General features: G+C 37.3%; 1 protein-coding gene and 1 non-coding gene across 2 annotated transcripts; both read right to left on the reverse strand.

The window, feature by feature from the left end:
* Positions 1-13,870: 13,870 nt before the first annotated feature.
* Positions 13,871-64,969, reverse strand: GABRA1 (gamma-aminobutyric acid type A receptor subunit alpha1). The gene is made up of 10 exons (XM_029052145.2): positions 64,455-64,969; positions 62,287-62,375; positions 58,569-58,681; positions 46,037-46,104; positions 40,924-41,144; positions 39,856-39,938; positions 31,144-31,287; positions 25,396-25,548; positions 19,803-20,005; positions 13,871-16,713 (listed from the first exon to the last, which is right to left on the reverse strand). The coding sequence occupies exons 2-10, from the start codon at positions 62,358-62,360 to the stop codon at positions 16,402-16,404; spliced, it is 1,371 nt and encodes a 456-aa protein (XP_028907978.1). The 5' UTR covers positions 62,361-62,375; positions 64,455-64,969; the 3' UTR covers positions 13,871-16,401.
* Positions 64,970-95,663: 30,694 nt separating this feature from the next.
* LOC114807264 lies at positions 95,664-95,800 on the reverse strand. The gene has a single exon (XR_003755315.1). It is a non-coding gene; the product is annotated as a small nucleolar RNA SNORA7 (small nucleolar RNA).
* Between the last annotated feature and the right edge of the window lie 22,429 nt (positions 95,801-118,229).

A 118,229-nucleotide genomic window follows, 5' to 3' on the forward strand; every position in this document is an offset into this window, starting at 1 on the left:
TTCAGCCCAGAGAGGCAGCCTGGCCTCGTGGATAGGGTATGAGATTGGGAGTCAGGAGAACTGGATTTTTGTCCCACCTCTGCCATTGGTTATCTAACCTTGGGCATGTGACAATCTCTCTGCCTCCATTTCCCTATCTGTAAAATGGTAGTGAGATTTATAGTCTCCTGACTCCTTAGATTTGTGAGCTTCATTTTGGGGGCAGGGTCTGTGTTTAATCTGATTATTTTATACCTAAACCAGTATTTAGTACAGAGCTTAGAACAGTATCTTGAACAGAGTAAGTGCTCAATAAAAATGATTGATCCTCAAGTTCCCACCTAAACCTTGTTCTCCCTCTGACTTTCCATCACTATAAACGGCGCCACACTTTCTCTTTCTCTTGAGCCCGTAACCTTGGCATTATCTTCTACTCATATCTTTCATACTATCCCAGTTTATCTGTCAACAAATCCTGTTGATTCTACATTCACAGTACTGCTAAAATCTATTCTCTCTTCTCTGTTCAAACTGCTGCCGTATTGATCCAAGCATTTAATAGTAATAATAATAATGACATTTGTTAAGCACTTACTATGGGCCAAGCACTGTTTTAAGCACTGGGAGGGATACAAGGTAATCAAGTGGTCCCACATGGGGCTCATAGTCTTAATCCCCATTTTCCAAATGAGGTAACTGAAGCACAGAGAAGTGAAGTGACTTGCCCAAAGTCACACAGCTGACAAGTGGCAGAACTGGGATTAGAACCCATGACCTCTGACTCCCAAGCTCGTGTTCTTTCCACTGAGCCATGTTGCTTCTCAAGATTTACCCTATCTTGCCTTGACTACTGCAACAAACCTCCTTGCTAACCTCCCTCATTCCTGTTTCTCCCCACTCCTGTCTATATTTAACTCTACTGCCTAGATCACTTTCCCAGAAAAATGATCAGTTCATGCTTTCCTTACTTCTTGGGAACCTCTAGTAACTGTCCATCTACCTCTGAATTCTTTAAAGTAAGGAGTTTCTTTTTGATGCAGTCACCTTGCCCCTACTATTTTACCTCACTGACTTCCCAGTTAATCTCAGAACCCTCTTTTAGTTCTTCTAATGCCAACCTACGCACTTCTCTATCTTACTGCTGACCCCTCATTCTTATCCTGCTTATGGCCTGGAACTATCTCCCCACCTTCAAAGCCTTATGAAAATCACATCTCCAAGAAATCTTCCCCAATTAAGCCGTCATTTCCCATAGTCTCTCTCACTTTTACATCACCCTTCTACTTGGATTTATATCCTTTATTTATCCCATGTGCAGCCTCACAGAACCTACTATGCACCTCTACATATTTTTTTAATATGTCACTTCCTCCATACTGTTAATTTATTGTGTGCAGGGAACATGTCTACCAATTCTGTAGTGTACTCAAGTGCTTAATAGATAGCTCCACACACAGAAAGCACTCTAGTGCAATTAAGTGATATGCTTATAGTACCTTTTTTCCATTATGCTTTAATGTTTCTTCCAATATACCAGGGTGGCCAAAGTCCTTGTCACCTGGGCTATGCAAAGTTTATAAAAGAAAAAGGAGGCTAAGAGCTGATTACACTATAGGTAGCTGCTCTTATAGTACTTTTTTTGTTCATTACTTCCTTCTGATACGAAATGATCCTAATCCTGTCTTTTGACTCTATTCCTAGTTGTTTGGCAATAACAAAAGCAAACAGTCATTTGGATGACCAAGAATGACCTTCTGGGTTTGGGGTAACAAAGTAGCCAGGGGATAGAACACTGAACTGAAAGTGAGGAGTTGAGAATATCTGATGCTAGCCTGTTGCATTGCTTTGGGGAAATCACTCAATATGTTTGGGATTCAGTTTCCACACTGGTAAAATGGGTGTAACATAGATTGTGTACTTGGTGTGGAATGGGGACTAGGTCCAATTTCATAACTTCCAGCTACCCAGTTTCTAATCACTTAAGTATTTAATGCCATAACATTAATATTGATTTTATAGTTTTGAATAAAGTTAGAATTCAGAATGTTTTGGTGACCTATTTATTTCCCTTATCTCTAATTATGGCCTTGGAATTTGTAATCTTGGAGTGCTCCTGTCTCTAAACTCTCTCCTTCCACCAAGAAGGGTAGTGTGAGGAATGCTTTACTATTATCATGCTTACTTCCTTATTCAACCTAGGTTATCTTGCTTAACAATGGTCTGTGCTCTAGTAGTTTGGTAAATTGTCCTTTTACCAGACTACTAGAGCACAGACCATTGTTAAACAAGATAATACTGAGTTAAGAACAAGCCGTGAAAGAGTACCATTTATTGAAACTAGATTTAACATTCTCTACTCTCCCCAGCCAATGAATATATACATACTATCATAGCTGAATTAAACGGAACCAAGGCTAGGACAGAAAATCAAAATTTGGGTTAACATAATTAAGCTTGCTTATCTTGGACAAGTATGCTAGATTTGGTTCAGTTATATAGTCCTAGTCTCCATTATTCAAATTAGTTGCAGTATAATTCAGCTAGTGAGGCTCACATTACTTGTCTTTCTATTGCACATTCCTTAATTCCCCTTTTAAAACTGTACCAAAAAAATGATTTTCTACTATCTTCTGTTTTCTGTAATATGTTTAAAACATTATTTTTGTATTTACGAGTTTCATGTCCCTGAATGTCTTTTGAATTTCACATGAAATCTAAATTCACTGATACTGAGATGAAAATATTAATATTTTTATAGATCTGAACCACCAACCCTATACAAGGAGCAGACAGGAGTTCTCTGGTGGTGAGGCTCCTCCCTCTTAAAATCTTCATTTACTCAGTTCACTTCTTAGCACTTTCACCCTTTCCCTCAAATCACTGGGATTCATTGTTTTCAGTTCATACTGGGACATTAGTAAAATCCTGTTACCATTTGTTTAACCTTTATAGAATTTTGTGGATATCTAACTCTACCAGCTGCCAAGTTTCTGCTTCATGCATTAGTCATTTCCCAACTGGCCCATTGTAACTGTCTGTTGGCAGACTTGCTTTTTTCATCTATTATATGTTTACAATATATTCAAAAACCTGTGACTTGATTCTTTCCAATTTCACATGCAGCTTCTTTATTCAAGCATCTGTCCTGGGTCCCCAACCAATAGAGAATTTCATTTAAATAAATTAGTCCTATGGTTTAAGACTCTCTGGGCTTAATTTCTTGTCTTGAGACCTTTAAGTTTCTTTTGCAGCCCCTAATAAATCAATCAATGGTATTTATAAAGCAGTTTTGGGGTGAGGAGGACTGTTTATTTTAAGTGCTTGGGATAGTACAGTACAAAGGAGTAGGGAAGCAGCTTGGCCAATGGAAAGAGCACAGGTCTGGGGGTCAGAGGACCTGGGTTCTAAAGGTATCTGCTCTGTGACCTTAAGCAAGTCACTCTGTCTCAGTTTCCTCATCTGTAAAATGGGGATTAAATCCTACTCCCTCTATTTAGACTGTGAGCCCTGTATTGGACAAGAACTGTGTCGTTCATTCAATCGTATTTATTCATTCAATGGTATTCATTGAGCGCTTACTATGTACAGACCACCCTTCTAAGCACTTGGAATGTACAATTCGGCAACAGATAGAAACAATCCCTGCCTAGTGACGGGCTCAGTATTTACTGAGTGCTTACTATGTGCAGAGCACTATACTAAGTGCTTGGAACGTGCAATTCGGCAACAGATAGAGACAATCCCTGCCCAATAATGGGCTCACAGTCTAAACGGGGGAGACAGACAGCAAAACAGAACAAAACAAGTAGTCTGGCGTAAATATGAACAAAACAAGTAGTCTGGCGTAAATATCATCAAGATAAATAGAATCATAGATATATACACATCATTAACAAAATAGAATAATAAATAATATTTACAAATATACACAGTGCAGTGGGGAGGGGAAGGGGGAAGAGCAGAAGGGCGGGAGAAGGGGTAATAGGGAGGGAAGAGGAGCAGAGGGAAAAGGCGGCCTCAGTCTGGGATGGGCTCCTGGAGGAGGTGAGCTCTCAGTAGGGCTTTGAAGAGGGGATGAGAGTTAGTTTGGTGGATGTGAGGAGGGAGGGCATTCCAGGTCAGTGGTAGGACGTGGGCCAGGGGTCGACCACTGGACATGCGCGAACGAGGGACCGTGAGGAGGTGAGAGGCAAAGGAGCGGAGTGTAAGGGGTGGTCAGTAGGAGAGAAGCGAGGTTAGGTAGGAGCGGGCAAGGTGATGGATAGCTTTGAAGCCAAGAATGAGGAGTTTTAGTTTCATGTGAAGGTTGATAGGCAACCACTGGAGGTTTTTAAGGAGGGGAATGACATGCCCAGAGCGTTTCTGTAGGAAGATGATCTGGGCAGTGGCATGAAGAATAGACTGGGGCAGGGAAAGACAGTAGGAAGGGAGATCAGAGAGGAGCCTGACACAATAATCCAGTCAGAATATTATGAAAGCTTGTACCAAGAAGGTAGCCTGAATATCTTCCCCAGTAGAACAGGGCTTGGTACCTCATCTGTAAAATGGGGATTAACTGTGAGCCTCAGCTGGGACAACCTGATTACCCTGTATCTACCCCAGCACTTAGAACAGTGCTCTGCACATAGTAAGCGCTTAACAAATACCAACACTATTATTATTATTATTATTAACAAATACCGTAATTATTATCAACTAGTATTAGACACAATCCCTTCCCCAAGGAGCTTACAGACTTTGGTAAGAAGGCCAAACCTTTTGAGCTGTTAGTTTTAAATTTTAGAAGAGTTGGAGTAAGTTTATAGCTGATAATTCCATAGTAGGATATTAAATATAGAGGGGAAAATTGTGCCTGTACAAGATATAGGACTAGCTGTTAGGTTGGATAACAAGGAGGGAAACTATCATACAAGCTTCACCAAACGTCTTACTGCCACTGTCAGAGCCAAAATCCTGGACTATATACAACCCTTATGTCACTCAACATTGCAGTGCTTACATTCTTATTTTATTATCAGGAAATCATGAGTGACAGTTGATTCCACATAAGTTGCATAGAATAGATTTCAACATAGCCTCGGAAATAGGATGTGGCCACTGTATTCTTAAAAACTGTCAGTGGCCATGGGTAACTCATTACTACTATTGTTGAATTTCTCTTGCTTAATAATTATGGTTTCCCAGTTATGATAGGTCCTAAGGAAATTAAATAATTTGCTTTGTTCCCAGAGCTCTAAGGGCAGGACTGAGAAGGCTCTTGGTTGAAGAAGAAGGTCAGAGGTAGAGCCAAGATATTGGCTCCAACTCTTCCTCAATCCCATCCTAGTACCTAAAGTCTTCCAGTTGCCTGCAGCATGCTATGGGGCCTGGTCAGAGTTTCCTCACATCCGAGTCATAGAATCTTGTGAGAATGACACATCTTCCTGCCTCAATCCTATGTTATGTATGTACTCAGAGCTCAGCTCCTCCAGGAGGCCTTGCCAGACTGAACTCCCCCCTTTCCGTCTGATTCCCCTTCCCTTCCCCTCAGCACTGTGCTCATTTGAATATATTATTTATTACCCTATTAATTTTGTTAATGAGGTGTATATATCCTTGATTCTATTTACCTTGATGATGTTGTCTTGTTTTGTTTTGTTCCGTTTTGCTTTGCAGTCTGTCTCCCCCATTTAGACTGTGAGCCTGCAATTAGACAATTGCAGGGATTGTCTCTATCTGTTGCTGAATTGTACGTTCCAAGCACTTAGTACAGTGCTCTGCACACAGTAAACACTCAATCAATACTATTGAATGAATGAATATAATCCAGTGGTAAAGCAGGAATCAGAGTTTTAGAGCCACTGTGGTAACAATCTGAACACCCTCCCCCCTTCCCCGCCCCGCCTACAACCGGGCTTCAATGGACTCAAGACAGTCCTTAAACCCAATTAAAATCAGTATAAAATGGCACAGAGTTGCTGATTTTCTATTAGTCCCATTTCATTGTGCTCTTGAAACACATCCATATATCTCTGCTCCTGGACAAGTAGATGGTGCTTATGAATATGCAAATCTGAAAATTAGCTTGGATGTCTTGTCTGAGGAAAAAGCTGAAGCAGTGTTTAACTCAAATCCTTCAAACAATAGCAATACTTTGAATCCATCTTGGTGAAATCCAATATTCTCCTAGTTCTGGGATAATTGCAAAACTCACCAAGAATAAAGTCCATATAGCTAAACTCACATTTATTCAGACTGAATGAGAAATTATTCTGCTTTTCCCTACTTAGGCAATATGAATGGTACTTGAAGCTTTAACAACTAAGGATCTAACCTGGAGGATATATTGTCCTTGGCAGTCCCCTGGTGATTAATTTCTTTCTGTGTGTTTCATATGTTTGTACAACTCTCCAATCATTTCAAAAATAATCTTACTTTTTGAAGCAGGTGATGTCCTGCTAGATTTTATGGAGGACTGTTAATTACAACCTGCCCATTTTCCAAAATGCTTTTGGGTTTTGGTTCTAGTTTAAGCAACAGTGATGGCGGACATCAGAGTCCACCCATACAGGGTTCAAATTAGGAGCGAGTAAACAATTACTCAGAGGATCAAGCCAATAGCAAAAGAGCACCTTTATTCCAACTGATTACAAGTACCCCTGGTAGGCTGAATTGTTGTAACACACGCAGCGGGCGTACACTCCTTAAGGGAGGAGGCACGCCAGGTCCAGTGGTTGGCTTCTTATAGTTCCCTTCTTAGGGTGGAGTCCGCTTTTGGGCCCGTTCATGTCAAGCGGTTATTGGACTGATGTTCACGGCTTTCTATCATCACCTGGTTGTCATCCAGGTTCCATTGTCGAAACTCATCCGGAGGCTGGTTCGTCAGCTAGGCAGAAAACCCCCTTCTGACCCCATCGGGTTCCACGCTTCCCCCGGCCTTCTTTGATCTGAGTCAGCGCGTTCCAGGATAAGGGTTGAACATCGGATAGCTTGCCCATACTGCTAAGATAGCTGCCTGTTAGGGTGACAGTTATTTACTTGTGGGGTTGAGATAGGTGGACAGGGCAGTTGAGTGCATTATCAAGGCAGCCAAAGCATACCGTGGCCTCCTTTTTCCGCCATCAACCGGACTTTTCTGAAAAACATTCCAGTTGAAGGTAGTTGATTGAATAAAAAGCTGTTTACAACTTGCCCTTTTCACTCTGTAATCTTCAATATCTCACTGTTCATTAGCTTGTAATATAAATTTCAAGGTAAAAATTGTTATTAATCTGATTTTAAACAAAAAAAACTTTTTTGCTAGCAGAAAGTCTACCCCTTTCTCTATTTCTGTATTGTACTTTCCCAAACACTTAATACAGTGTTCTGCACACAGTAAGCACTCAATAAATACAATTGAATGAATACATGGTCAGTGGCAGTGATGCCATTCTTCTGTTACTTGAACTATAATAAAATTATTGTACTTGGAAGTTTGCATAAATATTCCCAACATCTCTACTGATATTTATCTGTCAGTTTTGATTTATAATCCTGGGCATCATTTTCTAAATATATATATTTTTCTCTTAAAGGATTCCTCTTATCTCTTGTTCACAGGATCAGTAGTCCTTCTCTCATTAATCAGGAGTGGTCAAGTATTACCAGTTATTAAATTTGTTAAACTTATGACCCAATACCTGGTGAATAGTAGATATGGTGAATATTAGTTTTGTTATTACAAAGTTAACACACATACACACACAATAGCTGTTTATACTATTGCTTGCATGTCAAGAGAAGCAGTGTGACCTAATGGAAAGAGGTTGGGCCCCACTCTAACGTTTTCTTGCTTTGTGACTCTGAGCAAGTCACTTAACCTCTATGAGCCCCATCTTCCTAATTTGTAAAATGGAGGTTCAGTATCTGTTCTCTTTCATACTTAGAATGTGAATCCTGGTGGGGGGTGGGAACTGTGTCCAACCTGAATAGCTTGCACTTAGAACATGCTGTATTTAGTTATGAAGAGTAGCAGGAAAGGGTTTTTCATGACTCTACAAACATTCTTGGCCTTTTCTCATTAATTTTCCTTTTTTTTTTTCCTTGACAGTGCTTCTTCTAGTTGGTTATCTTTCACAGTTTCCTTAACAGTGGAACAGAAATCTGTATCAAAAAGAGTGTTCAAATATCTGCTGATTCTTCATAGCATATTTTGTGTTTATGTGGGTCTGGACTCTTCTGTAATTTTAGACTGTCAGTTTGCAAGACCCTTTTTCTCTGGATTCACATAATTGGCATAAAATGGAAACATTGCATGACTGGCATTTTAAGAGGTTTTTAAACCAGTTTCTTTAGTGTCACAATGATCTACACATGAATTGAAAATAAATTCAGAAAAGTAACTCTATTTAAATTTTATCTCCTGGGATAGATAAAAGATATTCAGATTAGATACCATTTCAGTACCAAATGAGGTTAACAGTCTACGTAAGAGGAACAACGTAAGAGGAACAACTGGCACTGGATCCCCCTTTTACAGATGAGGAAACTGGTAAGTGATTTGCCCAAGGTCACACAACAGACTAATGGTAGAGCTGAGATTAGAGAGAGTTCTACCAGAGATAGAACTATGTCCTCTGACTCTCAGTCCCATGTTCTTTACACTAGACTGTGATGCTTCCTTGATCTTTTTATTGTTTCTTATTCAAAGCTATTATTAAATCTTTGGTCCTCATCATTGAAAAGACAATGATGTCTTTTCATATACCATGACTTAATCATAATAGTGGTATTTGTTAAGTGCTTACTATGCTATGTACATACAGACCGTGGTGTACCTGCATACAAGATGATCAGGACAGCTACAGTCTTGTTCAACAGAGGACTTTTTGCCTAGTGGTTAGGAAGGACAAGTAGTTGATACCCATTTTACAGATGAGAAAACTGTTACAGATCTATTAAGTGATTTTTCCCAAGGTTATAGAGTAGGCAAGTGGCAGAGTTAGGATTAGAACCCAAGTCTAGTGACTCTGAATTCTGTGATCTTTCCACTAGGTCATGTTGCTTTGCTATTTGAAGATTTTATAGATATTTTTTTCCCCCAAAGGTCTTGTCAAAAGTACTCCTCATGGTTATACCTAGACATGTAAATGTTCCTTTAGATGAGAATTCATTTCATTATTCTAAATAATTCACAAAAGTGGCTATATAGCTGTTTGGCTTGAGAAGTGAGAGTCACCCCAACTCATCTCCCTTTGCTCTATGCACCTCTCCCTGCTCCACAGCACTTGGGTATAAGTGTACATATCTGTAATTCTATTTTATTTACATTAATATCTGTTTGTTTTGATGTGTATAGAGAAGCAGTGTGGCTCAGTGGAAAGAGCCCAGACCTGGGAATCAGAGGTCATGGGTTCGAGTCCTGGCTCTGCCACATGTCAGCTGGGTGACTGTAGCCAAGTCACTTAACTTCTCTGTGCCTCAGTTACCTCATCTGAAAAATGGGGATTAACTGTGAGCCTCATGCGGGACAACCTGATTACCGTGTATCTACCCCAGTGCTTAGAACAGTGCTCTGCACAAAGTAAGCGCTTAACAAATACCAACATTATGATTATGTGTATACATCTATAATTCTATTTATACTGATACCTGTTTTGTTGCCTGTCTCCCCCCTTCTAGACTGTAAATCTGGTGTGGGCAGGGATTGTCTCTATTGCTGAACTGTACTTTCCAGACACTTAGTACAGTTCTCTGCACACAGTAAGTGCTCAGTAAATACACCCTACTCCCCAAATAGAAACATTTGAAGAAAGAGGCTTAGAAATACTTACCATGAAGGCCTGAGGATTAAGCATCTGTTTTTACTACTTAAAATCATTCTAATTTTAATTTCGGCAAATGGTACCGAGAGAATGAGTAGATGTGTTTTGAGACCTGGAGTGACAGGGTAATGAGTCCATTTTTCCGATATTGTGTCTAAAATCTCTAACAATCATTTGCAAGACTGCAATCTATCTTCTGTAGAAAAATATCTTGTTATGTCCTCTTCCAGCCATCAGTGTTTCAAATTTAGGGGAGATATTCTCTCTGATACTTTAGAGATTGTGCATGTTGCCTATCATGCACATGTAAGATGGAATACTGCAGAGATCAAAGTCTTATTCTGTTGATCCTTTAAGTCACGTATTAGTGTCTAGTCATTTCACTATTCAATGCTAATTTACTCCCTTTCAATAAAATTAGTCACTGTGATTGAGAATGAATTATTTTCTAGCACTGGGAATGACAAAAGTTGCATTAATTACTATAATATCCATGAAACATTCTTTGTTCTCCATCAGTTGGTACCAAGCACAGTTAGCTAATAGGAACATGTAGAACATTTATATTTGGGCTATAAATTACTATGCTGTATTGGAATTTAAAACGTACTCTGATTTATAGTGTCTAAATACCCTAAAAAATTGATTTCCATAATATGTTCTCTGCCTTAACAGAACCAGCAAATACATTATATCATTTAACTGGAGAATATTTTACATTCGTGGGTGGAATTTGTTACTTCAGGTTTCACTTGGATAGAGAACAACCTTGCTAGTTGACAGCTGATTTTACTTAAAAAAAAATTGTCCTTGATAGTAATATGCTGTATGGAGATATTTATATATCCAGTCAGCCTTTCCTCTGTCTAGCAAAACTTAATGTCATTTTTCTTTGGTCACACTTAATTAACCAACAAAAGTATTATCTACCCCTGAAATGTAAGTAAATAGCTGATCTTGAGAGAAATCAAATACCTTGATCTTTCACAATGCAAATGGTGTAATTTAAACTAAATGACTGCAGGTGGTTAACATTATACAGTGTATGAGGGCTGAAACAGGAAATGTACTAATGTACTATTTGGTTTACTATCGGACCTTCTTGTAATACAAATATATTTATATCCTATGATCTTCTTCCTCTGGAAGTTTGTTTAGAATTCCTAGTATGGGCAGGTGCATGTTTTGATAGAAGCTCTTAAAATGATGAGACAGTGAAGCCAGGGTAATTTGTCTTTTTCAGCATACCTGACTATCACTGCAGGAATGACAGTGGAGAGTCTTGTCATTCCAGAGTTTGTCTCTATCTGTTGCCAAACTGTACTTTCCAGAGCTTAGTACAGTGCTCTGCACAGAGTAAGCACTCGATAAATATAAATGAATGAATGAACAAATGAATGTGTCTGTGACAACACTTTAATTGCTACATTGGAATCATTGCAGGAGTAAAAATGCGGATTCCTTGCAAAATCCCTTTACATCTCTGTGGTTTCAGTGAATGAAATCATGAGTAATCTTTCCCCATCTGACAAAGTGGCTGTTAAGAAGAGGATGATAATGAGATATTGTTCCTTACTGCATTTCCATGATAGTTCTCAATTAAAATATTTTGGACATACTAGATTGATAATTAAAACAAATTTTACCTTGCAGTTCTCTATGGCTGATTTCCTTTAAATGAGAGTGTGACAATAATAACCAAATTTAGTCGGAGGTACACAAAAATTTAAAGAATGTACCTCAGCTATTCAGGATGTATATTTTACCAGGAGAATTACCCACTTTTTCCCTGGTTAAATACCCAGTGTACTTCTCTCTCCTACTCGCTCTGCCCTTCCCTTCTTTGTCTAGCTTGTCATAGTTTTATGGATACATATACATATTCTTCATCATGTTTGCTCTCACCATATACTCTGCACACTTTCATAACTAAGATCCTATACTGCAATGTCAGGTGGGATAAAGGGAGGAAGACAGCCTGCTGATTCCTGCTGCTTGATTCCTGCAGAGGTAGGATTTAACACTGATAGCAAATGAATTCAGTGAGGGAAAGGCAGGAAGGGAGAATGTGTAATATGAGTTTTCCTAGGAAGCTGAGACAAGAGAGTTGTTTTCCACACTTCTCCATTGTTCCCAAGGAAGGTCGCTTTCTTCCATTTTTGCTTATGGGAAAAGGTGGTAAAAATATTGACTTTCCCAAGCCCACCTAATTAAAGACTTTCTTAAACTGCTCAGGATTTTTCTTTTTCCTCTTTTTCCCTCTGCATGGGATCAAACAGCCACTACCAGAATTTCAAAGAAAACATCAATGTTTGAATGATGAATTTTCTGCAGTCTAGCATTCCTCTTGCCTTTAGGACATCTCTAAATGGATTTCTTGCAGACACCTCAAACTAAATATGCCTAAAACAGAACTCCTCATCTTCTGACCCAAACACTGCTCATGTCTTTCTCATATATGTAGACAACACTACTATCTTCCCTAAATCACAAGCATTTATCCTCTCTCATTCAACCTACAATTCAGTGTTACTGAATCCTGTCTGTTCTACATTCATCGCTAAAATCCTCCCTTTTCTGTCTATTCAAACTGCCATTACTCGGATCTAAGCTCTGATCATTCCTTGACTACTGCATCAGCCTCCTCACTGACTCCTTGCCTCCTGTCTCTTGCCACGCCTTATTTCACTCTTCTGCCCAGATTTTTTTTTGGGGGGGGGCGGGGGGCAGCTCAGTAACATCTCCTACTCAGTGAAGTCACTTCACTTCTCTGTGCCTAGGTTACCTCATCAGGAAAATGGGGATTGAGGCTGTGAGCTCCACGTGGGACAGGGCCTGTATCCGACCCAATTTGCCTGTACCCACCTCAATGCTTAGTGCACCAGTGCTTAGGGCAGTGCTTGGCACATAACTACTAAGCAAATACCATTATTATTATCAAACATAAACTCCTTGCCATTGGCTTTGAAAGCATTGTCAGCCTATCCTCTCCTATTTTACTTGATTGATTTCCTACCAAAAATCATTCCCATCCACACACTTAACTCCTCTAATACCAATTTATTCACTGTAACTTTATAATCTATTTTGTCACCAATCCCCTGTTCACTTCCTCCCTCAGGACTAGAAAGCCTTCCATCTTCATATGACAGACCACCACTCTCCCCACCTTCAAAGCTTTATTGAAACTACATCTCTCTTTTAAGAAGCCTTTTGTGATTAAACTTTTCTCTTACTCCTCCCTTTTATGTCACCCATGCTCTTGGATCTGTGGACTCTTTAAGCACTCGATTTTCACCCTACCTTAAACCCTACAGCACTTATGCATATGTCTCCCTGCTCTAGAATATTATCTCCTCATGGCCAGGGAACATATCTAACAACTCTATTTTGCTATCCTAAGTACTTAGTACAGTGCTCTGCAAACAGTAAACATTTAATGCCATTGGTTGACTGAGGTCTCAGCATGTGCCCAGGAAAAAATAGGAAATACAGTTATCTTCAGTAACAGGAATTTAGAATCCATTATGAATTTATATCTATGGTCCTATGCATGCCACTGTTCTTATACTTTGGTTTTATTGAGGTAAATTTTGTATTTGTTTCCACACTCTGTGTGTGTGTTTTGGGTAGACATTTTTTGGGAGAGTCAGAATTGTTGATGTAGACAAAAAAAAATGCATAAGGTGAAAGTAAATTAGGCTATATAAAAGAAAGAAATGTATGCTATAAGTATTCCCATTTTAAGATTTCCTTCTGTTTATTTGATCAGTTGATCATCTAGCTCTATCCATAAAGTAACCTGTGTTTCATTTTCTTTTGAAGGCACTGATCTATAAGATTTATTTTTTAAATGGAAGATTTTGTGGGTTGAGAACTAAAAAAAAAAACCTTCAGGACTATAATTATACTTATAATGATTATTCTTAATTAGTATTGGAGTGCTTGGTGGCGGGGTATGAGGGAGGTAGTGAATTTGCTCTTACCACATTAGACTTTGCACCTGCAAATCATTCTTAAACTGCATGAGGCTTACTGCAAGAAAATAAAATTGCACTGTATATACATGTGTAGTAAGAAGAGATAACTAAAGAAAACAAAGTAAAACATTTGATTTTGTAATTGAATAGTTTTAGCTTTATTATTATAGTAGAATTACAGTCTGACATAAAATAAAGAGCTTTTGCTAAACTCTGTAAAGCAATGCATGCGTCTGCCATAAACAACCTCTATTAGTTTTAGGTTTTATTGCCACATCACTGCACTGAGGTGCAATAAACATTCAATGTCATCTTTTAAAATTATCCCAGGAGTAAACAGAAACTGTCCTCTATAAGAGTGTATCATTATTTTCAAGGAAGACTTACTATTATTACATGGTTTAGCAAAGCACTATAAAAAAGCTACATAGAATACCTTTTTTTGAATAAACTGTGCAATCAATTTATGCAGTCGAATACTATACACATATACTAACAAACTAAGAGGTGATCTAATGCAGTCATTGCATAGCAAAAAGCAGACTAAGTAATATTCACATCTAATGTGCAAAATGCAGACCAAAAGATAGCTGTGGGTAACTTGGAAGATAAAATCCCCTAAATGAACACATTAGGTTAACGCCAAAAATAACAAGATAAACAAGTACACAGAAGTTAGTCATATTTTATTTTATTTTTTCTATACATATATCTACACATGACACCAGAAGGTGAGACATCCCTTTGTTAAATTCCATTCATATTAGTTCATCAAGTGTAGACAGGATGAAATCAGTTTAGCATTCTTTAAAAAAATTCATATTTTTAAAGGAAAACATTGGCAGGTGTTTTCCTATGACATTAGAGAGCAGCTTTTTGAGAAAAGACTTTACAAAACAGTGCCTAAAACTTGTGTATGAAACCCAACTGTCTCATTTAGCATTTCTGAAGGTTCATGTTGGCATTGTTTTAAATATGTTCACACCGTGGCCTGGGGAGTCTAGATTATCAAATTAACATCTGCAAACTCTATCAATCAGTCAGTCAAATGGAGCACTGCAAAAATACCCTCTAAATAAATGTTTATCTCTAAAGCTTCTCAGCAGTAATGAAACTGACTAGAATTGTTTTATAGGGAATAATAATGAGATACCTGCAAAATGGACATCGTGTATTTAAAGCCCTTACATATTGTTCCTACAAAGATATTGCTACAGTAAAAATGAAATGTAATAAGTTTACTCAATAAAATCTATTTTCTGTACATTCTTTCATGTGTTTTTGTATTTAATGCTACATATATTACATCACTTTTGTAACAGTTATGTATCAGCAAATAGAGCAATAATATACAGATGATTTTTCTGTCCCAAGCAAATGCCTTTCCATTTTTACTGTTCTTCCATATTGTTCTCAAACACTGTCCTAAATTTCCATGCTCCTTCAGAGGTTGAGCAAATAGTTATTTATCTGCTAGCATACACTAGAATACAGCTTCAAACTGCATTTTCTGGTACACCCCTAAATAGACGTTATTTCTCATGTGGTCTTTCTCATCCATGCTGACAATTTATGCAGGCTCTAAATATGTTTCCATAGCCTTTAACAACATATCAAGAGCTACAAGAAATGAGCCCTACACAATATTTAAATAACACAACTTTAGAAAAGTAAAAAAATGTACAATCTCATGCTGTATATTTACATATATCATTTAAATACTCTATTTTGTTTACTATTCATAAATTTCAGTCTAAAGCTTTTAATGTACTGGTTGTTATATAAAAGAATACATTCAACATATCTAGAGCTTGCAAAACAATTTTTCCCCTCAAACATTTCAGTGATGACAAGCAAAGCATTAGAGCACATAGGTGCCATTGGTTTAGACATGGTGAAAAAGGGGAAATGAATTTTAGATCCTTTGGAATGCACCAAGTTGCAACTTATTCTTGCTTGGCCTAAAGCTGAGTTAGTGCTTTAACCAAGACAATAGTAAAAAAAAAAATATATATATTAAAGCATATCCTGTACCTTATGTGCTGTACAGTAATAAACTGTACTTAAAGTATGCAAATTTCCACTTATTTTTAAATAGTTTTTAGCAACATAATGATGTGATTGAGTATTTAGAAACAACTTGAAGAGTAGGAATTAACCATCTTTCAGGGGTTTTGATACTCAAAAATGAAAGCATAACACCACTTAAGGAAATCAAAGGTAAGCGGTCTGTAATTTGTGCAACAAAGACATGATGGAGAATAACTGGTTCTTTAAACACTTTGCATAAAAATACTTTTGACATGTACAGCATTTCTTTTAGGACTTTGGGAATGTACTATCTACAAAAGCTTTAGGGGTCTTGTTTGGTTGTTCATTACTATCTCTTCCTTTCTTTTCTCGCCCACCCCCTACCCGCCCCCAATCCCTCCCTTTGCTTGCTCTCATGCTCTCTCATTCTTGCCAGTTTCCCAGATGTATGTACCACACTGTGATGGCATTATCTTTCAGGGTTTCTTGCTCTTTTGTGAATTTTTGAAATAAGGAAACCTTCAATTTCATTAAGACAGAGGCAATGAAGCAAATGGGAATTACTGCGTTGAGAACGAAAAGTAATTCCCAGTGCAGAAGACCGAACAAAACTGTGCACATTAAAGGGGTTATTGATGAGGGGTCGGGGCTTTTAGCTGAGGTTCCCTATTTAAATAAGTTGCCCAGTAGACTAAGTTAAAGATTCCAAAAAGCAATGGGAAAGCTATTCTTGATAGTCGATCAATTTTACTGACGCTGTTAAAAGTTTTCTTGGGTTCTGGAGGCTTTGTTTCTGGTTTGACTTCTTTCGGCTCTATCGTTGCACTTTTAGCAATGGTTGCTAACCCAGGGTCCCCCCTTGCTATGTTAGGGGTGTAGCTTGCTGTTGCTGCAGCATAAGTGTTGTTTTTCTTAATGAGAGGATCCTTCACCTTCTTTGGCTGAAGAAAGAAAAATAAGCATTTTATTAGGAGGATTTTTTAGCATGCTATATCAGTGTTGCTAGGTAAGCAGCAATCTTTAGAAATAAGACCAAAGCCAAAGTTGCCAATGCATCTTAAGCATACAAAAGTTCACCAAAATATCAGACCTCTAACTTGCACATTTGTTCCAGGAAAAAAAAAAATGAACAAACTCAAAACGTACTTCAAAGACATAGAAACATGATTAGTTTTATGTGGTAAGAATTTAGCACGATCTCACAAACTCTTTCTATATCACAGAAAGTACTGGGAACATTACCAGGCAGTGTTCCAGATAATTTGGCTCCATTCTTCTAGTTCCCAAGAGTCCTGGCCAGAACTTTAAACAAGATTGGCCTCTAGAGGCATTTTTTTTTTTAAACTCCAGGACCGGTGTAGATGGATTCATACGGTCCAGTTGTTGATTTCTGTCCTCCTTTGTATTTTCTATTTTCCAAGAACTGCCTGCACTCTCACAAAACACAATTATTCCCATTTGTGCTTATAAATCTTTTATCAGAGTAAAGATGTCTGCTACAGATGCAGACACTTCTCTTTGGTAATTTATTTTTTTAGTGGCCAAAAGTACCATTGGGAATATGGGTTGATTTCAATTTCAGAAGATTTCCCACCAAAATTCATATTTTAGTAAACAGAGATTATTAGGCTAAAGATAATTTTGTTGATGTCGTTTGTTTACTTTCCAGCAAAACTTGATCCACATAGCTTTAATTATCTAGTCAAATATCTATAACTATAGATTTAGAGACAGACTTTAAAAAAAATAGCCCCAAGGGCATGTATGCTACCTCCTATGTCTATTGTACATGATTCTGACAGTGATCTCACTACATACAATAGGGAAATCATTAGAGGCTCTACTCATTTTTGCATTTTACTCATTTTCTCATTTACACTGAGAGTGAAGATGGGTGAATTAAAACCTATAAAAATGACCTTCTAAAGAGGAACACATTTGAACTGTCCATATTCTTTTTAAGATTCAAGTACCTTTACTATTTAATTCACATGAGAAGCAAACTGAAAATTGTTAAATTTAATGGTATAAATCATTATCAGGGACCTCTTTGCTTAGAGTGCTACCAAAATCCTTTGCAATTTTCCTTATGTTTCAGCTCAGTAAACCAAGATGAGCTTCATTTTAATTGAAATGGTTTCATTTTTGCTAACTACTGCATTGATAACACTGCTTATATAACATTAGAAAGTATTTTGTGGACCACATTTTCTTTATCAAATTTGAGTATTTTTGAAAATATTCTATTCTATTCAATTTGGGTCCTCCCTAAATGTTAATAATGTAGTAAAAATACTTTCCTTTCTGCCAAACAGGAATCCCTAATTGAAGTACAATTAATGCATTATGGGCCTTTTTGGGGAGGCTTCAGAAATTTTGAGCTGGATCAAAAGCAATTTTGGATATTAACTAGTTTGACTTTTTTGCAATGCTTTTTTTGATTAAATTAACAATCTGCTAAATAGTCTAGTCATTTTTAAACAGCTCAAAAGCTGATGTGGAATGAATACAGGCTTGGAAAAACATCAGATGGCAAATAACTTCTCAGAACCTATTAAATGATAGTCTTTAATGTTAATGTCCTCTCAAGCCACTACCATCAGCCATAATAATGATAATTGTGGTATTTAAGTGCTTACTATGTGCCAAGCACTGTATTAAATGCTGGCATAGGTACAGGATAATCATATCAAATGTTGTCCCACATGGGGCTCAGTCAAAGAAGGTGGAGAAAAGGTATTTATTCTCAATTTTACAGATGAGGAAACTGAGACACAGGGAAGTTAAGCGACTTGTCTAAGGACACATAGCAGGCACGCTCCATCGAGGCTTATAGTCCAGGAGAGAAGCTGCTCTAATGCAACACCACTGGGACTTCCCTTTAGCTCATGCTCGAGTGCAGAAAAGGGAAAGACATCTGCTCTATGAGACCTCAATCTTTGGAGCATTAAGAAGCTGCAGTCTCCCTAAGACCTAAGATAATAATAATAATGTTGGTATTTGTTAAGCGCTTACTATGTGCCGAGCACTGTTCTAAGCGCTGGGGTAGACACAGGGGAATCAGGTTGTCCCACGTGGGGCTCACAGTCTTAATCCCCATTTTACAGATGAGGGAACTGAGGCACCGAGAAGTTAAGTGACTTGCCCAAAGTCACACAGCTGACAAGTGGCCGACCCGGGACTCGAACCCATGACCTCTGACTCCAAAGCCCGTGCTCTTTCCACTGAGCCACGCTGCTTCTCTGTTTCATCATATACTTCCCTATCCCACCCTCTGCTGTGTCTGTGTCTTGGACTGTTGTGAATACAGGACTCTAACTTCCAAAAAGGCTGAACTCAGTTTCTCTAGCCACAGTACCTATTATTTCTTATCGTATTAATCACTGTCACTCTCTCAACTTTTTCTTAGGTTGTGAGCCCCTTGGGGACCAGACAGAGATCAATGTCATTCATTCATTTATTTTTCCCCACAGAACTTATTAAAGTTCTTTCTATACTATAGGTACTTAATATGTACTATCACTACTAGTAGGAAAATACTCTAATCTCTGTGACAGGAAAAACTTAATTGTCTTCATAATAGTTTTTCTTTAGTACCTCATTACTCAAAACTATTCAAACTATTGCTTGATTTGTAAAACAAGAGTCTTTGCCTTTTCATCTGGAAAAAGTGCACTGTAATTTCAATCGTCTGAATCACAGAATGTTAAAAATGCTGATGGAAACCCAATAATTAAGGGGATACTAGTTAATCTAAAAATCTAAAAATCCATGTTAGGAACACTAAGCATCTTTCAGGATTTCAGTCTGCAAGGAATGCAAAGTGGTGCACGTAATTCCTACCTACAGTTTTGATTGTTGACATCTGCACATTATACTTCAAATAACCACAGAAAGCATGAACACCACAACAATATTCCTCCTTCTAAAAATTTCCCATCAAAGTAGAAATGCCAATAGGATTCACTATGTGAGACGAAGTATTGTGTAAGAGAGAAATACATCCTATAAAATCTACTAAAGGCTTTACCTTTTCAGGAACCACACTTTTGCCATCCCATGCATAGCCTCTCTTGGTAAAATAGTTTACTGTTGCAAACTCAATCAGTGCTGAAAACACAAATGCATAGCAGACGGCTATAAACCAATCCATAGCAGTAGCATAGGCTACTTTGGGAAGGGAATTTCTGGCACTGATACTCAAAGTAGTCATGGTGAGGACAGTTGTAACCCCTGGAAAAAAAAATAATTATTTTTTGTATGATTAGAATCAGTCTTACCTCAAATGTCAACTTTACACATATCACGACTATGTGGTGATTTACATGGTAAGATCAAAATTCCTAGGCTCCACTTCTGTGAAATTAATTTGGAATCTGAATAATACTTGATTACCTCAGTACAGATTTTTGTCTTTCACTATGACAGTACCAAATGGTGAAGTGTTAGATTTCATTAAATTTTAGGAAAATGAAATTGAATTCTAGGCCTGAGAGAGCAGTGAGCACACCAGTAAACCTGGTCAGACTTTCTTTTCCTGCCCCAGAAGGGAGAAGGATGCCTGCAAAATTGATGGACTGTTATTTTTTTTTTAATTTCCCTCTTCTTAGAGGAACCTGGTTTTGAATGCTTCTTGAAGCTATGCAAATTTCATTACAAGATATTTCCATATCGATCACATTTACATGAATTTGACAAGGCAGCACAGCTTAATTAGGATATTTCCTATTAAAGAAAGACTTCTGCAGAATCCTTCACACAATTTTTTTTTTAATTTCCAGGAATACCCTTGTTTTGGGGAAACATATCTCTGTATCTCTCTTGATGCTGCATGAATTAGTTATTCATGACCCTTTCTATCTATACTTTCCTCTATCAGTCAAGTGATTGGGGAAAGAAACACCAGGGGATTTGACTTATATTTCTGATAGTAAGTGTGGTAAATAATCCTTTTAACTATGGCACTGTGATTTCTCTCTTCTGTAGAATATTTCAAACAGATTCTGATTATTCGCAAGCAGATATTTACACCAAATCATGGGTTTTAATGTTACCTTGACAACTGCAATCATTTGATATATTAAATCCCTGCCACAGTTTATTTCTACTCTCCTGGGTGCCAAGAAACAAATAATAGATTTAGATAGTAGTAGACTTGAACCAAAGGTTTCCATAAATCTGAGAGTATTTTACAATGCCCACTGATATACAGGAATGCTTGAATTGCTTCTTCGTCTTGAAAACACTCAAAACCATTATGTTCTAAGTTCTAAATTACAATATGATAATTTAAGTTTCAAGTTTAGTGGGTTGCTTTTCAAATACATTCAAAATGGTCCAAATATCCTTAGGCTTCAAAAAAACTCTCAAAATGGGAGTAAATTGCTGAGACAAGGTAAAGAAATCAGAAACATGTATAAAGTAAATATAAATACTGAACAGGTCTAAAACAATTGTGTTGCAATTTTTTTGAGCTCAAAAGATGCAAAATGCATCTCAATAGTCAAAAAGCTCAGACACAGCTAGGTTTATTAATATGTAGTCATATATTAGCCATAAAGGGATATAACTACTAGATAATCAGGGCTCTGCAACTTGCTGCTGTTTGATTTGGAGCAAAGCAGCATGGTGTAGAGGATAGATTACAGGTCTGGGAGTCAGAAGGTAATGGATTCTAATCCTGGCTCCATCACTTGTCTGCTGTGTGAACTTGAGTGAGTCACATCAATTCTCTGGATGTCAGTTACCTCAATTGTACAGTGGGGATTGAGACTGTGGTCCCCATGTGAGACATGGGGTGGGTCCAACCTGATTTGCTTATATCCACCCCATCACTTAGTACAGTGCCCGGCATATAGTAAGTGCTTAATAAATATCATTATTATTATTATTCTGTGCCTCAGTTCTCTCATTTGTAAAATGGGGATTAAGACTTTGAGCTCCATATGGGACAGGGACTGATGACCTTGTTTACCCTAGTGCTTAGTACAGTGCCTGGCACATAGTAAATACCATAAAAACATTAATTACCTCATGTAAATAAGTGACAGTGTTTTCCACTTGTAAAAATCCAAGATTTTAAGAAAAATCTCCAAGGACAAAGGATATAGGAACCCATATAGGTTCACTAAATTGTTTTAACAAGATTTCTGCTTCTTTTCCACCTAAAATGTCTAATCTCATTCTGAAAAAAAAATACGAGCTTATACACATGCAACTTTAGGGATGTAACTGCTGAATTATCGATACCTAAAAATAAGCAGTTAAATATTTGAAATTAAATGTAGCTTAATTTTTTCCCATTTTGAATCATATAATCGTTAATTGAGTTTTGTGCTAACCTATTACAATAATACAAATATAGCAGTCCTTGCCTTGTAAAAACCTGTCATTCCAAGAATGAGGCACTTATGTAAATACTTTCTCAAGCTCTTCCTTTAGACTGTAAACTCCTTGTCGTCAGGGAATGTATCTACTCACTCTGTAGTACTGGACTGACCCAAATTCTTAGAACAATACACTACTTACAGCAAGAACTCAATAAATACCATTAATTTCTGATTTCTTCCAGAGTGTTCTAGGCTTGTCACTACCTTGTGTAAAATATTAGAATTGGATTCTTGCCCTCTTCCCTAGGAAATATAGCATATGCAGTGCCTTGATAGGGCAAATACCACCAGAAAAAGAATATTAAGGAGAATATAGAGATGAGTTTTAATTCTGGCTACACTAATGCCAGGTTGTAAAGAGTTGTAGAATCCATGATTCTATCCCAAGAATCACACCCCACTGACCATTTGATAGATGGATTTGCTATAACCACTTTTTGTCTCAATTTGGCATAACACTGGAAAGAAGCAAGTAGTTTGTGCTGAGAGGTTAATTTGTTCATTTTCTCTGTAATACTACTTCCTCCTGGGTTCCCTTAGTGACAGTTATTGACTGGGATGTTGGAAGGGTCCTTTACTGATCAACATCCTAATGCCAGCCTGTATTGACTCTGAAAGAGCCAAGAGGTTCTCTACGTTACTGGTGGTGTGAGAGCTAGGGACCGAATACAGTGTAATTTGTCCATTAGATTAATGGGGTAGACTTCAGGGTTACCTGGGTGGATTTAAGAGGACTGGGGGTGTGGTTCTGGAAACATTAGTCTTGCCTTCAGGGAGCATATGACTTGTCAATCAATGGTATTTACTCCTCACTCTTGGCTTCAGAGCTCTCCATCACCTTGCCCCCTCCTACCTCCCCTCCTTTCTCTCTTATAGCCCATCCCCAAACACTCTCTCCTCTTCCCTAACCTCCTCACTGTGCCTCGTTCTCTCCTGTCCCGCTGTCGATCCCTGGCCCACATCCTACCACTGACCTTGAATGCCCTCCCTCCTCACATCCACCAAACTAACTCTCTTCCCTCTTCAAAGCCCTAATGATAGAGCTCATGTCCTCCATGAGCCCTCTCTTTCCTTCTACCCCTGCTCTCCTCCCCATTCCCCCTACTCCCTCCCTTTGCTGTACCTCTTTCCTTCCCCACAGCACGTATGTATATTTGTATATATTATTTATTACTCTATTTTATTCATGATGTGTATTTGATTCTATTTATCTATTTTGATGGCATTGATGCCTGATTACTTGTTTTGGGTTTTTTGGGGTTTTTTTTTGCTATCTCCCCTTTTAGACTTTGAGTTCGTTGGTCAGCTGGGATTGTCTCTATCTTTTGCTGAATTGTACATTCCAAGTCCTTAATACAGTGATCTGCCCACAGTAAGCGCTCAATAAATATGACTGGCTGACTGAATGAATGAATAATGAGCCTTTACACTATACAGAAAACTGTACTAAAGGCTTTAAAGAATACAGCACAACAGAATTTGTAGAAACCGATCTCTGCCCACTTGGAGCTTACAGTCTGGAGGGGGAGACTGACATTAAAATATATTACGAATATGTATATAAGTTCTGTGGGTCTCAGGGTGGTGATTAAGGATACAGATCCAAGTAGGTAGGTGGCAAAAGGGAGAGGGAGTAGAGGAAGGGTTTAATCAGGGATGGCCTCTTGGAGATGTGATCTTGAATTAAAGCTTTGAAAGTGGGCAGAGTGGTGATCTGCCATATATAAAGTAGGAGGGAGTCCCAGGCTGGAGGGAAGATGTGGCCAAGGGGTTGGTGAAAAAGAAACATGAGATTGATGTATAGAGAGTTGGTTGCTGTTGGAGTGAAGTGTGAGAGATGAGTTGAAGTAAGATATCAGAGAGGTAAAGTAGGAGGGGCTGAGCTGCGTGTTTTAAAGTTAATCATGAGGAGTTCGATGTGCAACCCCTGGAGGTTTTTTGAGGAGTGGGGAGATGTGAACTATATATATAATATATATATATATTTAAGGAAAATGATCTGGGTAGCAGAGAGAAGTAAGGACTGGACTGGGGGGAGGAGGGAGGTCAATGAGGAGTCTGATGCAGTGTCAAGATGGGATAAAGTGTTTGGATCAGTATAGTAGCAGTTTAGGGAGGGAGAAGATTTTTTCCCATGCTAAATTTAGTAAATTTATATTAGTATTATAGTAAATTAGTATTTCAGGCAGATTTGGATCAAATTAAAGTATATACTATTGATTTTTTCCCATGCTAAATTTAGTAAATTTATATTAGTATTATAGTAAATTAGTATTTCAGGCAGATTTGGATCAAATTAAAGTATATACTATTGATTTTTACACATTTTTAAACATTGCTTCTTCAAAATGTGGATGGTCCCATTCTGACATGGATACTTAGTACTATTCTGCAGAGGAATAGCTTTTCTTTTTCTGATCCATGACTGATTTTTCAAGATCTGAACCACAGCTGCATTCACATCATCTTCTGGAACTCTACAGATTTAGGAAGAGAGTCCCTGTTATTTCTGGGATTTCTCTAAAGTCACTAAAAAGAAATGGTTTTGAAGATAACAATGAAGGTGCATTATTACTTTTGAATGTCTATTCATTTAATTTGTTTTAGCATTTTTATCAATGCTCTTTACTCTTTCAATTATTTTATATTTGGGTCTGCCTCTCACTGAATTGTAAACTTCTTAAGGGCAGGGACCATATAGAGAAGCAGCATGGCTCAGTGGAAAGAGCACAGGCTTTGGAGTCAGAGATTATGGGTTCGAATCCCAGCTCTGCCACTTGTCAGCTGTCTGACTGTGGGCAAGTCACTTAACTTCTCTGGGCCTCAGTTCCCTCATCTGTAAAATGGGGATTAAGACTGTGAGCCCCACGTGGGACAACCTGATTCCCCTGTGTCTACCCCAGCGCTTAGAACAGTGCTCTGCACATAGTAAGTGCTTAACAAATACCAACATTATTATTATTATTATCTTTAGCTTCTTATCATATTCTATGTTCAGTACAATACTCAAACTACATTAAGTATTGAATAATTGCTGTTGATTCAAAGGTATTTTATTATCATTTACTCTTTTTCTGGGAGTTAGTTATTTGCAAATACTGACTAATTTTATGAATATGCCTAATTTGAAAACAAACAATGATCACATTTTTTTCCTATCAGCAGAAACCATTAAATATAAAACCCCATTGTCTGCCTGGGTGCACACACAGACATATCCCTTCTTCCACTTACCAAATACTGTTCTTGCTGGAACTGACTCTCTGTTGAGCCAAAAGGAGACTTGAGACAGAATTACTGTCATTATGCATGGTAGATATGTTTGAATAACAAAGTAGCCAATCTTTCTCTTCAGATGGAAATGCGTAGTCATGACTACATACTCTCCTAAAAATAAATAAAAAGAAGACTGTGAGATGGTTTCAGTATTTGCACTTGAAAATCATTTCTATTTTTTCTATCTCAACTGCTGCATCTTTTGTGGTCTACCTACATTTTACATATGTAACTTTGTGTGGTTTGTAAGAAAAGGATTGGATAAGGTTTTTAGCTTTAAAACACTATTTACTATGTGAAGTTTATGTAATATACTTGAAGTTTATGTAATTCAATATGTTAGCATCCTTTCAGGGCACAGAATCTTTAGCATTTTAAATTGACTTGAAGGTTAGGATGTAAGGAAGAAAAGATGCTGCAACCTGGGTGAAAGATGAGAAATATCCAGCTTCTGTTTTCTGCCTCTGGGGCCTACATAATCTCTAGAATTCTACTATATTACTTGAGAAAAGATACTAGTTGATTATGAAAAAAAGCCTGATAAAATTGATCACAGGAATCCAAGTAGGAGCAACAGAAAGGCAAGTGAAAAATACTGAAGTTGGACTTTTGCTGCCAGAGTAAGATCCCTCTTTCTTCCTCTCTCCCCAAATTTCAAGTCGTGGTTTTCCGAGCCATCTCCTGCTGTGACTGTGGCTTCACCATTAATCTTTACCATCTCCCTCTTCTCCACCTTGTTAGATGATAGAACTTAAAGTAGCTATAGATGTCTATTCATTATATATACATTTCTTTAAATATTCATCTAATTAATTATTCTTTGGAAAATGTCACTATGTCTCAGGATAAACTCCCTCTTTTATGTAATTTCATGAGTCTTACTTGATGTATATACTCTATTTTTTATCCTTTGTTGTAAAGGTGACATTTTAGAAAATATTTCTGAAAGATCTGACAATCCACTCTGATTTTTACATCAGTTGTTCAAATCGATAGCTGTCAAATGAAAGTTGATTAGATAAATGAGGAGGATAGGAAACCTTTTGAAAACCCTGCCAAAATTAAAAATGAGGCAGGAAATTATTATGAATCTATTTTTAAATAGACACAATTGAAAACAGAGAAATGTTCATGATATTAAAAAAACAAAATCCTAAATTGGATTGAAAAACCATGTCTAGACACCGAGTGCTTATGCACCAAGCATGTCAAATGTCTTTTTCTCTAATTCTACAGTCGAGAAGAACACTCATTCAAATATTCTTACACTCAAACAGAGATCCCTGAGAGGAATTTATAAACAAGATCTAACTATATTTCTAATACATTACAGCACAAAGTAAAGGAGAATGACACAAAAGAAATGAGGATGTGGAAGGATGGGTTCATTTTAATGATTTTATTTTTGTATTTAAGGGAATATATATGAAAGGCTATATATATCTTGGCTTCATGGACTCTGTCCTCTCCTGGTTCTCCTATCTTTCTGGCCATTCATTCTCGGTCTCCTTCACAGATTCTCGGTCTCCTTTGCAGGTTCCTCTTCCCCCTCCCATCCTCTTGGGGTTCCTCAAGGGTCAGTTCTTGGCCCTCTTCTGTTCTCCATCTACACTCACTCCCTTGGTGAATTCATTCACTCCCACGGCTTCAACTATCATCTCTACGCAGATGACACACAAATCTACATCTCTGCCCCGTCCTCTCCCCCTCCCTTCAGGCTCGTTCCTCCTCCTGCCTCCTCCAAGACGTCTCTACCTGGATGTCTACCCGCCACCTAAAACTCAACATGTCCAAAACTGAGCTCCTTATCTTCCCTCCCAAGCCCTGTCCTCTTCCTGACTTCCTATCACTGTGGACGGTACAACCATCCTTCCTGTCTCTCAAGCCCACAAACTCGGTGTCATTCACCCCACACATACAATCTGTCACCAAGACCTGCCTATAATATCACCAAAATCTGCCCTTTCCTCTCCACCCATACGGCTATCTTACTGGTACAGGCTCTCATAATATCCCGGCTGGATTATTCTGTCAGCCTTCTTTCTGATCTCCCTTCCTCTTGTATCTCCCTGCTCCAGTCTATTCTTCATTCCACTGCCCGGCTCATCTTCCTGCAGAAACGCTCTGGGCATGTCACTCCCCTTCTTAAAAACCTCCAGTGGTTGCCTATCAATCTCCGCATGAAACAAAAACTTCTCACTCTAGGCTTGAAGGCGTTCCATCACCTTGCCCCCTCCTACCTCTCCTTCCTTCTCTCTTTCTAGTGCCCACCCCATAGGCTCCGCTCTTCTGCTGCCCACTGATGTATATTACATAAATAGCCATAATTCATAGATAAACCCTTCCATTCAGTGCTGCAGTCACTGTGTTTGAAATAACCTAACTATTGCCTTTAGCAGAATAAGATTTTAATAGGTATTAAAATCTGATTTAAAGTATTTATATAGTGATTTATTTTCTATTCAGAAACATGTACTTTCATTGTTAAAATTTATTCATCTCTACCTCCTACTGTATTTTACACACTCTAACTCAGATCAATCATCAGATTGATTAAAAGTTCAATATGCCTTTTTCTTAATAAACAGGAAAACTCTTAATGCTGTAATTCCAAGTCTGGCAAGTCTGAGTTAGTTTCCCTTCATATGCTTTTGGGGGTTGAATTAGGTTCTTATTCTTTATAGACTTTAGTGGTTTAATATTTGCACAGTGTATGCCACAGGAAAAGAATCTCATTGAAAATGTCTTAGCATATGTGCAATGCATAAAAATAAGAATATTGTAGAGCATTCACTGAGCACAGATACTGCTGGTTTTTTTCAATGAAAACCAATATTTTGAAAGAAATGAATCATTTCTATGCAGTAGAACTCAACTTTCTATAACCCCATTAATTTGGGGATTAGGAGAGAATTATTAAGAATTATTAATTTATACAAAATGAAGGCTTAAATGCAAACATTTTGATTGATTCCTAAATAGGTTTGGTTATTATTGTTAGCTATAAATATTGGATATTATTTTTAGCTATCAATATTTTGGACACAGTAGGATTAACAGATTAGCTTGTAGGTATATACAGAAAAGTTAATTCTCCTAAAACCAAATGTTTCATTATTTTGACAATAGTAATTAACATGCCAACAATCATGCTATTCATTTGAAAGAGCTAATTCATTTTTTAAAGCTGCTTGTTTACAACCAAGGAGTAGTTTGCCCCCAGCCTATCTGAATCTTTGTCTTTGTGACTGGAGATGAAGTATACATCTTTCTTGGCTCCAGTGCCATTCTAATAATAATAATGGCATTTGCTAAGTACTTACTATGTGCCAAGCACTGTTCTAAGCACTGATGTAGTATAAGGAATTTGAGGTATGAATTCCCCTAATATTCATTCATTCAATAGTATTTTTGAGTGCTTACTATGTGCAAAGCACTGTACTAAGCGCTTGGAAAGTACAAATCGGTAACAGATAGAGACAGTCCCTTCCCTTTGACGGGCTTACCATCTAATAGGTGTCTAGACATTAGGTTTAAGGGAAGACATGCACCTGAGCAGCTACCTGGTTTAGAGTTCTTTTTAGGAAGGTCTGATTTCTACCAATGGACAACTTTGATACTGTAATTGTCATTTAATAGATATATCTGAGGTAATGCTATCTGAAAGCAGGTAATTTTACCTTTGTGTCCCATCAGCCAAATACACTAATGTTTATTTTCTTCACAATTAAGTACGTGAATCTGATTCTCTAGTCCCTGTGATTCTATCCACCAATCTGGTTGCAGAGTCAATAGAATTAACTGTGAAACCACTAAATTTCCATATACAAGAAAGTAAAAATGGATTGGCAGCTGTCTTCCCTTTTGTCTCATATTTCATTTTATGAATTAGCATCATTTTCATTTTATAACTGCCCAGTAGTGGAAATCATAAGTATAGTCCAAGCTTCTTCACTTTAAGAAAGTTGAATTGATTTCTTTTCCAATAATGTGAGCCGATGCATTTTCCTATTAGTCTAAATGCATATACTATTTCATGATATCATTTTCTCACCTTGTAACAGTCAGGTAGATAAGAGCACTCATTCCTTTTAATGTACTTAGGATTATGCAATGAGTTATGAAATATTCCATTAGACTCTTATATAAGATCTTTCTACTTCAGATAGTAATGTATTGAATTAGAGTTCCTTCCAAGTGAAAGACTGCCTTGAGCATTCACCTCTTTATTACGCTGCATTATAGTTGGCCAAATGTATTGGTTTGAGTGCCTGGTTCGGAGAAGTCATAATGCTGTGTTAAGGCAGCTCTCACCTTCAAAAATCATGCCCATTCATTATAACATGAAAAAGCTCTCTAATTTTTCCACTTGTAAATGTGCTGCTGGGAGTATTGTACCAGTATTCAGTTGCTTAAAATGTTGTGTGACTATTTCTAAGGGATTGATTCAGTATGGTCTATCAAACTTCATTCAGATGAACCCTGCATTTGTGGACTGAATCCCTACCCTTTGATTTCATTATTATATTCAAGATAGTTCTACTTTAGAAATCACTGAAATGAAGAAAGTTAATATGAGATGGTGAACAACTGAAAAATGACACTGTCAAGCAGTCCAAAGCATATTATAAATGAGCAGGATGCCAATTTGTGTGTGTGTTCTTTTTTTTTTTCATTGCCCTTAGTATTCCTCATTAGAGGTTGAGGAAACAAATTAATCTCTCATACTGAATATCTCTTGAATGAGAGTGCCTTGAACTAGAGAGTGAATTGCTCTCAGCTGGGTTATATTGAGATTAGAGGACTGTGTGAACCCATATTGGGCCCATCTGCCATTTTGTGTTTGGAGAGTCTAAGAAAAATAATCCCTAAAACAGGCATTCAAGAATAGTGGTTATCTTTTCTATTTCTTGCTAGCTTTTTTATTAGTAAATCTAATTCACAGGGGCTACAATGAATCACTTATTATATTACATACAAATTTTCCCAATTAAAATACTTTAGGGTAATCTGTTACTAAAAAAAAATCTGTTACTAGTAATCTGTTACTAGCTATTTTAAACACTTACTTATTCTTCGGTGCATTTTCCAAATATTTTGAGGCCAAATTTTACCTTCCTCTGCTGACATTTCATTTACACTGGTAGACTGATGTTTAAATGACTAAGAACCTATTAGGTTGCCTTGCTATAAAATCTAATTGTCAAAATTTGAAAATGACCTTTCAACTATTGAATAATATTTGATCCCAATCCTAAACCAGAGGCAATGCAATTTACATATCTGCCATCACAAAACGGAAGCCACACTCCACCTACTCTTGATATTTAGAAAAATCCATGAAAGGGATTTCTTTAAAAGGTGATTTTTCAGTATTTTGCCTATTGCTTTTTTCAGACTTGTATCTTAGCATATGTGTAATATACTTCAATGGTACATTTTAAGTCATTTTTGAGCTATTTTTAATAGTGTCATGAGTAAGCAGGCAAAATTTTCTCAAGTCTAAACTATGCAAGCAGTGTCATCACAAAATTATATTTTTAGGACATTAGGAAACAGTAATTTATTTTAGTCTAAGTGCTCAGGTGCCTGATAAAAACTCTACTTAGAAGAGCTTTAAAATGGTTAGCCTATATTAAAATCTGTAGTTTCTTAACTTTCTCTCTCCAACTCAATAGCCACATAAAGATATAGTGCTTCACCCACCTGTACTGGACTGCACAATGCCAGAATCTACTGTTTGCCCAAGGAGATCATACTGGTTCAGGCGAGAGCCATCCTCCGCTACGACAACAGATCGGGCCGGCTCTCGGGTCCATTCATAAACAACTTCTGCTCTGGTATAAGCATCTAATGTAAAAGAAAATAGCATGTCACATGGACTATTTCACATTCTTTTTATGATCTGCTGATTCATAATGTTTATTAATTCTAAAGAAAAAGCTATATTTCAAAAAGGATGACAGTGTAGGAAATGAGACAATTTCTGTTTCAACTTGTTGGCAGTTTAAAACCTGGGAAATTTTCAAGCAGAGCAATCATTTTTTCACAGATTTGCATTGTTTTGACCTTCACCATTTATGCAGGAACATATTTTTAATAATTTCACAACATAAAATCATTATAGTTTCCATAATTCCCTTGATGAAACTAGCATTGATTTTATGCCAACTTTTTAGAAGAATGAACTGGGGGAAGTAGCATGGCGTAATATAAACGGCCCGGGCCAGGGAGTCAGAAGGTCATAAATTCTAATCCCAGCTCTGCTACTTGCCTGCTGTTTGACCTTGGGCAAATCACTTCACTTCTCTGGGCCTCAGTTACCTCATCAGGAAAATGGGGATTAAGACTGTGAGCCCCGTGTGGGACAACCTGATTACCTTGTATCTACCCCAGCACTTAGGACAGTGCTTGGCACATAGTAAGCGCTTAACAAATACCATAATTATTATTACTATATAATCTGTAGAAGATGAAAAGTCAATAGTAGGACATCAGTGGCCAGAATCTGGGATTCCAAATGCCTTTCACAAGGCCATGTATTCACTAGAATGTGTATTCAAAGCAGTTTTATTTTAAAATGATGACTCTGCCAAAAATTTGAGTGTATTAGCATATAGATCCTGTTTGCAGAGCATTTTTCCCTAATCACTGCTCATGCATTACTGTTGTATTCCCCTTTCTTTAAGAGACATGACTGACATTCATAGTGGTGGTTCAGTGGTGGTGTACAATATTTTGCATATCTGTCATTTGGAAGTTTATCATTTCCACCAGTTCTTCTATCTGGGATTCCAGCTGACAATCATTTTTAAATAATCAAGCTTAGATGTTTGAATGAAAATCAATGAAGTAACCACTGCCTTCATGTGATATGGAAGAGTCACAAGTCACAGTGGTTGATTTGGGAATATATTCATTCTTCATTCAATAGTATTTATTGAGCGCTTACTATGTGCAGAACACTGCACTAAGCGCTTGGAATGAACAAGTCGGCAACAGATAGAGACAGTCCCTGCCGTTTGACGGGCTTACAGTCTAATCGGGGGAGACGGACAGACAAGAACAATGGCAATAAATAGAGTCAAGGGGAAGAACATCTTGTAAAAACAATGGCAACTACATAGAATCAAGGCGATGTACATTTCATTAACAAAATAAATAGGGTAATGAAAATATATACAGTTGAGCAGATGAGTACAGTGCTGAGGGGATGGGAAGGGAGAGAGGGAGGAGCAGAGGGAAATGGGGGAAAAGAGGGTTAAGCTGTGGAGAGGTGAAGGGGGGGTGGTAGAGGGAGTAGAGGGAGAAGGGGAGCTCAGTCTGGGAAGGCCTCTTGGAGGAGGTGAGTTTTAAGTAGGGTTTTGAAGAGGGGAAGAGAATTAGTTTGGCGGAGGTGAGGTGGGAGGGCATTCTAGGACCGCGGGAGGACATGGCCCGGGGGTCGACGGCGGGATAGGCGAGACCGAGGGACGGTGAGGAGGTGGGCGGCAGAGGAGCGGAGCGTGCGGGGTGGGCGGTAGAAAGAGAGAAGGGAGGAGAGGTAGGAAGGGGCAAGGTGATGTAGAGCCTTGAAGCCTAGAGTGAGGAGTTTTTGTTTGGAGCGGAGGTCGATAGGCAACCACTGGAGTTGTTTAAGAAGGGGAGTGACATGCCCAGATCGTTTCTGCAGGAAGATGAGCCGGGCAGCGGAGTGAAGAATAGACCGGAGCGGGGCGAGAGAGGAGGAAGGGAGGTCAGAGAGAAGGCTGACACAGTAGTCTAGCTGGGATATAACAAGAGCCCGTAACAGTAAGGTAGCCGTTTGGGTGGAGAGGAAAGGGCGGATCTTGGCGATATTGTAAAGGTGAAACCGGCAGGTCTTGGTAACAGGATGTGTGGGGTGAACGAGAGAGACGAGTCAAGGATGACACCGATATTGCGGGCCTGAGAGACAGGAAGGATGGTCATGCCATCCACGGTGATAGGGAAGTCTGGGAGCGGACCGGGCTTGGGAGGGAAGATGAGGAGCTCAGTCTTGCTCATGTTGAGTCTTAGGTGGCGGGCCGACATCCAGGTGGAGACGTCCTGGAGACGGGAGGAGATGCGAGCCTGAACGGAGGGGGAGAGGACAGGGGCGGAGATGTAGATCTGCGTGTCATCTGCGTAGAGATGGCAGTCAAAGCCGTGAGAGCGAATGAGTTCACCAAGGGAGTGAGTGTAAATGAATATATCCTCACTCTTCCTAAAGCTTTAAGCTAGGGATTGTACACTGTTTTAAAAATGATTTCATCTGGTATTGTGCCTTTGAAAGAAGTACAGGAAACCAAAAGTCCTTAGTACTGTTCTGTGCACATAGTGAGCACTCAATACATGCCATTGATAACAAAATTTAAATTTTTTAGTTACCCCAATTGTTTTCACTGTTTACTTCAGAAATTGGTTACTTTAACCTCCTTTCTCTTGTCTATCACCAAGCAAAACTATTGAATTAGTACAGAGGTCTTCTGTCTCAATCTGTTGTCCTGAGTGAATATGAGAGTCTTAAAGGTGCCAATGGGTATTCATGGGGACATTCATATACACTTAAGTTTAGGTATTGGCAAAACTGTAACTGCTAGTTATACCCTTTGAAAAGAATTGGTGAACTCTGGCAAGAGCTATTTTGTCTTCATTAATAAAATATGTAGTGTGAGTAAATATATTGCAATGATAACAGATATCAGACAATGGTGAAGATATGCCATTTTTTTTCTTTTTGCAATCCTAAAAATTACCACTTGGGTGTTTTCTTCTCAAGCAAATATTCTGAAAATGGACCCCTCATTGTAGCTGAGCAGAAAATGTTACAAAGTGTTACCTCATTTTAAAATAACTGCAATTAAAATATATCAGCTCATGTAATTAAGTTCTTATCAATTACCACTAAACCCTCTTATACATAATTCAAAACATGGGGACTTCCCTGCTCTTCTTCTCTTGGCAAGTCTACCATAAATAAACTGGTTTAACAATGAAATATAGACTAGTACTGACAACATTTTGTACAGTATGTGTAAGGCAGCTTTTTCCCTAGGTCCTCACTAGGTGTTTCATTAATCTTCACTAGAAGGGTCAGAAGATCAAGCAATGTAACTTTGTTATTCCATTAGAATCAAATTTACAGTTCCTTCAAACAGCGTACTGTCACTGTCAGGGATAGAACACTGAACTGAATGGGCCATTGATTTGTCCAGTAACTGCATTTCTTACGTTCTTATATTTTAATATTCTCAGTGAGAAATTGGGCTATACTTGGAAGATTTTGCCCTATTATAGTCCATCACATTAAATATTTTTTTCCTATGGAATAATTAAATATCATCACTTGAGACAAAGTACACTTGTACCCTCCTCCTGTAGACTGCAAGCTCCCTATGGTTAGGGAATGTCTGTTTTATTATTCTTTTGTACTCTCCCAGTCACTTAATACAGTGCTTTATACCCAGTAAGTGCTTAATAAATATGATTGATTGACTCCCCAACTGCTCTCTTGCCTTTTTGAATGATCTTTATCCCAGTGGAAGTAAAGGGTGGCGATAAACTGACAATTGAATTCTAGTGGGTTGTGGTAAATAAAACATTTCTTTCTGATTATCTGCTTCTGATGATATGACTCCATATGCTAGAAGTCCCATGATAATTTATTTCATAAAATTTCAGTAAATGAAACACCCTCTTGATTAATCCACTAGTTAGAAAGACTTGCCTTTTGTAGTGTGGCAGATCGCTGGAGAGCAAGGGTTATATCCAAAGACAGGGTGTAGGGGACACTTCTTTAATGAAAAATCTTCCATTTTTGTTTTACTTCTCATGAGTTCCTTCTACATTCATGATAACCACATTCTACTTGTACATAATCTGTATTTGTAAAGGTTTCTCAAAATTTCTCATAGTCATGTTTCATTCCCCAAGCACTTAATACAGTGCTCTGCACACAGTAGGCGCTCAATAAATATGAAAGAATGAATTCTGTGAACTCACTCCCAGCATGCCCAATTACAGTTCACAAAACTCATTCTAATTCAGATGCATTAGCTTCATCCGGTTGATTTTGTCAGAGTGAGAGTAGTACAATTATGGCAAGGTAGAAAAGTGTAATCTTCATCAAGGACGGATTTTTCATAAAAGTTCAATTATTGGCTTAGTTGCTAGACTGTCAAAGTTCCCTTCGAGGCATACATAACATTATTTGAGATATCACAAGCTAATTTACACAGGAACAAATAGACAATACTCTGAGTCTGGATAGGATATCATCATGGCCCTTCAAAGCACAATGCTGCATATATCATGTTTTTCTTGTCTCCAACAGTTGCATGAACATTAATTTTATTGAGATATCACTTTCCTGCAGAAATAGGCACAGCAGAAAGAAGTGCCTTTAAAAAAACTGCCAGGAATAGCGTATAGAAGTAGATGTTGTTTTATTTTTGTGAAATGCTACTAGTGACCTTACCTTATACATGCAACTCTTTCAAGCCGCCGAAAATAAGGCATGTTTGTGATTTGTATGCACACTTTGGAATGAGCAATAAAAAAATACCTCTGAAATGCTTAACCCATTTATGAGGCTTTTTTTCATTTTTTTGGCATGGATCAAACTGTTTTGAGGAATTCCAGGGTTGTCCAAATAGCAAATTCAATTTAACATCTTTCCATTATTGAGACCCACTCAATCTTTTTCATTTGTTAACCTTTATTCTGATTTATCACTAAAATTGATTCTTTTAGGCCACTATATGGGTTCTCTTTAATTTCATACATATATACATAAGTATAATAATTTCATATATATATACATAAGTATAATAAGATCGAATAGTGAATGGTGCAGTTTGTAAATGAAATTACTAAGGGAAAAATCCAGGCTTGGATTTAACTACCTGCTATGTGTATTTCCTTCCAGGTATGAAGAATTGAAATAAAAATCCCTTGTGACTAAATAGCCTATCTTTTTCTATCTCTTATTTTTTTCCCTAAAGGATTAAAAAAATTAACTCAATTCTAGGATATGTGATTATTCAAATATTATTTTAGTAAAAATCTGAATAATTTCTGATTAGAAATATTCAACAGTGAAACCTTATCCAAAGTTCTGGCGAAAATGGGATTCCTTTCATAGGTTGTCTGAAAATAAAATAAAAATAAATGTACAAACCAAGCAGATTTTAACTAGGGTCAAGTTTGCCAATTTAAAAGATTCCACATTTTAGAAGATTAACAGACAGTGTTACAGTGGGAATAAATTGCAGAGGTCCCTAATAAAATTGAATTGATTGGGCAGCAAAGTAGCAGATAAGTTTTAACTTGAGCAGTTGAGATGGAATTGATCTAGAAAAAAAACAGTCCCTACTTCAACCATCTGATGATGGGCCTGAGTGATCATTGTTCTCTGTTCCTTCAAATTGTTGGTCTATTGTGAGATACAACTAAAAAGCCAAAAAAATTCAGGGCATTATCTTGAAGGTTATATAAAATAAAATGCAATTCGTCATTTTGTCATTTTATAAAAGTCATGAGGGCATCTGGAATACAGTTTATGGTTCTTGTCTCTGGATGTTAACAGACCACATTAGCATTAGAGAGGATACAGAGAAGGGAACAAAAATCGCTAAAGGTCATCAGAACAATGGGAGAAAAAGTTTGAAGATGGTGGCTTCAAAAGGCATTTTTTAATCTAGTGATTGGTAATCATATGGAATTCATTATCATATTATGTTCTCTAAGTTTAAAAAAATCAATATATTCCAGGGATGTTTATATTCATTAGGAGGTCCCATATGGACTATAGTGCTTCCCCAAAACACAGAGATTATTTTCTTGTTGACTGTGCATTATAATAATAATGGTGGTGATGGTATTATCTGCTTACTATGTGTCAAGCACTGCTCAAAGCACTGGGGTAGATACAAGCTAATTAGGTTGTATAAAGTTCCTGTCCTACGTGGGGCTCACAGTCATAATCCCCATTTAACAGATGAGGTAACTGAGGCACAGAGAAGTCAAGTGACTTGCCCAAGGTCACATAGGCAGGTGGTGGAGCTGGTCCCTCTGACCCCAGGACCATATTTTATCAACTAGGCCATGATGAAAAATGATCTTGTACTTATCTACAAATGCATTACTATTATTATTGTTATCATTAAACTTAAATACTATGTACCAAACATTGTACTAAGCACTGGGGTAAATAGAAGATCATCAGCTTGGACACAGTCCCTGTTCCACAAGAGCTCACAGTCCAAGTAGGATTTAATCTCATTTTATAGATAAGGGAACTGAAAAATGAAGAAGTTAAATGACTTGGCCAAGCTCAGACAGTAGACAAGGGACAGGCAGTATCTCTGACTCCTAGGCCTATGCTCTTACACTAGGCCACACTGTTTCCCTAAAATGCATAGAGGTGGGGTTTTTTTCCCCAGTATTACATCTACAGGGATAGGCATTGGAAGAGCATCCCCTAATTTGCTAATAGCATTCTCTCAAAACTATATTGTATGAACATTGTATAAAATAATTGATTGCACTAACATGAAAGTTGGTGATGTAGAGGCAATTTTTAGGGATTTGAGATGGTACATCCATGCTATTATGATATATTTGAAGAACTGTGAGCTCATTGTTAGGTGGGGATTGTCTCTGTTGCCCAACTGTGCACTCCAAGCTCTTAGTACAGTGCTCTGCCCACAGTAAGTGCTCAATAAATATGATTGAATGAATGAATTCTTTAGTGTCTTGCAGATGAGTTGTTTTTCTTCCACAAGAGATGGTTGAGTAGAATTCTGCTAGAAAACAAGAAGGGAAAGTAGCCCAGGTTGCTGCTGGAAACAGGCAACACTAGATAATGGTCTCAGAGAACTGCCAAACAAAAAAAGGAACAGGTCTAGAAGTCAGAGAACCTAAATTTTAATCCTGACTCTGCCAATTGCTTGCTGCAAGACCATGGCCAAATCGCTTAACTTCTCTGTGCTTCAGTTTCTGAGAAATGGGGATTAGGGCACAGACCTGGAGTCAGAAGTACCTGGATTCTAATCACAGCTCTGTCACTCATCTGCTGTATAACCTGGGACAAGTCACTTAACTTCTCTATACCTTAGTTATGTCATTTGTAAAATGGGGATTAAAATTGTGAGCATCTTGTGAGACAGGGACTTTCCCAGTACTTAGAACAGTGCTGGACACATACTAAGCACTTAACAAATATCATCATTATTAGCACTTGTTCTCCTTCCTGTTTAGACAGAGCCCCATGTGTGCAAGGTCTATGTATGATCTAATTAACTTGTATCAGTCCCAGAGCTTAGAACAATAATGGCACATATATAGTAAGCACTTAACAAATGCTACTTAAAAAAAAAGGAAAGCCCTTTCCTGGAACTAGAACCCCATTAGCAAGAATCTGTCAAGCATCTGCTGGCCTATTCTGTGCAAGGATATCCCTGAGCCTTCCTCCCCCCACTCTCCCTATAAGAACATCCATATCTGGCCATAGCCCATAGCGAATATAGGAAAGGAAGAAACACCTGTGGGAATAACACAGTTCTGGTTTAGAGAAATATTTGCTTTTGTCCAAATTTAAAGCAGTTGACTGTAAAAGGTTATTGGAGGTCAAAAGTAGGACTTCAGAAGTTGGGACTTGGGGTTTATAATGCTTATTGTAATTAATAAATTCCTTAAAATTATGTAGTCTTTCCCAAGGTCTAATTTAAATATATGTGATTTTGGTGCCACAGTGTCTTTTTTGGAATTTATAACTATGTCCACCCAATCAGAGTATTTAAAACCTTATCAGACAATTTACTGAAACTGGAATACATCCAAGATTATGTTCTGTGGGCTGTCAAAGTTTTTGTGCACCTATTGAAAAATATGAATATTATACAGAAAGTCCCTGAATATAAATGAAAATGCAATTTCCATATTCACTTAGGTTAAAACATTGGTTGAGAGATATTGTCACCAATACCATTTTCATGTCAAAAGTCATGACAACAAAAGTTTGTTGTAACAATAATGATAATTAGGTGGTTTTGTGTTATAGATAGAGAGATTTTTGTCTTACCATATCTATGTAATAAATAATACACAGTTCTTGAATTCTTGCTTATGGTTCCTAACCATAAATTTTATTCACTGGTATTCTTATGTGGAACTTTTTTATAGTTGTTACAATCCTCAAACAACAGACGGGGAAAGGTATGGGATATAAAATATAAGTAGTTTCACCCAGACTCAGAACAAGGTTTCAATGACACATTTATGTACAATCACTTATTTAAATATTCCAGAGTAACTTTTCACCATTATATAGCTTCAGCCTTAACTGTGGGATTAGTTCTTTTGTTAGAATCTTAAATGTTAAAAGGATATAATCAAGTAACAAATGAAGTCACTTACAACTTCCAAATTTCAATGGACAGGCATGAGCATCCATTGGAAAGTCTTCCAAGTGCATTGGGCATTCTGCTCGCACGGTCAGTCTTCAGCAGATTTGGAGGCAGATAAAAGATGTATTAGAACTTTGCAGATTCAGAATAAAATAATTTACATTTCCTATATGCTCTTCATGTACAGGTTACAAGGACTATTTAATAGATCTGAAAAGCAGCACTCTTTAAAATCATAAAGTAGTTTGAAATGGATCACAAAAATCTGTCACACTTTTCAAATTGTTGGTGATATTTTGTTAATAGGATTCATATTGTTTGTGAGCAGTCAAGCATTACCCATTAGTAAGGAATACTCTAGTCACCACAGAATTAGAGTTAGACAAAAATGATTTAGGCTAATGTTGAGAGTCTTGAAATATAGTTTATCATTAATGATGGATTGGAAAACATTATGGATGTTATAGAAGAAAGAAAAGTAGATGTGAAGGTAGGGAACTACCAGTTAGGAGCTGTAAGGACATTTTGAAATTTACAGGATATCAGCAATAACCTGGACATGTTGATAGTTTTGCTGGGCCTCATCACACATGTGAATACATTTGTCATCTTGTCCTTGTTTTGGATGTTTTAGTTGCATTTTGTTTTTAATTGGAGCCCATACACATGTCCCAATTCTCGTCAGCTGGACCTAAAATGTGAAGCATCTTTTCAAGCTTTTTATCGTAGTTTGAATCCCAGTGAATAGAAGGGTAGGAGATGTTGTAGTGTAGTAAACAGTTCGATAAAGACAATATAGAATTCTTTTTCAAGGTGAATATAGGCACACTGAATTCAGCATTGCTCTTTATTCCTTCTAGAATATGTTTGCTGTGAGCAGAGAATCTACCTACCCACTCTCCCAAGCATGAGATATTACCATTTTTCTTAAAATTTTCATCAACAGCTAATGAATTGAGATCTACAGTGGAAAAAATTATTTAATGTGGAACTGCAGAACTATAAAGTTTTGTTTTTAACTAAAATGTAAGATTAAAAAGTATTTATCACTGACAAATACATGCACCCTAACTCTTACCTCATGGTATAAAGTAGAGTCCCATCCTCTGTAATTCGTAAAAGCTTATTAGGCATAGTCATATTGTGGGCCACTGATTTCTTTCCATTGTGGAAAAAAGTATCAGGCGTCCAAATTTTACTGGCCATTAGGTTATTTAATCGTAGCACTGTCATTGGTCCTTTGAATTTTAGTCTCTCATCTTTCCAGCTTTGACGGAAAAATACATCTATTGTATATTCCTAGGTAGATAAAAAATGGCACACTTTCAATATAACATGCTTTTGCAAGTCAAATATCCTTCAAATAGAACTTTCATTCAATGTCTGAATGGGATCATGTGAATGAATACCAACTACTTGACTATTGAACATATTGCTCCAACGAGAAAAGATGGCAAAGATCAGAGAACATAGGTGGCCCTGTGCACACCAATAGCACTATTGGCATAAATTGCTTTATGGCTCCCAAAGTCTCTATAACTGGAGAAAACTTCATCTGTCATTTATAACAGAAGACTTGGTCAATTAAAGTGAGAGAATTATGAAATGCTGCCATGGCCATCAACTTGGTCATTCAACCCTGTGTTAGTTTTCTGGCTTTAAACACTTCTTCTTATGACATTTTTTAAAATTACACACTAGATAAACTGTATTCCTTCCTCTCCTCCACAATCCACCTTCTGCTCTTCACGAGAGGAGCTGGGTACTCTTTTAGAGCCACAATATCATGGAGCCTACAGCATACATGTTAATTATCAGCCTTTGGGCAGAGGTAGGTTGGCTCACACCTTAATAGTCCCAGACAAGTGAAATAATCCTAACTTTAGAGTTGTTCAGAAAAGTAGATTCTATAATCTCTAAAGACCTTTTAAACGGTTGCTCACTTCATAGGCCATTATTTCTTCTGTGTTGATCATACGTAATCATTCCTATTCTAGTTCATGCCTGTTTTGTTTTTGTTTTATTTTCTTCTTGTAGGTACAGTGGATATTTAGCAGATCCAGGGCCTTGTGAACATTTTTGTATGTAGATGATGCAAGTAAGAAAGCTAGAAATATATAATAATAATAATAATAATTTTAGCATTTGTTAAGCGCTTACTATGTGTCAAGCACTGTTCTAAGTGATGAGGAAGATACAGGACAATCAAGCCAGAAACAGTCTCTGTCCAACACAGGGTTCATATTATAAGTAGGAATGAGTATAAGTATTGAATCCCAATTTTACAGATGAGGTTACTGAGGCACAGAGAAGTGAAATGACCTGCCCTAGGTCACACACATCAGGCACATGGATCAGCCAGGATTAGAACCCATATCCTCTGACTCCCAGACCTGTGCTCTTTCCATTAGACTATACTGCTCCTCTAAAAAGTTCAATGTCATTCGAAATTATATACGTCCATCTTAAATTATTGGAGAAAATACTATTTTCCACATGACAGCCTACCGGGTAAATAATTTGGTAATCTGTAAACATTCAAAGAGAGTTACTAGATATTGAAATTCAAAAGGTTAAAGTATATAATCATGGTGTACCTGATACTGTGACATTCATTCAATAGTATTTATTGAGCGCTTACTATGTGCAGAGCACTGTACTAAGCACTTGGAGTGAACAAGTCGGCAACATTAAAGTTGGTACCACATGCTCTATTAATTAGTAGAGTCTTGTTAGAACATATCCCAGGTAGAGATGTGTGTGTGTGTGTGTGTGTGTGTGTGTAGAGGACAAGAGAAGGGTGAAAAATGTACATACAAATTATCCAGAATTAAAATCTGGTAACCTTTTAAGAGAAGGTTACATTAGAAGGTGGCATATAAATTTAAAGGACCAGGAAGGATTAAAGACAATATTCAGTTTTTTCTATTCCTTATTTTGAGTCAAAAAGTGTGTACTGTAGTACCCATATTATGTCATCACGTATGACCTCTGCAGCAGATTGCGGCACTACTCTTGGCTTTGCTGCACAGTCTTCTTGGCAATGGCTTCCACACTTTTTGCATAGGTAATTTCCTAAGAAATTCCTATCATATGGATTATTGGAATTTCAGCACAACCACTGACAACCTGGTAACATCTGGATAAATGGAATCCTGTGTGAGAGTTATTTCATAAGTATTGATTTTAAATCCTCTAGACTGTGAGCTCACTGTGTGCATGGAATGTGTTTATTACCTCTGTTGCATTGCATTCTCCCAAGTGCTTATTACAGTGCTCTGCACATAGGAAGCACTCAATAAATACGATTGATTGATTGATTGATTGAAATCACTAATAGAAAACCACCTGCAAGTATTTTATAAGAATATAACATGAAAGCCTTTGAAAAAACTGAATATGCAACAGTGAATTTTAAGCCTCTTGTGTCTCCACTGTCACACAACAAAGCCAAGCAATGTCTGAATTAGGTTTTTTCCTGTGCCATACTCTCCTTAAATTTTTTGATCCGAGTTAAGGAAAAGGGGGCATGTGGAAAAACATGTTTCCTTCGCAACTCCAAGGTTTACTTATTTCTTGCTATCATGCAATCCAAGGTTTACTGATTTCTTGTTACTACAAAACTCAGAGCCCAAACCTCCATTCAAGTTCACCTATATAAAGGAATATTAGGCATTATTAATATAGCATTTACAGGTGTTTAGTGAAAATAATTCTATTTAAAGGAGTTTCCTGAAAATTATTCCTGATTCTGGATTAAAACACTATTGACCTTCATGTTCAAAGTCTCAATTTTCTGTACTAGTCTCAATTATTTGTATCCATGTGTAGCGCATGGATAATTGGAATCCACAGAAAATTAAAAACTTTGTTTTACCCAATAATTTTACTCAGTAAAATTTCAACCTCTTCCCCCACCAAATATTTTGTTCAAATCACTTTGATTTTCCCTTCCAATATCCTACACCAAAAAAAAAAAAGAAAGTGAAAGATTTTATTTAAGGGAAGAGGGAAAAGGAAAGTATGTACAGTGGGGGGGACATGATATAATTAAAGGAAAGGTGTAGGGATCATTTTTAGTAAAAGAAGAGAAGAGTAATGATCTTGAGGATCACGTTAATGAGCCATGCTATCCATGTCTGTAGAAAGCAGTTTGGAGAGGTAGGGCTCCAGTCAATTAGTAAATCAATGATATTTAATGAGTTTCTACTGTGGGCAGAGCACCGTATGAGAGTGCGTAGATGCATTCCCTAACCAGAAGGATACTGTAGCCTAGAGGGGGAGACAGACATTAATAATGCCTAAGGAAATGGTCTGTTCTCAAGAAAATATGGCCTGTTTTTGCAGGGATACTAAAACATGGCTTTTGGGTTTTTGTTTACATTTCCTATATATTTATAAATAGACAGTTTAGACAATTGTTCATTCCCATCTGAATTATTAAATGCTCATTAAATACTATGGTAAACTTGAATCCATTTGATTGAACTGTCTGAATGCTTTTATCTGAACAAAGTACAGAGGTAATCATTAACTTGATGAATACTGAATGGTTTATGAACACATTTTAAGGCACTGTCTGATTTTTCATGCTTGAAGTTCCTTGTTAAAATCGAGTTATAGAGTCTTCTGAAGTTCCTCATTTTCAATATGCTTTCATTACTCAAACAATTTTTCTGGGACTATAGCACTATATACTATATTTTGGGTGATGATTCCTGCCATACTCCATTCCTTGGCTGGTTCCCATCAAATAAATTGCAATCTTAGTTATTAAAATGATGTAAGAAGTTTCCAAGAGTGGCTATGAGTCCTAAAAAGAAAAACTCATCTCGTGAGTTAAATCTCAATTATTTTAGATAAAAATAAAAGGACATGAGACCATTGTTGACAAGCCAGAGTTGAGTGCTTTATTGAATGGTATTTAAATCCTTACTATGTGCCAGGTTCTCTACTGAGAAGCAGTGTGGCTCAGTGGAAAGAGCGCAGGCTTGGGAGTCAGAGGTCACGGGTTCTAATCCCGGCTCTGCTGCTGGTCAGCTGTGTGACCTTGGGCAAGTCACTTAACATCTCTGTGCCTCAGTTCCTTCATCTGTCAAATGGGGATTAAAACTGTGAACCCCACGTGAGACAACCTGATCACCTTGTATCCCCCAGCGCTTAGAACAGTGCTTTGCACACAGTAAGTGCTTAACAAATACCACAATTTTTACTAAATGCTGTTATAGGTACTTAGGTAAGGAACTGATAGTCAATCTTTGGAAGCGCAAATGAGCTGTCCCTGAACAGCCTTCCATCTAGAGCAGTTCTTGCTCATCAATAGATCAATCAATCATATTTACTGAGCACTTACTGAGCTGGCAACCCAAAATCATGTTAGACAACACACTCCATGGAACTAGGCAACTATGGAAATTAATAAGACTATTACTGTATATATGGCCAGGGAATCGAAACAGATCCGTCTTCACTATCAATTTCTCAACTGTCAAATCACTATCGCGGAAGGAGAAAACATGACTTATCTTGCACATGGTTTTAAAGATGCATTTGTTCATTATCTTCTTGTCCTGACTTCTTTGTCTCAATGTCTATATGATGGGAAAAGGGTCTTCTTAAAAATACAGTTTTTTGCTGCGCTTTCCCTTGGACTTACCTTTAGTAAATAGTTTACCTTTAGTAAATAGTTTTGGTTTTTTTAGTAAGTAGTATAATAATTCATTTTTACTCTTTGATTAATGAAGATACCTTCTCCTTCTAATTAGATTCGTGTGCAAATCACTGAACTATATTACTATATTACTTTTTATCACCATGTTTTCTTTATTACTCAAATTAAAGATTAAAGAAATATGACCTCTGCCTCGAAATATGTCTACTATTTTGAGAAAAGCATGTTAATGTTTACAAAATTAAGAAATAGACATATTCTTTCGTATGCCACAATGCCAATATAGGAAATCAGTATGATCCATTATCAGAGTTCTCATCTGATCATTTAACTACTCTCAAATTTAAAATTATGCAATAGTAGTACTCTACTTCACAGTTCAAACTGGCATTATTGAATAGCAAATGCTAATGAATGGATCAAGACACTGTAGTTGTCATGGCTGCTTCTTGTAATGGAAAAAAATTGTTTAAACCATTCCATGTTCCAAGGAAAGTAAAGGGGGTGCTATGTCACTTACCATATCATGGTCTGAAACTGGTCCAAAACTGGTAACAAAGATGTCAGTCTTTACTTCAGTTACACGTTCTGATGAAGCAGGAAATTGGGACAGTGAGTTTCTATCAACAGTTCCCGTAGATCTTATTGCCACATACACATAACCCAATGAGAAACTTTTCGGCTTTGATTAGCTATGGCTAAACTGTCCATAGTGTAGTTCTGATAAATTACTACTTGCCCACGAAATTTCCCAGGTAATAATTTTCAGCAGTGAAGAGTGTCTGAATATGTTATATTGAATACTTTGTGCCTTGTGATGAATGACAATTCAAGACACTTTTTGGAGAATACAGAAATAATTCATAATGGATATACTTTTATAGCAATATGAAAATTATTTCACATCATAATAGAAATAATAATAACAGAAATAAATCACTACAGTCATTTCAATAATTCTGTTTAGAAATATTTGTCAATTGAGTCTAATTCTTCGAGTTTCCAAGTGTATTAGTAAAGAGTAATAATAATGATAATTGTGTTATTTGTTAAGTACTAGTGTAAATTACCTGCCAGGCACTGTACTAAATGGTGGGGTAGATACAAGATATTTGGGTTGGCCACAGTCCCTGTCCCAGATAGGGCTCACAGTATTAATTCCTATTTTACAGAATAGAAAATTAAGTCATAGAGAAATTAAGTGTCATGTCTAAGTCACACAGCAAATGGAGGAGCTGGGATTAGAACCCAGGTCCTCTGACTCCCAGGCCCATGCTCCTTCCACTAGGGCATGCTGCTTCCCTGTGAGACAACAAGAAAATTTTGATACTTGTCAATAGCTTATACAATATGTACATATAAAAGATATAGTGTTCCAGGACTTCTATCATCAAATCCAAATAGAAACATTTCAGCCTATACACGTGTCAATCTGCTTTGAATGGAAATTGTTTTCAATATTTTACATCTGTGGTTTTATATTTAGTAGAGAATGGTACCCATCTTCTCCTTGGGACAGTCTGGTTTAACATGAATTAGCCTCTTCCAAGCTGATAAAAAAAATTATGACACAGAAATTGTTCATTTAATTGAACTAATTCCAAGTTCGACTTGATATTATTTTATTGGTCCCCAGTGGCATATATAATACTCAATAAACAGAATTTACTGTAACTCTGTAAGAACTCTAACATAAACAAAGACAATATGACACAAATTCACGAGACCTGCCAGAAATTCAGTATCAGCTTTTGAAAGGGAAATATTCAATATTAAAATCTGGAAATAATACATATGTCTGTGTATTTGGTTGTGCTATGTTTATTTGGTTCTTAGTAATGACAATTTGGACTAAAGAAACCTTTAATTTTGGCTTCATAGTCAACTGTCTATGCTCAGTGTACAGTATAAAACCATGGATGTAATATATTGAAAACAATTTCCATTCAAAGCAGATTGACACCTATATAGGTTGAAATGTTTCTATTTGGATTTGCTGCTAGAAGTCCTGGAACACTATATCCTTTATATGTACATATTTATAAACTATTGACAAGGCAAAATTAATTTGTTTGAATCAATTTGATCAATTTTGTTTGAAAGCATTATATTGGCTAAATAAATTTAAGGGTTCTCTGGACACCTATTGTCTCCACTCTAATCTTAGAATTTCCTAGGAAAACATAAAAACTAAGTCAACAAAATTACACCATATGATTATAACATGAGAGAAAGAGTTAATGTGACTCATGAAATAAGATCTTAATTCCCACCTGACCCTAAATGCAGCAAAGCAACACTGAGTTTTTGTCTCATACTACTAGTACCACATTCTTTTATTAAATTACTTAAACAGTTCCTTAATTTATTGAATTGTTCCTTGAAAGCACAGTAGGTCCCATTTTGAACCTGCACTGCATTTGGATAATCCAAAATGACAGTCAGTTTTTAAGAACAGCCTTTGAGAGAGTATACCTCATAGTAGGCTCCACAGAACTATGCATTTTGCATCAGTGGGGTTGGTTATTTTGTTTCACTACCAAGTAGAGTGTTTGGGGACTGTAGAATCCATGGAGAAGTGTGTGACTTGCTTCATAAACATTTACAGATTAGAATACAAAGTGTAAAAAAAAAAACACCAAAAAACCTTTTGATGACCCTTTGAAGCTCTAGAGGAGGTGGAGGGATTATCAATTATATCAATTTTATATAAAAAATAAATGTGCATCTATTGTCATCAGGAAAATACTATGATGCATCTATGTTATAACAGATATTGAAACTCATTGACTTTACTAGGGTTCTGAACCACAGCAGCTATTTTCATGGGGAAAAAAATCAGATGCAGTTTATTTTAGTAATGTGTTTGGGTATATTGACTTGAGACCCTAAAATCCTCAATCCATTTTCAAAGGTATGAGAATGTCTAAGGCCTTCTTGTTAATTGCTTTTTAAAATACTTTAGATGATTCAGTCTCCTATTTCCAAACCTGTGTGCATATAGGAAGCAGATTTATATTGCCTGACTCATATAGCTGAGCTATCCACTGAATCGAGGTCAACCATTTTATTTATTTTTAATTTTGTAGCAGAAAAACCCAAATACAAGATTGAGCAAAATCATCGTCGTCAAATCTGTCCTTAGAACTCAGCCTATATAGCCAGAGACAACATAGAAATTTCCCTTCCCAGAAATAAGAAGATCTGAACTTTTGTTTAGGAACAAATAACTACAATTTTCCATTCCCTCTTTGCCTCTAGGGAACATCCACTTGGATGTTCTGTCACAACTCAATTCAATATACCAAAAGTGAATTATCTTCCCAAATCACTCCTCCTTCTAATTTTTCTATCCCTGTCGATATCGCCCTCTACCTCCTGTCACAAAACCACACTGTCATTCAGTACTCACATTCTGTCAACAGATAACCCTTGACAATTCTCACTTCTAAACTATTTCCTGGATCTACCCGTTCCTGGGTCCTCAAAGAGCTACCCACCTGGTTCAACTTCTTGTTATGTTATGGTTAGACTGCTGAATCACCCTCTTCACTGGTCTCCGGGCATTAAGGCTCCCCAGTTTTATTCATTTACTGTACTGTATAAGTCCGGGAATGTTGCAAAGGAAGAACCATTGGAATTTAGCAGTAGATTTAATATGAGGTCTGAAAGTGAGAAGTTGAGGATGACACCAAGGTTCCAGTCTTCTAGGTCGGGGGGATTGTGGTGTTATCAACAGAAAAGGTATAGGAGTAGTTGAGGATGGCACCAAGTAGTGAGGATGTGGGAAGGCGGCCTTTGAGGGGGTTAATGCTCTTACCATAGTCTCCAATAGGGCCTTGCATCCCTGGTTTACCCCAGGGCCTGGAAGAATGGCAAAAAATTCCCAACTCCCTAAAGGAAGGGAATGTATCTAATGTGTCAGATCAGTGCTTTGAACCCAATAGACACTTGGTAAAGCTAATAAAGCACTTTCTAGCAATAAGAAATCATAACAGTAGATCTTTGCAGACATTTAGTTCTTTCAAGGAAAAGGATGTTTTAATATTGTGAATTAAAAATATGCGGAATTAAACATGCTTTGAGGATGACAAGGATTTAGAACGGTAATAGCAGTGAAAAAGTTTTTCCAATGTTTTTGCTGCTTTCTAAAAGCTGAGAGTTAAGACAGTACATAAAATCAAGCAACAGTTCATACATAATATATAACATAACATTTCATCATTATTTTCCTAAAATCAAATGGAAATATATGCTGGATGGTGGAATTAGTTTATTGGTAGTGCTGTTTCCTACTGCTTAAAAATATGATAGTGCATTTCAAAATATGGCATGAAGTTTTGATGCACTCAGATCGTCATAATAATGCTGAAGTACATTCATATACACATTTTATCTAATTTTATTTGGATGTAAATTGTATGACTACATCCTGATAAGTTTTCTAGAACAATATATTCTTTTTAAAAAATGTGTATTTGTTAAGCACTTATTAGGTACTAGGCAAATTGTAAATCCTGGAATAGATACAAGATAATCAGGCTTTGACTACTATCTCACGCAGATGACACACAGATCTACATCTCCGCCCCTGTCCTCTCCCCCTTCCTTCAGGATCGCATCTCCTCCTGCCTCCAGGATGTCTCCACCTGGATGTCGGCCCACCACCTAAAACTCAACATGAGTAAGACTGAGCTCCTCATCTTCCCTCCCAAACCCGGTCCTCTCCCAGACTTCCCTATCACCGTGGATGGCACGACCATCCTTCCCGTCTCTCAGGCCCGCAATCTCGGTGTCATCCTTGACTCGTCTCTCTCGCTCACCCCACACATCCTATCCGTTACCAAGACCTGCCGGTTTCACCTTTACAATATCGCCAAGATCCGCCCTTTCCTCTCCACCCAAACGGCTACCTTACTGTTACGGGCTCTTGTTATATCCCAGCTAGACTACTGTGTCAGCCTTCTCTCTGACCTCCCTTCCTCCTCTCTCGCCCCGCTCCAGTCTATTCTTTACTCCGCTGCCCGGCTCATCTTCCTGCAGAAACGATCTGGGCATGTCACTCCCCTTCTTAAACAACTCCAGTGGTTGCCTATCAACCTCCGCTCCAAACAAAAACTCCTTACTCTAGGCTTCAAGGCTCTACATCACCTTGCCCCTTCCTACCTCTCCTCCCTTCTCGCTTTCTACCGCCCTCCCCGCACGCTCCGCTCCTCCGCGGCCCACCTCACTGTCCCTCGGTCTCGCCTATCCCGCCGTCGACCCCTGGGCCACGTCCTCCCGCGGTCCTGGAACGCCCTCCCTCCTCACCTCCGCCAAACTAATTCTCTTTCCCTCTTCAAAACCCTACTTAAAACTCACCTCCTCCAAGAGGCCTTCCCAGACTGAGCTCCCCTTCTCCCTCTACTCCCTCTACCACCCCCCCTTCACCTCTCCGCAGCTTAACCCTCTTTTCCCCCCATTTCCCTCTGCTCCTCCCCCTCTCCCTTCCCATCCCCTCAGCACTGTACTCGTCTGCTCAACTGTATATATTTTCATTACCCTATTTATTTTGTTAATGAAATGTACATCGCCTTGATTCTATTTAGTTGCCATTGTTTTTACAAGATGTTCTTCCCCTTGACTCTATTCATTGCCATTGTTCTTGTCTGTCTGTCTCCCCCGATTAGACGGTAAGCCCGTCAAATGGCAGGGACTGTCTCTATCTGTTGCCGACTTGTTCATTCCAAGCGCTTAGTACAGTGCTCTGCACATAATAAGCGCTCAATAAATACTATTGAATGAATGAAAGGTTGGGCACAGTCTATGTCCCACTGCTTTAACCTCCATTTTATAGATGATGTAACTGAGGCACAGAGACATTAAGTGTCTTTCCAAGGTCACACAGCAGACAAGCAGAGAAATTGGGATTAGAACCTAGATCTTCTTACTTCTGCAGCCAGTCAGTCAATAGAATTTATTGAGTGTCTACTGTGTGCAGAGCACTATACTCAGACACATTCCCTTCCTACAATGAGCTTAGAGTCTAGAGGGGAAGACAGACATTAATATAAATAAATAAAATTACAGAAAAGTACATAAGCGCTGTGGAGCTGGGAGGGAGAATGAATAATGGGAGCAAGCAAGAACGATGCAGAAGGGAGTGAGAGAAAGGCAAAAGAGAGTTTAGTCAGGGAAAGCCTCTTGGAGGAGATGTGTCTCCAATAAGCCATACTGCTTCACTCATTTGTGAGTAATTTTCTTTTTCGAATTAGATAGTAACAATAATAGTAACAATAAAGACTGTGGTATTTGCTAAGTGCTTACTATGTACCAGGCACTGTATTAAGTGTTGAGGTAGATACAACATAATAGAGTTGGACATAGTCCCTGTCCCACATGGAACTCACAGTCTTAATCCCTATTTTACAGATGAGGAAACTGAGGCACAGAGAAGTTAAGTGACTTGTTCAACATCACATAGCAGACAAGTGACAGAGCTTGGATTAAAACCCAGGTCCTCTAACTTCCAGGCCCGTGCTTTTTCCACCAGGCCACACTTCTTCTCTTCTTCTCCACTGTCATCTTCTCTATTACCCTCATTGTTTCCATTCTCTTTTTCATTATCCTTATCCTCAATTATTCTGGTCCTTATTTTGTAAGAGAATCATTCCCCAAAAGCCACAACCCCTCATTTTGGCATTCTATACAGTTCTCCAGATATTTTAAGAGGTGCATGACCACAGCATTTATCTTAAACCATTTCCCCTATCTGTAATTTATTTTAATGTCTGTTCTCCATCTAGAATCTAAGATCCTTGCTACTCTATTGAATGGTTTCTTCCCAAGGCTTAGTACAGTGGTCTGCAAGCAGAAAGTACTCAATAAATACCATTTATAGATTGATTCTTTCTAGGTTTCCAGTTAATTTATTAGTAAGGTTATTTTCTAAATTGTATCCCAAGTGCAGTTATTCCAGCCGAGGAGGGACACAAGACTACCTCCCTGCAGAGAAAACCAAAAGGGGAAATTATGTCACTATTATCTTATAATGATCTGGCCAAAAGCTTTAAGTGAATCAGTTTCTCCATCTCCCTCTTCACTGTCCTTCTTCTACTTCTTCTTTCCATCTTCATCCTCTCTAACACCCCCCTCATTCTTTCCATTCTCATCCTCATTACCTGCATCCTCAATCATCCTGATCCTATCCTTTAAGAGAACCACTCCCCAAAAGCCACAGTGCAATTCTAGCATCCCAGGGTAGTTACTCATAGGACAAGCAGACATGTCAAGGGGTTCGAAGAATTGCCCCTTACTGGGGACAGGGCTATCCTATGATCATCTTGCACTGGGGCCCACATCAAGAATCCCTTGACCTATGGACTGTGGTCATGAGAGACCACAATGTCCGTCAAACTCCTTTTCAACCTCCTCCCATATCCGGTACTCGTTCCTGGTTCTGATCCCGATTCATTCATTCAATCGAATATATTGTACACTGTACTAAGCACTTGGAGTGTACAATTCAGCAACAGAGAGACAATCCCTGCCCAACAATGGGCTCACAGTCTAAAAGGGGGAGAGAGATAAAGCAAAACAAGTAGTCAGGCATCAATACGATGAGGGACTTAGGTGAATGGGGGCACTTCTGAAGGGAGCCTGATATTTTGGGGTGTATCAGTCCCATGGCACACATGCATGTAACAAGGACAGGGCCAAACAGATATGAATTCAACATTCTTCATAAGTGATAAAGGTAGAGTTACTACTTCATCTTCTTTCCTATCTTTCAAGTCTTGAAAAATAGAGTGGGAAGCTTCATAATGTAGCTAAGGAAGATGTCTAATCTTTGATAGACTTTTCAACAAGCATTCTTTCTAATCAATCATATTTTTGTATTTCAAATATAAATAGGTGACCATGATTTAAGCCATCAGTTGTGACCAGTTTCCAAATTGGGTAATGAAAATTCAGAATTGATAAGGTTCTCTACAACTATAAGGGAATCACAGCATACCCATTTCTGCCAAGAAACATACAATCTCCAGCAGACTTATTTAAGGATTTGTCCTCTCTTGAGCTAAAAGGGTTCAGGAAAATCACAGGACCTGGTAGTTAGATCCCATTTGTACATTGACCGCCTAAATATAGGACACTGAGAACAAGTAATTTCATTAACTCTGAAGGAAAATGCATCCATATGCTTTGTACTACAAAGGAGATTCACACTGAATTATTTTACTTGGTCCAAGATTATGTATACATTTTTGCTCACCACTTGCTAAATATACTAGGAACTTGTCATCCTTGTGAACCAGCAAATTACCAAAGCAGTTCACAACCACCACCAAAGGTATTTATTGAGCACTTACCGTTTGCAGAACGCTATACTAAGTGCTTAGACAAGTACAACACAAGCAGAGTAAAATTTCTGGGCTCATTAGCTACAAGTAATTATTGTAATGGTTATACAATTCCATTTTTGCAAGCCGGATGCTTCAAAAGGTTCTCTAGGCTGAAATTTTAACCAGTGAATTGTAGTTGCTGTTGGTTTGCTTTAATTTTAATGGTATTAGGGCAAACAGGATCTTAAAAGATAGAACTCAGTGTTATGGATTGATATGGAGATAACCAAAGTGAGAGATTTTCGATTAGGAGCCAGGCATTGTATCAAGTTCTGGGATAGATACAAATTGATTAGGAAGAGGCAACCCCTGTTCAATATGGGACTCAGAGTCTCAAGGGAAAAGAGAACAGATATTGAATCTCCATTTTTCAGATATAGGAATGGACTGCACCTGAAAGGTGAGGAATTATAGAATATTGACATTGGCTGCTGATTCTACTTGGTATAGTGCTGTAAAATCCAGCAGTTCTCTGTGAGGGTTCTAGAATTAACTGTGGCACTGTCTATGGAAAGCAAGAACTGCCCACTGCATTCTTCATTTGGTCAGAATTGTGCATATTTTCTAAATATACTGGGAATTTGCTATATATATAATATACTGGCAATTCCTGAGAAACCTCATACATATCTCTCCACCCTGTACCTCTAATACCTCTCTTCTGCCTAATCTATGGATATAGGCATATACTCCTCTAAACACTTTGGTATTTACCCCACTACCAGTCCTGTGGGACGTATGCATATATTCTTTATGCTTCCTTCCCTACTTATAATTTATTTTAATGCCTGTTTCCCCAGTAGATTGTTCACTCCTTTACTGCAGGAATTGTGTCTAATAGTGATGATAATAGTGTTAAGCACTCACTATGTGCCAAACACTGTATATCTCACCAGAGTAGATCCAAAATAATCATGTTGGACATAATCCCTGCCTATAACCTATTGTACTCTCCAAGTGCTTAGTGAAGTGCTCTGTGACAATAAGCACTTAATATTTACTCGTGATTGATTGATTGACTTGGTTTAGCCCTTGCTTCTAGGCCAGTAAAAATTCCTAACTTACTGATGATTAGTGTCAGTGTTTTTAAATCTTACACTAATCCTCTCCTGATACAATCTGAACCCATTCTATTTGGTCCCCTGAGGATTTGGAGAAATCTTCATCTTGCAAATGTACGTCTGAGCAAGATTGACATCACTGAATTTAAACCTTTCCTCTTGCAAAATTTCAGGTCACTCCTTCTTAATTTCAGATTAACTTCTAATATTTTCCCTCTTTCACTTTACTGTCTGTGTTTTTCTAAATGATTGTAAGCTGTTTTAATCCTTCTATTATTGTATCTCTTGATTGTTTTATCTGCCCATGAATTCTCATTTTAATTTCAAAATTACATTATTAATAGTGTTTTAAATCCTCTATATTCAGCCTCTGGATAAATGCATTAAAAGAAAAAGAAACAAGATAATGCTACTCTGTTGAACCACATCATGGGTTCAGAAATAAATATTAATAATGCCTTCTTTTGGTAAGAGTGGTTTCACTTTCCCAAAATGCTTTTACATCAATCTTATTTTATCTTCATAACATCCCTGGGATGTAGGGAAGGAGAAGAATTACTAGCCCTATCTCATAGATGAGGAAACAGAGGATTACTAGCCCTATCTCATAGATGAGGAAACAGAGGCCTAGAAAGGTGAGGACTTCCACAAGGTCACACAGCAGGCCAGTGAGAGCAGTAGAATTGGAACCCTGGTCTCCCTACTTCCAGTTCCATGTTTTATCCAGGAGACCATACTACCTTTAAATAGAAGCTTGTAAATCAAGGCATAATCACTTTAAAGTGCTGAAGAAAATGTTGGTGAATCAAGTTTATTTTAATAAATCAATTTGTAGGATTTTGGAGAGAAGTACAGTATTCCATCTAGTTGAGACTCCTTAAAACCCCAATTAGCTATTCATAGGTTCAATTCCAAACGGTCAATTTGTTTCCTTTTAGAAAAAATGCCTTCTGAAAGGAGGTGATCGATAACCCAAGCTCATTCAGGACTATAGATCTGACTCTGAATCTTAAAGCCATTCTGTTTAATCTAGTATTTCTTAAAGTGTCCACTTTAAAACTGTTGTCCAGAGGAAAAAAGCAAAGAGGTTAAAAATTTGGAAAAATCTGTTAAATCTGCTTTCATCTCTATAAAATCATTTAAAACTGATTACAAAACTATGCATTAACAAAGTCGGTTAAGGATTCATTAATATAAACTTTGTGTTTTTATTTTTACAGTGTAAGGATACTATAGAGATGTATATAAATCCTTATATTCGATGCTTGTTCTAAAAACGTATCTTTCTACCTGACACTTAGTTTCTTGATTAAAAAGCTAGTAGTTTCTTGAATTTTTAGGACAAATCTTTTCTTTTTGAAAATCAAGAGGCTGAATCAAAAAGTAGCTTATATTCATACACCCAGCTTTATTTTGGATCTGATTGAATTGATTTTGTAAACAACCTCAATATCCTAGTGACCTTGGAACTTAATTCCTCTTTCGATCATTTCTTTCCCAGCTCAATCCCCCCGACTTTTTCTTCAACCACAATAAAAAAATAAACAAAACTGTACACGTGCTAGGTACTTATTATATATATATATATATATAATATCATTGATGTATTAAAAAGGAGATATTAGTAATGAATGGATATGCAAGCCTTTCATCTTTTAGACATCTTTAATAGCATAAAACCATGATTTAAATCTTAATTATAAATTAAATTAAATTACCAATACTAAAATTTAAAATGTCAAAACAATGTATTTCTTACTATGGAACTTGTACACATATACATAAGCAGATTTCTGAACAGTACTTTAAAATCTTGTGGGTTTTTAAACTGCACATATTTCATAAATCTCCAGAGGAGAGAGCAATAACCTAGATTGTAGGAAAAATTAAAAATATTCCTTTTTTTGTGATGGTTAACACTTTTTCTTGCATTGCTTTCTCTTGATCACCTTTGGATTTTTGGTGTGCAATATTGTAGGTGGAAAGAGGACTAACTATATGTGGGAGAATCAATAAAAGATGATATTTTTTCCACATAAAGTCAGGTTGGTGATAAAGTAAATCAGGTATTAAGTCATTTTCTTGCCCACCTCTTCCTGTTATTGAATTCTTCTTTACCTGCACCTAGTCTTTGAATCACATTTAACAAAGATCATTTTCATTCTTGACTAAACCTAAAATTGAATCATTCAAGAAGGAAATATTTATTTTGTGGCTAATCTGATGTTTACATGGAAGCAAAATAACACTGTCCCATCATAAGCTAAATACATTTTGTCCTGGACTGAAAATTCCCTTAAAATGCTTAGATGTTTTATGATTTAGACTATAGCCTACAGGATGAAGTTAAAGCAAATTCTTTAAGAAGAGTCTCTTAGAAGGATAAAGGAGTGTTTCCAAATGCCAATCATTAGATTTTGTAAGAAATGAAATCGAATAGGATTATGGATATACTAATTATGGTTGTAATGGGGCAGGAGCAAACATTTTACCCATCAACTCAGAATTCAATCCATTATACATCAACGTTGTTATTCCAATCTAAAGAATTGAAAAGGTTTTTGTAACCAAGTGCTACAATCAAAACTGAACCTGTGAGTGACTACTTGCTAATGCAGTACTTTATCATCCAGGCAATAGGTAAAAATTATGTGTAAATCATTTATAAAACTAGGAAGTTTGGAAAGATTGAGTTAATTATCTTGAGCCCGTATCCAAACATTGCTCTCTTGAATCCAAGTGGCTACATGAGCATATCACATAACTTTCCATTGTATACTCCACTTACCTGTTATTATTTTATTCAGGATTAATTATTTAATAATTATAAACTGGCTGGGACAGTGCCCACCCAAACAGTGCCCCCAATCATTACTATGGACCATAAGGATGTTTAAATGGTAAGAACAGTTTGCTTTTACTGGATATGATTTTCTCTACTGAACACAAACCAATGAATATTAGCAAAGATACAATATAATATGTCTCATTTGAAGACACTAAATGAAATCATTCACACAGTATCTCCAAGAGGGCTAAAAGAAAGGTCAAAGTGTACTAACCAAGAAAGCACTACAAGTTATCAAATTAGCAACTTATATTTTATAAAAATATTATATTTACTAGTTTATGGGTCAACACATGCTATTTGAAATCCGCTCTATTCATTGAGGATTCAGATTTCCTGTTTACATTTCATTTAATACTATCTAATAAATAAGTACTGATGGTTGGCATTGTTTTACTGTGGAGGAAGAAATTAAGCTTTAGCTCCAATCTTGCCTTACATTACAAACATTTTTACTCAATAGATATAATAACTATCATAATAGATAATTTTCTGGACTTTTCAATTTATTTGTATTTTCTTTTTTGCCTATATCTGCCTTTAATACATGAAGACACATGTCCCTAGATAATGGAAAAATGGCCAAATACTACAATCAGCATTAATTAGGCTTTTAATAAGTAGGTTGAAAGGTAAACAATGTGTTATTTTTAGTTTTAATTTCAAGTCTTTGAGATAATGAAGAAGAGAAAAAAATTGATTTAAATTTAATTAACCTAGTTTTATTCTATAAAATAGTAACGCTGTAATATCACAAACCTCCCAATCCTGGTCTTAAGCGATTATCGTAGCCATCTAGAAGTCGGTCCAAAATCCTAGTAAACACGGTGGTGTTGTCTTTAATTTCATCTTGTAGGGAAGTTTGTCCATAGCTGAAATAATGAAATAGTTAAAATTATAAAAATTAAAATTTTAAATTGTATATAGGAAGTGCTTTCAAATAGAGTACTCCAGAATCATCTTACCCTTTACTGTCTTAAAGTATTTTTTGTTTTCCCTTTCTAATTCTCCTTCTTTATTTTATGGGCTAGCATGTGTACCTTAATTTAATGGAGATTCCAAATCGTTCTTTTCCCCGAGATGGCATTGTGCATCCTCTATGTGTTTTCTTACAAGTTAAAAACATGAACCCATACTTAAATAATAAGAAAGAGTAGCAGTTGGAAATCATCCAGAAATTAAGAAGATTTATATTTAATGCTAGTTTTCACAAAGATGGATAATATTTTTCTTCTTCCTATAAAAAATTTAAATAAAAGGAGTACCTACCCTTATATCTTTTTGCATGTATAATTAAGTTGTTGCCTGCATTTTTTTTCCTTTCCTTTAAAACTTGAGCAGCAGCTTCCATGATTTATCTATTACAACCATTTTTTTCATACACTTGAAGATTTTGCCACCTGGCCAGTGTGGCATCTTCAAAGTTTAAAAGTTCAAGGCAAAGTTCATTCTTTAATCTTCTGAAATTATTACTTTTTGCTCTTTGCAGAACTCAGTTTAACACATTTCTTCTAATAAATAATATTGTCATTTTCCTATTTTCTTCCTTAATCATATTGGATGTGGTGATAGAAACCATATTTTTGAATATATCTTACTAAATCTATCAGTGGTATTTATTTAGTTCTTATTGTGTGCCAAGCACTCTATTAGTCTAGTAGTTTGGGGGAAGTAGTTACCAAACTAATAGTTATTGGAAGAGTAAAATACTGTCAGGAGACACAATCCCTGCCAACAGGGAGTTTACCATCTAGTGGGAAGGCCGATGGTAAAATAAATTAAACATAGAGAAAGCAAAAGAGCATAATGATATATACAGGAGGGTGAGGTGTGGTATCGAAGTGTTTGGAGATACAAACTCTGTTGCTTCTGTGTGCATAAGCAACACAGAAGTTAGTAACAAAAGGTCGGGGAGATGAGAGATTGGTCGGGGAAGGCTTCCTGGAGGAGATATGATTTTAATAGGGCTTTAAAGATGGGAGGGAGAGAGGGAGCAAGGAGTCGGCGGGGAAAGACAGGTGGCCGGGGCAAAGTCAGGTTGATATCAGAGGAGAGAAGTGTATTGCAGGATTGAAATGGTGGAGAAGTAAGCACAGGTAGGACAGAAAGACCTAACAGTGCTTTAAAGACGAAGATGAGGAGTCTCTTCATGATAAAGAATATAGGTTATTTTTTAATGGGACATTAAATAAGGAAAATTAAAATGCTGCTAAATCCTGGTTTCTTAAAAAAATTTGAATAAAGGAATTTGTCAGGAAAATCAATTAAGCATAATTTTCCCAATCTATATCCAGTAATCCTTGGTCATCATTCATTTGTGCTACTATATAGGATCTAATGAAAATCTTAGGATTGAAAAATATGTAATCAAAATGTCATTGAGAAAGTAACATGGTTTATTGAGAATTTTATTTTTCTATTGGTACAGATGAGTAGCCAAAAATATTAAGTAACTAATTCCATAAGAAGTTAAGAAAAACAAAACTAGCCATTTAAATATAGGCAAAATTGCTTGCTCTGTTGTAAATCCATTACTAGGGTTTCTTAACTTTTATAATTAATTTGTATGCATTTTTCACATTATAGCTATTTTTAGTGAACAATTATGTTGTCATTGACCTCATTTTTTGCCATGAGTATTATATTTTCAAAGATGTCTGGTAAATTACTGAGAGTACCAAGAATTGTCTCTGAATTAAATGATTTAACTAAGCCAGTAAATATACTGTTCTTCATACACTGAAAACCTAATTCAAGGACAATGAAAGGTCATTTAGGTAAGGGTGGAAGTAGACTTCAAGCACACCTTAGTGAGGCTTGAGAAAGGAAAAAGTGAGGAAGAGGAAGAAAGAGAATGAAGAATGGCAAGCAACTCAACCCTAGTGGATAAGGAGTTGAAGAAGTGTGACAAACCATAATCATGTTGCTAATAACACTCTGAGTGAAATTCATCCTGACCTTTATCTATGCTCCTCATAATTTTTACAGCTGCTTTCCAAATAAGGAAAACATTGTTGTTTATAACAGCAAGCTATGGCTTCTTAATTCTTAATCAAACACTAACAACTTCATCAGTGTTTCAGGATGTCTAGCAAATAAAAATACTTTTCATATCATTCTTTTTCCATATGAACTAAGGAGATCAGTCTTGATAGCCTAATCATGATTATTTGTGTGATTAACAGCACCTGATTCTTCTCTCTAAGCACTTCTTCTAAACTACAGAATCAGATCTACTATCCAATTAGACGCACACACAAAGCCATTATAAAAAAGAAGGTAAATTAATAATGATTAAATATCCTCACCTCTCCCCGCTCCTCCCCCCGTAACTCTTCATGAGCTATATATACTTTAAGGAGAAATATCAGTTACTGGATGTAATTTTGGTTTCATACTAAGCCACTATATAATAAAAAACTGTACACTAACTCCATCTACAGGTCATTATAATAGTGACACTTCATATAATTTATCAGAAGCCATCAAATAGGTTAATTTCTCAGTTTAAGAATTTTTCAGTCAACAATTGATTCCCTGTACCCATCACTACAACATTATTTACCTCAATACTAGTACAGTACAAAAGAAGAAATTCCAATTATCTCTTTAAATTATTTCTCTTACTGGCTTAAAAACACAACTTGTCTTCATAAAATGAATAAAGATGAAGTTTGTGCACAGGATTTACCATATTTTGGGGGGAAGGGTATCATATGAAAACATTTTAAATTTTCTGAAGGTGTTCTCTGGTAGGTCATAAGGTGAGTCAAACAATTTTTCTTTAATCCATCAAAAGTTGATTTTTTAATGTTCTGCATTTACTTGTATGATGATCTTATTGTTTCTCCTTAATTACTGGGCAAGATTTTAAATGAATTCTTAATCCTTTGGACTTAATTAGATACATCACTGAGATCTACTCTCTCTTCACCTCACCACCTTCCTGACCTTCCCCCCTCTTTCCACCACCAGCCAACAAATACGGAACACTTTCTCCTTAGAGGTCAGATTTAATAAACATGCTAGTGATATCATAGACATCCAGGGTAAACACAGATGCAATATATGGATTCTAGATATTGGTTTAGTACCTGCAAAGTGTGGAGTGAGTCATTCCACGCTTTAATTATATATTTGCTGGAACAAAATTGTCAGTATCTATTGATTTTGAAAGCTTCTGTACAAAAATTAGGAAATAGTAACTTAGAAACAGATAAAAAGCTACTGGTTAACAGTAAAATTAAATAGATTCTCAAGCATTCTTTGTAGAAAGGTGTTAAGCATAATGTATTCAGTGTGCTAAGCAAAGAAGTTGAATTATTTTATCAAATTACTCTTCTTTAGGCTTAGCTTCTATTTGATGGCTACTCCACTTCTTTGAATTTCCTTGGTAATGGCTCATTTTCTTCTGCCTATTTAAATATATGAAAGCTTACAGAAATACTAATTCAGTACTACAGTAAAATCTCCCCACCTTCTTCCAGTCAAGGCATTCAAAAGAAGGGTCCAGGCCCAAAGACAGTCAGAAAGACCAAGGTTTCTCTTCATTCTGGCCTCGTGTAGCTGGAAAGTAAAACAAATAGAAATCAGCATCCCTTTCACCAAAACAGGCAGGACTGAAAGAGTTTAGGCAAATGCTTTGAAGTCAGGAAATGACCTCACAATGGTGTGACACCTTATTGGAAGCAAGCAAAACATGGCCTTAGCCATTCTCCATTCCCCTTTTTTCCATTGAGAAATGTCCTAGTGTATCCATCCTAGAAAAAATGTACGCATTTTGACACTTTCTGATGACACTGCCGAACTTGAGAATTTTCTTATTTAATTGAACCTCCTGTCCTTCTAATGAACTCCTGTCACTGGATCTTGCTTTGGCTTGGGGAGTATTTTTCCTTTGGCCTTACCAAGAATATATAATCAATTCAGTTTCCAAACTGTTTGACAGAGGAAGGGTCTTGGTGTAGCAAGATTGCTTTGAGGGCCATGTTTCACCTTTGTGTTTTGATTGTTCCTTCATCTCAGAGGTATTTGTGATTGCCTCTCCTACCTAATGAAACTCTCCTGATTAGGTACTAGAGTCATGTTTGGAATCTCTATCCATGGTGTGCCATTAAATATGCATACTGGTGCTTCTCGGAGACTAAAGGACACATTTTATAATCAAGCCATGTGCTGATTATAAACGTCACACATACATGCGCCCACATACACAAACACATACACTCACATCCACATACACACTCACCTACACACATACATCACTTCTTAAATCTCCAGCCATTCCGCCTGGCTGCTGCTAGCAAATATTTCCACACAAGCAGGCTCTTGTAGCTCTGGAAGCAATCAGTGCTTTGCCTTGCTATGATTTAATACAGAAAGCGCTTTCTTTAGGCAACCACTGCTTGGTTGTTGGAATCTGGTTTGCTGGTGGGTGGCTATGTTCTGTTTTTAAGTAACTATATAAACTTACAGCATATGCCAATCTTCAAAATGTAATTCACCAGATAACATGCCCATATTTTGGGGTGTGTTGGAAGGCATGATCTGCAATTACCTTAAAAAAATTGTGCACATATGCTTAAATCTTTATTTCCTAGTAAATTAACTGATGAAAGCATTGAAATGCTGTCAAGCACCTTAAAAATTAAGCACTTTCCATTCTAATCAGCGGTACCTTTAAATACAAATGCATCAGTTCACACCCCCACCCCTCCCCGCCAGGAATTATTCAGATCAGTTAAAAAACGATTTCATATAGATATCTAAGTATGATATATAGAATTAATTAATTAATAGTGAAATGATCTGGATATATATCTGCCAGCCCACTGGTGGATTTAAGCTAAACTAGAGACTGGTTTGGAGACACATTAGTTGAATACACCATAAACTGAAGCAGCAGAAACGTTCATAGTAAAAAATGCATTGATATTAACCAATTACAATACAGCTCTACAGATGAAGGAACAACATCTGTAGTATGACAGCAACCTCTCCATTCCTATTAACTTTTTTAAAGGTTCTGAAAGAGAATAAAGACAGTGGAATGCAGCCATCCGTCTCGTTTCGTATTGAAAAAATGAGGAAAAACCGACCTCTCTGCAGGCACTACATTTGTTAAGGAAGTAAAGTTTCTTCCACCGTGAAAAAGCAAAAGCAAACAGAACAGTTTAAAAGGAACCCTATGTTCCCCTCCTAACCCCTCCCCCAACCCTTCTTTACCTACACACATCGTCTTTCCCGGAATTTTCTCTATTCTTGAGTTTTCTCCTATTCAAAATGGGAGAGAATCCCTACCAGAGGCTCGAAGCAGCATCCATCTGGGGAAGGGGGGGAGGAAGGAAGAAAAAAAATGTATTGAATGGAACTGAAGAGTAAGGGTGGGAGAGTGCTTTTCCCCCCGAATCCAACCCCGAGACAGGTTTTCCTTCCCGGCCTTGCAACTTTGGGCTATTTTTCCCCTTGCAAAAAAATCGACCAGAGCAATATGTCCCCGTTTTCCTCCCTTCGGGATCCAGAGTCCAACCCCTCTCCAGGGTTGGGGGGGGGGGACTGAAAAGAGGGATGGGGTTGGAGGGGGGGAAAGATGCCTCATCGATCGCTGCGGGTTTTCGACCCGAAAAGCCAAAGATTCGGTCCTACCTGCTATGGAAAGGGCCTCCTCTCCCGGGGAGCCTGGCTGGCCGGCACGCTTCGCTCAGCCCCCAAGCCCCCTGCCTCTCCTCGCCTTCCAAGGCTCTGGTGACCGGCCAGGAGCGCCTCTTCCCTCCTCTTCTTTCCCACGGGGCTGAGGATGGCCAAGCAGAGGGGAGCCAAGTCTGCCAGAGAAAATCGCCCAAGAAAATCCTCAGCTGCCCAGAGCTCTGCCCCTCCGTCACTGGGGCCGGGCCATCATGGACTCTTCGGGGCTGGAGGGCCAACCCCCAAATTTCTGCAGCTCCCCGACCAAAAGATTTCTCTTTACCGAGACAGTAGTAATCCGTCCCAGGGTAAACCGGATGTGAAATAGGCAGTGACTTCATGCCAGAGAGATTTTATTTTAGAAAGGAAGGTGGTACCCGTCTCTCCATCCACAGACCAATCCGCCCATTTTTTTTTTTTTATATGCAGCACAATTTAACTTGCACTGCTCTCGCCCTAATCCCCTTCTCTCCCTGACTCAAATCCTTCTACAATCCGCAGCAGGGTGGTGGTGGTGGTGCTTTTTTTTTTTTTTTTTTGGAGAGGAGGGGTGGCGGGGAAGGGGAGGAAGTCGACTCTATACTTGTCAGTTTTGGACGCTCGCGATTTGCAAAGAGCCTATTTTTAAGGCTTGCCCATTAAAATCTAACGACTGTGCCTTCGCATCCCTCCCTCCCCCACTTCGATCGGATATCGATCAGCGGCCTAAAGGTGAATGAAGGCGCTTTGGGCCCCTCTCGCACGCACACTCACATGTATGTGATTCCAAGTGCGCTGGTGTCACTCAGTACTACACGAAGCAGGGTGTGCTGGGCGACGTCTCGCTCCCAAACCAGCCGCAAGGTTCATGGTTGGGAGGAAGGGGGCTTCGTGCCTTTTTCTACCCAGAGAACGCAACGGTAATCGGATTGTTTATCCCTTCTGCCCCCTGACTATCCCCTCCTCTCCCTCTCCCTCCCTCCTTGTGATTTAAAGCGCGCAAAGGGTGGTGCTTTGGGGCTGTCTTAACCGTGGCAGGCAACTGTGAACGATGGTTAAAGGAAAAAAACCAAACACGGCAAAGACCCTTTCTGAATTCCTCTACTTGCCTTGCAGGGGGAGTGCTCAAATCGAGTAAATCGTTTTGGTCGCATGATGCCAATACCAATATACCTCTTTGAAAACAACCTGAGTAAATCGTGAGAGTGAGATCTGGTCGCATGATGCCAGTACCAATCTATCTCTTTGAAAACAACCTCATCACCTTGTCTCCTCTCCAGCGCTTAGAGCAGTGCTTTCACGTAGTAAGCGCTTAACAAATGCCATCATGATTTAAACCCCGCCCATGGCTGTAGCTCTTCATCCAGGGGAAGACAAGAGGGGGTGAGGAAAAAAAAAAGAATCGAGCTACATTTAGGTGAAAATACGTGATCCCCTCGGGTTGTATTCTTTATGCTCTTGAGGTTGTGTGTGTGCTCATTCGCATGTAACCAGAGCGGGCTGTGGCTGTCCTTGGATTTTGTGAATGGGTGGGTGTGTAAACGCGTGTCTGAGGATGCTGCCTGCAGAAGGAGCTCGCTGGAGGTGCGGGAAGAGACCTGGCCTCCGGAGAGCTGTCCTTTCAGAACCACATCCAATGGAGGGGAGTGAGCTGGCGACACAAGTGGAGGAAGAGGTGGCCCACGTGAAGATAGGAGATGGAACAGCAACGTTCCTGCCTTCCCCCAGAAAATGTCACTTCCCCATGTCAGAAAAGACACACGTGTCAAGGCTGACATGCATGTCGGACATGGCACATGCGTCCAAACCAATGTGCCCGTCGGGAATGACATGCAGTGAAGCCAGTGCCCACCAAGACCAACATGCATGTCAGAAATCCTAAGCTTTAGAAAGTACTCTGATCATTAGCCTAGCATTTTTTTTATTGGATACAGCTTGTTTTCAGTTCGTGTTGGTGTCATTTTGGGGCGTTGATGATGGTCCTGGGAAAGGAGGAAATGGTTGAGGATTGACAAATGAGGGACCGTCAAGAGAGATTGGGTAATTTTGGTGATGCTTGTCCCTTCGTGTTCTAACTCCGACTTTCTTCTGAACGAGTTTGGCAAGCCTCTTGGGCCTTAGAAGTAGGTTTCATGATGTGCCTGGGAGTCAGAAGGACCTGGATCCTGGTCCCGGCTCCGCCACTTGGCTGCTGTGTGAGCTAGGGCAAGTCACTTCACTTCTCTGTGCCTGAGTTACCTCATTTGTAAAACAAGGGGGATTAAGACAGTGAACTCCGTGTGAGACATGGATTGTCTCCAACCTGATAAGCTTGTCAGTCTACCCCAAGGCTTGGTACAATGCCTACCACATAGTAAGTACTTAGCAGACATCATAAAAATTCTATCTAAGGGACAAATTCTAACTAGGTAGCTTCCCATCCCAATCCATCTCTCTGATAACATATCAGATTTTTCCATTCCATTCCTTTATGTTGCAATTCTCCTAATTAAATAGGTAGACACAATATGGAACAAGAAGACATAGCATCATAGACAGGGAATTTTGAAACCCTTAAACTTAATTCTGCATATATTCCTACAATCTGTTTGTCTTTCAGTTCCAAAAGAGTAGCGTTGAAAGAGACCTGCAGAGATCACTTGATCCATTCTGTTACATCATTATACTTTGATATTCTAGGAAGGATCATTCTATGCCATCGAAAACAATTGACTATCTTATTCTTAAGACTGCTAGAGATCCATATCCTCTGTAAATAACCACTTTTATTGTCTGCCAACTCGAGTCATTCTTCTCTAAGTACCTGTCTTTCGTGTAATCCTAAATTTCTAGAGCTTAAATTTGTGACAATTTGTCACAATTTAGCACCTTATTTCTAATTTTATATCTAAATCAGAGGATTATTACACATATTGGATAGAGAGGTCTGTACTAGACTCCCAGGAAACACTCAAAAGACGTTAAAATGCTAGCAGTGCTCTATGAAAGTTTACAGTCTAACTGCAGGGGGTGGGGGTGGAGAGGAGGGGGAAGAAACAGAATTGTCTAGTGGCTATAGAGCATGGGCCTTGGAGTCAGAAGGATTTGGGTTCTAATTCTGCTCCTCCACTCATCTGTTGGGTGACTTTCAGGAAGTCACAAATTCTCTGTGCTTCAGTTCCCTCATCTGCAAAACAGGGATTAAGACTGTGAGCCTCATGTGGAACATTGACTGGGTCCAACCTGATTAACCTTTACCTACCCCAGCACTTAGTACAATGCCTGGCACCTAGTAAGTACCTAACAAAGACTATAAAAAAATTTAGGAATACATTATAGCCACCTAAGTGAATATATGATAAATGAATAAATAAATATTTGGATCCTGAAGTGGCAGCTGGAATGGCACTTCTAGGAAGTTGAGGTGATTTGGTAGGAATAAAAGGAATTGGTCTTATTTTTAATACAGACTAGGGCTTAGAAAGTCATACTAATTACTAACTCCTAAAACACAAATAATCCCCAATTGATCCCATAAAGTTATTTTTCAATATTACTTGAGCAACTCCTGGATTCATAAACTTTTCTTATTAAAAAGTGCCATTGAGTTATTCCCAAAACAAAGCAACTCCATGGATATACTTTCTCCAGAGAGGTTGCCATAATCCACAACCTTTCTAATATGGTTCTTCCGTTATCATTATTATGATATCTGTCCATCTAGCTGCTGGTCTGTCTCTTCCACGTTTTCCCTGGACTCTTTCTAGCAGTAGTGTCTTCTCCAGAGAATTAGTCCTTCTGATTATGTGTCCAAAATATGCTAATCTAAATCGAGTCATTTGGCCTTCCAAAGACCACTTTGGTTTAATTTGCTTTAAAATCCTTTTGTTTGTCTTTCAGGCAGTCCATGATATTCACAAAAGCCTTCTCCAACACTGATTTCAAAAGAGTCGATGTTCTTTCTGTCCTGTTTTTTTCACTGTCTAGCTTCAAGTCCATACATTGTCACTGGAAACACCATAGAGTTGACAATTTGTATTTTTGTGGCAATAGTTACATCAACACATTTCATAACTTTTTCCAGTCTCTTCATAGCAAGTCTTCCTGACATTTATCTTCAGCATATTTCTTGGCTACTATTTCCTTTATTATTGATTATAGATTCCAGGAGAGAAAAACTTTTCTAGGAACTGAAAATATGCACTGAGAGTAAGAGTTAAGATCCCTTCCCTTAAGAAGATCACAAGTTAATGGGAGAGACAGCACAAATTCCATGAGTTAAGTTCTTTCGGAAGGTATTTTCTTGTGACCCAATGATAAATAATCCACTTATATTTATCATATTCAATTGCAAACATTTGCACTGGAATTTCAAAATGGAATATTCTGTTTGAATAACAAGGCCAGCCATACTTAATATGAGAAAATGCTATTGGAGATAAATTTGTTAAAGAAATGACAAGTTATCATTTTAGGCTATCTAGTAGGTGTTCATGTGAAAGAGTGGAACCTGTTTCTCTAATTTATTTGAACTGTCATGAATTTTGGCTAGTGACCAGTTTTCAGACTATTTTTTTAGACAAATCTAAAGGTGATTACGGTGATATGGCAGTTTGAGCAACTGTCCCCGAAAAGCGAAGAGACTATCCCTCCATTAATAAATTTTACTCCTATTGAAGTTCCTATTGAATATTCTTGGGGGTGAGGGTGAGGGGAGGTTGGATGCAGCCCAACAAACCATTTTTGACACGTTTTTATGAAAGAACGCTTGTTCTCTGTTCTGTACGTATAATCTTTAATTTCATATGCAATACTCTAAATTCACATATAACTCTTTTTATGCATTCTTTTTTTCCAAAATTTCAGAGGTCTGCTGAAGATGTTTCGTTTGACTATCTCCTACCCCATCTAAAAATAGCAAAATGTGTTCCACATTACTGTCACATTTTTAGATGTTTGAAAATATTAAAGAGCTATAGACAAAGTTTTTATGTCTATCTAATTTATCTATCAGTGGAATTTATTGAGCACTCATTGTTGCAGACTATTGTACTAAGAGCTTGGGAGAGTCTGCTTCAACATCATTAGTAGACTTATTCCCTACAAATTAAAAACATATTTTTGTTAAATTGCCTAAGATCATGAACTGTTTGTTTCCCCTATCATTGCAGAAAATAAATGATCCCAAATAATGACACATAGTTCTAGGTTGCCACTGAGTGTACCAATTGTAATGTGGGAACAGACCAATTTTATTTAAAGTTGTGAAAGTAGGACATTCCAATTTTCCTCTGTGGCTGTGTTTTCTGCCTGCCAGAAACTCACATGTAACCCAGATATGCCCATTTTCTTTCAGAGATTTTTATTTCCAAAGATTCATGTACATCTTCAGAAATAAGGATAGAAAAAAGTTACTCATTTCAGAGAAATGACAAATTGATGTTGAAAGAATAATCACTTGTTCAGAAAACTGAGGATATCAATGATTTTTTTGGTCCTGTGAAAGAAATATCTGTGATTCCCATGTAGCAGTAGTTAAAAATGAGCTTTTCCACAAATATTTTGGTGGGGAGACGAAGGTTCCCTAAAATTCAGGCCAACCATGCAATTGAATAGCTTTTTTATGTCTTACACTGGACATTACTATTGTGAAAATAGCTTTGTTGTATCACATTGACATCTAAGAATAACTTATTTTTGATATCTTCAAATGATTTCCCTGAATAAAAAAATCACCTCTGCAAGAGATTTCTTGTAATTTCTGAATTATAAAGTCAACTAAATGTTTAGAATCCCAAAGAAATATGTGGAACCAGAGGCCTCAAAAACAAGGAAGAGATTCATTTATATTACAACTTTATCACTCAGTACTATCTATTCAAAGGCTTGATTTATATACCTATGTCAACATATGACTATTTCAAAGAAGGAGAATTTTCAGATTGGGCAACAGAGAACATACGAGTATGTCAGAAATTCTCAAGCTGTGATTTAATTGTACATCATGCCCTGAATCGCCATAGGATTTGAGCAAAGGAAATGAAACCAAGAGATTTACTGGAACAAAGATCAAGAATTAAAACAGTAATGCCATCTGTTCCATGGTCCTGAACTTTTCTTATTGACGAACATTGCTCATATAATGAAACAGAAATATTTTTTAGATAGGATTGGATTTTTTTATTTAATGTATTTCCATAAATATATCAGACTGAACTTAATGTACTTTTGGTCGATTTAGAAAATTCAACTAATGCCATCACTTTTCTTAAAATTTACAACCAACTCAGAGTAAATATTAATTGCTACTTTTACTTTTGAAGCTGCCTAAAACATATTTATTAGGATTATGTTTCAGAGAAGACTTTCTATCACAGCTTTCCAACAGACATTAACCACTCATTTATTTTTTACATGATATATTTAGATTTTTAAATAAAATATTACATAGCAATGGCATTTATTGAGCACTTACTGTGTGCACAACACTAAGTATTGGGAGCATACAGTAAGAAGAAGAATGGTATTTGTTGAGCCCTTACTATGTGCCAGACTCTGTAGTAAACACTGGGGTGGATAAAAGAAAATCAGATTGGGCACAGTCCCTGTTTCACGTGGCGCTCACAATCTCAATCCCCATTTTACAGATGAGGTAAGTGACACCCAGAGAAGTGAAGTGACTTTCCCAAGGTCACATAGCAGACAAGCGACAAAACTGGGATTACAACCCATGACCTTCTGAATCCCAAGCCCATGCTCAATCCAATATGGCATGCTGCTTCCCTGATACAACAGAGTTGGTAGACGTTCCCTGCCCCCAGGGAGTTTACAGTTTAGTTATCAAAGAAATATTTATAGGGTACTAAATAAGGAAAATATTTTTCATGTACTGTGCAGAACAAACAGGTAGTCAACATGGTCTGTTCCTCTAAGAAATTTGCATCCAAATAGCAGACCTAGGTGACTAAAACCTACATAGGCCCAGAAATTAACAATATTGATAAGTCTTTAATATTACCACCATCAAGATTCAATGAAAGCCTGTAGTTCTGTTCCTGTAGTTTTCAAGAATTAACAATATCATGCTTTCTCTGCCCTCACATATCACAAATGTATAGACTTCTGTCATGTCTCCACTCATTCTTTGTCTTTCCAAGTATATGAATCACGATCACAAAATAATAATAATTACTAACCGCCTGCTAAGCTCTGGGTAATTATGAGATAATTGGGGTGGGCACAGTCCCTGTCCCACATGGAACTCACAGTCTTAATCGTCATTTTAGAGATGATAAAACTGAGGCACAAATAAGTTAAGTGACTTGCTCAAGGTCACACAGTAGACAAGTGGCAGAGTCAGGATTAGAACCCATGTCTTCTGACTCCAGACCTGTGCTCTTTCCACTAAGATATGCTGCTTCCTAATCTCTTGACATGTCCTCATTTGGAAAATACTTCATCTCCCTGATCATCTCCATTGTTTCTTTCTTGCGATCGAGATATACTTGATTTCTTGAGTCACACTTCAAAAAATAAGGAGTTCAGATCACGATTGATACAATTGATTCATTATGACAAAACACTTATCATTAAGACATATTTTTTTACAGAAACAAAAAAAAATTTAGGTGACCATGATAGTTAATACAATTTTTAGTGTGCAGAAAATTTTGTTTCAGCAGCCTTAGATATTATTGAAGTAGACTTAAGGCTTAAAATTAGAGGTCGTGAGCCCTATGTGGGGCAGAGACTGTCCAATCATATTTTCTTGTACCTCAAAGCTTAGAGACATAGGAAGGCTTTTAAAATTTCAAACCAATTTCTTCTTAATAGTGTAAAACCACTAATAATTACTTTCGATGCAAATCGAAGCTTGACATAAAGAGATGAGGTTAGCAAATCCTTATCATGACAACTTGTTAAAATTAAAGATCAGCTAACTCATTTGATAAAAATGGTGTGACAGTTCTAATTCTTCCTACATAGTTCCCCTTCATCACATTTTAAACCCCCTCCCTTGGAGAACTCATTCACTCCCAGGGCTTCAGTTATCAGCTCTACATGGATGATTTCCAAACCTTTCTCTCTAGCCCAGAACTTCTCCTTTCCTGTAGTCTCACATGTCCTCTTGCTTTCAGGACATTTCTACTTGGATGATTTTCTCACACCTCATTCTTCACATGTACAAAACAGAAGTTTTCATCTTCCTACCTAAACTCTATTCTACCCATGTCTTTCCCATCCTTAGAGACAATCTCACTTTCTTCTGCATCTCACAAGCCTGCAACCTTGTCATTATCAACTCTCCCACTTAATCCTAATTTTCAAACTGTCATCAAATCCTGTTGGCTCTAACTGCACAATGTCACTAGAACCCACCCTTTCTTCTCCATCTAAACTGCTACTACAATGATACCAACATCATATCCCACTTTGACTATGCATCAGCTTCCTTGCTAACTTTCCTGACCCCTGGGTCTTCCCACCTCAGTCTGAGCTTCACTATGCTGCCCAGATCATTTTTCTGAACAATAATTCAGGGTTTATCTCTCCAGTCCTCAAGAACCTGCAGTGGTTGCCTATTCCTCTCCACATTGAGCAGAAATGCCTTACAATCGACTTGAAAGCTCACCCTATCATACCTTATCTTGTAATTTCCTACTACAACCCAGCCCATACACTTCACTCCTTTAATCCCAATCTATTTATTGTAGCTCGATCTCATCTATCTCACCACTGATCCCTCGTTCATGTCCTCCCTCTGGCCTGGAACTCCCTCCCTCCCTCCTCACCTAAGACCTAATATCACTTTTCCTGTCTTCAAAGTCTTATCAAAATCACATTTTCTCCAAGAGACTTTTGCCGATTAAGGCATACTTTCCCCCATTGCCTCTCCCTTCTGCATCACCTATGTACTTGGATCTGTACCCTTCAAGCACTTGATAGTCACCCCACTTTCAGCCACAAACCACTTATGTTTACATATGTAATTTATTGATTTATTTTAATATGTCTCCCCATCTAAAGTGTGATCCCTTTGTGGGCAGGAAATGAGTTTACCAACTTTGTTATATTTTACCCTCCCAACCACTTAGTACAGTGCTCTGCACACAGTAAGTACTTAAAATATAATTAATTGATTTGATTGATTCCAAAAGATGAAGAAGTATGGGAAACAGTCTGCGCTCATTTTTTAAGTTACTCTTTTTACATCATGTTTTACATTCTGTGTGATTGAGGAAAGTTGTTTGGCTCAATTTCAATTATAAATGCCTCTTAGAGATATGCTACCTCAAGAAAGAATAGTTCTATGGTAGATGAAACTATCTTATGTTAGTATGACAGTTGTACTTTTAAAGCTAGGAGTCAGAGCCTGAAGAATATTTTGTTCAAAACCCAGAGCTTATGAGATAAGTGGGCCGAGGTACACAGTGGCTTTCAAAAGAGTGGTTAATCATAAATGTAAGGATAATCATAAAATGTAAGGACAAATAAACACTTATTTAGTCTTCTAGCTCCAACTCCTTGGGAGTTTATTTTTTAAATAGTATGTGTTAAGCACTTGCTATGTGCCAGGCATTGTACTAAGCACTGGTGTGAATACAGGCTAATCAGGTTGGACAAAGTTCATGTCCTACCTAGGGCTCACAGTATTATTCCCCATTTTACAGATGAGGTAATTGAAGCACTGACAAATGATATGCCCAAAATCACTCAGCATAAAGTGGCAGAGCAGGGATTAGAAACCAGATCCTTTTGACTCTCTGGCCTGTTCTCTATCCAGTAGGCCATGCTGTTTTTCATGATAATGAGTGTGGTATTTGGTAAGCACTTACTATGAGCTGGGGTAGATAGAAGCTACTCAGGTCCCACATGGGTCTCACAGTCTAAATAGGAAGGAGAGCAGGCATTAAATCCCTACTTTACAGATGAGGTAACTGAGGCCTTACAGAGAAGTAAAGTGACTTGACTAAGGTCACATAGCAGACAAATGGCAGAGCCCAGATTAGAACGCAGGTCTTCTAACTCCTAGGCCCAACCTCTTTCCACGAGGTCACACTGCAATATGGGGAAAATTCCATTGCTAACTGTAATATGTCAGATAATTTTGGCTGATATTAAGTATAATTTTTCATGTAGTTCAGAAAAGTCAGGATCCATTTGTAGAATTCAAACAGTTTATTACACATATTGAACCCAAACTACTCCCAGTCTTATTGTTAATACATCTCTTGGACCTACTAGCTATTCATACTAAACATGGATCCTTAGAAGATTGTTGAACTCTCAAACAGATTACTTTAGGATTAAGGATGAAAATCATTCTTTTTCTAGAAATCTTTAGGAATCTGTGCCCTCAATTTGACTTTAGGTGCAGTATGGAAGACATTGACAGAGCTAGAGGACCTCTGAAGGTTGTACTTCCAGCAAGGACAATGTTGTCCTCTCTATGATTTCATTAAATTAGAATCATTTGGATTGATCTGTGGATTTTAATTCATTTATGTTTGAAGTTTATATGGAGATAAAAAGTGTAGTACAGTGAAGTTATCTCACACCTTTTTGCTCTGCTTTATCACACGTTTTATTTAGTAATTATTTAATTTAAATGATTTTCCAATATTTGTAATTTTTTTTAAAGTATGGAATTTTGATCAATGCCTACAAGAAATATCATTACTGGGCCAGAACAATGACCCACCCAGGCCAATAGTTTTCCTAACATTTTTAATAGGTTGCTTGGAAAACTGTGTGATAGTTGTTTTTCTTGACATCTATGTTTATGATTTCAGTTGGATTGTTCACTAGGCCGAATGTTTGTACTTGCATCCTTAAGTTTCCCGGTTATAGAACTCTCATCCAAGAATCAGTCCAAACATTCTTGAACACTGACATTTATTGCCTGCACAAATTCTTGTGGTAACTCATTACATATGCTTAATAGCCACTGTGTTATTGAAAGTTTCCTTTGGTTTGCCACAGACCTCCGACCTTCAGATTTTAATGGTTTCCTTGTCCTTATATTCCCTGGTCTTTCCAGTTGCCTTTATTAGTACTTTCTCCAGTTCTATTTTGCTTTCCGTATGATGCAATGACCTGAATTGGGCATGATATTTCCAGGTGCCCACATATGATAGATTTACAGAAAGACAAAACTATGCCTTTTGTTTCATTTCCTGTCCCCTTCCTGATGATATGCAGTGTGCAATCATTTTGGGTGCTACTGTACCCAAACCTGTGATTTGAAATCAAAGTCAACAATGACTGCAAGGTCTCTATCATGAGACATTACTGATAGTTCAAAGTCTTTCATCTTGTAGCATATAGTTTGATTATACTTCCCTAGATTCAAAAATTTGCACATATTCACTCTAAAGCTTATAGGCAACTTTCTACCCACTCATTCAGCCTTGTGAGATCTTACTGCCATTTATCTCCATCTGTACAAATTTCACCATCCAGAAGAGCTGAGTGTCATCTGAAAACTCAGAAAAAATAATTGCTGAAATAAGAGTATGAATCAAGGGAAAAGATATGACTAAAGTACAACAAGATGAAATCTTTTTGAGCACATGCTATGAAGGAAATTGGTGTTCTTGAATTGGTCTTATTTGCTTTACTTGAAGACACACATCAAATCCACAGCATCATCTTCTAAACCTGAAAGATATTCATTCATTATATGGTCCATATGTTATGCATAATGAAATAATGAAAAGAGAATTATTATAGTTATGGTATTTTTTTTAATCACGTACTATGTACGAGGTACCATATTAAGTTCTAGGATCTACAAGTTAGTCAGATTGGACATAGTACCTGTCCTCCATGGGGCTCACAGCCATGGGGCTCTCTATTTTACAGATGAGGCAACTCAAACACAGAAAAGTTAAGTTACTTGCCCAGGCCCACACAATTGACAAGTGGTAGAGCTGTGATTAGGACCCAGGTCCTTCTGATTCGCAGACACAAGATCTATCCACTAGGCCAAGCTGATTCTACAATGTTTTGCTAATTTGTTCTATGGAGAAATGCAGATAGCTTAATAATCGTATGCTTGACAGTAATATGTGCTTTTTTCTTTTTTGAATTTCTTCTCCATGAAGGTAAATGCCATAGAATTGATTTTGTGCACATCAGAGCATCCTCAATTATGGAAAAAGGAGCTTTTTTAAGTAATTGAAATAGCTTGATTTTCAGAACCACTGTGTGTATTGTACAGTCTCCTGTTGATGTTCTTGTAAAATTAAAATGCCAACAGGAACATTCTAAATGACATATATGATATCTCCAAATTAGTTTAATCTCTCCAAAATTAACATTACTTTTTATTTTTTAAATCATGGAGCAATATAGGCAACTTATCAAAGAACTATTTTTGTTATTGTTTCTACTGATGTGTTCAATATTTATAAATCATCAAAAGGATACTCAATGTTGAATTCATACTGGGTAAATATAATTTGAGTAACCACTACTAATCTATCCATAGCCTTCTTGAAGCTACTGGCATTTTTTGACCAGCTAAAGTTCTATGGTAACAAGTTTCATAAGTTTACCATCCACTGGATTAAGACGTGTTTTCTTTGATTATTTTGAACCTACAGCTTTCAAATCGCAATGTGAAATATGAAAAAATGTAGCAATGTTAGTGCAAATGAATTATTTTGAAGTTAATTCATTCAAGAAGTGAGAGAAAGGCACTTTGTAGAATCACCTTTCTGCTGTTAAAATATGTGTACTACCTTCAAATATGCCCTCCCTGAACCATGGCTAATTTTGGAAGCCAAGGTCTCAAATCTAAATCCATCCTGTGCCTTGCATCATCTTCTCAACTATGAACAATTATGCAACAATCAGAAATAACAATCTTTATTAGTATTTACTCTGTGCGGAACACTATATTAAGTGTATGGATGGAAAATACAGATGAAAATGCTCCCTGCCCCTCTATCTAATTCTAATCTTGATATTCACCTAAAGTTTATGGATATATTATTAGACATTCTAACATTTCCTTTATGCCCTTAAGATTTAGAATCTTATATGAATGTATTCAGATGTTTCTTCTGCTGGAATTTTTGACCTACACAGAAGTTACATGGATTAGTGGAAAGAACACGGGCTTGGTAGTCAAAGGATATGTATCCTAATCCTGGCTACACCAGTTGTCTGCTGTGTGACTTTGGGCAAGTCACTTAACTTCTCTGTGCCTCAGTTACTTCATCTGCAAAATGGGGATGAAGACTGTGAGCCCTGTGTAATTCAACCTGATTACCTTGTATCTACCCCAGTTCTTATAACAGTGCTTGGCATAAAGTAAGAGCTTAATAAATACCATAATTATTATTATTATCATAGCACATTCTTATATGATTCTCTCCCAGTGGGCCTATACATGCTTTGTCTTGATCACCTTCAAGGTTCAATTTTTGTTACCTCATCAGTTACTGGTGATTTTTTCTAATGAAAATTTCATGTTTTCCAGAGCCACATCTTCCATGATCTGTGAACTTCAGTCATTTTCTCTAGATTTTCTCTAAATACTAAGGTATTTGACTGTAAATCATGTACCTTTCCCAGCTCTAATATGATCTTTTAAGTATTCATAATATAAAATATTCTAGTTTATATTGGAGATGGAGAGAAAGAGACCTGATACTGTTGAAGATAGTGCACTAATGGCCTACAGTTGGAACTCATTTTCACTTCATTATGTATTTATCCTGATTCTTTAAAGCAAATTTAGACTCTTTCCAACACCTATGTCAAGCTCAACTAAACTGTACATAAGTTGGTACAATAAAGTGGGCCTTATGTGTGATACACTTTTGCCCCAGTTGCTCATTCTATTGTGGGTAAGTAATGTAGTAAAATTTATGGATGATTTTGGAATCATCAAATTAATTTGGATATTAATATTATCCATATAATTATTAAAAATGCTGATTAGGTAAAGTGACTTAAATGCAAAGTCTGTTTGGATGCCAAAATAGATACAAGATGAAAGATGCCAATGAAGTAAAACAAGTATAAAATGCTATGCATAGTTGATTATCCAACATGTGCTCATCAGTAGAATGTTTACATTGGCATGAGAAGCAAGATTTGAAATATTGCCACCTGCAAGACTTGGCCAGATTTTGACAAGAACAAAGTTTGAAGGAATTGTACTGGGATTCCCTCCCAGGACCAGATACTAGAATTCAGTTTAAAAAGAAAAAATCCCTTTAGGGTAGGGTATCTGCATTCTAGCTGTATGCAAAGGTAATTAGATCAGCAATGTGGTTGAACCAGATATTCCAAAGGACTGAACCTGTCCTTGGAAATATTAGAAAGATCCATCATGGATATCAGGCAGTGGGACACTATTAGGTTGATCCGAATCTTATGTAATGTTGATGGATGGAAGGAGTTAACTGAATCCCCCCAGCACCACTTTCCATACCTCAGCAAATGTGGAATTGGGACTCATTAACTTTGAAGAAGTACTACTCCGTTCCAAGGCAATGAGCTTCAAGTAATGAATCAATTCTACATATATTTCAAAGAATATGGAAACAATGGTAAAGTCCACAAATAAGTGTGTGCGTGTGTGTGTGTGTGTGTGTGTGTGTGTGTATGTGTGTGTGTTTGTGAGACTAAAATGGCTAATGCTGGACCAGTGGTATGTGTGACTACAATGTGCACCCTCAAAATGATTTCCCTTCATTGCATTGTCATGTTTTTTGCTTGCGGAGTTTAGTACTGTTTTCATTTTTACTGTTTTCATTGTATTATGTTCCTTTTGAACTTTATGCAAGTAAAAAACCACTTTTTTTGGATTAAGAAATGTCTGGCATTCTAGAGAAATGGTAAAGTGCCATTTGCAATGCTCTATATAAAACATCTCTTTGGAAATTGACTTGGCTTTGTTATATGATCCATGAAGCCCACAGTTTTAACTTCACCTTTTACTTTCCATCCAAATGACTACCATCCAGGTAGTCTTCATCATATCTTAATTCAAGCACTTATCTTATCCCACCTTGATTACTATATTAGCCTCCTTGTCTTCATTCTCTCCCCACCCCAGTCCGTACTTCACTCTGCTCACAAGAGCATTCAGTCGATGTTTCCTCAGTCCTTGGGAACATCCAGTGGTTGTTCAATTCAAAAACAAACTCCTAACAACAGGCTTTAAAGCAATCAATCATCTTCTCCCCTCCTACCTCACATCACCGCTGTCCTAGTACCAACGCAGCATGCCCAGTTCACTCCTCTAATACCATCTTACTCACTGTTCCTAGATCTCATCTGTCTCACTGTTGACCTCTCACCTTCATCCTACTTCTGGCCTGAAACACCCTCCTCCTTCATATCCGACAGAGTGTTACTCTCCCTACCTTCAAAGCATTATTAAAGGCAAACCTCATTCAAGAGGCCTTCCTTGACTAAGCCTTCATTTCCTTTTCTCCCACTTCCTTCTGTGTCATCCTTATTTGCTTCTCTCTTTCATCGCGGCTCCCCACTAACCCCCCGTCCCCCCACCCCCAGCCCCAAAACACTTATGTATAGATATCTGTAATTTTTGCCCTCTTTAGATTGAAAGTTAGTTGTGGGCAGGGAATATGTCTACCAACTCTGTCATTGCTTTATTGTACTCTTCCAAGTACTTAGTACAGTGTCCTGCTTGCAGTAAGTACTCAACAAATACAACTGATTGATTGATATCCTGGTTAGACTACTGTATCAACCTCCACACTTCAGCCTCCATGCTAGCTATGCTGCCTCTATGCTTTCCCTCTCTGATTTATTCTGTTGCTGGATAATCTTTATAAGAGATTATTATGCATATCTCCTTTTCACAAAAGTCCTCACTGGTTAATTATTCATCTTAATATCAATTAGAAACTCTGGCAATTGACTTTAAGGCATTCCTTCAACTCTCTCCCTTCTGTTTTTCCACTTTATTCTCCTACTATACTCAGCTCCACACACTTTCCATTCCTCTTAGATTCAGCTCTCAATGTGACACATTTTTGACTCTTCCACCTCTGACCCTTAGCTGACATGCATCTACAGGCTAAGAGAGTAGCAGACTGTTGGCTATGAGCAAAGAGGGAGTGCTAGAACCAAGAGAGGATGTGGTAAAAGAGACAACATCGGGATAGAAAATATTAAGACACAGAGAGTAGGTTGGCATTAGAATCATAGATTGTTTGGGTTGGGTTGTTGTAGGAGATCAGCCAGGTAAGATAGGAGTAAGAGAGGTGATTAAACCCCTTAATGCCAATGTTGAGGAGTCTTTTTTTTGAGGTGGAGGCGGGCAACCATTAGAGATTTCTTTCTTTCCTCAAGTCCCTCGCAGGACTGATGCAGCCATTAATTTTCATTGCACTTTTATGTTTTTGATTTTACATTCTCCATTATTTGAAACTTGATCTTTTTTTTAAAATTACGTACATCTCCCTGCTAGAGTGTGTGCTCCTTGTGAGTAGGAAGAGTTTCTGTGGTACTCTCCCAAGTACTAAGTATATTGCTATGCACTGAATAAGCTCTCAATAATATTATCAATATTATAATGATATTATTATATTAATAATAATCAATATTATTGATTAAATTATGAAGACATCTCCCTTTCCTTCAGACAGAATAACTAATTCAGCTAAAGCAAATGGACAGCTACTATGCTCTTTAAGGATTCTAGAAAAGAAGATTTTACAAACCTAACCTATGCTAACCATCCACATTGTAAGGAATCAATGTGATTATAGAGCTGATTAGAAATACCCGAAAAGATGAAGAATGCTTCCTAATTTTACATAATTCAATCTGAATGTGAGAAAATTAAATTCTGTCATAGTTAAATACATATCTTTTATGATAACCCTTCAACACCTGTTCTCCATTTTGCTTGAACCAATTTACTCTAGGAATTAGGTTTAAAGTGATTGATCAAAACTTGATTTCTGTGAAATAAGTCTCTCTGAGAATAGTCTGATTACAGAACTGTGCTGGTTCTCCTGTCTTATAATTACAGAATTAAAAGATTTCCTTGGCTTCCAAATATGTGAATTTCAAGACAAGGAGATGCTGCTACATATTGGAATGATTTAGTCTGTTTCTTGTTATTATTTGATTTCATTACTATGCCTACAAAATTAATTTATTCAGTGAGAAGTATAATAACACCATAATCTGAATTAAAGCAAGATGAAATGGTCAAGGTATCCAAATTTTTGGCATGCAAGGAAGGAAATTTACATAACATAAAGCTTAAAATAATTTATATTTAGTAATTCTCATTCTATGAAAAAGGATTGTTCAGAACATTTGAATTTCCAATAGTTTCTCTCACTTTCTGAGTCACCTAACACCAATTATATGATTTGGAGTATCTAAACAAATTGCAGCATGCACTTTTCTGGTTTGTGCTGACGAAATCACATTTGAATTCAGGCCAAAAAGGATAATGGATATAGCAACTATCCATAATTAAGCAATGCTAGCCACTGGAAATAAAGTATAGCATTCACAATATGTGTCTTATCACTGGTAGAACAATAATATTATGGAATATGATATTCACCCACAGTATGTGAGCTCCAGAAGTCAAAACTCCATTTATTTCTGTGTGAATCCTGCATATCAAAGACTATAGAAAACAGCCAAGATTTGTGGAAGTACTGAGTAAGATCTGAGGACATACTGTGGGAGGTATAGTTTAAATTCCATAGATATACAATTTCAGTAAATAATGGCACTACATCAGATCCAAGAAAAATCAATTCAAAAAATAAAGCCAATTTTACCATTTCATTTTTAGTAATTAATTTTTTTGCTTCATTCCATGAAATGTTTTCACAGTTAGTGAGATTTGATAGCAGTAATTGTTTTTCTGATTCTTAAAGAATAGACTTGATGATGATGATGATGATGATGATGGTGATGATGTTCTGATGAGGAAGTCCATAATAATAAAATAATTAGATCTTAGAGGCAATTGTTCAATAATGCCTACAAATCTAAAAATATGATGTCTTTGTAATGTCAATTTTCAGAAATGAACTAAAATAATCTTAACATTTCAGCGTTAAATATGTGCCAGACACTGTGCTACATACTGAAGTAGATACAAACTAATTATGTTGAACACAGTCCATGTCCCACAGAGAGCTCATAATTTTAATCCCCATTTTAAAGATGAGGTAACTGAGGCACAGAGAAGTTGAACAACTTGTCCAAAGTCATGCAACAGATATGACAAATTCAGGATTAGAACACAGGTCTTTCTGACTCCCAGGCCCAAGCTCTATCCACTAGGTTGCGTTGCCTCTAATTAGTAATAATTATTAATTAATTTGTTAAGGAAAAATTAATAATGTTACTTTGTGCGGAGAAGGAGTATTCCCTATCATCATAGAGCTGCCCATTCACAATGACTATCTTCAAACAAAGAACTTCTGACATCCTATAATAAGTGCCAATTTTGTGAGAATTAAGTTGTTTGGTGAAGAGCACTCAGACTCATTTAATCATAATTGTGGGGCTACTTTTTAGGGCTTCATTGTCAACCTTGAATTCAGGGATGGGAACAAAGACACTGGTAAAGGGACCATTATTTTTCTTCTGTTAACCTTGTGAGCAGTAGAGGCAAGGTGTCTAGGTAGTAAAATGAGTTATTAATTGACATATATATGGTCATTTAAGAAAAAAATCAATTTTTTAGATTCCAAAGACTCTAAAATAACATTAGAAGGGCAGTCAGACTGCCAACTCCCCATAGAAATTTTTTTGTTGGTTGTTTTGAGTCAGCTGTTACGGAGTTTTGTTGCACTAAGAATAAATACATTTTTTGGTTGGCCTTAATGGTAAATGATTGCAGGAATTAGGCTTTCTAAGAGAGAGGAGGCAAGGAGATATTCTTTCAGGGAAGTGAAGGTAGTTAGGGGTATAATTGATGTATTCGTTCAATACTTTTATTTCCTTTAAATCTTGAAGAAAAGAAAATGTTTTCCTAATTCTGGTGACCTATAGAGATTAGTGAATTGGAGATTGGAGACTGTAAACTCACTGTGGGCAGGGAACGTATTTGTTATATTGTTAATGTTGTACTTCTTATAATATATTGTTATTCTCTGCCAATCACTTATTGCCGTAAGTGCTCAATAAATTAGATTGATTATGAGTCAGTAATGGAGAGCAGAAATAGAGCAGTTGTGCAAAAACCACAAGAAAAACTTCTTTTGGGATGATTTTTTCCACAAAAAAATTCAGTTTCATCCTCACCCTAAGAAACTACCAAATGTTAGTGACGTTTGAGTCCTTCAGAGGAAATCAGTGATGGTGAAAGAACATGCCATTCATCTTCCCTTTGAGCCTGTCTCTATGTCATCTGATTTCAGCATTTTGTCCCAGCCGAGTCTGAATTTCAGGGTGTGCTCCCAACTCTCCTTCCCTACTCTCTCTTCTTCTCACCACTTTCCCACTTCCAGCTATCCTCCCACTCCACACCTGAGTGGTGTCAGAGGGACTGATGACAAACTGCTCCCTCAAGAGTGACAATCTGTTCTCTATCATCCAGTGTCAGGGGAGGTGGTATAAGGAGGACAGAAAGGAAGAGAGGTGGTAACGGTGTTAGATGCTGAGATGAGATTAAATTAACAATTAACATTTTTAGGACTGGAAAAGAAATTACACCATAAAATACACTGGAAGAGTTTTATGGCACTTATCAGTTGCTATTACTACGTCCTTACACATCAAGTAAGGGTCTAGCTCTTCTGAGGCAGATTCATTTGAAAATAAACCTTATTCATCTGGCTTTCACACATCTTGGTCATGAGGCTTCTAGAAATTTTACAAAGGATAGACAGCCTGAAGATGTGTTTAAAAAAATTTTTAAATATTTGTTTTGGAAATTCTGTGTGGGACAGAATAGGGTACTTTTTTTCTAAACTTAAAAAACTTGAGTCTGATTTTCTTGTTGTGCAGTAGCTATGGAGGTTTGGTTATTAAACGTTATCTTAGCACAGATCATCATTCTACTGCAGGTTAGAACAGCTTTGTCCCACAAACCACTCACTTCTAAACTATAAGCTTGAGTTGGGCAGGGAATGTGTCTATTAATGTATTGTTATAATTTATATTGTAACAATAATAATAATAATAATGGCATTTGTTAAGCGCTTACTATGTGCCAAGCACTGTTCTAAGCACTAGGGTAGACAAGGTAATCAGGTTGTCCCACGTCAGCTCACAGTCTTAATCCCCATTTTACAGATGAGGTAACTGAAGCCCTGAGAAGTTAAGTGACTTGCCCAAAGTCACACAGCTGACAAGTGGCAGAGGCGGGATTGGAACCCATGACCTCTGACTCCCAAGCCCATGCTCTTTCCACTGAGCCATGCTGCTGTACAGTGCTTTGCTTAGTACAGCACTCAATCAATATGATTGAATGAATCTTATGTTTAAACATTATGATCGTTTATAAAATATCCTTATTCACAAATGAATTAATGTTTTGGAATAGTTACTTAAGTTCTGTAGAATAATTTCTTCTCCAGGAGGTCTTCCTTGATTAATCTCTCATCTTTCATTGTCAATTCAGAACTTTTGTATAACCTAAGCACTTGATTACTTTACCCACCAACTGTAGTACTTATTTACATACATCTTCATACTCTATTGTTTCCTCCTACCATTATTTTGAAATGTGTCTTCCTAGTTGTAGGCTCAGTGAGGACAGGGATCATATCTACTGGCTCTGTTGTAGTGTCTCAAGTGCTTAATTCAGAATGCCCTGAACACAGTAGGCTCTCAATATATACTATCAGTTAATTAATTGATTAATACCAGGGTAAATTCCCTGGAATTGTTTTCTATAAATAACAAATAGAAGAGGGAAATGGAAATTATAAATGCAATTTTTCTGCTTTCTTAACAAATATCAATTTCATGTCCAAAAGCTCTGAAATCACTTTGGGAAACATATATAGAGAGGGCATATGGAGAAATCCCATGTGAGTTTGCAGATATGGCTGAAAAAAACCTCTAAGTATGGTGTTCACCAGACTTCATTTCATACACTGCTAATTGAAAATCCCTGAATTCCCTTTGATTCTAAATGACTAGGATGTAATCAGTTATCTTGTTTTTGTCCGTCTCCCCTGATTAGACTGTAAGCCCATCAATGGGCAGGGATTGTCTCTGTTGCCGAATTGTATGTTCCAAGCGCTTAATACAGTGCTCTGTACATAGTAAGCACTCAATAAATACTATTGAATGAATGAATAATAACCTTCCTTAATGTTAATGTTGGTATTTGTTAAGTGCTTACTGTGTACAGAGCACTGTTCTAAGCACTGGGGTAGATACAGGGTAATCTGATTGTCCCACGTGAGGCTCAGAGTCTTCAGTTTTACAAATAAGGGAACTGAGGCACAGAGAAGTGAAGTGACTTGCCCACAGTCACACAGCTGGCAAGAGGCAGAGCCGGGATTTGAATCCATGTCCTCTGACTCCCAAGCCCGGGCTCTTGCCAATGTGCCATGCTGCTTCCTTATGTATGAGTCATAAAACATAAAAAGAAAAAGAAGTATATACCCCTATGTCTTAGTTATAAAAAAACAATATTTCCAAGGGAGGGTCCTTTCTTCTATTTGTCACATCTAATATGGATAGAGACCCTCCCTAGTTTTCCTGTAGTTGCCACCAGCTTACCCCACTAAGATACCAGTAAAACTGTTAGATCCCAGGTTACAGCATAGGATTGATGTCAAAAAGAGTGCAATGTTTGTATTATGGCCCATTGCCAATCTGCATCCACACAGACAAGAATATAAAACAAGCATGTTGTTCAGCCTTTCAAACTGTATTCCCCAAATCATTTCACGTGGCAGGAGTTGTGCTTTAGTGACAATTTTAGGGTTCTCTTAAAGAGACAGAGGATTATTTCTTGTTCGTGAGTTCTTGGGGTTTTCTGCTTTCTTAGTCTTAGCCTTAAAACACTGCACATCTTATTCTCCTCAAAGAAATAAAAAAAGAGTGCATATTAGTGGGTCAGTACAGATTGCAAGAGTTTCAGCCATAGATTTTACTATTTTTTAAAAAAGGTTATGCTTCTTCAGGGTTATTTCTGAGGGTTATGCTGGGCCTGATTATGATGCTTTCAGCTTTGATTGGCATAGAAGGTACTCTACCTCACCTAATGAGAAACAAGTGTCATAGGAAGCTGATTTAGTCCTGATTTGGGTCAGAAGTGCCACTTAATGAATCACTTTTACATTTTCACTCTCATCTCAGTACAACCTTAAACATTTCCAATTCATCAGCCACTGTGTTAAGCGCTTGGGAGAGTACAATACAACAGAGTTGTTAAACATGTTTCCTGTCCAGTAAATATACAGGACATAGCATGGCCTAGTGGAAAGAGCACAAGATTGGTGTCAGGAGATCAGGGTTCCAATCTCTGCGCTCCCGCTTACCTGATTTGTGGCCTTGGGTCAAGCAGGTAAATAACAGAATCCTTAATCTTCTTGGGCCCCAATTTCCTCAGTTGTAAACTGGTGATAAAATGGATTGGGATGTGGGATAGGAAATTGTGTCCAATCTCATGATCTTTTACTTAGCCCAGAGTAAGTGTTTAATAATGAATGCCATAAGAAAGTCATAAGAATTTGGTCTGATGTTATTGTATGCATGAAGCTATAATAATCATTATAATTTCATGTATATAATAACAGATAAGACCAAGTTCTCCCTTCAAGAGCAAATTCAATAGAAGTGAGTACATAAAACATTTAAAAAATATGTAGAATATAATTAGTGTACAGTAATAATAAAAATAAATAATACAATAATATAATAATTATTGTTGTTATATTATAATATTATGTTATTATAATAATTTATAATAAAAATAAATAATAAATGTGGTATTTGTTAAGTGTGTTCCAGATACTGTAATAAGCGCCAGGGTAGATACAAGATAATCAGGTTGGACAGTCCCTGTCCCACACAGGGCTCACAGTCCTAATCCCCATTTTACAGATGTGGTACCAGGCACAGAGAAATTAAGTGACCTGTCCAAGGTCACACAGCAGACAATAGGCCGAGCTGGGATTAGAACCCAGATCTTTCTGACTCCCAGATGTGTGATTTTCTTCATGACATGCTTCTTTGAATGATAAGTATTACAAATGTGCTCCATATTCAACTGTTTATTCATCTGTCTTCAGTATTTTTTTATGAATTCAACAGTTTACCCATTACTCTCAACATTCAGCATGTTTAAATGTTGATTCTGGATTAGATTATCTATGCAATATTGTTTCTGAAATAATATAAAGATTATTCATTCTGTAAATGCATCCTTAATATTTTCTTAAATGTATGCTTGCAAGATTTTTTTCTTTGTTTTGATTGAGTAGTATTTAATCTGAACATCCTTTCCTATCATGAGTGCTGAGAGTTTAAGGAGAAAAAATCTTAAATGGAAGTTAAACCCCCGCATTTTCTAATTTATTCAGATCTTTGGTAAAATTGTTCAAGCTATGATTTGTTTTCATGAAAGATCAGATGATTTTTAAAAAATTACTAGTCGTTGGAAATAGTTCACTATGATCTCTAAATTGACAGAATTAGTCCCTTTCAACATCATTTCTGTGACATACTATTGCAACTAAAGATAGATAGGAAAGAAAGGAAAAAAGATAAGTAATAACCTATAGATTCCAGTTATTGATGATAGGTTTCACTGCTTAAAAGCATGAACTATTTTCTTTGCATTACATTCTTTTTGACTCTTGACATTAGCTCTTCAAAACTTGAAAAGTATGAAGAACACTTGCTCTTTATCTCCATCCATATCCAAATCTTCAGTAAACAAAGGGACCAGATCTGAAATCATTTGAGAAAAAGCAAATTAAAATCTTGGTTAAATATAAAAATATTTGAATTCTTTCTAAAACTCATGATAGAAACCCAAAATAGAAATCAAGTCTCATAGATTCAAAAGCAAAATAATTTCAAGATGCTGCACATAAAAGTTTTGCTCTTTCCCAAGGCAATGCATATGTAAGTAAAATGAACATTTCCCCACATTGGATCCCCTAAGCACTGACACAGGAAAAACATAATTTGAAGCTTTACAGTTCAACCCTCAACTTAGTCCTTCCTAGGTTATTAATGAGACTGTATTATTAACTATTATTACTAGAGTCTACACACCATTTAGTCAGGGAACATGTTTACCAAGTTTGTTTTTTGTACTCCCTTAAGCACTTAGTAGAGTGCTCTGTAAACAGTAAGTGCTCAATAGATACTGGGGATTGTATAAGGGCCATGGAAAGCATTGCTATTATAGACCTTGTTCTCGGGTACTCACTTTCAAACTCTTATCCACCTGAACTTGGCAAGTATTCTGAGAGTTAACCATGTTCCCTTGTTCATTCTGTTACCTAATTAACTTCTGCTACACCTCTTAGTCTGTGTATTCCCCAAGGCATTTGTTTACTATTTTCTCCCACACAGTTCAGAATATGCCTCCTTCATAGCTCCTCAAACACTTCCATTAAATCTTTCCAGGTTACTCTGGGCCCTTAATTTTTTGCACCTTACTTAAACTGCCTCATTCAGACTATTTACTGATCCCTACTTTGTGCAGAGTGTACTAAGTACTGTCCCTTGAGCACTTTGAAAAGCATAATAGAATTAGTAGACCCTACTCTCAAGTAGATTACCAACTCGAGTTATTCATCTTTTATAAATCCTCATAGCAAGTAGTATAACACTTTTTCTTGCATTAATTAACCATTTATTGTTAAGTAATGATTTATTTTTGCACTTAACACTTTTATATACGTTTGATTGAGCATTGAGGTTATTGCATGTGATATTTCTGCTTGTGGATATTTCTGTCTCTGTCTCCCTCAGAATGTAAGCTTGGAGAAGCAGCATAGCCTAGTGGATAGAGCACAGACCTGGGAGTCGGAAGGTCCTCGGTTCAACTCCTAGCTCCACTGCTTGTCTGCTGTGTAAGCTTGGGTAAGTCACTTTAATTCTCTGTGCCTCAGTGATCTCATCTGTAAAATGGGAATTAAGACTTAGAGCCCGATGTGGGACAGGGATCGTGTCCAACCTTAGAATCTCAGCACTTAGAAGTGCCTGACACATACTTATAGCTCAACAAATACCATTATTGTGGTTATGATGATGATGATGATGATTATTAAGGAATATGTCAGGTGCTAAGTACTTAGAAAATACATTACACTCAGTATGTGATCAACAAATTATATTTCCAACTACTCTGCATGAAAAATAAACTCATTATATACTGTTGAAGATGATGGTATCCCCAGTTCCCCTTAAGACATTTGAAAAAAAATCTTATTATAGTTGAGCTAATTACAATAACTTTGTTTTACCAAATGAACATCCCTGCTTTTCAAACAAGTTAAGCCTACATTAGAATAATCTGTTCACATTTGGAGTAGTGTTCTTTTAAGCCATATTTTGCATAAAGTTGTGTGAAAATCAAGCAGTTTTTCACCTTACTGATGTAAGAGAGATGAATTGACATGATGCAGCTTGTGAATGCCTATGTGTTTCTAAGAGGAAGATTAAGGAAGTGCTTGTGGAGGAGTAATGGGGTCATTAGAAAATATTCTGTCATGGTTAAGAACAACACAACATGTTGAGGGATGTCTGATATTTGCATATTAATAGCAAATTTTAAATGGACTTAGCAGTCAGGACTCATAATATCCTTTTGAAGGTTATACTTGTTTCTCTCTAAAACACAAATCTGCTCATGGTAAAGGCATCTGTATAATAAAACTACAGGCAACTGTTGATGCATACAGGCCACTGGAAAATATGAATTGGTCATTTATGGGGAGAAATTAATTAACCAAAGCAAGGAAACTACACATAGATTTCAGTCAGCATCTATCTGCTTTAAAAGGGAAATTTTCCTGTAAGTTTTGTGGAGTGCTTCCCAATTGAACTCTCTTCCACTTTCTTTGACACCAGCACTTGCATTCCACTTTAAACACAAGTGATTCCCAGGAAAGCCCAGTATATGTTTATAGTAATATATATTTCATCCTCTAATGTCTATGCTGCATGAATGAATTACTTTATGCTTGTGCTTGAAGAATATGTTTTTCCTGCTTGATTTCTTTCTTGTCCTCTAGACTGTAAGCTCACTGAAGGCAGGGAATGTTTCTCTTATTGTGTTGAACTCTTCCAAGTGCTTATTACAGTGCTCTACCCAGAGTAAGCTCACAATAAATATTGATTGATTGTATGCAGATCCCCACTCTGCCACTTGTCAGCTGTGTGACTGTGGGCAAGTCTCTTAACTTCTCTGTGCCTCAGTTCCCTCCTCTGTAAAATGGGGATTAAGACTATGAGTCTCACGTGGGACAACCTGATTACCTGTATCTACCCCAGCGCTTAGAACAGTGCTCTGCACATAGTAAGCGCTTAACAACATTATTATTATTATTATCATTATTATTATTATTATTATTATTATTAAGCAAGCCCAAAGTAATGGAGAGAGAATTCTGTGCAACACAAATGTGATAGAGACAGTAACACAGAAACAGTGGCTAGAATAAAAAGCTTAAAACACTCAAAGAAGCAATATTTTAATTTAATCACAATAATATTGGGTTGGGAAATACTGGACCCATCCTTCGGTCACTGAGGCCTTATTGCTGAAATTCCCAGAATAAGAATGAGAAGCAGTCCTGCCTAATTGAAAATGCATAGGACTGAGCATCAAGAAATGTTTTTCTAATCTTGACCTGGCACTTCCCTGCTGTGGGACCTTGGCCATTTAATTTCGATATACCTCAATTTCCCCATCTGTAAAATGGGGATTAAATATCTGTTCTCTCTGTAAAACCTGTCTGTCTGTAAAACCTGTACTGTGTACTGTCTGACTGTAAAACCTGTGTGGGACAGTTTGTTTTTTTTTTATTTGTTTGTTTTGATTAAATTGTATCTACCCCAGAACTTAGCACAGTGCTTGGTACATAAGTGCTTAAAAACACCATTATTATGAAGAGTAGAATGAACAACCCTCATCCTTCTTGAACATTCAAAAGAAATAAGAGAGATAAGGACTCTGATTAAGACTCATAAGAAACTCTGCTGAGAAGAAATCTGCAGAAACACAGGCACCACTAGTGAATATTTCACTCGGAAGAATTTTCTCACAGGGGAATATTCACATGGAAACTCCAATTCAGATATTAACTAGAAACTAGAAAGTCATACAACAAGCCCTGATTAACCTTTCCCCAAAGAGTTTACTAGGTGTTAATGAGGTACCTTACCATACAGTAGGGTTGGGCCCGAGCGTTTGGGAAATTTTACTCTAAACGTTTTCACTTGGGAAATAAAAAGCTAAGATTTAAATCATAAAATCCCAAAATAAGCCACAAACTCTCACTTCTCCGTTATTTTTGCCACAAATCCTTATAAAACAAGTAGGGATCTTACCATATGGAACAACCTCCTTGCAACTCAATCGGAGCAGAGTCAGGAATTAGCTCCTCCCCTTCTAGAGAACTCTGAGAGCTGGCTTGATTTATGATAGGTTTGTGATTCACTAATCTACGACTTCTATGACAAATGAAGGATTTCCAGTAAACCTTTTTTGTTAAATTATTCCAATTAGAACATTGCTTTACAATCTGCCTTGCCTGTGCCTCTTCAGTAGCAATGCCAAAACTAAGCTTTAACACGCTTGAGGGGTGGAAAAATTGCTTTGTAAAGCTGCCTTGAAAATGGGCAATCTTTGGGGAATTTGCTACACAAGAGGATCTCCCTCCATAAAGTCGGACTGACGTATTGGTACCTTCTAAAATTTCCTAGCCAACTTTCTACAGGACCTCGGACAAGATACTTGGACTTTACACAGTTCTCAGTAGAAGTTGAATGCAATAAAACACAGGGATCTTTTCCTTCCATTTAGAAAAAAGCCCCACTTGACTGAACATCTGGGTGATGACTTGATCATCACTCATGGTTGAAAAGGAAAAACAGAGTTTGCAATATGGGGATCATTGGATCTCAAATAATTTTTGGTATGTGTGATATTATCCAATATTGACACTGTCTACCACTGTTTTAATTGAGATTTTATTTTATCATATTTTTTGATGGACTTGTTACTTTGAAGCCCATGAATCACCAGAATTTTAGTTAGTAACAAATATAGAGAGACAACAGCTGATTAAAGTGAAATGTACTAGAATTCATCTTAACCACAGTCATGATAAAACAGGTACAGGCAAAGGAGAAGTAGAATATTTCACAAGTGATGAAAAGAATCTTGTTATGTGAAGCTACAAACTCATTGGAACATTCATTTTTTAGCATGCCATCATTCATTTTCCAGTGAAATTTTGTTAACCTATAACTATGAGTAAAAACACTATGGATTAATGGACAACCAAGCTTCTATCGTTACTAGAATACCAGGAAATACATTAGTTTATCACCTTTATCACTCCTTTGTACCTTTTACGTTTCTTCATTTTCAGGCATATCTGATTTCCTCCAATACTAGAGAAGGTACAACAAAATTCATCTTAAGGAATGCCACCTATTTTGAATGCCAACTGGCTTCTCCTCTGTATATTTCCTTTATCACTGACGTAGCTTTGTGCATAAATTCAAATGATGAAATGATCTGCTTGAAATATTTCATTTACAAGGGTACCCAAGTAGGGTTTTGTATTACAACAGCAAGTAAAATCATGCCTCTAACAAACAATGATTATTTTTCTTGTTCAAAGTGATAATGGAACACTTAAAACTTATTCAAGTATGCTAGAAACCTTTGCTGTAGTACACTTCCAAGAGTTAATTTCAGTTTCTCATCTAGAAATGGGTAATGTAGCTCTTACTATTTATACTATATATGCAAACTATACATATATTTATGTATGTTTTTGTTGGCTTATATATATATTAATTCTATTTTATTTATTGAGTGCTTATTGTGTGCAGAACACGGTACTAAGCACTTGGAAAGTACCATTCGGCAACAAAATAGAGACAATCCCTACCCAACAACAGGCTCACAGTCTAGATATATGTTTTGTAATGATCATATTCTCCCTGAAGTCACCTTCAATTGTTTGGTGAAAGAAATTATCTAGAGAACACCTGGGGCTTTTATTTACTGTACTCATAGAATACTAGTCATAGGGCTGAAAGGGATCAAAGTTTTTGTGAGGTCCCTTAACTAAGGTAGATTGCTGTCTATTTTTTTTATTTTTTAAGAGATAAAGTCCTCATTACCTCTTGAGAATGGAGATCTTCTTCTTTATTTACAACTCATTCACATCACTCCTGTGAAAGCTTACTTCTTCTTCCTTGGTTCTCTGATGTCACTATCCACATTATAAGACTCTACTGGGAAACAGTCACCAGTTTATGCTTACCTTTTAGGCTTAATGACCTTAATTCTTTAAATTTTTTTCAAATAGGACCCAGTTTTTATACTTCAACATTTTTTGGTCATTATTTTGGAGCCCTTTCCTCTCCATTTATATTCATGTTGAATATGGATATTAAATAAGACAAAATACTACACTCGAGTTCAAAAAAATCAAGGTACTATTTTGCTCTTGTCCCTTCTGAATTTTATCATGGTATGGTGGGAAGCTTTTTGCCAAGGTACATCAAAATTTTACTTCTGTATTAAACAGTGTAATTAATAGTAATTATGGTACTCATTAAGCACTTACTATGTGCCAAGCATTGTACTGTACAAGCACTGAGATAGATACAAAATAATTAGGTCCCACAAAATGGGCTCACAGTCCAAGTTGGAAGGAGAATGGATATTTAATATCCATTTTATAGCTAAAGACACAAAGTCATGTCTATGCGTATCTGTGAATATCTATGTACACACCTTTAAATTATATAAGTTATTTATATTAAAGTGTGTTTCCTATTCTAGACTATACACTAATTGTGTAGAGGGAATGTGCCAACCAATTCTGATGTACTCTACTTTTCCAAGTGCTCAGTTCAGTGTTCTGCATGTAGTAAGCACTGAATGTATACCATTGATTATTGATTAAGGTTACACAGCAAGCAAGTTTCAGAAATTGGAGCCTGGGTTTTGTTTTTGTTTATTTTTTATGATATTTATTAATACTATTAATGATAATAATGTTGGTATTTGTTAAGCATTTATTAAGTGCCCCCAAGCACTGTTCTAAATGCTGGGGAAGATATAAAATAATCCGGTTGTCCCAGTTGGGGCTCACAGTCTTCATCCCCATTTGACAGATGAGGTAACTGAGTAACAGAGAAGTTAAGTGACTTGTCCAAGGTCACACAGCTGACAAGTGGCAGTCAGAATTAGAACCCATGACCTCTGACTCCCAAGCCTGTGCTCTTTCCACTAAGCCACGCTGCTTCTAAGCATCTGAGCTTCCATAACAGCCTTTTAGACCTTTCGAGTAGTGTGGGTCTTAAAGTCCACATTCTTTCTTCAGTCTTCCAAAGTATATGTAGGATATTTTCATTGTTTTCTGCCTCTTTAATTATAAATTAATTTTCAAAAAGCATACTAAATAGCAGAATTCAGTGACTCCTTTGAGTTCTGATTTGCCTGTGGAAACCTTGGCATGGAAAGATTGGAAGGAAAGGAAGAGAGAAATGTGTGGGGTTAAATTCTTCTGGCATTGCAGGTGATTTCTATTACAACTACAAAACTCCTGTGAAATCTAAGCTGATCATTTTCTGAGCAGACTATAGCCCAGATTTAAAAATTGAAGCAGCTCAGGGTTGACATTACATTGCCTGGTTTAGGCATGATGGTGCAAATGTGGAGACTTCTGTACGTAATTTTTGCATCTCTTCTAAGATTGATTGCTTTTACTGACTAAGCCCTCATTTCCTCTTTTCCCACTCCCATCTGCATTGGCCTTATTTGCTCCCTTTACTCACCCCTCTAGACTTTGAGGTCATTTGTCTCTTGTCTTATGCTGTCAATTCAACACCATGGACACATCTCTCCCAGAACTCCCCACCTCCATCTGCAATTATTCTGGTAGTGTTTCCATAGATTTTCTTGGTAAAAATAAGGAAATGGTTTACCATTGCCTCCTTCCACACAGTAAACTTGAGTCTCTGCCCTTGACTCTCTCCTGTGCAACAGCTGCCCAGCACAAGTGAGTTTTGACTTGTAGCAGATTGCCTTCCACTTCTAGCCACTGCTCAAGCTAGGAATGGAATGGATAGGCCTCTGCTTGACTCTTCCTCCCATAGACAGGACTGGTAGAGTACTGGAAACTCTCCAGGTGTGACCCTGATAGGGGATTGAGGTTACTGTAGGCAGGAAATGTCTCTACTAACTCTGTTATATTGTACTTTCCCAAGTGCTTACTACAGTGTTGTGCACACAGTAGGCACTCAATAAATACATTTGATTGATGGGTTTATAATTTCTTTAGTTTCATGGCTCATCCTACACAATTAAATGTCCAAGCTAAACAAGAATGTGCTTCAGAGGCCAGACTATATTATTTCTGTCTTTCTCTTCCTTTGCCTCTCTATCAATTTTCCTATCCTCTTCCTCTTGTTGCTTACAACTCTTCTCTCTTTCCTTATTTCTTTCAGTTTGAGCTCCCTGTTGAGTCTCTTCTTGAGGCTCTTCTTCCACAGAGTAATCTTTTCAAGGTTTGTGGACACTTTCTGTATTTTCAAGAACAGGCATCTTCAGTGAGGAATTACAATTATTTCAGCAATTTCCAGAGAAAGAAAGAAAGAACATGAATTAGCCAAAAGTAAGTACAGTCACATTCAAATTTAGAGTGAGAAAGAGGAAGACATTTCTTGAATGACACACCTAGCTTTATTCATATAAAAAACAGCATTTTATTTTCTGGTCAGTAATCTATAGAGAAAAATATATCTAGAAGATGGACCTTATAAAGGTTGAAAGCAATCCTTGTTAGTATGTTGACCAATTCCTGGATGGTGCAAGGATCTGGTTTTCTAGGATCCCAGAAGTTTATGTTTTTCTTCATATCAGGGCAGAAAGTAGAGCCATCTTTTCCACCTGACTGTCTCTGGCAGTAGCCAATATCTGACATTTAAAATAACGGAGACAACCCAATGCAAAGTCAGATGATTTTTTCCCTTTCTCTGTAGGAGAATGTCTCCTTTCCATTACAATTTCTGTTTTGCCTCCCCTGAGCTTCTGTAATTCTTCTCTGCAACAGTCTTGACCATATGGAACAGTGAAAAGTCATTTCCCATGGTGGCATAGTAAATGTGTTAAGGCCAGGTCAAATAGAGGCAGGAAATTTACCCAGTGGAGAACATCAGGGTCAAAAGAGTGAAAAATCAGTGTAAATTACCTGAAAATAGAGCAATCAATTCAGGAAAGGTGCAATGTGTGTTTCAAAAGTGAGCTGAAGGAATGTTCTTCATTACTCTGTTGCCTTGGCAACAGCCAATGCACTTTTCTCTCTGCATTGTATCTGCAGTGGGCATTTCAAAGGTCACCGTTAAATCTCCAGAAAGGTGCATGGTCCCTCTATAGTCAGCCTCTTTTCACTAAAAATGAAAGCAGAAGTGGTGATAGATAAACTGCTAGGAAAGGGTTGCTAAAGTCTTCCAATATTTTCTTCCCATTTTTTCAAGAGTTTTTCAACACTTGAAAAATATTAAGAATATATTTGCTAATGTAAGTTCAGAGAAATCGAAAAAAACTACATAACCTTGATGGCATGGGCATTTTAATCAAGGATATTTATCATTCACTTACCTTGTGGAGAGCACTGTAGGAGTAGTTTTATTAGTAGTTTCTCATCTTAAGTTTCCAAGTCTCAAGAGCACTGATCACATTGACTCATTCTGTTTCATATGTGTGCTACTCTGATTTTAAATTATTAAAGACTAATTGGAGTCTGTTCCATATAAATATGCTGAAGCCTTCATTATGGCAATTCTAATAAATGTTTCACCTTTTTTTTTCAGAACTTTTAGACTGTGAGCTCATTGTTGGGCAGAGATTGTCTCCATCTGCTGCTGAATTGTACATTTCAAGTGCTTAGTACAGTGATCTGCACACAGTAAGTGCTCAATAAATACAGTTGAATGAAAGAATAGAGCAAACGGTGGCCAACCAACCACCTTCCATGTCTTCAACTTCTGGCTCTTTGAATATGACTCCTAAATCGATCTCACCAGATCTCATCTCTAACTCCTCTGCAATTTTGCACTTATTCTTTAATCTACAATATCTCAACATGGACATCCCACTGACACCTTAAATTCAATGTTTAAAACAAAATGATTCATCTTGCCCTTGAAATCATCTCTTCTAATAAAACAACGAATCAATCGAATCACTCAGTAGTACATACTGAGTGATTACTGTGTACCAAGCACTGTACAATTTTTGCTTGGGAGAATACAATATAGTAGAGTGGTGGACACATTCCTGCCCACAAGAAGTTTATAATCTGAAGCCCCAACCTTGGCACTATCATTAAAGGCTTGCTCTACTTAAAATCTCGCTCTTGCAATGTCCTCTGTATTAAAATGCATCAGACCTCAGTTCTCCCCATCTTAAATCTATAATATCTTAAATCCTTTCTGATTAATGCTTCTTCTCCCCAGGATAATTCTTCCCATCTACTCCCTCTGTACCTCTGCATCACCTCTGCACTTTTTCACTCATTCATTCACTAATATTTATTGAGCAGTTACTGTGTGCAGAGCACTATAGTAAGCCCTTGGGAGACTACAATATAACAATAAACAGGCACATTCCCTGCCCACAACACCACAGTACCTGCCTCTGGTCGTTCACCACTAATAGAGGGAACAAGAACCACACATAAGTGCCGTTATCTGCAACTTTTAAAAATACATATTTTTGATTGTCAGAGTTCAAAAGGGATAGGGAGAATTATGTGTGGGGTGAAATTATATTAATAACATCTGTTATTCAATGCTGAATCTTTTGAAAGTTCAAAGCTTTGAAATTCTTTATATAACATTGCCTATTTTTACAGGTAGTAGCATCACCAAGAAGGGAGATATCAGGTGATTTTTACTTAGAATGAGCAAGATTATTCATCTGAAGCGCAACCACTTGTTTGCTCAGGCCCTTTACCTAACTGATAGAAATGAAGACTGACAGAGATGCAGTGAAATGTTTGGTAGTAGAACTTTAATATCATTCTTTTTAAGTGACACCAAAAGCAGGGAATTTTTAGCATCAGAAATTCTGAGTCTCCATGTAGCAGCAATTATAATAGTACATTCTATGTATGACTATTTCACATAGCAACAGTAACTAAGAAAAATCTGCAGGCTAAACCAAAAAATTCTGAGGTATTCAAGTTGCCTAGTAATGATTAACTGTGAACACATGCCTTGGTTCTTCCAATTAGAAAAACCTTAGTTGACTATAAAGAGAAATCGTTTCAAAAATACAATGTTTATGCTGTCTGATGATGTCTTAATTAAATTTGGAAAATTCTGTATTGTTTTGTGTCTTAAATCCAAATCAAACCAAGATTTACATTGCGCAGTTCTGTTAAATTGTGTTCCCTGTCAACTGGGGATCCCTACCTGTAAACTGAATAGTCAGCAACGTATGACATGTTTTTACAGGCATATAAATCTAATTAGAGAATGCTTGCACATTCATTCAATAGTATTTATTGAGCACTTACTAGGTGCAGAGCACTGTACTAAGTGCTTGGAATGTACGTTGCACATGTCCAATCCAGTTGCAAAACTGAGCCCCAATAATAATAGTAATAATAATAATAATGGTAATTGCTAAACTCTTACTCTGTGCCAGGCACTGTACTAAGTGTTGAGATGGATACAAGCGAATCCAGCTGGACATTGTGAGCCTCATGTGGGACAAAGACTGTCTCAATCCCCATTTTGCAAATGAGGTAACTGAGGCCCAGGGAAGTGAAGTGATTTGTGCAAAGTTACACAGCAGACAAGTGGCAGAACTGGTATTAGAACCTATAACCTTATAACTCCCAGGCCTGTGCTCTAGTCACTATGCCATGCTGCTTCTTTAGTGCACAAGTGACTTAATAATGATTCAGACTTCTCACAGTAAATCTATCAGTAACCTAAATTGATAACCCTCTGAGGAAACCATTTCTGTAGCATCTGACTAGCATTTACAAACCACTGTCAAGTAGAGCACATCTTTAGTCTGAAAAACATGTCAAATCTATGATTGGGGATGATATTCTAGTATGCTGCTTCTTTTGAAGGAAAAATGCAACTTCTGAGTAACTTTCTGAGAACAGGTGTTGAGGCTCGGCCTGCTGATGGTTCTTGGATGGCTTTCACTCTGTGACCTTTTATCCCAGTTCAGCTCCCCCACTCAATCTGAAACAGGCTCAGACTCATCAGATCTGGCATGGTAAATTGGAAAAAAGTAACAGTAGTAAGAAAGTTTTGAGCTTTGATAGTGGCTAAAGGGAAGCTGATGTATATGGTTGGGGAAGGAAGGAATATTGGGAGTGTTAGTTACTCTAACTCACAGACAACCTTACCTCTACATCCATCTCTGATTGCTTGTGTCTTTGAGGTCTTGAAATCACAAGATCATTAGTGAATTTTTCAATTTTCAGTCTAGAGTAACAGGGAATATTGTTTGAGATTTGTAGTAAATATTGCTCTATGTCTATTCCACAGTAGCATAGTTTCAATTAAATGGATGCTATTTTAAAGGGTTCTTATTTGCAGGATATTGTGTAGAATTTCTCTGTTGACAATTCCTAAATTTGCATTCCAATGCAAGTTAATTCACTGCTAACAACACCATTATTAAGCCCATAACTTTGATATAGAGAAACAGCATGGCTTAGTAGCAAGTGCCCGGGCTTGAGAGTCAGAGGTTGTGGGTTCTAATTCCAGCTCCTACACTTGTCTGCTATGTGACTTTGGGCAAGTCATTTCACTTCTCTGTGCCTCAGTTACCTCATCTGCAAAATGGGGATTAAGGCTTTGAGCCCCATGTGGGACAACCTGATTACCTTGTATCTACCCCAGTGCTAAGAACACAGTACTTGGCACATAGTAAGTGCTTAACAAATACCATCATCATTATTATATTGTAAGTGCTCAATAAATAAGAGTGAATGAATGAAGAAATTAATGAGGGAGTTCTTGAGTCCTTTCTTTCTTTCAACCCACATAGTGTCAGTCATTACAACCACTCCTCTCTTGTTTCATATCTCCAGAATCTGCTCCTTTTCCTCCATTCAAACTGCAACCAGGCTGATACAAATACTTATCATCAACCAACCTGGCTATTGCATCAGCTTCCTCATCCTCCCCTTCAGCCTCTCTCCCTTCTCAAGTCCACACTTCATTCTGCTATAAGACAATTTTTCTAAAGCATCATTCTTATAACCATGTCTTTCACTTGTACACTGGTTACCCATTCCTCTATGAATCAAGCTGAAATTCCTGACTATTGACCTAAAGCCTCTCAATCAGCTCTCATATTTCTATTTCTCTCACTCTTTTTCCATTCCAGCTGATAGTTCACACATTTCACTCCTTTCAAGCCAGCCTAGTCACTGTGCCTCATTCTCATCTCTCTTGAAACTGATTTCTTGCTTTACCCTTGCTTCTGCTTAGAACTACCTACCCCTTCAGTCTGGCAGATCACTTCTTGTCCCCATCTTCAGAAACTCCCCCCAAGAGCCCTTTCACTCACCTAATCACTCATCTACTCACTTCACATCTCCCCCCACTGCTAATTCACCACTTCTGTGTCACCTAAGAATTTAGGTTGCTAAATCCATCTGCAATCCACTGAGCATTATGCAAATATATTTAAACTTTGTTTCTTCCACCTTACCTGTAATTTATTTAAAATAAAGAGGATATAAATAAACTGTAGATATTTCAAGGAAGACTTGAAAATAAAGAAATGGAAAATTGATCTTATCAGGAAATCACTGCATTAGATTGTTTTATGAAGAATTTTCTGAGGATCCTGACCAGTATTTTCATGTCCACAGAGGTCTCAACAAGAAGAATTGAATATTAATTTTAAACAGGAGAGCTTTGGTAGAACTGGAGAAAATAACATAACTACATGGGTTTTTAAATATTGGAATAGGCTACCAAAGCATGCAGTTTCTATTCCTAGAGATCTTTAAGACAAAAGTAGGAAACAGTCTTGTTCATAGTTCAACCACTGTCTTGCCAGGTGGCAGGGAATAGGATCAAATTATCTCTCAAGATCCCTTTTGGCTTTATTAATTTTAGTTCTATTCAGAGGAATTTATAACTCCATAGTGGGTTATTAGAGAAGGAAAGAATTCAGCAAGATGCATTCCTAACTATGAGGATAGATACGTCAAATATCTGGAATTCAAATAAATAATTTGTGAGCTTTGGTTAGCAAATTCCTTGAGTCTATTTTTTGTTGTTTCACATGTCTCTAACAGGCTTTGGTTGAATTCAGCTTTATTATTCTGTGACTGTTTATTTCATTGCCAAGTAAACTTGTCATTTGTTACATCACAAATAACTTATTTTTATTAGAAAAAATTTCCCACAGCAAGGTGCAATGAAAAGTGACATGCAATATATAAAGTAAAAGCAAAAGGGAAATACTTAGAAGTGCAGGATCATGAATAAAATACAGAATAAATCTTCAAAAATATATTACTGAAATCAATTTTTAAAAGATTAAACCAAATAAAATAAAAACTTTGAACTGTATTTTTACAACACAAAATTACACTGGGTCTGTTTTTACCCGTGCCTGTTTACTATGATCAAAAATTAAAATAAATTGGACTAGAAGAAAATGTCTATGTAAACTGCTTCACTACTTCAAATCATGTAACCTTAGGGGCTTTGTTGGTGATGATTGATTGATTGTCCACCTGTCACATATTATCAACAGAAAATAAAATTGGTGAGCATCAAGTATATTTTTGAGTAAAGTGACTGAAATTTAAATCTTGGAAATGTAAGAGATATTTCTCTAACCTTTTCATTTTGAAACATGCACAAGGTTTCAGATAAAGGATACATCACACTTCCTGCAGTACTAGGCCAACTTCTCAGTTACAGATATCATTTTAATTGCATCAAACTTGGTAAGAAATAGCTTGGGGAGGTATGTGAAATAGTATGCAAAACTCCTTGAATACATTTTGTCAATGTCTTCTTAGCCCACTTTTATTTTTATTTTTATATTTTTTATGGTTCTAAATGCAGGAGGAATATCTTGATTTTTGGCTCTATAATTGCTTTGGAAGACCAGTCCTTTGTCCAATTTGAAGTACTCCTTATTCCTCAATAAAGCAGGGTCATGAAAATATATAATACCAGTCTTTAAAGTAGCCTGGCAAATAGCTTTAATCATTTTCCAGACTCTTTTTTTCTAGCCCACTATCTATTCAATAGCACAATATATGTCATATGTATGTTTTACTCAAAAAAGTTGAAATATGAAATGCCATAATGGAAACAACAGTGAAATAGAACTCAATGAGATAAAAAAAAGTCATTCAAAAGAGAACCCTATCCATCCCATCCCAAATGGTAGGATTATATCCCTTTTTGTAAGGATCTAGATAGTATTACCCTTTGCTGGTGGCAAGTGTCTATAGACATACCAAAGTTTCTGTGCCTTTTCACCTAGTACCAGAAATAATGAAATCTTGTCAACACTGCAATCAGTATTTCAGTGGTCACTCGTCTGATGACACCTTTGAAAAATCACCAAAATGTTGGATTTGTTTTTGCTCTCAGGCACTCCATCCTTGTCTAAGTGGGCTGACACTGAGCTGCATGGTCTAACTAAGTTGTCTCTAATAATACATCATAGGCAGGAATACTTATAATGCACCACAGACTTGAGAGGAACATACAACAGAATGTTTTATGATTTTGTGAATGAGAAAGAGGGAAGAGGAATCAGGACATGATGAAGGTGGCATTGACATTTAAAAAAAATTCTAAGTTCTTCAGCTAATAATCACATAATCACCAGGGACCCTAGTAATAATATTTTTTTAAATTATTTTCTAGCTTGCTGTGTGCTCAGCTCTGGAAAAATATGTGTGAGAATTAGTTCCTTATCTTCAAGCACCTTGTAATCTAAGAAAGAAGTGAGGATCCGTTGGTGATGGACACAAAAGAAAAGGTGAAACCATAAAATGTAGAAAGAGTAACATAGGACAACAACTACTTAGAAAACTCAGGGTGCTTGGCTCCACAGAACCATCTTTTACAGGGTGCAAAAAGGGCATGAGTCAGCCCCATGACACCTGGGAAATGCACTTTCTCCTTTCTCTTGGCAATTCCTTGTCAACATTCAACAGGACCTTTTATATGTCTTGAACACACACATAGCTCTCACCAGTACTAACAGTAATGCATCTCACGAGTAGTTTCACCAGACGTTCATTGCCCAGTTGCTGTAGTGATGATACTTCAACCAAAATGACCCAAATTTTGGTGTTTATATAGTTAGAAGGAAAGGGAGAGGAAACCTTACCCTACCCACCATATAGTCATAATAGACTGTACAAGAAAAACATCCAGTAAAATTAAAGCCAACTTAGGTTGTCAAAACTAATAGAAAAATATAAAATATGATGAAAATAATCATCAGAATTCTATGTGATAATGTAAGCAACTGTCCTGAAAGAGGCAGGCAAACTGGCTGGGAATTGGTAATCAGGGAGGGGTTAGATCTTTTCAATCAATAAATGATATTTATGATATCCTTTGGTGTGCAGAAGCTCCTGAAAGAATGCAAAAAAAGTAGCAGTCTCAGTCCTCAAGGAGTTTTCACTCTAGAAAGAGAGAGAGAGAGAGAGAAAGAGAAAGAAATGAGAGATTCTTTACAAATACAAATACGACTGTAAGCTGCAAGTTCCTGCTGGAAGGGAATGTGTTCACTAACCATCTTGTATTGTACTCTTCCACGTACTTAGTACAGTAATCTGCACACTTTTAACACAAAATAAATACCACTGATTGATTAATGTATAAATCTAAAAATAAATATAAATTAGTATATTTTAGCATATAAATGAGGCTCACACTCTTAATCCCCATTTTACAGATAAGGTAACTGAGGCCTAAAGAAGTTAAGTGACTTGCCCAAGTTCACACAGCAGACATGTGGCAGAACTGGGATTGGAACCCAGGACCTTCTGATTTCCTGGCCAGTATTCTATCCACTAAACCACACTGCTTCTATTGTGCACACATTGAGATATGTGTACAAGTGTTATAAAAACAGAAACATACAAGGATGGCTGCATAATGGACACAGTCTCAGAAAGTTGAACTTAATCAGAGAATGCTTCCTGGAGAAGGCGCGGTTTTCAGAAGGACTCTGTAACTGGGATAATTTTTTGTTTGTGTTCAGGATCCTAATGTTCACAGCAATTTAAAACCATAGTAGGAACTGTCTTGAGGATCTAAATAACTTCAGTACTGCCTCAGTAGTGACCTGACACCTTCCATGAGGGGCCCAAGAAATAGCAGACACTTCAGAAAGGTGGTAAATTAGAAAATTGTAAGACTCAAGATGTTACAAAGAACAAACACAACAGCAAAGGAACATTTTTATGTGTGCATATTATGAAAAATATTGTCTCACAAGTGATTTTACAGCTATGCCTACCTAGATTATTTAACCATACTGAGTGGGGTTCAGAGATGGAGAAACTGTCAGAGCAAAGCTTCAGTTAGTCATAGCATCTTGATCCAGTGGCATGCTTCGCCAGGAAACTGAGGTCCTGGGAGCTGGAATAGCCATGGGCATCCTATCACTTGCTTTGGAACCCTCGAAATTACTTATCAGGAGACTACCATCCTACTTATGCTAGAATATCATAAGATTCAAAAACTTCAGCTGGGCTGATGAGAAAGTTCTGACCCTGGTTGTCCTTACCAGAATGTAGCCAGAATTGACATTGTGGAAGTTATTTATATATGCTCTCAGACTCTTTGAACAATTATTTGATCAGTTTCTGCCAGCTTGTCATCCCCAACAGACAGGCTAATAACTACTCCAGGTGGGTGATAACATCTTATAGAACTCTGTTCATCCCCTAAACATTTAATTGAGTGTTCTATGCACAGAACAATTTTTCAACAAATACTGTTGATGATCAACATCATAATTCAGGGATAGGTTTTCATCAAGGAAAGGACTGGGGTTAGAGGAAGAGAAACATGCAGGGTCAGTGCAGCAAATGGTGTATCTCTTTTCTTTCTGGATCCATGACTGTTGAATTGTATTCAATAAACAGAAAATCTCCAGTGATGTGTTTGTGCCAAACTTCAGGGAACATTTCCATCCATACTACTAACTTTTTAATCATTTAATGGTGAATTCTGACTACTGGATCTTTTTCTATCTTATCCCCTATCTGGTCCTCTTTCCACTATGTTTCATTGGGTTTCTCTTTATATTGTCCCATGTATCCCATTCCATTTAACTCATACTATTTTTCCTGTTAAAGATCTCTAAAAATTTGAATTCTTCCCTCAAAATGCTTGTAATTCCATCCTGGATATCATTAGCAAATGAAATAACTTATTCACATTCTCCTACAGTTAATTTATAGCTCTGGTGAATAATATCAGAATCCAGGCAGAAAAAAGCCTCTGAAATTCCAGTCAATGTCTCCTTCCATCTATAGACCAAATGTTGAATTATACTTGATATGGATCAAGTTATTCTCCCTTGATAGATAAAAATATTGCACTATAATGTAACCTATGTTTGTGTTATTTGGCTTCAACCCGTTATCTTAGATTAGAACCCAGAGACCTCAGTCTGTTTCCATTAAGTTCCTTGGTCACATCTGCTTTGATAGTAAAGAAATGAGAGGTCCTTTTACAAGATGAAAACCTGATTCAGAAGCCTCACTATATCTTTTCCTTATTAAGCTTTTGTTGATTCCCTGTGCCCTTGGAAAATTGATGTAATTTCAAGCTTTTACGAAACCCACACTTCCACTGATTTACTTAAACACAGCTGTTATTAAAAAGCATAATCATATCATTTATGAGTCTTATCAGTAGGGGTGATTAATCATTTCAAGTATCATAGCAGTAAGGACAATTCAAGTGAAATTCAAACTCAGATAATTACTAATAATAGAAATACACCTCAAGAAGGAAATGGGGGGTCCCTGAATGAATAATTATTCTTGGTGGCTCTCACCTATCAGGGTTAGATGAAGGATTTCTCTAGTGTAATTTACTCTCAGTGGCTGATGAATTTTTGTATCATGATGATATCTACAACTACAAGCTTTAAAATTTCTATCCAGGCCATATTAGATGAATCATTTGGTATCTGAGCTATTGTCAGTTATTAGAATTCATCCTTAAAAGATAAAAATAAATGGCCCAATGGTGACCAGATGGCATTGGTGAAGCTATTCATATGAGTCTCAATAAAGTCTATCACACTTACTAGGTTTTTTTTCAGTGTCTTTATGAGGAAACTCTCCATAGTGTTTAGAATCATTTGATTTTTTGATTTTTGATTGTTCGATTTTTTGATACTGAACCTAAACAGGGAAAGGGAAACAGGAAGAGTAGACAAAATTAACTCTTATTTTCAGATTTACAAAGCAATTTCTTCAAGCTATTTAAGTTCATTTTAAAGTGTTAATTTCTTATTTAGTATAGTTATGGAAAGATAAAATGACCTCTATTGCTTCTGCAAACAGTTATATATATTTTTTTCAAATTTTCTTGTTGGAACTGAGGAAATAAGAGATGAGACAGAATGGTAATGGAAAGAACTTAGAAGAAACTAGACAGGGAAGAAGCGTTTGGTAGATATTCAGAAATTGTGAGTGTGCATGAGAGAAAATATTTTTGAAAAGAAAAATATTATTTAGAGTCAGAATGTAATGTGGTAAAAATTCTAGCCTTTCTGTTAATAGATTTGCTTTCTATGTAATTGCTGTCAATAAAATGAACTGTATTCTAGGGATGAGATGTGGGCCGTTACAATTACATTACATTTACATTTACAATTACATTACATTACATTTGACATTACAATTTAAAAATCTGAGTAATGATATGAGAATTGCTTGATCTTTCTTGTGACAGAATAGACTAACTCTAAGACTTCAAGATTATAAATGTTGCTGGTGGGGTATTTGATTTGGGGAGCTAACAAGAAATCACAGGTGTGTGTTTTAGGATGAGGGATTTTAGGAGAGTCTGGAATGGGAACAACTCTATGTTTTATTGGATTTACAGAGGTAGAGAATTCTAAATTGGAACAATTCTAATTGTGTTTGGAGTTTTTTGTTCTACTAAGTTTCTTGTGATGTTCCTGTAGAGCTCCTTGCACAAATTGTGACTCTTCAGAATACTAACTTTAAGCAGTCTTGGGGGTTTAGAGACCACTCTTTGATGCACTTATTTCAAGGTCTGTGTATCAGTTGCTCCATTCTTGGCTGCTGTGATCCTTAAATTCTTGAGGACCTTCTGCGACTTTATGATACAATAAATAAAATGCTGATTTTCAGAGTGTTAATGCACTCAGGCTGCCCCCTTTATCATTGATAGAACACAATGGAGAAATTAGAGAAAAATCTCTGAAGAACACACAATGGACACAGCATGTTGCAACTGAAGAAACAGTTGTGCACATGCATGAGGTATGAATCATGTTAGTGTCACCACATGAGCTTCCCTTAATTCTAGGACCCATAAAAACACAGCCATTATATTACAGAGAACCGGGCATACTGTCACTTTCATGAAACTCTATTGTGCAGTTGAGAGGATGCCCACACAAGTTGACTGGGTATGTTATAATAATAATAATAATAATGTTGGTATTTGTTAAGTGCTTACTGTGTGCCGAGCACCATTCTAAGCGCTGGGGTAGACATAGGGGAATCAGGTTGTCCCACGTGGGGCTCACAGTCTTAATCCCCATTTTACAGATGAGGGAACTGAGGCACAGAGAAGTTAAGTGACTTGCCCACAGACACACAGCCGACAAGTGGCAGAGCTGGGATTCGAACTCATGAGCCCTGACTCCAAAGCCCGTGCTCTTTCCACTGAGCCACGCTGCTTCTCTATGTAAGACTTAAAGCAGTTGTGGGGTCAGTATAGTTACTAGGGCAATTGGGATCTATGTTAATAGTGCATGAATATTTACATGTAAAGTATGAAACACAAAATATAAATTGATTATGGATAGCCAAGAAAACATCTAAATATATTTCAATAAAATTTCTGGGTAAAATGCACCAATATATCATTCTTAACTATAACAACAGCAGCATATATATTTATATGTTGTAATGTATATTTATATTTTATGTATATTTATATGTTCTCTATAATCTTCCAAGAATTACACCAAATAAAGGTTAGCTTTTACTGTAATTAGAATAATTTGGAAGACATCTTGAAAATAAGAGAAACTACCAAGGACTACAGGAGAGGACAGAAAAACAAGATGTTATTTTTAAAAGTGTACTCACAATAAATGTCATTCATAGTGTTCTTTTACAGCATTAACAGTTTAATGCTGAAAAAATGTTCCTTGAGCCCTCTCTGTACAACTCCTCAAAAAGATACAATTATAAGACCTTTAAAGATATTGTCTAATATAGCTTTATAGAGTCCTATACCTTGAATACAATGTGAGTCAAATATTTACCAGCTAAATAGTCACTGTAATTAGCAGGTAGTGGGGTTTTCAATCTTGACACTTAGTTATTAGTAATAACTTACATTTTTAATAACACTGCTAAGTTAAATTTTGTCAGGAAAGTATGTTTATTTATGAGTCTTATAATTATCTGCTCATGTTAACAAGCACAACTGACATTTTTTTTATTTAAGTAAATGAGTGAAGCCCCTGAGTCCTGCCAAGAGCATTTCCCTGTTAATTAAAGTAACACTTTCCACTTGGTGGTGTGCTCCTAGAAGACAGCTGAAAGTCTTCCACATCTTTCAGGGAGGTAATGAAATGGAAATATAGAGTCAGTGGGTCATAAATATGTGCACAGGATTTTTTTGAAAGACAAGCAAAAGGTCAGGATTTTAAGTCAATTAGAAGAAGAAATAGCTGGGAATGTGTTTCACCAGCTATATGAAAACTTTTGATTGATTTTTAAGATTTAAACAACTTCAAAGGAAGATAATACTAAAAAGAAATGCATAAACAGCATGCATGGGGTACTATGCACTTATTGTATATGCATTTAGCTGGTGTTCTCATGATGGTAAACAAACTTGTTGGCCAAGAATTAATGAGTGCACTCTGGCATGAGCAGTAGTTTCTTAATGATGGAACCAGATACACCTGACAAAAGAGTTCATAAGAAAGTTTGTTTCAAGCCAGGGTATGCCCTGGGAAAGAGAGCTTTCAGTCCAAGTCATTAATTAGTGTGCTAATCAACATTCTCTCTGGCTGCCACTTGGCAAGATACATGCAAATGATGAGTAAAGTGACAAATTGAAGGCAAAAGCCCTTGACCCTAGAACTAAGTATCCACTCTTCTGCTGCTACTTTTAAGACATGAAGTTAAAAATCATTCCTCCTCTTCCAGCTAAGCTAAAAGTTTGAGCTCTTCTCACTCCATTTTATTCCAAGCTAATCAGACAAGAATTATGGAAGTAAAAATCCTTTAGGAGCAAATTCTTCAGTAGTGTTGGAAACACTTAATGTCAGTGAGATAGGATTGAATACCCAGATTCTCTCAATGCCCTGTGAAGTCAAATTAACTCAGCAGGGAATAATTAGTAACTGAAACAATAACGTAATGAAGAAAATCCAAACTCAATGCTTTAACCTGCAATAGACAGGGTGTATTATGAACAGATAATTCTTCGTAAAGATATTTGGCTTTGAGTTGAATTTCCAGGGGCAAACAGATATATCTTCAGGGAATCAAGCATAGAAAAATGGCATTTGGAGATAACAGCCTTGAGTTCTACCTTAGAATTCTTGAAAAGGAAATCTTAAATCTGCAAATTCATCAGTATGACTATATTGACTTTTCCACCCATTTCCAGTCCTTGTCTTTTGTTGCCCTGCTCCTTAATAAGGTTTCCTCTTCCATATGATAGAAGTGAAGAATTAAAAATTTTGAATACCTTACCAGCTAAAGAAATTAGATTTGTTTTTCACTGTAAATACAGATCTCAAGGCATGGAGCAATTGATCATTACTATTGCCTATTAGTAACTAGTCTTTTCCAAGAATCAACACTTTATCGTGGCAGGAGAGTTTGCATATGCTGCTGAAGCTTAGAGCTATGCCATGTAGGGCTAGTCATAATGGAAAGGTTTAAGTCTAAGTGTCAGACAAAGTCGTTTCACCAGTGTTGGGCAGCAGCGGTATGGGAGAGAGTCAAAGTCAGGATGATCAAATGAACAAAACTTTGATTAAAGACAACAGCAGAGACTCGGGTTTTTACTGCGGGGAAGAAGGTGATGATAACTTACTTCTATATATTTACCAAGAAAACTCTACGTATACACATACCAGAACACTTTATGACAGAAGATGGGTTGTTCTGAAGAGGGTTTGTCCATGGGTCAGAAGGACTCGATGGTATTTGAAGATGAAGATGGCCTATTAGACCTTCAGTTTGATATGAATTGTGATGTTCCACTGTTTCCACACTTAGTCTGAAAGTCTCCTTTTAGGCACCTTCCCCCACCCCTTCCAGCAGTGTCCGGGCCTGGAGCTGTAAAGTTGATCCTTCATATTCCATGATGGATAAGGTAGGTCTCCCTCCCATTGAAATGTTATAGACATTTGCTAACTAATGAAAATGCTATAAAAGATTTATGGCTAGCAAAATTTGGTCAACAATAGTGTAGAACTAAGTGAGAGGCACAGATGTAACTGAGACCACACTGGCATTCAGGTACCCTTCCCTTAAATCTTTGACCACATAGAAATGACAGGGGTCCTTCCCAGCTGTTCAATACTGAGACAGCCCAAGTTAATAGTTGAATGGGTCAGGGCATAGAGCCCAAGGTGAGGAAGTGTCCAATTCTAACTTACTATTTGTCACTTGGACCTATGTTTTAGCAACATTGGTTAATCATAAAGTTTCTCAGATCAGTTTCAGAAGGATTGATGTTATGTGGCATCTAAAACCTTCCTCTTTTTCTCGAAGGGGAGCCTAGAAAGAAGGTGTCATATAATAATAATAAAGAATATTATTTTACAAATTTCTTCAGGCCAGGTTGCTCTGGCTGAGGGGAGAAATGATCATTCTGATAACCCTCAACCTGGGTCCCATTCCTTCTGTGCAAAGCTGTAGGTATGGATTCTGTGACTCAGGCTGTAAACCAAGATAATTATCTCCAAAGTACAGTGTTCATCAAACAGTAAGCACTTGATAAATATCAGTGGTGTATTGATTAAAGTGACATTTGACATTTAAAGTGACACTTGACATTTAGAAGTGCCTTTGACAGTAATCTGTGAAATGACTAAGCAAAATAAGCCGCTTTTGCTGGTTGCAACTGTCACAGACTAATTGTCGCAGCACTCTCTCAACAAGTATTGGTGTGCCATTCAAGGTGAGAATTGCCCAGGGAAGAGTCAGAAATTTTTAATACTAGAAAAATCCTCTCAAGAAGAAAAAGAAAGCTCTCTGGCCCTGTGCAAGCACGACCATTATGTCAAGGCTTTTATTTTTAGAATTTAGTCTGTAATACTCTCCCTATTTGGAATCTCTTTTCCTCTTCCTGACACTTACTAGTGTGTTAAGATGCCTCTTTCACATCAAGAGCTATTATGAGCTGCAAAGATAAGTAGCAGGTGGAGGCTGAGATGGTGGTGTGTGAAAACTCAGTGCATAATGTAAGAGGTAGTCAGTAATTGTTGCTCAAAATTGGCATTGCTCCAACTTGGTTATGAAAATTGGTCAGTTTGGCATCATGGAATCATCTTTAGGTTGATTTTTAAAGTGGTGTCTGCAGATTTCGCCTTATTCTTTCTTCTTTTAGTAAGACAACAGCATAATAATTCTTATCACTTTGAAAGTCTCTTTCAGTGGCAATTATTCATGATAAAAATAATAGTAAGAAAGATGATAGAAATAAGAAAAATATTCACTTTGGGCAGTAGTTTCTCCGCCTCATTCTAAAACCCTTTCACATATATACACACAAAAACACACACACAGTTACTGTCTAACCTTGATATCAGAAGAAATGGTGAAATTCAACTATGGGTGCATGTGTGATTGAAAAGGTCCATCAGGAACTCCATTCCCAGATGCACTGTATATATACAAAAGCTCTCCCTTTTGGTATTATATTTGTTACTAGCAGTTCTTGGTATCTTGGGTTGTAATCTCCTTGAGGTCAAGGATTGAGGGTACTGACTTTGCTGGACTCTCACCAATGCTTAATACAGTAAAAGCTAAATAAATACCTTTGATGAATTATTATACCTACTTTCATTTTTGCCTCCATATCTCTCTATTCTAATTATTATTATTATATTATATATTATTATTATTATTATTATTATTGGGGAAGCAGCGTGGCTCAGTGGAAAGAGTTCATGGGTTCAAATCCCTGTTCTGCCGCTTGTCAGCTGTGTGACTGTGGGCAAGTCACTAAACTTCTCTGTGTCTCAGTTACCTCATCTGTAAAATGGGGATGAAGACTGTGAACCTCATGTGGGACAACCTGATTACCCTGTATCTACCCCAGCGCTTAGAACTGTGCTCTGCACATAGTAAGCGCTTAATAAATACCAACATTATTATAATAATAATAATGGCATTTGTTAAGCACTTCCTATGTCCAAATAACAGTTCTTGAAGCTTTGGTTCAAAGAGATTTGCTCCTTTCTTAATCACATCGTTGCTTACCTTTATGAAACTTTGTTTTGCTGTATACCTTTGTACTCCTTGATTTCTACTTTTTATGTTATTTTTTAAGTGCTTACTCTGTGCTCACCTTGCCCCCTCCTACCTCACCTCCCTTCTCTCCTTCTACTACCCAACCCATAAACTCCACTCCTCTACTGCTCACCTCCTCATGGTCCCCCATTCACGCCTATCCCACCGTCGGCCCCTGGCCCACGTCCTACCGCTGTCCTGGAATGTCCTCTCTCCTCACATCTGCCAAACTAACTCTCTTGCCCTCTTCAAAACCCTGAGAGCTCACCTCCTCCAGGAGGCCTTCCCAGACTGTGCCCTCCCTTTCCCTCTGCTCCTCTTCCCCTCCCCATTCCCCCTCTTCTCACCCTCTGCTCTTTCCCCTTCCCCTCCCCTCAGCACTGTGCATATTTGTATATATTATTTATTATTCTATTTTGTTAATGATCTGTGCATATTTGTATATATTATTTATTATTCTATTTTGTTAATGATGTGTATATATCTATGATTCTATTTATCTTGATATCTATGCCAGACTACTTCTTTTGTTCTGTCTTGCTTTGCTGTCTGTCTCCACCATTTAGACTGTGAGCCCATTATTGGGCAGAGATTGTCTCTATCTATTGCCAAATTGTACATTCCAAGTGCTCAGTACAGTGCTCTGCACATAGTAAGCACCCAATAATACTATTGAATGAATGAATGAATGCCAGGCACTGTTCTAAGCACGGGGCTAGGTACAAGATAATCAGGTTGGACACAGTCCCTGTCCTATATGGGGTTCACAGGTTTAATCACCATTTCACTGATTTACGTGTATCCACCTCAGTACAGTGCCTTGCATAAAGTAAGAATTTAATAAATGTCATAATTATTATTTTTATTCTTTGACAGATGAGGAAACTGAGGAACAGAGAAATTAAGTGTGCTATGTCCCAGTGGCACATAGCAGAGAAGTGGTGGAGCCAGAATTAGAACCTTTATCCACTTTATTCACTAGGCCATGCTGCTTTTCATATTTCCCAGCTTCAGTTCACTAAACGGCAGCTGTTTGGGTATCCTCTTGTCATCCATTACCTTCAAATGTACTACCTACTATAGCTGTGCTAAGAGGAGCATAGCCTCAATTCTAGGAGACTGACTTTGTTCTAGCACTTGAGTGTTTAGAAGCCTACTTTGCCATTGGATGTTTATTATCCCACATAAATGACATTGATGAAAAGGCACAAGGAGTCTATGGTGAAATCTGTAGGATGTCCAGGTCTCACAGCTATAGAGATGGTTTGACTACACTAGGGCTTTCTAAATTTTTAATTTTGTAAGAAAGCTAATATGATGGTGCTGCCATACCGGACGTGATAGCTCCCAAAATCGATCAGTCAGCCAGTGGCATTTATTGAGTATTTAGTCTGTGCAGGACACTGACCTAAGTGTTTGGTAGAGCAAAATACTTTGGAGTTGGTAAACAAGTTCCTTGCCCACAAGGAATGTACAGTATAGAGATAGAGACAGTAAATTATAGATATGTGCATAAGGTCTGTGGTGCTGAGGGTGAAGTGAATATTAAGTGCTTAAGGGGTCTTATCCAAGTGCATAGGTAATAATAAGCAGTTACTATGTGTTCTAAGCACTGGGGTAGATACAAGGTAATCAGGTTGTCCCATGGAGGGCTTACAGTCTTAATTACCATTTTACAGATGAGACACAGAGAAGTTAAGTGACTTACCCAAAGTCACACAGCTGACAAATGGGGGAGCCAGGTTTAGAACCCACGACCTCTGACTACCAAACCCTTGCTCTTGCCACTAAGCCATGCTGCTTCTCAGAACCAGAACTAGGATCAGAACCAGAAGGAGATAGATAGGAGGGCTTATTTGGGGAAGGCCACTTGGAAGAGATTTTAATGGGGCTTTGAGGTGGGGAAAGTGGTGGTCCACCTGTAATATTTGAAGCAGGAGGAGATCTGGTACAGAGACGCTATGGCAAGGTGTCAGTGGCAAAATAGATAAGATCATTCATTCGATTCAGTCGTAGTTATTGAGCTCTTACTGTGTGCAAAGCACTGTACTAAGTGTTGGGGAGCATAGGTTCGAATCCCAGATCTGTCACTTGTCAGCTGTGTGACTGTGGGCAAGTCACGTAACTTCTCTGTGCCTCAGTTACCTCATCTGTAAAATGGAGATTAAGAGTGTGAGTCTCATGTGGGACAATCTGATTATCTTGTATCTACCCCAGCACTTAGAACAGTGCTCTGCACATAGTAAGCGCTTAACAAATACTAACATTATTATTACAATACAGCAAGTACAATACATCAATGTACAGTGAGTATGTTGGTGTTAAAAGAGTAAAGCTTACGGACTGTATCGTAGTAGGTAAGGTAGGAGGGAGGGCCAGATTTTAATATAAATAAATTACAGATATGTACATATGCTATGGGACTGAGGGAGGGGCGAATAAAGTGTATAAATCCAAGTGGAGGGGTGTCACAGAAAGGGGTGTCATAGAACGGAGTGAAAGAAGAGGAAATAATGATAATAATAATTTTGGTGTTTGCTGAGAACTTACTATGTGCAAAGCACTGTACTAAGCACTGGGATAGATACAAGCAAATCAGGTTGGACACAGTTGGTGTTCCAGATGGAGCTCGTAGTCTTAATATCTATTTTACAGATGAAGTAACTGAGGCTCAGAGAAGTTAAGTGATTTGCCCAAGGCCACACAGCAGAGAAGGGGCAGAGCTGGGATTAGAACTCAGGCCTGTCTTCTGTCCACTTGGCCACACTGCTTCTCTGATAGTTTACAGAAGGCTTTTTGGAGGACATGTGCTTTTAACAAGGCTTTGAAGATGGTGGTAATGATTGTCTATCAGATATTGTTGAGGGATCAGTGACAAGATAGATGAGAGCTAGGTACAGTAGTAGGTTGTCATTAGAGGAGCAAGTGTGCTGGCTGGGTTATAGTAGGAAAATATGGAGCTAAGCTAGGAAGGGGCAAGATAACTGAGTGCTTTAAAGCCAATGGTAAAGAGTTTCCATTTGATTAAGAGGTAGATAGGCAACCACCAGAGGTTTTTGAGGAGTGGGGAAACATGGACTGAATGGTTTTATGGAAAATGATCCAGGCAACAGAGTGAAGAATGAACTCAAATGGAGAGAGACAGGAGGCAGGGAGGTTAGCAAAGAGGCTGATGCAGTAATCAAGGATAAGTGCTTGGAACAGGAATGTCTTTATAAGAAAGATCAAATCCTTTCACTCTTTCTTTTAGGAATACTAGACAATCCTGCCTCTGTCACTTGCATGAAGAAAGTCTTATTACATAATGCACATTACAAATGTTTTATTATTGATGTTCTGAATGGAAGTCTTCACAACAGAAGTGATAAACACACACCACCTGAATTTTTTTTGAGGAATGTGGTGCTTTCATTAAAAAGTGTCAGTGCCTGGATCACTTTTAAATTTAGAGCAATAATGTCGTGTGCATAAAAATCCAAGTTTGTAAATGTGTGTTGGGGTCAGGTGTCTCTAGAAGGCATAAGAGAACTGTATAGAATGTTAAATATTGTATAGTTTCTATGGATCCCTATTGAATTTATTCACTCTCTTTAATTTTATTTAAAAACAGTATAATGTATCTGTAACAGCTCTATAAGGAGTTGTTAAGTAAACTACAGCAACCATACCCAGCCTTTTCCTGATGTATAAATTTATCTTTATGACCACAGAATAAACATAAATGAATGGTTCTATCCTAAACTGGTTTTCTAAAATGCATTTTCTGGTCCCTTCCCAAGCACTTCATTGGTATCTCATTTCTACCATTTTATGTTCCTTCAGTTTAAATTCTATGAAAAGATGTTTTAAAAATGACTAAATGAATCTTTCCATTTATTTGATTTGAAGGCTAAAAAATGGAAAGATTCAATTGCAATCAAAAGTTATATTTTCCTTTTTACAAATGAAGTCAGTATCTGTTATAGGCCTAAGAAGCTGCAGAAGCAGAATTGTACCTCACTAGGGATGTCCTTTCTTTCCCTGGCTAAGACCGCGGGTAGACAGGCCTGCTGATTCTTATTTTGGTGACTTTAGTCATTTGTTTGGTCCTCTATGGGGCCAAAGTGCCCAAAATTCAGGTTGGGTTTGCCTCACATTATTGATATAATGACGGTATTTGTTAAGTGCCAAGCACTGGGGTAGATACAAGGTAACTAGCTTGTCCCAAATGGGGCTCACCATCGTAATCCCCATTTTACATAGGAGGTAACTGAGGCACAGTGAAGTGAAGTGAAGCCCAAAGTCACACCATTGACAAATGGTGGAGCCAGGATTAGAACCCATGGCCTCTGACATCCAAGCCCGTGATCTTTCCACTAAGCTATTAATTGCACAAATGCCTTTTTCAAGGCAAGCGCTAGAACAAGTTATGGAAAGCTAGATGTTGCATTAGACACTCTGCCTGATCCACAGTGGATACCCAATCTATGAGGTCAGGTAGAATGGACACTAAGCCCCCTATTCCTCAGTTTCCCCTCCCTTCCGCATCACCTCGACTCACTCTCTTTGCTCTTCCTTATTTCTCCCTGCCCCACAGCACTTATGTACATGTGTATATATCAGTAATTCTATTTATTTATATCGATGACGGTTTACTTGTTTTGATGTCTGTCCTCCCCCGTCCCCCCAGACTGTAAGCCTGTTGTGGGCAGGGATTGTCTCTCTTTATTGCTGTATTGTACTTTCCATGTACTTAATATGGTGCTTTGCACACAGTAAAAGCTTAATAAATATGATTGAATGAATGAACATTGGGAAAGTGAAATGGAAGAATTAATCACAGCAAGACAACAAGAGG

Source organism: Ornithorhynchus anatinus, chromosome X1, assembly GCF_004115215.2.
Source record: "Ornithorhynchus anatinus isolate Pmale09 chromosome X1, mOrnAna1.pri.v4, whole genome shotgun sequence".
Lineage (NCBI taxonomy): Eukaryota > Metazoa > Chordata > Mammalia > Monotremata > Ornithorhynchidae > Ornithorhynchus > Ornithorhynchus anatinus.

Coding starts and splice junctions, on each gene's coding strand:
- GABRA1 (XM_029052145.2), bottom strand. CDS start 62,360: ATGAAGAGAAACCTTGGTCTTTCTGACTGTCTTTGGGCCTGGACCCTT. Junction 46,105..58,568: donor CTTAAGACCAGGATTGGGAG/GTTTGTGATATT, acceptor CTGCTTCATCAG/AACGTGTAACTGAAGTAAAG. Junction 20,006..25,395: donor TCCAGCAAGAACAGTATTTG/GTAAGTGGAAGA, acceptor TTTTTTTTCCAG/GGGTTACAACTGTCCTCACC.